Source organism: Amphiura filiformis, chromosome 4 (genome assembly GCF_039555335.1).
Source record: "Amphiura filiformis chromosome 4, Afil_fr2py, whole genome shotgun sequence".
Taxonomy (NCBI): Eukaryota; Metazoa; Echinodermata; class Ophiuroidea; order Amphilepidida; family Amphiuridae; genus Amphiura; species Amphiura filiformis.
Genome location: NC_092631.1, coordinates 67,403,047 through 67,547,225, shown reverse-complemented (window position 1 = coordinate 67,547,225; position 144,179 = coordinate 67,403,047). Strand labels below are relative to the sequence as shown.

At 35.9% G+C, this 144,179-nt stretch overlaps 3 protein-coding genes and 2 long non-coding RNA genes across 8 annotated transcripts; 3 read left to right on the top strand and 2 right to left on the bottom strand.

Moving 5' to 3' along the window:
- Positions 1-15,257: 15,257 nt before the first annotated feature.
- On the bottom strand, positions 15,258-24,410 carry LOC140151263 (uncharacterized). The gene is made up of 9 exons (XM_072173539.1): positions 24,307-24,410; positions 23,575-23,735; positions 21,831-22,137; positions 20,239-20,375; positions 19,379-19,440; positions 17,884-18,030; positions 17,132-17,226; positions 16,778-16,985; positions 15,258-16,294 (listed from the first exon to the last, which is right to left on the bottom strand). Exons 2-9 carry the CDS (start codon positions 23,724-23,726, stop codon positions 15,507-15,509), a joined length of 1,896 nt encoding a protein of 631 aa, XP_072029640.1. The 5' UTR covers positions 23,727-23,735; positions 24,307-24,410; the 3' UTR covers positions 15,258-15,506.
- Positions 24,411-29,597: 5,187 nt separating this feature from the next.
- On the top strand, positions 29,598-97,679 carry LOC140151261 (integrin alpha-6-like). Of its 3 annotated transcripts, none has more exons than XM_072173535.1 (26): positions 29,598-29,865; positions 55,028-55,158; positions 58,347-58,417; positions 59,322-59,510; positions 61,327-61,486; positions 62,337-62,535; positions 63,596-63,689; positions 64,233-64,338; positions 65,120-65,375; positions 69,780-69,884; positions 70,973-71,031; positions 71,322-71,491; positions 71,755-71,928; positions 81,803-81,885; positions 82,758-82,908; positions 84,130-84,201; positions 84,762-84,847; positions 86,149-86,232; positions 86,684-86,786; positions 87,599-87,769; positions 88,648-88,866; positions 89,452-89,574; positions 90,409-90,513; positions 90,980-91,108; positions 94,059-94,109; positions 97,459-97,679. In XM_072173535.1, the coding sequence occupies exons 1-26, from the start codon at positions 29,654-29,656 to the stop codon at positions 97,588-97,590; spliced, it is 3,435 nt and encodes a 1,144-aa protein (XP_072029636.1). In that variant the 5' UTR covers positions 29,598-29,653; the 3' UTR covers positions 97,591-97,679. The 3 variants fall into 3 exon arrangements, with proteins under 3 accessions (XP_072029636.1, XP_072029637.1, XP_072029638.1); XM_072173536.1 differs by lacking the exon at positions 69,780-69,884 and adding an exon at positions 69,112-69,213; XM_072173537.1 differs by lacking the exon at positions 94,059-94,109.
- Positions 97,680-97,690: 11 nt separating this feature from the next.
- On the top strand, positions 97,691-105,317 carry LOC140151262 (uncharacterized). Its single transcript, XR_011858921.1, has 2 exons — positions 97,691-101,558; positions 101,785-105,317. It is a non-coding gene; the product is annotated as an uncharacterized lncRNA (long non-coding RNA).
- A 6,143-nt stretch (positions 105,318-111,460) lies between these two features.
- On the bottom strand, positions 111,461-116,342 carry LOC140151260 (serine/threonine-protein kinase 35-like). 2 transcript variants are annotated; one of them, XM_072173534.1, is made up of 2 exons: positions 116,278-116,342; positions 111,461-114,384 (listed from the first exon to the last, which is right to left on the bottom strand). In XM_072173534.1, exon 2 carries the CDS (start codon positions 114,361-114,363, stop codon positions 113,380-113,382), a length of 984 nt encoding a protein of 327 aa, XP_072029635.1. In that variant the 5' UTR covers positions 114,364-114,384; positions 116,278-116,342; the 3' UTR covers positions 111,461-113,379. The 2 variants fall into 2 exon arrangements, with proteins under 2 accessions (XP_072029635.1, XP_072029634.1); XM_072173533.1 differs by having other exon boundaries at positions 116,209-116,336.
- Positions 116,343-133,577: 17,235 nt separating this feature from the next.
- LOC140149909 (uncharacterized) lies at positions 133,578-138,699 on the top strand. Its single transcript, XR_011858772.1, has 3 exons — positions 133,578-133,914; positions 138,003-138,321; positions 138,566-138,699. It is a non-coding gene; the product is annotated as an uncharacterized lncRNA (long non-coding RNA).
- Positions 138,700-144,179: the final 5,480 nt, after the last annotated feature.

Here is a 144,179-nt window from a genome sequence, read left to right as displayed (position 1 = left end):
TAGCTTCAATTACAAAATGAGCTTATAGAGTGTATGCAATAAACCAACCGCGGCACGGTATAACAATTATTGAAATGGCAGCCATGCTGGAGGACAGTTCTAATTGGAACGTTCGAAACCCAGCAAACATTACAATATTGGCCCATAAATGGCTTAAACCGGTCTACTTCTGGCAATACCGGACACGGCTGACGGTATAACGCCAGTAGGCCTACGAATCCGATACTGGTTAATGTTTGGCCGCCGTTTTCTTACCAGGATAAGCTGTGCTGTACTTGGTCCATTATTGGGCCAATTGAAGACTACCTGAATATGGCATCGAGCCGGAAATGTAGGGCCTACATAGGTCTACTGGCCCAGTTGCGGCAGAAACTTGTTGGCCGGGCTCGCAGGCCCCGAGTACCGGCCCTGTATTGGCCCAATGTTGCATTAATGTGGGCGTGGGTTTGAAACCCAGACATTTTTTACTATCAAAATACAATATTTGATCATTATCATCTTCATTTTGAAGGGCCACATGTTATTATTATCATAAAGAAGAGGCATCAAGTTTACGCTTGTTCCGAATATTTCATTTACTGCCTTGTAAAGAATCTACTTGAGCAAGGCATAATTTTTATCTGATGACACCATAGCATGGAATATATATTTCATTTATCAATGGTTCAGTTTTGTGAGCTTACTTTGTTATCGAACTTTAATACTTTGCACATGCATCAGTTAATACCAATTCAATTATGCTGAGTATAGCAAAGGAAACATCCGATTGAACAGGTGAAACTGACCAATACTGCCTGAACCGGGTAAAAGAGGAATAGAAGAACACTCCACAGCTAGACGTGGACCAAAAAAATAAAATAAAACAAAAAGGACCGAAACAAGACCATTACTGTTTACTTACGGTTTCATAATGGGAAAATAATGGCAATATTATATTGGCCCAGAACAGTATTGAATAAATTGGACCTGTACTGGGTCAATTTCAACCCATTTTGGCCCAGTGCTGGCAATATCTATTGGGCCAGTCGAATGCCCGTGTGCACGACCTTACCGGGCCGATACAGGCTGCCATTTTTGGTCCATTATAGCAGCTGTTATAGAGCCAGTTTCGGGCCGATTGTGTAATGTTTGCTGGGAAGGACCCCCCGCGACTGTCAAGGTAAAATGAACCGATAGTGTATTCACCATGTGGTAAATTATTATAAATGCTACATGTAGTTTCAATTGATGGTGCAGTAATGGTGAATACCTCTTGGTATCAAATATATTGTAATACTCTTTTTGAATTCAATCTGCCCAGCTATTCCTTTCTCCACGCTTTGACGTATCAATGGTCTGTATAGAATAGTAAACTCAGGGACAATAAGATCACATTCCTCCGTTGCATATTGAGATGAATTGATTTTATTCCTACAATCGAAAATTACTACATGTTGTGATATGATGGTGTAGATTCTCTTAATGTGATTATAATCTCAAACCCTTTAATATATAGGCCTACCGTGATTTTTGCTTTTTGTACAAAACTTTTTATAAGACTTGCAGTTGAATATAATGTGTTTTTTATGGTAACCGTTGGTGTGCTTAGCCTGGGTCGACCGACCTATCTCGAACAAACTCGCTATAGTCGGGTATCTACCAGGTTTTAATGTGCATCCCCCAGGACTCTATACCAAACCAACTTTTTTAGCTTCCTTTTATGGTCCTATAACACATTCAAGATGTTAACAAAAAATATTTCCCGGCACTCCGGCCATATTCAAGGTTAAAGGTCAACACAGGGGTCAAATTTCAAGCACACCAAATTATTCCTCTCATTGCAAGGATTCAGAAAAAGTATAGTTTGACCTACCTGCGACATACCGTTCTTGAGTTATAAGCAAAGGGTCATTTTTTGGGCGGTGGACAGTTTTATTGGCCACACAGAGGCCAAAAATTAAAAATGCTCCAATTTGAACGACATTGGTCTCAAATTGCTTGTTATGTAAAAATAAGTCAAATAAGGAATAGTTGTACATGTAGGATGTTTCGTTACCTAGGAAACGTCACAACATAGGTTGTGGTCAATAGGCTGTAATGGGGGATTGACCTTTATGGCCAATTTTGTCAATAACGAAGCATTTTAAACAGTACAAACAATTCCTTTTTTGACTTGCTTTTGCATGACGAGCAATTTGAGACCATTTGCGTTGAAATCGGAGCATTTTTAATTTTTGGCCCCCTGTGTGTCCAAAACAACTGACCACCGCTCAAAATTTGACCTTTTTGCTTATAACTCAAGAACGGTAGGTATGTAGGTAGGTCAAACTATACTTTTTCTGAATCCTTGCAATGAGAGGAATAATTTTGTGTGCTTGTTAACCAGATTTGAGCAATATGGCCGGAGTGCCGGGAAATATTTTTTGTTAACATCTTGAATGTGTTATAGGACCATAAAAGGAAGCTAAAAAAGTTGGTTTGGTAGAGTCCTGGGGGATGCACATTAAAACCTGGTAGATACCCGACTACTATGCTTGGCCGTTGAAGAACTAATACATTCGCCCTACTATCATGGCAATTTCTGACACGAAGATGTAGGGATGATGACGACGTGTCAGGCACAAGAGTGTAGCGACACCATCTACTGTTATCGATTGAGATATCTTGACTGCTATTATCAAATTAAATAATCAAATTTATTCCACCTGAACATCTTTCCAAAAAATGGTCTCATACGATAGTCTCAAATATGCAAATGAAGTTAGGGGATAGGACTATGAGGCCTCAACCTACACTCTTATTATTGCTCCTAACGTATAGACTGATTTGATTTGAAAGAAAAACAAACTTTTTCTGAAAAGAAACAAGCAAAAGTGCAAGGGACGACGAGACCGTAGGCCGAGTGTAATACGACCTGTTTGCATATAAAAACAGCGGATAACTCCGGGGGATAACTATAAATCACGACGATCAAACATACCTTTGTACCCCAGACTTGCAGCACCGGAAGTATAACATGATAAAAACAACGGATGAGTCATATATCGAAATGGGCTACAAGTTTCTTTGGATTTGGAATAAAGTTTTCATTCACGATGTTGTTATTAATAACCTGTTACGATGTTTGGTCCGTTTTTCTTATTCAAACCATGCAATTGTACTGATTTTTTCGCGTGAATAATGTACGGTGAATAGCTATGGTAGGACAGCATCAAAATGTTTCGTCGGTTTATTATTTTGCTTCTTGTTCTGCTTTGCGTGTACTTTATAACCCTTCAGCGGTATTTATGGCACCAGCACTGTAGACACAACCCATCGGTATTCGAATGTGGACAGCAATCAGCAAAAGAACATCTAGGAGAACGCGGAATATCACTTTATCCTGACATCAAATCCACTCTCAACTTTATATATTTAAACGATGTATTGCAACAACAGTACATCCGGGCATTTCCTTGTATGCACGAAGTTGTTGCTCTTGTAAGTTCAAAAGTAGACAACTATGAGCTACGGAAAGCTATAAGAGACACATGGGCGAGTATAAAAACTACAACTGTCAAGGTTATTTTTGTCACTGGAAAAGTAGCACCCATGCCGTGGCCATTACGGAATTCTGAAACCCGATTGTTTGACGAAATTGACAGACACAAAGATATGATAGCTGGTCATTTTATTGATGATGTAATGTACACCACAACTGTCAAATTGTTGTTTGGATTTAAGTGGATACTTAACAATTGCGCAAGTGTAAAATTGGTCTTATGTGTTGAAGATACTATGTTCGTAAATCTCACATTGGCCGAAGAGGAACTATATCCTTACATACAAGGAAATATTTCTACAGGAAAACTATGGTTAGGAACCAAACGTGACCACCAAGCGGCTCGTCATCTTAACTCTGAGATATTTGAATGGCTTGGAAGTAGTCACAGATATTATATACCGTATAAAGCATGGCCTAATACCAACTTACCGCCTTTGTGTGTCACGGAACTTGGTTTTATTCTCTCTATTGATTCAGTGAAGCATGTTTACAGATGGTCGTGGAACCATACCATATTCCCAGCTCCGGACGTGCACTTATCTATTGCAGCTTTTCAAGACAATTGGAATATTTCGTACCACCCAAAAATAACATCCACTTTTATGAAAGGAAATATATGTATGTGGAAGAAATTTGTTATAACCAACGAGTTCACCAACCCGGATTTGTTTTACAAAGCATGGGAAGGACATGAAGATGATTATGCTTTTCAGTTAAACTGTCACGATCCAAAAGTGGAACACATATTGCCTAAATATATTTCCAATCTACATTACTTTGACAAGACGCTGGGGTTATTGCATGACATACGTCATGCCTGTCTCAACAAGAATGGAGTTTATGACAACAAACTTGTTCTCCTTATTCTAATATCATCTCATCCAAGCCATTTTGAAGCTCGTCAAGCTATAAGAAAAACATGGGCAAGAAAGAGTTTCATTCTTAATAAAAGAATAAAACTTCTTTTTGTTCTAGGAGTGCAGCGTGATATCTTCGCAACATATCAAACTCAAATTGAAATTCAAATTAAAATTCATAAAGAATACTTAACTCACCAAGATATAATCCAAGCCAATTTCACAGAAAATCATCGCAATTTAACTCTAAAAGTTGTCCTCGGACTTCGGTGGGTGACTGAAAACTGTCCAAATGCTCAGTTTGTATTCAAAGGCGATGATGATATTTTTGTTAACGTGAAAAATTTAGTCAGATATTTGTCCACATTAAGCTCTTCTAAGAGACTTTTCTTGGGGAGCATAAACACCGGTCCTGTTGTCAGAGATGATGCGTCGAAATATTATGTAGACGAATCGGTATATCCAGCAAAGTTTTATCCGCCATTTTTGTCTGGTGGTGGATATATAATTTCTGGGGATATCATTGCAGAACTTTATCACGCTAGTTTGTCAACATATCTTTTACCCCTGGATGATGTTTATCAGGGAGTATTATCCAAGCGTGTGGGTGTCAAACCAAAGAGTCATAAGTTTTTTCGAAATGCTGGCGGGTCGAAGGATATTTGTTTATTAAGAAATAGTACGTTTACTCTTCACAGGTTCGACCCGAATGAATTAGTTACAGTATGGCAAGATTTTACAAGTAAAGGACTTAAATGTGATAATCCAAGACAGAATTAAAAAGACTAGTTTGCGTCACCACGTCGACCCTTGATTGGTTAGTAGCACGTAAAAGGAAGGTTGATTCATTTGGTGCCTTCATCGTAGAAAATCGCGAAATATTGCGGTACTTTTACAATTACACGGTAAAAAGCAACTTTTCTAGACATAGTTTACATGGTTCCTTCAGGAAAAAAAATCCATTTACTAAGACCTAATTTTGAAACGGTTTGTATAATTTGAAGGTGCAAAATTAATCCCAAGGCACGCTGTTTTACCGCCGCGTTCAGAACTCAATTATCATGACGCTCGTAAACAAACCGTGCCCGGGTTTTAATTGACAGATGACGTCAGAGGCAAACTAGTCTTTTTGGGCGGGTGCGGCGTGCCGCACCCGCCCTGTATTCTCTGACTATTGACCTACTTTTTCACATGCCGCAGTGTTGAGAAAATATTCGTGCCGGTTATATCCCAAACACCCACAGAGGTGATAGTTTACGGCGAGTTTTGTAATTATTACTTGATTTTGATATGTAAGTAATACGATAAAGTCGTCATAGGCAGTAATGTGTTTGTATTAAAAGAAATAACAAAAATAATTAGGCCTATTTAAGTAATAGAAATACTATTTGGAAATTGCAGCAAGATTTGCAGATGTTTTTATTTGAACAGTACCCGTTCACCAGTTTTGCTAGTTTTCCTAATCTTTGGGCTAAATTAATAGCATCGTGAAGGTCATATATCATTTTATACTGTACTGACAGCTTCGGCATGTACTTAAATACAGCTTGTATTGTGTTCAGTGTGTACATAGGCTATTTACTTTTCAAATCTTGTGACAAATAGTGCTTGCTGATGCTTGTATAAGGTATTATAGACAAATTATTAGAATGCATGTGCACCAGTAGAAATGGCCCAGGTTGAATAAAATAAATAAACATATGAATAAATATTTTATTCCCTGGATTATTTTTGTTGGGACAAAATAATGATATAGTTTGACGCTTTGAAATACAATTATGTTAATCATAATAAAGTTACAAAGTAAAAAAATAATATCGAAATATTGTAAAATCAAACTTTTCCCCTCATAAGTTTTAAACTTTGATATAGAAAGATACCCCAGCCCTGTTGTCTCACCAGAGAAGATGAGCAGAAGTCTTTCTATCTGATGATAAAAAAAACAACTCTAGGTATGATTACGAAAATGTTTTAAATATCTATTATCTACAAAAGTTTTATAACAATGTTTTATATAAAATGTTAACATAAAATGTCTTCTGTTATGATGTGAAGGGTTAATATAAAAACAGGGAAAATCTGTTCCAACTGACCAGCAGAGAACAAAGGATAAGCAATAGATAAGATTAAAATCAGGGAAAATATGACACAATCTCCAATGGGGGAATAACAAACGTATAAACGTATAAAGTTTTAAACTCTTTTAACTTTGTTTATACGTTTTGTGTTATTCCCCATTGAAATCGATGTTGTGTCATATTTTCCCTATTTTTAATTGTGAAGACTTACTCATTCTTTCATTTCTCTTGACAATTTTTCATTTGCCCGCCCTATTCCTTTTAAAGGAATTTTTATTAATACTGTCTTCGATTATTTACGCAGATATGTTCTGCACAATTTGCCTATACCGTTGACCAAATATAAATTAATAATCGTCTGTGTAACTCTATTTATTTTGTGAAAAGTGAAATGATGCATAGCATATAAGACAATGAAGTGGTTGGATAATAATATTCAAATGTACTGCTAATATAACAGGCTTTATTAAATATACAGCAAGGCTAGAATGTTGTTACTGCAAGTATAACATTTATAGTTCTCCATACATTAAGAAATAAAGTCGTCAAAAAGTGGTAAAACAACATTATGTATTCATAGAATATGGTATTGTGTATTCAATTGTAAGAGAATCTGGTATTCTGGGAAGTGGTAAAACGACATCGAATGTTCAATTGTAAGAGAATCTGGTATTCCGGTAAGTGGTGAAACGACATTGTGTATTCAATTGTAAGAGAATCTGATATTCCGGTAAGTGGTAAAACGACATTGTGTATTCAATTGTAAGAGAATCTGGTATTCCGGCAAGTGGTAAAACGACATTGTGTATTTAATTGTATGAGAATCTGGTATTCCGTGAAGTGGTAAAACGACATCGAATGTTCAATTGTAAGAGAATCTGGTATTCCGTGAAGTGGTAAAACGACATTATGTATTCAATTGTAAGAGAATCTGGTATTCCGTGAAGTTGTAAAACGACATTGTGTATTCAATTGTAAGAGAATCTGGTATTCCGGTAAGTGGTAAAACGACATTGTGTATTCAATTGTAAGAGAAGTTGGTATTCCGGAAAGTGGTAAAACGACATTGTGTATTCAATTATAAGAGAACCTGGTATTCTGGGAAGTGGTAAAACGACATTATGTATTCAATTGTAAGAGAATCTGGTATTCCGTGAAGTTGTAAAACGACATTGTTTATCAATTGTAAGAGAATCTGGTATTCCGGTAAGTGGTAAAACGACATTGTGTATTCAATTGTAAGAGAAGTTGGTATTCTTGGAGTGGTAAAACGACATTATGTATTCAATTGTAAGAGAATCTGGTATTCCGTGAAGTTGTAAAACGACATTGTTTATCAATTGTAAGAGAATCTGGTATTCCGGTAAGTGGTAAAACGACATTGTGTATTCAATTGTAAGAGAAGTTGGTATTCCGGAAAGTGGTAAATCGACATTGTGTCTTCAATTGTAAGAGAATCAGGTATTCTTGGAGTGGTAAAACGACATTATGTATTCAATTGTAAGAGAATCTGGTATTCCGTGAAGTTGTAAAACGACATTGTTTATCAATTGTAAGAGAATCTGGTATTCCGGTAAGTGGTAAAACGACATTGTGTATTCAATTGTAAGAGAAGTTGGTATTCCGGAAAGTGGTAAACGACATTGTGTATTCAATTGTAAGAGAATCTGGTATTCCGGTAAGTGGTAAAATGACATTGTGTATTCAATTGTAAGAGAATCTGGCATTCCGTGAAGTGGTAAAACGACATTGTGTATATAATTGTAAGAGAATCTGGTATTCTGGGAAGTGGTAAAACAACATTGTGTTTCCAATTGTAAGAGAATCTGGTATTCCGTGAAGTTGTAAAACGACATTGTGTATTCAATTGTAAGAGAATCGGGTATTCTTGGAGTGGTAAAACGACATTGTGGATTCAATTGTAAGAGAATCTGGTATTCTGGGAAGTGGTAAAACCACATTGTGTATTCAATTGTAAGAGAATCTGGTATTCTGGCAAGTGGTAAAACGACATTATGTATTCAATTGTAAGAGAATCTGGTTTTCCGGGAAGTGGTAAAACGACATTGTGTATTCAATTGTAAGAGAATCTGGTATTCCAGTAAGTGGTAAAATGACATTGTGTATTCAATTGTAAGAGAATCTGGCATTCCGTGAAGTGGTAAAACGACATTGTGTATATAATTGTAAGAGAATCTGGTATTCTGGGAAGTGGTAAAACAACATTGTGTTTCCAATTGTAAGAGAATCTGGTATTCCGTGAAGTTGTAAAACGACATTGTGTATTCAATTGTAAGAGAATCGGATATTCTTGGAGTGGTAAAATGACATTGTGTATTCAATTGTAAGAGAATCTGGTATTCTGGGAAGTGGTAAAACCACATTGTGTATTCAATTGTAAGAGAATCTGGTATTCCGTGAAGTGGTAAAACGACATTGTGTATATAATTGTAAGAGAATCTGGTATTCTGGCAAGTGGTAAAACGACATTATGTATTCAATTGTAAGAGAATCTGGTATTCTGGGAAGTGGTAAAACGACATTGTTTATCAATTGTAAGAGAAGTTGGTATTCCGGTAAGTGGTAAAACGACATTGTGTATTCAATTGTAAGAGAATCTGGTATTCTGGGAAGTGGTAAAACGACATTGTTTATCAATAATTGTATGAGAATCTGGTATTCCGGTAAGTGGTAAAACGACATTGTGTATTCAATTGTAAGAGAAGTTGGTATTCCGGAAAGTGGTAAACGACATTGCGTATTCAATTGTAAGAGAATCTGATATTCCGGTAAGTGGTAAAACGACATTGCGTATTCAATTGTAAGAGAATATGATATTCCGGGAAGTGGTAAAACGACATTGTGTATTCAATTGTAAGAGAATCTGGTATTCCGGGAAGTGGTAAAACGACATTGTGTATTCAATTGTAAGAGAATCTGGTATTCCGGGAAGTGGTAAAACGACACTGTGTATTCAATTGGAAGAGAATCTGATATTCCGGGAAGTGGTAAAACGACATTGTGTATTCAATTGTAAGAGAATCTGGTATTCCGGGAAGTGGTAAAACGACATTGTGTATTCAATTGGAAGAGAATCTGATATTCTGGGAAGTGGTAAAACGACATTGTGTATTCAATTGTAAGAGAATCTGGTATTCCGGTAAGTGGTAAAACGACATTGTGTATTCAATTGTAAGAGAATCTGGTATTCCGGTAAGTGGTAAAATGACATTGTGTATTCAATTGGAAGAGAATCTGATATTCCGTGAAGTGGTAAAATGACATTGTGTATTCAATTGTAAGAGAATCTGGTATTCCGGGAAGTGGTAAAACGACATTGTGTATTCAATTGTAAGAGAATCTGGTATTCCGGTAAGTGGTAAAATGACATTGTGTATTCAATTGTAAGAGAATCTGGCATTCCGTGAAGTGGTAAAACGACATTGTGTATATAATTGTAAGAGAATCTGGTATTCTGGGAAGTTGTAAAACGACATTGTGTTTCCAATTGTAAGAGAATCTGGTATTCCGTGAAGTTGTAAAACGACATTGTGTATTCAATTGTAAGAGAATCTGGTATTCTTGGAGTGGTAAAACGACATTGTGTATATAATTGTAAGAGAATCTGGTATTCTGGGAAGTGGTAAAACGACATTGTGTATTCAATTGTAAGAGAATCTGGTATTCCGGTAAGTGGTAAAATGACATTGTGTATTCAATTGTAAGAGAATCTGGTATTCCGGAAGTGGTAAAACGACATTGTGTATTCAATTGTAAGAGAATCTGGTATTCCGGTAAATGGTAAAATGACATTGTGTATTCAATTGTAAGAGAATCTGGCATTCCGTGAAGTGGTAAAACGACATTGTGTATATAATTGTAAGAGAATCTGGTATTCTGGGAAGTGGTAAAACGACATTGTGTTTCCAATTGTAAGAGAATCTGGTATTCCGTGAAGTTGTAAAACGACATTGTGTATTCAATTGTAAGAGAATCGGGTATTCTTGGAGTGGTAAAACGACATTGTGGATTCAATTGTAAGAGAATCTGGTATTCTGGGAAGTGGTAAAACGACATTATGTATTCAATTGTAAGAGAATCTTGTTTTCCGGGAAGTGGTAAAACGACATTGTGTATTTAATTGTAAGAGAATCTGTTATTCCGGTAAGTGGTAAAACGACATTGTGTATTCAATTGTAAGATAATCTGGTATTCCGGGAAGTGGTAAAACGACATTGTATATTCAATTGTAAGAGAATCTGGTATTCCGTGAAGTTGTAAAACGACATTGTGTATTCAATTGTAAGAGAATCCGGTATTCTTGGAGTGGTAAAACGACATTGTGGATTCAATTGTAAGAGAATCTGGTATTCTGGGATGTGGTAAAACGACATTGTGTATTCAATTGTAAGAGAATCTGGTTTTCCGGGAAGTGGTAAAACGACATTGTGTATTTAATTGTAAGAGAATCTGTTATTCCGGTAAGTGGTAAAACGACATTGTGTATTCAATTGTAAGATAATCTGGTATTCCGGGAAGTGGTAAAACGACATAGTGTATTCAATTGTAAGAGAATCTGGTATTCCGGTAAGTGGTAAAATGACATTGCGTATTCAATTGTAAGAGAATCTGTTATTCCGTGAAGTGGTAAAACGACATTGTGTATTCAATTGTAAGATAATCTGTTATTCCGGTAAGTGGTGAAACGACATTGTGTATTTAATTGTATGAGAATCTGGTATTCCGGTAAGTGGTAAAACGACATTGTGTATTCAATCGTATGAGAATCTGGTATTCTGAGAAGTGGTAAAACGACATCGTGTATTCAATTGTTAGAGAATCTGGTATTCCGGGAAGTGGTAAAACGACATTGTGTATTCAATTGTAAGAGAATCTGGTATTCCGGTAAGTGGTAAAATGACATTGTGTATTCAATTGTAAGAGAATCCGGTATTACGGGAAGTGGTAAAACGACATTGTGTATTCAATTGTAAGAGAATCTGGTATTCCGGTAAGTGGTGAAACGACATTGTGTATTTAATTGTATGAGAATCTGGTATTCCGGTAAGTGGTAAAACGACATTGTGTATTCAATCGTATGAGAATCTGGTATTCTGAGAAGTGGTAAAACGACATCGTGTATTCAATTGTTAGAGAATCTGGTATTCCGGGAAGTGGTAAAACGACATTGTGTATTCAATTGTAAGAGAATCTGTTATTCCGGGAAGTGGTAAAACGACATTGTGTATTCAATTGTAAGAGAATCTGGTATTCGTGTAAGTGGTAAAATGACATTGTGTATTCAATTGTAAGATAATCTGGTATTCCGGGAAGTGGTAAAACGACATTGTGTATATAATTGTAAGAGAAGCTGGTATTCCGTGAAGTGGTAAAACGACATTGTGTATTCAATTGGAAGAGAATCTGATATTCTGGGAAGTGGTAAAACGACATTGTGTATTCAATTGTAAGAGAATCTGGTATTCCGGTAAGTGGTAAAACGACATTGTGTATTTAATTGTAAGAGAATCTGTTATTCCGGTAAATGGTAAAACGACATTGTGTATTTAATTGTATGAGAATCTGGTATTCCGGTAAGTGGTAAAACGACATTGTGTATTCAATTGTAACAGAATCTGGTATTCTGGGAAGTTGTAAAGTGGCATTCATCAAGTTTTGAAAAAGATAACAGCTGTTACTTACACACAAAGTGCATTCTTTTGCTCTAACACTAAGACTTTTTTCACTGACTTGATTCTACCGATTCCGATGAATTGATCTAGTATTGTGGGCAGCGGTAACGCGGCAATATCGCTGCAAAGTACAAATTGAAACAAAGTGAATATCATGTTTTTTATATTATACCTTTATTCATTATGGCCTTTCATAACTCAACTTAGAATTGATTCATTCATTTTACTTGGCTAATTATCAACACATTACAAATACATGTTCATTCAGTCATAATAAAGACATTTGTTATGACGCTATTTGCTTTCCATAGCTAATTTAAATATATATCGCTCCGCGGCGTCCTCTCCTCAATTACCCCGGACTATTATTCTGGGCAGTTGTCAGCCAGCCATAGCCGGAGGATGAACTAAGAATATTTCGCTCATCTATTATATTATTGTGATCACTTTGTTGATGAGAAATTAAAGTTTATTTGTGAAGTTACATTTTGCTCTCCGTTTGTTTCTGTTGAGTCTTTCCCCGTCTCAGATGGAAGATCTACTAGCCATGTATTTGGTTTAATTTCTAGTAATCAGATAACTGGTTGGTGGATCTTCACATCAATTCTGAGTCATAATACATTACACAGATACAGACGTTACAAAGATTATAGATAAAAGCATTTGTAAAAGGTATATGTACATTATATTACATTAAAAGCGATGCTGAAAAAAAGAAAAGGAAGGCCGCTGAAAATGTGATGGGGGGAGGGGGGAGAGAAAAGAAAAATGGGAAATAAATAAGATTTAAAAAGCCAGAAAAAGAAAGGTAGAAAACAAACACGCTAAGGGACCTCATTGCAAACAGCCATTGCAGAGATGTTTACGAATTGCACTTTAAAACTTGGTAGACCAGGAAGCATATTCCATTCTTCTATATATTGCACTGAAAAAAGTAGAGACTACATGCCTCTTAGGAATGTTGTAGGGCAAATATTTGTGACTCGCATGTAATTTTCTTTTGAAAGATCACGATCAAACAACTTAACATTGGTACTAAGGTTAGTGAGTTACGTCTTTTTTTACTGTAGCCTACCTAAAATTTATTTATTTATTTATTTATTTATTTTTTAGTAAAACATCATCATGCACAAAAGAGCATCGAAACCAATTGAACAACAAATACCAAGTGTATGGAGGGAGGATATGGCTGGAGGTCAATAACGCTTGATAATGGCCTTTTCTTTAACATACGTACATCAACATCGGAACACTGGCGAATGCCCGATTACGTAAAGCCACAATGTACGATTTCAGTATTTTATTTTAAATGTTTCCAACAATCAGGAAAAAAACCACAACTGACAACTGTCAGGAGAACATCCAAGAAAACTTCAGAGCTAACAACATCGGCTGACGACGAGGAAGTTCATCGAAAGCGCTCCCGGTAAGCTAAATAAACAAGTAATGTTGAAGTTTAATTCAACTAATTTAAGTCAGGAAGGTTTTTGGTCATTTTAAGCCGAACTAATAAGGTAAAGTTAGAGAAACCGCAATTATCTCGTCCGCATCTTGTCCGCTTAATTGTGGAGTGCTATGAGGGAAATATTGCTCCTTTGTACAAATTAACCAATTCCATTTAAAATGATCATTACATATACATTATTTAAAAATATTTGTATAGCGCTGCTACATTTAGAAACAAAAACAAAAACATTCGTTATGGCTTCAGAGGAACATACATGCAGTAATTTTGCCGGCAAAATAAATTTCAAATTTCTAGTAAGAATATAATGAAGAAAAAAGTTTCCGAGTCGAATTTTAAAATAATAACAAATATTATTTTATATCATTCTTTCAAAATACTAATAAGTTGGTCTTACGGTTTGACTGTCGAAAATCTTTGACTGTTTATCTACATTTTGAACGCCTAAATACAAAAAGCTACAAAAGGAGCCCCAGGTGCATGTGTTGGAAGGAATACAATTTGATACAAAATGAGACTTTAAAAAGAGATGACAGATTCACCTTGCCTAGCTGCACCACACGGGTGTATACATATCAACTGGAATAGCTCATTGAAATTTTGAAATCTAGCAAACAATATTCAAAACAGATTTCAATGATGCAACATGTATCAAAAATTATAACTTCAGTTTATACAAGATACATACCGGGTGTCCCAAAGAACGGTCACATGTAGACATTTTCAAATAAGTTAATGTAACAAATTTAAATATCCTTTTCATGACATATCCTAGTTCACAAGGGTCTTTTTTTTTTAATATCTTTTTTTGATTTCGGTTCCTGTTTCAGTTTTCGGTTTTAGATCTCATTGTTATTTTGAAGTGTTAGCATGGTACGTGTGAACAATCCTTTTTTTCCAGTCTTTTGTTGCTCACTAAAAAGTTGAACGAAGGGAATTTCTGTTTTCGGTTTGTTTAGTTATTTTAATTTCTGACATGAAAACTTGAGATGAGAGGGTTTGTGCTAATCTAGACAAAACAAGTGTCTAAATTTTACGGTCTTAAATTCGCGATAAGATGTACGGCTTCAATTGACTTGCGTTTGGTTAATAAATATAGACACTTCCGCTTAGGCGGGAGCTCGTGAAAATAGTCTATCATCGAAATATACACTAATCAGTGTTGCCCGGGTTGTTGAAAGAAGTATTGGTTAGTTTTAGGCATGTAGGTATACTTGTTCGTGCAATTGCGCAACAATCGGTCATGTGATTATGTAGAGATTAATCGGGGAATTATTTTTGTCCCAAAATACACCTTATGTGTGGTGATATGCAGCACCAAAGAATTGCGTTGAAGCGAAACTGATTGATTTCATTCATTGGGCTATTCCATTTGAAATCCACACTACCCTGTGGAAGATTTAGCTAAAGTCTTCCACAGAGGGAATATGAGTTTCAAATAGAATAGACAATTGGGTAACTTCCATTTGAAATACTCACCCCAGTTGTGGAAGATATAGGTAAAGCCATAATACAGAGGGGGTATGGGTTTCAAAATGATTAACTCTGACCAATTACATTTGAAAAACATACTCCCCTGTGGAAGATATTTCCAAAATCTTCCACAGGGGAGTGTGAATTTTAAATGGAATAGCCCATTGACGTAACAATTGGAATTGGTACCGTATCTGATATTAGGTTGGGCCTATGCGAGGACATAAATGCGAGAGGGGCGCTAGACCACTAAAAACACCAGTGTTCCACACACTGTGGGTGTTCTATAATCTTGTCTTATCTAGCCTTGATTGATAGCAGGCGTCCACTTCTGTTGAAATATTAAGCTGATTGGTACTTCAAACTTAACAATGAATTCATATTACAGATCAACTCACATAATCCCTTGTATATGGCCTACTGCAATTCGTATATCTTCACCTTTTTGGATTGTTCCACCGCAAGTATTCTATCTGATGCTACAGATAGGCGTTTGAATCCAATACCCAATAAACCATCAATGATACGTCCAGAGTTGATATACTCTGGCTTGCCTACATCCCGTGTGTATTTGTACACACAACCCTCCCCTCCATTCACGCAAGCAGCATAGATCTCGCTACCATTATCCCCAAAGGTAACACTTTTGTATTCATACCCATCGGGTGGGTTTATCCGACAAACATCCTGACTTGTATCATCTAATGACTTCACTACCATCTCCTTCCACCCCATTACCAATAGGTAATCTGAGTTAATGCTGAGATCATCTGGGCTGAAATCCATTTGTACATGGGACTGTGTAAAATCTGGTAAGCTACAGATTATAAACGAACTTTGGCCACACATTTTAATGACAGCAACACTAGCATTAGCTACTATATACCATGGGTCTCCACTTTGAATCTTATACCTTTTGAGCTCTTTTGTTGACTCAAAAGAAGGATATTGATACACATACGGTTTGTATTCACATATCACCAGCATACTGTCCTGTAAGGAATCACTAACTGCTACACCTCTGATGTCCTTTTCTTTCCACTCCTGAGATGTTATGGTGTAAGCTAGATGGGAACTCTCTGCAGACACCTCATACACCTTCACGCAGCCCTTCATACAGACAGCCAGGTGGGTTCGGCTGATCATATGGCATGCCTCAATCCTGCCAGATGCGTCTATAGTGTGCTTGTAGTTCCACTTAATATCTGCATGTATCAATAAATGTAAATGTGATTATTACATAATTTGATGCTACTAGGATAAGGCTAATCTTAACTATTTCATTGGATATTATAGAATACCGGTGTAGAATAATTATTGATAGGATTTATAGCGATCGATACACTACTGTTAACAAGAAAACCTCTATTTTGGGGATGTTGCAATACATATAGCCAATGTGTGTACTACAAGAAAATATGTTACTTTTTTTTTGTATGTGTAAGTTAATGTTAAATCAAAGATTATGTTATTCGTTGTTTGTAGTATAAGCTTTCTTAAAGAATTTCTTCGGACAAATGAACAATTTAAAACTTGTTTATTTGTCCGAAGGAATTCTTTTCATTCGTAAAAGGTAATGTTCACTTCAGGCAACTTTACTCGGTGAACACTTATAATTTTGGTTGTGTACATGTTTGATGTTATAGACAGTGAAATAAAGTTGATCTTATCCTATCTTCATATCTTACTTGAACTTTCTTCTGTTGCAGCAGTCATGGTTTTGTCTTTGACATTCATGGCTTCAAGACTGGTCCTGGATACGTCACTAAACACTCCACTGTCAGATGTCATGGCTTTGTCTTCGACAGTCATGGCCTCTAGACTTTGCCACACGTCACTACCCACTCCACTATCAGGTACAGCTCCAGTCTGTGGTTCTCGGGCTTCATGTGTCTCCTGATTAAGAAGAGCGCATAGAAACTTGTGCTTTTAATTTGTGACATGGTCGGAATGATCTCTTTCATTATGTGTGCACCAAGGGGTCTATAATAAGAGTACCTCATTTACTTCAATTTTCATGTGAAAACATTATTTCTACTTACCTCTAGGTCCATTTGCTCTGAGATTGCTCTGTCTGCTTTGCGTAGTAAACGCTGATATCTTGACTCAAACAGCTCCGTAATAGAATCCAAGATTTCTATAAAATCAAAATGTTAATGAAAGTGATGTCTGACGACAATATTACAACCTGAAGTTTGCTTGTTCTTATTACACTACATTTTTTCAAAACGTCTTTGATTTAAATAGATTTTATTTATGATATAGTGAATTCTCCCTCTGCACACTTCATAGCCTTCAATATGTATGAAAAGGCGAATAAAAGATGGGGTTTAAAGTCAGTCTTCTACTTGTCCCTTCTACTTTTCTCTTTATATTCATGATATTAAGCCTATGTGTTGATATCCATAATTAATATACATGTAAATCAAGACTAATTGTTGATGGGTTTGTGGCCAACATTAAGGCTGTCCAATGCGACACAATTGTATTAAATTAGTCAGTTTGATCTTGTAGACATTTTAATGTTTTTAATTACAGAATTAAGCTCGTGAGTGAATGTTCTTTATAGTCATCCAGTATTTTCAAAGAGAGTTGTGGAATTAAATCTAATACTGGAACTTACTTTTTCGCAACTATTGCGACGTTGCGTCTGGAACCACTAGACCAGCCCAGCGGGTCAGTTGCCTGATGAAGTCTGGTGGTTCCAGACGCAACGTCGCAATAGTTGCACATAAGTAAGTTCCAGTATTAGATTTAATTCCAAAACTCAATTAACCTCGTGGTTTATGGTTACCTTTGAAGCATGGTCTTTGCTTTGGCTCCTCTACCCAACACCGTGTAATGATATCTATGAGTTCTGATGGTGCCTCTGGAGGGATGACTTCTAACTTTGGACGGTGTCCTTTGAGAACCCATAGGCCAATAAGAGCATCATTGGCAACTGAAAAAACAATAAGTCAGTTTCAGAATACGATTTTTTGTTATGTAAATAGGTTGGAGCAGAGTGTGTTAAGACTCATTCAATTTGTTAAGAAAGTGATATCTAATTATCAATGTAATCCACCGCTGTGTTAATGCCTTTATAATATGAGGCAAAACATTTATTTTGAAAACAACCGTAGTCCCGCGTCTCCGTTTGAATTTTGACAATTATTGAATACACCGTTCTTGAAATCGAGGGTTCAGAACCAGAAAGCCGTAACTCACTATGATCAGCTCTCACAAAATGAGCATAAAGTTGGCTTCTTGCTTTGGCCTTCAAAAATCAATATTTCCTTCACAATGCCTTTTGTTTTCTATTGAATTTTGTCATGATTAATGGACTGTATCTTCTATAGTGCCCTGGCGACTTTATGCTCATTTTGTAGGAGCAGGTGATTGTGAGTTGAAGCTTTCTAGCTCTCAACCCTCGAATTTTACAAAACGCCCTCATTTTCAAACTTTCCAACGGATTCAAATATCAATCGATGATCTGTATTCGGAAATCTATTCACATGAGGCGTAGTCTCCGCGTAGATAATAGAGAGAAATATATTGATTAGATTTCTTGCTCAGATTTACTTCAACGCGAACGTCTGATTGGTTATCTGCATCAACATCGTCTTTTCGCTTCAATTCGGGACATGTGTATCAATGGGCGATCAATAGACGGGCATGTGGAAGCGACTCCAGTAAAATGTTTCCCTTTTGATTGGCCGAGTGGGTTGTTGGTCACACTTCAAGACAAAAGACTCTACCTTAGGCGCTTCGTTTGAATAAACATGAATGGACTTACCAGGCGACGACCTTTTCAACAGGGTTTATGTCCTTATATTATTTTTGAACTCGATATATGTTTCAATATTCATATGATAGTAGGCTTATATTATTTGATAATGGCTCAACTATTAAAGTTAACGTTAGCTTTGTCAATTTCATATTACCATTTTACAACACAACCCGTACTGGAAACACCAATTCAATTTAAAAAGGCTAGGAGAGCTGGTTTATTCCTCAGCCGCATCATTTATTTAGTTTATGTTTGGTTTAGCGTTAAAATACGAAAATAATGATAATAATAATAATAATAATAATAATAATAATAATAAGTTTGTAACGATACAGTTCTTTCAGGGTCACCCTGTACTAGGATCTTTGGAATATGGACCAAACCCATTGATTTTATAAATTCGAGAAGGTGAAATTTGTGGAATGACGGGGAGGGGGGGGATTTAAATTTCTTCAATTGATGTATGCCCATATTTCATCCGAGGAATGAGTTAGAAAATTTTTCGTACTAAATAACTTACATTTTTGTTGCTGTGGCCAGGCATCGGTTCCACTGGTTAGTTCATATGTAGTGATAGCAAACCTGAAACAATCATTATCGCTGATTAACGAAGCAAAAGTAAATTCGAAAGTTCAAACCGTGGCATTACCGTGAACTTTTCTTTTGCAAGGAATATCATGACATAACAATTACTTCAAATATATATTAGTGGATATTCATACGTATATAGGGTTGAATTTGGTGCTTGGATTTATTGGTGAGCTTTTGGTGCCTACCGATTACTCGGGCCATTCATGCCATTTGCGACTTTTTCCAATACCTTATTTTTCATTATCTAATACCGGAGACGAGGAAAATCAACGTACTCAGGGAAGAAACCCATGTATTCGATGCAGGATCTAGGTTGACACCGGAGAACCCGGAGCATTACAACAAGTTGCAATAGACCGAGTGACAAACTCTAATGAGCTCATTATTTGATCTGTGACATCATCACCCAATTTACATCTCGCCGTGATTTAACAGTGTATTTACTATGCAAATAACCACTTTCCTTGCTCCACAGTGTATCGGGAACTAACCATTTGTTATACTAAATAGCCTTCCCAATTTTACGTGTTGAAGGCCACACTCTCCATACCTCAGTAAACATCAAAAGAGAAGCTAGCTGTTTTCTGTGTCAAAAATGACACGGAATGTTTAGCGCACTTGTGTATAATATTTATGATGGTTTGCCAAAATGGGCATTTAATATCGCGGCACTATTTCTGTTGCTATTTTTGTTCCAAATCCTACGGAGTCACCTTGATTGGAATTCCCTAAAGGGTCTGGAGTGTCTTTTTATTCTCTAGTAATAAGTAGTATGAAAAGTTCACCTACGTGTATATATCCCAGAATTCATCTGGTTCTATATCTGTGCTACTTGATGCTTCCGGTGGGATGTGAGATCGTGTTCCAGAAACATGTGCCTTTTGAAGAGATGACTTGCTGCTGACTGCTAGACCCAAATCTCCGATCTACAAAAAATTAAACAACAAAATCAAATAATAAACTAGCATATGTATGAATGATGAATTTTATTTTTAGTTAGAAAATCTGTTAGAAAATCTGCTTTAACCTTTGTCAGTGATGTCTTTTTACTGATAGTTTTGTTCTTGCACTCACAGTCAGTGACAGTTTTATACCATGTTTAATAACGATTACTTTATTTTTTATGCAACTGCATACTACAGGATGTATCAAAATGTTTGGTACCCGTCATTTGTGGTGTTTATTGACAAGCCTGCTTCTTCAATATGCAACATCGAGTCCTCTTGAAATGGTAACATCCCGCTATCTCTAAGGACCGCTATCTCTAAGGTTCGCTATCTCTATAGGTTCGCTATCACTAACGTGTAAAGGGTTCGCTATACCTAAAAAAAGGTTCGATATCGCTAATTTGGAATAAGGTTCGCTAGTTCTATAAGGTTCGATATCACTAATTTAAAATAAGGTTCGCTATCACTAATTTAAAATAAGGTTCGCTATCACTAATTTTGAAAAAGGTCCGCTATTACTAATTTATTGAAGGTTCGCTATCTCTAAGGTTCGCTATCACTAATTGCAATCACTAATTTTGTTTAAGGTTCGCTATCCCTATTTAATTAAGGTTCGCTATCTCTATTAAGGTTCGCTATCACTAATTTCGATTAAGGTTCGCTATACCCAAGGTTCGTTATCACTAATCTTAAATAAGGTCCACTATCTCTAATTTTAAACAAAGTCCACTATCTCTAATTTCAAATAAGGCCCGCTCTCTCTAATTTTAAATAAGGACAGCTATAGCGAACCTTATTTAAAGTAGAGATAGCGAACCTTATTTAAAATTAGAGATAGGGAACCTTATTTAAAATTAGAGGTAGCGAAGCTTATTTGAAATTAGTGATAGCGAACCTTAGAGATAGCGAACCTTAGAGATAGCGAACCTTAGAGATAGCGGACCTTATTTAAAATTAGAGATAGGGATACCGGGATTGTTAAAATTAGAGATAGCGGACCTTATTTTAAATTAGTGATAGCGAACCTTAGAGATAGCGAACCTTCAATAAATTAGTGATAGCGGACCTTATTTAAAATTAGAGATAGCGAACCTTATTTAAAATTAGTGATATCGAACCTTAGAAATACGGAACCTTATTAAAAATTAGTGATATCGAACCTTAGGTATAGTGGACCTTTTTCGTAATTAGTGATGACGAACCTTAGAGATAGCGGTCCTTAGAGATAGCGAACCGTCGCCCTTGAAATGCCCAAGATTTGATAGCTTCCTTTCATAACATTCATCATTAAACAAGGTAGCTCCTATGTTGCAGTCTTGTCCATAATCACTGGGAATTGATGGGCAGTTTTGTCCATAATCACTGGAAACTGGTGGGTACCATTTTGATACACCCTGTATACGCATAATAACAAAACAAATCTCTAACATATACCTTTGCTTCAAGTCCACTGCCCACAAATACATTTTCTAGTTTCAAATCGCGATGTATTATCGGTGGCTTTAGGGTGTGGAGATAATTCATGCCGAATGCTATGTCTTGAACCATTTTGACCTTTCTTGCCCAGCAATCACACTTCATAAACTTCTTCTCAAATTTCTTCAACGATCCATTGTCAAAGTACTCCATGACGATACCAACATCTCCAGGGTTCTTCATTAAACCCATGACTGTCACAAGGTATGGAGATGACACCACTCGCAACATCCTATCTGCTTCTTTTTGGACTTCAATGTTAAAGCTGTACAAAGAAGCGACACAATTTTTACAAATTAGTCAAGTTTACTTGTAAACGGTTGATCTTTTTGGGTGCACAGGTGCTTCCATGTTTCCATGTTGAAGTGTATGGGGATGCACCACCCAGACAACTTGGGTAATGAATGAATGGTGAATGATTCTGATTGGTTTGTGTTATGGTAATGAGCTATATTTAGAAATCATGTAATATGTGACGTGTCATGTCAAAAGGAGACACTTTTGGGCAGGATCGTAAATGGAGAAATAGCCAAAAATCTGCCCGAGGGTGATTTTTTCACAATTTGGGTTTGTTACGAATTTGTGATGTTGTTAATGTTTAAAATATTATCTGATAGTTTCAGACCGGAATTTAACTCGCATCTTGTATTTTTGAAGACATTTTTCAAGGTAATTCCTACTCTCAACATTGTCAATAATATTTTTAATGGCCGATATCTCAATTTCCAATTTTGTAATACCATAACTTACGAACTCAATATCTTCGCTTAGGAATGTCAGATTACATTGGGGAAAACGGTGTTGTGGAGCAAAATATCTCTATATTTAAGATAGGGCCTATGTAAAAACCACAAAATTTATAACCTGCCCAAAAGTGTCTCCTTTTGACATGACACGTCACATATACTGTAATACCGTATGCTATAATAAGTGGGTGATTATTCTAGAATGGTAACAAATGTTGTATATAATTATAAAGCCTGGTTAATTAAATGATTTGGGCAGCAGTATAGAGATATAACAGGGATACGCACATGGCTGTAATCGCGGCACCACTTCATCCTGTGTCAATAATGATCATTCTAGTGGTTTACATTATGTATGATTATTTACTAGCATTTTTCGTTGATACGTAACTTTTAATGAATAATATGGAATATTTAGGGGCACATAGCAATGGGTCCATGATTTTAAAACTCGACATATATTTATAGCAAATCATAGAAAATATATGACCCATTCTTATAGTAACCTCTTCTGACCCACTCACATAGCAGCCTCCTGAAATTGCCAAATTTTTACCTTTTTTTTTACTAACCAAAAACGACCCCCCTTCGAAAAAAAATAAAGAACCGACCCTTTTATACCCACTTCATAAAATAGATGACCCATTGTTATTACAGCAACAGATGAAACTGCGACCCATAACGCAGCGTCCGGCAGATAGCACTGTTGAGAAGTGGAACATTTAATTCTCCAAGTTAATGTGAATTTTATGTAGGCCTAATCTAAACTGTACGGAAGCGTCTAGCCTTCAACAAACGGAAACGAATCAGTCAGAAAGAGAGTTCACATTATGGGTCTTACCACATTGAAAGTTACTAGTGAACGGAAATGATAGGAGAATTTAAAATAAAATTAGAAATCGGTCCTATTCTATTGTTTTGTATTAAGAAAAATTCAAACGGTCAATATAACTTACGTGACTCCTTTCAACCGCTTCACAGCTACATCTCCCCAGTTGACATGCCTGGCTTTATACACAGCTCCAAAACCACCTTCTCCAAGTATCTTTCCAAAGGTAATGTCTTTACTATCAATAAGTGTCAAACCAGGACCAGGTGATAATGCCATTTCCTTGGTCTAATGTAGAAATAAATAAATAATCGTCAGGTAAATGAAGAAAAGATCAACGTGCCCATCTCCTTGTTCACAGGATTGAGGCTAACTGACTGTCATTTCATTTCAATATCTAAAACAAAAATCTCGAACCATTTCCTTTCTGATCTTTTAGTCATTACGTTCTGAGAAAGTATGTACGGGCATTCCCCGTGATTACTCAATCACCCGGATGTCATAATCATGACATAGGCTAATAACTTTAATAGTGAAAATAAAAATAAATGAAACTTTATAAATGATATTACTTTATTATAAAATGTAACTTTCACTAATTTTTGCATCCACTTATCAAAATCACAAGAGATATTGAACTTGTATAAGGCGGTATGCAGAACCACTTTTAAAAGAGACATTCATACGAACTGTCTTACGCAACATTGAAACTTTGTGCACTATTTTAAGTTATTTTTAACAGCAACTTCATGATCACATTTACCGACACTGTTTATAACACAATACTTACGGGAACATTCAGTTTAAAGTAATTATGGTACCATACTGGCCAGACAAATTTTAAGTAAAACTATTTTACCTGACAATTCGGTCCGGGTGTCTGTGTTTATCCCCTTGGTTTGCTGTGCTAATAAAAAGGCTATGAATGCTTTCGCCTCATATGGTGACATATGAACTTCCTTGATCGACAGAAAGAATAACATTGACGAGTTTCAATCAATAGAGGGGGAACCACCTGTTTAAAGGTAGATATCATTGCTCATGTATAATTATGCCTATGGACTCACGAAATGCACCCTAAACTGCTTGCTTAAACAACTGCGCCCAAAAAATCTCTTTTAAAGCACTTGGCATAAATCCAGTAAACTAAAACGATAATTGGGTATAGCTGTGATGTTTTAATACATGCTATTCTTCTGCACATTTTGACAACTCTTTGAATTAAATGTATTTGCAAGAGCTATAGAAAAAAGATCTGCCCCAAGCAATGTTTTGGAAGAGTGTTTATAGAATTAGAGATGGAGTAAACAGCAATTAAGTTGAGAGACGAACATCCTGGATTTAGAAGTGAAGAAGTACAGTAGAGAAGATTTTTGTTTTGTGGAATATAATCGAGCAAGTTGTAAAGTGGCAGTGGCAGTGGCAGCCCGGAGTGGCAGTCAACATTATATACGTTTGTGTGGACTTTGAATTAGCTTTGGACTCGGTCCGTACACGCCTGAGAAGAATTATGCATGGCTAGCTTTGGAATTCCGTCAAAGATAATATGAATGGTCCAGATCTTGAATGAAGATAGTGAGAGCGCATATAAACTGGTGTGAAGCAAGGAGATGTATTGTCTGGCTTTATTTTCTTTATTGTGGTAGACGAAACATGCAACGGCAGGAATCTGATGGGACATTAGAGGATCTGGACTTTTCAGATGATATAGCCCTTGTGTATCATCTAACATTCAACATAATATACAACAAAGCTAAGTGAATTTGCTGCAAGAACCGGTCTATTAAGTGCTTAGAATAAACAGCAAATGCAATTACCCCGGATAGTCTAGCTGGAAATATAGCAGGCCAGCAGCGAAACGAGGTAGAAAAGTATACATACCTAAGTGCCAATGTCAGCAACAAAGGAGCAGGAGGTAAAGACATGGCAGACGGAAAGTTGGTTACCCTAAAACAACGTCGTGCAAAAGGCGGGCATTGCAGGAAAAGAAATGAAGAAACCGGGGCGGAGGTCATGGAACGAAGGCAAGCAAATAGCTAGAGTTAAGAGACAGCTGGAGGAGGAGACTTGCAGCCTTATGGGCCACCGAAGAGGATAGGCAATGTGAAGTGACCAGGGACGAACTACACACTAGGCCTATACTATCTCGGCCGCGCCGCTGTGTCTCCGGAACCAAGCTGGTCAGGGGCTGATCACTCGTATATACCGCTTGTAAGACCGGACTATAAATTAATTCTGGCAAAGCAATTGATCTAGAAAACTATGAGGAATAAACCAAATACTAAATCGAAGGCAGATGTGCGACTATTTACAATCGACCTCATGACGAACCAGTGGGAACACGGAAAGTCAAATGCACTGATCTGACTGATGCAGTGGCGTAGCTGCCGGGGGGCATTGCCCCCCTGGCAAAAATTGCCCGCCCCTAGCGCTATTTGGGCCCCCGCCCCCTAGCGCAAGGAAACAGAGGAAAAAGGAGAGAGAGAGGAAAAAGGGAGAGGAGGGGGAAAATGGTACTATCTATGTATATATCAAAATGTGTTGCTTTTTAGGGCGCTAGCGCCTATAATCCTTTTTTGCTCTTCACTTTTTCAAACCACCGGAATTTTTTTTTTTTTCGGGCTGTTGAGGAAGGGGCGGCAAAATATTTGTTTGGTGGATTTGGGCCCCGCCCCATACAGGCTTGCCCCCCCTGGAAAAAATCCCAGCTACGCCACTGGACTGATGGTTCTGATAAGTGTCGTCTGTCTAGTTCAAACACCTCCTTGTGTCAACATACAATGTTATATCACTCTAAATTACAAGGATTTAGAAATAAATCCATAAGGCTTGTAATTAGGGACCAATCAATTTTAGATTTAAAATTAATCACATAGATTTGAATTTTAAATCTTTATTTAATTCTCCGGAAATCTAATACTTGATTGGTCTCTATTAATCACAATCCTTTAGGATATATTTTAAATCCTTGAAATTTAGAGTGTACCAACGTGGAAAAGCCCAGCAACTATAATTTAGCTGATGAGGAACTGACATTGTCGGACTACAGGAGCACATTGCTGACGACAGGAGACAGGGAGGTATTGGATACGCATGTCTAAAAGCTTCTAAAAACATTTACAAAATGTTGTCAGAGTGTTCAGGTTGTCAGCAAGAGAATCCTAACAGCAACATTCATAGGTTTTAGGAATCAAGAGTTAACCATCACCATCGGGTATGCAACATAGACATTAAAAAACCAACAGAGTGTTCCCCCATTCTGCCCGATCATATATATTTGGATCATCAGGTCTAGAGACATTAACATCCACCTAGCCCTGAGATATTTCAACACCAGAATTTGGTTTGACATATACTTCTCACCCAGCAGTCATATAGGACGCAATTGCTTCTATGAAACCACCAATGATAATGACGAACGGCTGGTCAATATGTGCTAGGAGAACAACCTATAATGTACTGCACATTTTCCACCAGCCTAAGTTGCGTTTCGAAATGTTAAAGCCATGAAGCGAGATGGAACGGTTCCTGGTGGTGATGCAGAACTAATAGAGAGGGATAACAACGATAATGGCCTTCCGTCGGAAATATACTGCTGCAAAGGACTTACCAGTCGCCACTGATGCAGCTTCAACAGTGTTCAAAGGAGGAAACAAGAAGTCATCAATGTAATGAAATCAACAAGGTAGATGGTCTTGATTTGTGCAGTTACTGCTGACTACAAGCTGGAGGTGATCAGATGTTATCATACATAAGGCCACTGTTCACAAACACTTGTTAGGGGGGGGGGGGCGGACGCAAAAAGGGGCCCTGAAATTTGTTGACCCTCCTAGGGGGGCCTGAAAAAAATGACCACAAATTTTCTTGGAAAAATTGAGTTTATATGCTTTTCTATGGGGTTGACCCATAATTTTCATGTCAAAAAGGGGGGCCTGACATTTTTGAGGTCTGTAAAGGGGGGGGGGGGGGGAAAAATTTTCGCGATGAAATTTTTTTTGGATCAGGCCCCACCCCCCTTACAAGTGTTTGTGAACGGTACCTATAATTATGCTCTGTGTAGAGGTATACTATTTACAACACTCTCACAGTCTCACCACCGCATCAGTTGACTACAAATGTCATCTTACCTTTGTCAAAGAAAGGGAATCCCTCTCTTATTATATACATATAGGCCTACAAACTACCGGGAAATAGCGTCAATACAAAATTCTAATAAACAGAATTCGACCCTTCGTCGAATATTGAGGAGCAAATAGCAATCAGTCCAGATTCAAGACGCAGCGCACATCACATACCGGTAGGCTACACATCCTGCGAAAGATTATGGAGGGATTCAAAGACCACCAACTTCTTGTTACTGTCAATTTCGACTCTATTAACATAAGACCGTTGTGTTGATATTGTGACATGGTATTCCTGAAAGCACTGTACATCAACTCCATGGTCGATATAACGATGGAAATATATCTCTGAACCGTTTGGCATATCCGAGTGCTGCAGGGGGATGTTCTTCCTCATTTGTGTTCCTGATATCTTCTAAAGAAAAGTATTGCTGAATCCGGGCGGATTCTGGCGTCGTAACACACCCGCGTCAGTCTAGGAGACACCCAACTAGCTTAGTTGTTTCCTTCACCATCATCATCATCATCATCATCATCATCATCATCATCATCATCATCATCATCATCATCATCATCATCATCATCATCATCATCATCATCATCATCATCATCATCACCATTATTATTATCATTATTTATATCATCATCATCATCATCATCATCATCATTAGACTTCTCCGTAGTCCACTTGCCCATTTTGCATACTCTGGCCATTACATTTAAGCATAAAACTCTGATTTATATTGATTTGTGTGCAACTGATAGATTTTCACATCTGTATCTGATCTTTTCAGTCACCGCACTCCCTCTGTTTGTTAGCTTCCCCGGATTTTCGGGGTTCGCTATCAATAAACTGGTAGAATCCAAAATCAGAATTGTTCAGTATTAAAGTGAGCCATTATAATTATGCAAGATAATGTTGCATTCAGTTACTTTTATTGTCACTAATTATCTGATATTTTTAACTCTTTATGACCATTTTACTGTTGAATACTTTAATTTTAATAAACAGTATAATTTTGAGTTCAACGAAATGGGTTCATCATGACTAATAATAACATATTTTTAATAAAATCCGACTATGGCATAGTCTACATCATCATCATCATCATTAACATTATATCATCATCATTATTATTTATATCATAATCATCATCGTCATCGTCATCACCAGATTCTCCTCTTAGGGGATGTCATTTTCTTCTTCTTCATGAATATGTCGGTGACCGGAGCCAATTTTTTTACGACCCCCTATCGCGGGCTAAAAGTTTTTATGACCCCCCTATCATGGGCCGAAAATTTTATGACACTCCCTTCCGCCTATACAGATTCATTGGTGGAGGTAAGGCGTGGAGTGCGTCAAAAACCTGGAGTGGAGTGTGCGAAGCGCGCTAAAAATTTTGATCGTAAGTGCAAAGAAGGCGCGCGGAGCGAGCAAAAATCTTGTATAACTAATGATTGTGCACACATTTTGAGTCACCAGCCCTTAATTAATAATTCTATAACCCCCCCTATTTTGGTTGTTAAAAAATGATACCCCCCCTTCTTTTTGGTCTCAAAATTCTATGACCCCCCAGTATATTCATGACCCCCTCCGAAGAAAATGACAGCCCCCTTACCTCTTTTCAGTCATCACCATCCTCACCTCCTCCTCTTGCTCCTGCTCCTCCTCCGCATCTTTTCTGATGCTCCTCTTTTCCGTCATTGCGCCCCCTTGTGTGACTCAGAGGTTTTTCTCGCAATCCTTGACGTGATTCAATCAACACCCCAAGAATTCCATCAATGCGATCAGCTGTTTCTACCTTGAGAAAAGAAACCAAATCCCTAAATTGTGGATTTCTTACTGTACCAAATCTTCATACTTAGTTAAATATTCTGATAGAAAGAGTAACTGGTATAATTTGAGCTATGTAACTCTATATTTTAATTATTTTTATTGCTTAATTTATAAAATTTAAGTGAAATAGGTAAAATATAAAATATAACTAGAAACTCTGTTTACATGAAATCTATTTTTGGATTATCTGGATGTGGGATAGCCGTACAGAAGTAAACCCTGTCCTTGGATGATCAAACACATTCAAAATGGCAAGAATACCGGAGTTTGGCACGAGAACTCTTATCCTTATATTAGATCTATTAACGGTGCTTATATCAGAAATCCAGTGTTTTAATTTGGATGTTAGGATACCAGTGGTAAAACAGGGAGAAGATGGAAGTCTATTTGGGTTTTCGGTGGCAGAGCACATCAAGACATCGGCAAGACCAAGTCATGATGCGGGCTATGCTGATAGCATGTAAGTACATTGATATTGTAATACGGTATACCAGTATAAATGGCAATAATAATGCATTGCAAATGATGTACGTAGCTTGAGAAATAATGTACATACTGTACTTCTATCATACTGATCATGATCACAACTATCACAACAACAACAACATGATGATGTCATTGATTGATGAACAATATTACTTTATTGACAAGATTTCGATTGATGTTCTCCAAACATTGCCAAACCCGGTCCCGGGACCCGGTCCGCATCCAAATCACATCATCCCATGCCATCATGATGGACAATCAACAACAATATGATTTATCATCATGATGCCGGTATACACTATTTATATAAATGATACCTCCGCGTGTGTACACACGTGTGTATCACGGGGATCACGATATGTGTGACAAATCAAATTGCTCACTATTTAATAGATGACATAAATTTTAAAATAAACATAGGCACGGCCAGAATTTATTACATCAATGACTTCAATGATGTAGTGAGGGATTATGCACATACAATGACTTTGGCATACAACTGCACATCCTTTGTGCTGGACATTTTTCTTTTATGCGTAGAGTGCAACTGCCATTTTGTTTATGGCATATGTATGATACGTAATTTTACACTCCTGTAATTGTAAGTCCATTTTAGCCTGTTTAATTTAAAACGTACAATAAACATGCAAGTAGTTGTAGCGATAACTTTAACACACGCATGTATGGTGACCACCACCTTTTGTCACTGTGCCAACTACAGGTATTTGTGTTGTTTCTATCTACAAAATGTAGGCATTTTGCATTTAAAATATTGAAACTAATTATGAAACATATTGTATTATGGTCTCAGTATTGAATGTTATGTAAATAATAGTACTTCTTGGAAAGAATATTTTCATGTGGTGATATGAATTTTGTTCCATTCAATTTTGGAAAGCCTTGTTGAAATGGAATTGAACAATCCATATTTCACCTCGTGAAAATATTCTTACCGTTAAGTGTATATTTAACAGCCACTTGACACTATTCCCATTGAATGTTTTAAACTGAATCGACCAGTATGCTACCGGAAAGGAAATACGCCTCATTTACCGGCGCCTCAGATTAGATACACGTATGCGCGTAACATTTTTTGCGTACGGTATTTCGCTGGAAGCGGCCCAATCCTGTGCATAAAGTTAATTAGCCAGAGCATACACATACGCATAGTTGTAAGTAAGTCAAGGCCAGTTTGTCAGCACTCTTGTACATGTAGCACAACCGCAAAAAAGCATTAATGACTACGGAACTTGATGTGACCCAAAGTACGGTATAGGTAATTGGATTTGTAGTTGTGTCAGTACAAACAGGGGATAACAAATCTGTCGTAAATTATTGTTGAATCAGTAAATCCAAATTTTAAATAAGCTAACTCTTCACAAACTTTTGTGCTCTTTGATTTTTGGTGGTGGACCCTTCTCAAGTTCTCAGTCGGCTGTCGCCAGGGTGAAGCGTGTACATGCTAAAATACGTAGCTGGGCCGGACCAAGTGTTAATTAAGCCTATTTGATTCATGTTCTCATCGGAGTTACATACATTGTACAATGCCAGTACATTGGACATGGCTTTGTATTTTTATAACCAATCATTTGGTCTCAAAAATTTTGTAGAATTATCATATTGTGGCACAAAATTGAACTTCCTACGCTTGTTGGGGCCTATATGACAGTGTAGCAAATGGTATTTCCCCTGTTTTGTCTGTGATCAGAAGAGCATAAATAAATTATCCTATTCCTAAGCATTCCCATGATGCAATGCAGTTTTATAGGAGAGGGAGGTTGTTTTGGGGGCTTGGGGCATTCCCCTATACTTTATTGGAACATTTTCTTGATTGGGAGGGGAGGCTGCATCACATTCACACCCTAGTACCCCCAGGGGCAACAAGTCTAGTTTTAGAAAACACTCAAGTTTCTTTGTCTTGGCGCTGATCAGGTTTACTTTAGTTTTTGAAGGACATCAGAAGAGCATTCTACAACTCAACTGGAAAGACAGGCAGTCTGTGCAGTGGATATTTTGTTGAAACTGCGACTAATATTGCACATTATGTGTGAGACAATTTTTAGGTTCAGATTAATATATATATATTTGATTAAAAATCATAATGTGTTACGATGTTAATAAAAATGTAAAAAATAAAAACATTGAAAACATTGACTACATTGTTTATGTTTGACCCACTCTCTCATAATGAGCACAAAGTCAACAAAATGACTTTTTGAGATATATTTCAAATCATTACTGCCAAGCTTGTAATCATGTCAGTCATGTTACCATGTCACTTGTGTACATGTAGTAGTGCTCAATATATTGATTTCACTGATTTGGTTGTAATTCTGTCACCTTTATCAAGAAAGTATAAAGTCTAAGAACTACTGAATTCTATTTTCATGTCAAAAACATTGACAATTTGATGATTTCAATATTGTCAATATGACAGGATTTTTAAAAACATGTCAAATGTTGGAAAAACATTGATATAAACTTTGCAATGCATCGAAAAATCACACCACCTTAATCCTAATGCATTGTGGGATGGGTGTAATACCCCTTTTGGTCTAGGACCTGTTTACAATGGTACTAATGGTTTGACATGGTGTGTGATTTTGTGAGAAAACTATGCCAAGCTTCACTGATCAAACTCAAAACAGAACAGATCTTGCAGCCTTGTTGTTTTCATGTCTACATATCATACTATAATAAAGAAAAATGTCATGAATCACAACTGAGATATTTTGAGAAAGATTGGCTGTTTGAAGTTTTCCAGAATTGTTGATACTTTACATGTAAGCCTACCAATTGAGTCACAACGAATGTATATTGTTAAAATATCAACTTGATGATTAAATAAGATATTGAGTCATGTCCCATGCAAAAATGCATAAAACTACACATGGAACAATAATTGATTAAAATATTTAGGCAAAATTGCTCAGGATATAAAACACACATGCATTGTAGATGTGAAATAACATGTAGAAAATTGATTACAAAGTTGTGGAATATTGCACTTTTAATACCGGTATATAAAATGTGCTTCACAACAAGCTCATCTTTAAATTTGTGACCATAGACAATTTGAGCTTCTTCGGCACTGCTCTAAACATTTTTTTTGCAGAGCTCTTTCTTTTAATTATGATTTTAAATAGAGCTTACATGTTGTCTATAGCTCTACAAGTTGATATTGTACATATTATATATAGTAATCATGTAGGCCTGTACGGAGGAGAGCTAGTCTCCATTTTTTTTATCCCTTATGACACAAAGTACGCATTGTTTTACAATCAGGTGTTTTTCAAGAAAATATAATTTTAGTCTTGGGTCAATTTTAACTATGGATTACGAGCTTGAATTCGGAGAGGACATTTTTGACAGAATTTTCAACATTTGAAGAAATGGTACAATTAATGAGTTTTACAAGTAAACAATATGGTGCTCTGCCTGATTGTAAAACAACCCGTACCTCCCCCATTAGATGTTGTGTCACATCTTCCCTGTTTTAAAAGGGCATTTCGTGATCCACAGCCTCATCCCCCCACTTTCCTCCAAAAAAGTTGAGATTTTTATACCACTGGATACCTCTGGCTACATAATGTTTATGTACCAAATATTTCTTGCAGATTGATTCATTTAGCAAAAATATCGCCAAATTTTGAATTTCGTTCTGGTACCAGACAGTACAACAGTGGCCTATGGAGCAGTGTAATACACATAATCAAGCATAACTCGCAAACTCGGAATTTTGGGAATAAGGTTTTTTCGTGGATCTACTGGAAAATGTCATAAAAAGAGGATGCTTGGATCACAAAATCTCCCTTTAATAGTGTACTATACTTGAATATTTAAGGACTGAGAAACATAACATATAGGCCTATCCAGGTATCCAATTTAATGAATCAACATAGTAAAGTATCTGTCTCACCAGGGATGGTACAATAAATGAGTTTTGTGGACACATGTTTTAGTAGTACACATTATACCATGGGCAGTTGATCATTGTGTAAGGTTTTCATGCTAGGCGGTAGGTCTACAATGTACATATTTGTGGGAAATATTTTGTAATGTAAATTACAGATTTGGGCCAATTTTTTTCCATTGAGAGACATTTATCATATTTATAAAATTCCAAAATGATCATATTTTTAAACACTGGTACATGATGTAGTTCCACAATAAGATTTTGAAAGGATTTTTAGTGTAAATTCAAATGCTGTACCACCATTTGTTCACATAGTGAGGATATATCATGCACAAAAGCAGCACAAACCACTTTCTAGACAGCCAGGTAAAAAGCCTGAGCCTGAAAGTAGGTTTCAAATCTAATTTGGTTTGCAAGTAAATTGAGTGAGTTTGTTCCCATTATTACCAAGCCTTTTAACAAGACCCATTGAAAGCATATAGTTTACATGTTTAAATAACCGTAAGTCAATTCCATTTCTGTCCATTATGTGTGGGCATGGAGCCTTACAATTGAACATATACTTATAGCCAGGTTCAAATTCACCCCATTTTGTCAGTCTAGATACTTCCAGACCACAAAGTAGCCATTGGTTTGTGAAATATGTTGCCTAAGGGTTTTTTTGGTTGAGGTGATTTTTGTGTGTGTATGACAGTCTTGAAAAAAGTAACATTGGGTTGATAGAAATGTACTTTTAAGAGATATTTTGAAATGAATTTTTAAATGAATTAAAAGACCAATTTTTAAACCAAAAGTACAATTACACCTGTCTGCTACAAGAGCTTTTAGATACAATTACAAAGCTATTGTGGTTTTCATTAATCAATGGGCTGACATTGAATGACCCTTTAATTGCCATGGGCTATTGAAATAACATCCACTTTGCCAAAGCACAGCAAAAGGTATGCATTGTAATGTCAACCTTGTACATTTCAATCAATTTTCAGGTGGATTGTTTAAAAAAAAAAAAACTTTTGTATGAAACAAAATGATTAGGACCAATGTGGTTACTTCCAAGAATAAAATAATCAAAAATTCACTTTGATCCCCTGGCTTTGATCTCAATTCCCCTGAAATATAAATATTTTTTAAGAGTACAGTTCTGTCACTATTTTCAGACTGCCCCTGCATTAATATTATTAAAAAATTTATTAAAGCTATTCTGTCGGTCCAACATCCGGGCTATCTCTAGTCTTGGGCCCAAACTGCATGTGGCTCACAGTTTGTTATGAACAACAGAAACCGGCTGTGAAGGAGGCTACATAGCGATGTTGTTGGAGTGACATTCAATTTCGGAAAAAACGACACTCGACCATGGAATTTAATTTTAAGTTTGTCAGTATATAAACGGTAAATGTTTGATTCCATTGCGATCAAAATTTACATAACACCAAATGGCAGAAATCATCAACAAAAATCGAATCAGGGACTTGTTTTCACTCGACCGTGAGTGGCATAGTCAACCGGAAGTGACGTGGCACGGACCGACAGAATATTGACCATCTCCATAATAAAATAGATTTATTACATTTATAGCTTTCACAGGCAGGATCTATAAGTCACCTCTTAATTTTGATCCAAAAAATTAGGTAAAACAAAGAAATCAAAGAGGTCGAAGGGGGGGGATGTTCAAGCAGGTTTTGGCAGGTCGAAAGGAGGGGGGCAAGCAATTTTTTGGCACAGGTATTTTGGGCACCGTTTCTATAGTGACGCCCTAAAAAGGTGTAGGAAAACATTAGGAGCACGTTCAAATATATGCAAAATTTCCTGCTCGGTTCACCTATATGATAACGCACTTACGGTTCTAAATTTGGGTTCCCCAAAATGTGTAAGGGGGGCAAAGATTTTTGGCTCATCAAAAGGGGGGAAAAGGTTTTTGGGCACGTTAAAAGGGGGGGGCAAGCTATTTTTGGCAGACCATTTTGAGAATTCACTACCGGTACCCCAGTACACATATTTTGCACAGCCCCTGAGGTGGTTCCTTTTGATGTGTTATGAGCATCATGGATGCTAGTGTTAGCGTTGGATTTCATATTTTGTCACTATTCAGCACCAAAAGCCTTGATTTTTGAAGGGTATGTTACTAATGTTAGTAAAAGTAGGCTATGTAGGCCTATAGTATAGCTACATGTAGTATATATATATATTACAATTGTTTAAAAATCCAAATTTTGAAAAACATTGAGGGAACCCTTGTCAGCAAAAGTTACAATATTGCTTTAATTGTTCTCATAAACTTTATCTTGCACTATTTACCATGGAGAGAAGAGTTATATGTCGGTTTATGTTTGTACTGGATGTATATCATTCTCTAAGTATTCCCAGTTATGACTAGTTTAGATGAACTATGATCCCAAACATTCATCAAACTTGTGGGAAGTTTATCTTAAATTTTTGTGGCAGTTTGATTTTACTGTAGCCTATCTAGATTGGTTAAAATTTGAAATTGAATTTTGTCAACATTTAAAACGGTATTTGCTTGTCAATAGGCCCCCTTTCCTGAAGTGTGGAGAGGGGGGGGGGTGTGTCAAAAGTGGGATATATTGACAAAAACATGCTTTCACAGGCTTGTCACATCAGTACCCCCTACCCCTCCCACTTCAATACACATTAACCTTCATGATATTGGCTATTGGCATACTGGCTAAAATTTTAGAATTACTTTACTGGGACAAATGCATGCAAAGCAATAATTGTGTGTACCCTGGATTGGTAAATAATGGCAGGGGGAAATATTTTAACTGCAAAAAGTCTAACTGCATATAAATGATACAGGATTTGAGTGCATTTTCAACTTAAATGTGTGTGCGTTCGAAAATGACAGAACTTGAGGGAAAATCTAATGTAGGCCCGAAATATTGAGCAAAAAATGATGTTTTTGTTTGCAATGTCAATTGTCAAGTGCAAAGTTGTCAGTGTTTATAAATACTTTGCAAGCAGCTGGATGAAATTCAAGTGTACACTGTGGATGACTTGAGGCTGTTCTGACCTTTTATTGACCTGAAAGGGAGTATTCCACTGAGTAGTGGGTGGTCAAGGGTCATAGCGTTGTAGCTCATCCATGGTGTCTCCACCACAGAGATAGTATACAAACAGGATTTATGGGATGTAATGGTGATGATGGAAAACTGTGGGCCAGGTTTGCTGCATAGGCCTACATGTACATTGTAGGCCTTTAGCACAAAATTAATGTACTGAATGTACCCATAGTGGCACAACACAATAAATGTTACCTAACTTTTTTGATCGTGTTGATAAGGCCAATTACAATTGATTCTTAGTTTCCTGTTTCCCGCCAGCGTCCAAAGTAGAGAATTGCAAAATATTTAATTATTTTATTTATATTTTGGATTTTCTCTTTAAAATAACTTTGAATGACTACCATTTGCTACTTTCTGACTTTGATCATATCATCTATAATGATGAATAAACATAGAACCTAATTGTACCATTACTTATGTATAAAATCAAACATAGAAGTAAAATAATTAAATGCATGCTCCTTGTCAAAATGGCTTGATGTAGGTTGCGACCACTTATATTAAAATAAAGAAAATAAAAGATAATTAATAATTAATAATTAAAAGTCGCCTCATCCCTGGTTTTCAACCATGAAACAGGAAACTAAGAATTAATTGTGAAGGGCCTAATAGTAAATTTTAATATTTGTTTGTTTCCATTCAATATGAAATTGCTATAGGTTATGCTGATGTAGGGGCTTGGTGAGAGAAAAATACACGGGCCTCAGGTGGGAGCATACAAATACAGTCTGTGGTGAGAGACAGACTTTTGGACCTAAAAGGGGGACATTGTAAGAACATGAATTCCAAGATGGAGGCCTTCAATATGTGAGGGCCAAAGCAGTCTTACAGAAGCCGCCTAGTTCTAAATGGATTACAAATGACTTTTTTTGGTCAAATATATAGGCCTAAGTAATGGAGTCGGTGATGAACAAATTATGTTGACATTAAATTGAAATTGAAATTAAGGGCCTTTAGAGTGACACAGAGCATACATGTATGTTTAGAAAAAACCAGGGTCTGTGTATTTTAAATCAGTGATACTGAAAATGGGGATCTTAACAGCCCCATGCATACGTGTCACCTCTGAAATGAGAGTCTTCCTCCCCGGTATCTTCTGTGTTTGCTTGTTGTGTGTATTTGTTTTCTTGTTTGTTGGGGGAGGATTTGTTCGTGTATATGACATGACTTGTGTATCTAGTAGTTGTATAATGAATGATGCTGATGCACATTTTAAGGATGACAACATTCACAACAACTTCAGTATGTTTAATTCCAACCAACCACAGATAAAGGCTCAATAAACTGATGTGGATTCATAAAACATTGAATTCATTTGGCCAAATTCAAATCAATGTAATTGTTATAATTATGTAACTCAAGACCAAATGAAGTCTATTAATTTGTTAGTATTGATGAGATGCCAATAAAATATGATTTTTTTCAAGCCAGCTCTCTCTTACTCTGTACGTGTGTGTCGGCTTTTAAATAGTATACCAATTAGATACCTTTTGATTATGTTTGCTTTGCTTGCCGGCCAGCTAGTCTTTATCACGCTTTCTACTCATTGGTAAATATCATTAGTAATCTGTTGGCTTGCATGGGATTGTCTAGCCTACCTGCTTCGTTCAATTCATACTCATAGCTCAACATAGGTGCAAGTGTAAATAGTGATAGGTCAAAGGCTCTAGACTCCAGGAAGGGAAGATGACTGTCCATAGAGAGATAATAGTTAACTCAGTACATTATTGATGATTGCAAAAATACAGAGCAGGTCTTAGGTCTGATAGTTGTAGTGGCTTATTATTGGATGGAAATGGTACAACTTGGCATGCGAATATTACCACTGGAAATAAAGAATACAAAAGCTCACATCCCTGGTTGTTGTCCACAAGAGACTACCAAAACAAGCATTGTAAGTTTGTTGTGTGCTCAACTAAAACAAACTAGGCCATAATATGTGGATTTCGGAAGCCAATTTGTGATGAAATTCCCACAATGCAATAGGTGTATTGCATAACAATAGATAAAGTTAGGAGGTTAGTTCATCTGCTTTGTTATGAATCTTGCATTGTGGTGAAGGAAAACAAATTGACTTCCAGAAGAGAAACACCAAAACAGTGTACTATATTTTTGTGTTCCTCTTATTTCTGCTAAAAATAAAATGGAAAACTTCTTGAAATTGTAAAATATTTCCACCTAGTCTGGCATCCAGTCAGTGAAGTCAAACATTCTTGGGTGATTAAACTTGAAACATTTCCAATAAAACCCAATTACCAATATCACTGTGATAATGTCAGATCTCATTGCTCATATCTTCCATCTCATTCACATCTATCCATATACCAATTCCTCACAATTATCTCATTATTGCAATGAAACAAAATCATACAATTGAAATCATGGTCTAATGATAGACTAGAGCAATTAATGAGGGTTCTGATCATGTTGGCTAGGCCTATACCTAATTGAATTTAAGGAAATTAATTTAAGGCTTAGTAATTTGAGTTGTCATTTAAAACTGTGTAATTCCTTTGACATTTCATTGGTGTGGGTGTGCAGAGCAAAGTGAACAAAAATGAACAGTGAATTAATTGGCAAATTCAGTCATAGTGCACTTCTTCATCAGCAACATTTACACAAAATTTCTAGAATTGGGCAAATTTACCATAATTTTGAACAGAAATAATTGAAAATGAGTAGATTTTTTGGATCTCTTTGTCAAATTGAGTATATTTTTGGGGTATGGTTTGAAAATCTCTACCCAAACAAAAATCAAGATTTAGATATTCTGTCCGAAATGAGATATCTGCAGATTCATAGAACTTCATGTATAAAGCATGGCAAGTGTGTCAGTCATGCAGTGTCAGTGTTGAGTGATTAAGGTCAGTGCAATTCTGCTTGGGTCATCTTCATCATCTCCATCAATAAGAAGATGAGTCACTAGGTGAACATCCTCCTTCCTTCCTCCCTCATATGGCCAACATCGCTATGATCAATAATTTGGTGTTCTTGTGCATCATATCATAACTCAGTAGATTCAATTCAATTATCAGTGACAGAAAAGGTGGTAGATAATGATTTTATCATGACTGCTGAATAAATACATTATGTATTGGGAAAACTAATGAAATGAAAGATATGGAATAGTGCAGTGCTAGATAGATAAACATAATATTGATTACAACCAAGTTGACAGTGCAATGTTTAAATTACTGCACATCCTGTGTCCAGTGGTACCAAGGTAGACAGGTGGAAAGCAACCCATCTTAGGCCAAAAAAAAATAAATTGTTTGGTTGCCCTTATAAGGCCAAAAAAAAAAATTGTTGTGTTGCCCTCAACCGTCCTACCCTAAATCCTGAAAAATCAGGGTCGCATAATTTTTTTTTTTTTTTTTGAATGATGATTTTTACAGATTTGTTCAAAAACTCAATGATTTTCACTTAAAATTAATATTTTATTGTAAGACTAGTCTTTAATTGTTGTCTAACAGGTATCCAAATGTCCCCTAATTGAACAAGCATTATTTAATATTTGTGGGGATTTTAAAAACTGAAGGTTTAAAAAAAAAAAAAAAAAATCCGACCGTCCTACCCAAATTTCCCATTTTTCCACTTGTTAGCAACACAACAATATTTTTTTTTTTGGCCTAAGTCAAAAATTTGGAGGGTCGGTAGGTTGATCTTTTCATTTTTTTTTTCATGGGCTGTTCCTTCAGTTTGAAAAGGCTAGTATTGACAAATGCGTGATCATTTTATGGTAAACATTTGTGCATTTTTGGACTGAATTTTAATGGAAATACTTCTTGTTTCAAATATGCATTTAATAAATAAAATGAGTGAATAACAAATATAAAATGTCCTTGATACTGTCCAAATTTAAGGTTTCTTCTAAAAAGTGATTGAAAAAAAAACCCAAAACAACCCGACCCAAGATTTCCAATTTTTTCGGTCGGTCTATGAGGGCAACCAAACATTTTTTTGGCCTATGGACAGGCACTTTTGGAAATAAAAAATCTCTTTAAAAAGGGATGAGCAGCAACAAAGTTTATCAGCAACCCGTCCAGTAAAGCAGTAAAGATCCCTGATGAGATAATAGTACTATTTCCTTTTAAAAGGCTAAACTTTGACAGTTTTATTTTTTGTCCCATGATAATGATGATAAAATTAATAATGATAATAACAACAAAGTTATTTTGGTACAGTGATGATTTTGTAATCATCATTTCCATAGTGATACATCAATGTGCAATGACTGCATTTGCATTTTCTACCATAGTATAATAACACCCAGTGTATAAATACTTCCCAATGTAGCAATATCATACTAGTCCTAATTACATACAGTCAGATAATGACAGGATTGTGTAATTAATTCCTCCTGGCTAACGAGCACACACAGTAAACGAGACTGGAGGTTGGTATAAGAGGATGACAAAATGAAATTAGACAGGTGGAGGTCACATAGATACTAATGGAGCAAATGGAAATCATATTGGCATTACAAACTGATCCAATGTAAATTCATCTGTGATTTATTTAGGTTTAGTTCAATCATGGAAGTACTCCTTCCATGGTTCAATTTCACAGATTTCAGCTTTGTTATGATATCACCAGTGATCTATCAGAAAATGTGTTCCAATTTGAGTGATATCCCAGCAGACACAAATTATTTTCTGTTTGTAATAAATGTTAATGTTATGAACATGTTTTGTTTTGGACAAATTTTTTATTTTTTTTTGGAAATAAGTTTTAACACTGTAATACATTATAGAAAGATCTTGAAAACATTTGTAAAACATTCTAGGCCCTACAGTTTTAAAAAACAACATTTTAAAAATGTTATCAAAATGTTATTGCAAAATATTTTGTCAAATGTCACTCGTGACTTACATGTTTGAATGTGTTGCAGCAAGTTTTCAATTTTTATTCTATATAGGCCTAGTTATTAAAACATTGGTATATTAATATCATAGCTTAAAAGCTCTTTTATTACCCAATATTTTAAAAATGTTTTTGGTAAAACGTTCTGTGTTTGCTGGGATGTTCATTTCAATAAGCTGTCAAGAGTTTGATTTCAATATGTGGTGTTATATTGTATTGATACAGCAGGCTTTACAAAACGCATCTTTCCCCATACAGTGCAGTGAACATACAGATACAGTATACAGATACAGGAATATGCTGCAAAAATAACATGGGCAAAAATGAGAAGGAAATAATTTGCACATAAATTGTAAACGGCACACTGTAAATTTAAGAGGAATTATTTTGATTCCACTCAATCATAACAGTAATTTGATCTGAAATTATATACTTAGTTCTCTTGGTTGATGGGATGAACAATTTAACAAAAAATCTTTTAATACCCAGAGCAGCCAGCGCACATCTAAAACATTTACATGTATGTGCGCTGTTTGCTCTGGGTAAAGATTAAAATAATAATAATAATAATAAAAAAAAAAGTTCAGTAATTTGATCTCTATCATCAGACAATCAGGTTTTTCTGCTAACTACATCAATACCATGGGGAAAACCAGCCCTACTATAGGGCCTTTTAAAAATACTATAACCGAGAATGGCTAAAACCCAGTGACCATTCAACCCCCCCCCCCCATGGGTGGGAGTTGTCATTGGGTTTTAGTAGTTCTCAGTGTTTTTAGGAATTGCCGCCAGTCAAAAGGCCCTATAGCAGGGCTAGGGAAAACACAAAAAACAAGCCTGCATAATTCATTCCACAATTATCGCAGAAACCTGTATTTTTGTTATTAAAGCCTATTCTACAGGCAAAGGGATCAGTTGAACTGTAAGTTCTTGCATGGAAACCTTCAGTACGCCTTTTTCATAGCACAAGAGCATCCATCCATCCATCCATATTGAACAGGAAATCTCATGTGGTGTATTAGCAAAGGTACGGAGTGAGTCAAAGAGACAAGCTGTGTGAGCGTTACAACTTACATGGTATTATATAAATCTCATCAGCGGGATATGAGATGAATAATACATAGTAAATTACCATGAATGTGATGAGGCATAGACCCACTGTGTCAATTTATGTCAATACAAAATAATGTGCAGTTATGAATATGATGACAAAGAGTGCGTCTATGAGAAGTGTTTACTTATTGTTCTGGTGATGTCAAATCTGTCACCATTCAAAAAATTACCATAATTTTAATTAAATTTCATATTATTCCTTTGTCTTTTGCCCCATGCATGAGCACTTGTACTGTCTTTGTCCTGATTGATTCATTTCATGATAATAATCATCTTAGTATCCAATCGAGTGTGTAACCCAAGCATCACAGACTGACTGTTTTATCAAACAAACAAACAAACAAATAAACAAATCGTCAGATTGATATGTAGCCTACAACCATAGTGCCCTGATGAGCAGTGACTATGCTTTTACAGATAAGCCCTTATGACAGTTGTTTTTTGATGATAGCAGTTTGGGTTCCTGGAAGATAACTTGATGTGTACAACTGTGTACACATAAAATATAATAAAGGGAATTAACATCATAACTTGTTGGTCATTAGTTTTGATTTATGTATTTACTAAATAAATACACCCACAAGTTGCACTTGAGTGAGAAAGATGTGGTTTCACCCCATGGATACTGTGTGTGTTGATGCCACTTGAGTGAGAAAGATGTGGTTTCACCCCATGGATACTGTGTGTGTTGATGCCACTTGAGTGAGAAAGATGTGGTTTCACCCCATGGATACTGTGTGTGTTGATGCCACTTGAGTGAGAAAGATGTGGTTTCACCCCATGGATACTGTGTGTGTTGATGCCACTTGAGTGAGAAAGATGTGGTTTCACCCCATGGATACTGTGTGTGTTGATGCCACTTGAGTGAGAAAGATGTGGTTTCACCCCATGGATACTGTGTGTGTTGATGCCACTTGAGTGAGAAAGATGTGGTTTCACCCCATGGATACTGTGTGTGTTGATGCCACTTGAGTGAGAAAGATGTGGTTTCACCCCATGGATACTGTGTGTGTTGATGCCACTTGAGTGAGAAAGATGTGGTTTCACCCCATGGATACTGTGTGTGTTGATGCCACTTGAGTGAGAAAGATGTGGTTTCACCCCATGGATACTGTGTGTGTTGATGCCACTTGAGTGAGAAAGATGTGGTTTCACCCCATGGATACTGTGTGTGTTGATGCCACTTGAGTGAGAAAGATGTGGTTTCACCCCATGGATACTGTGTGTGTTGATGCCACTTGAGTGAGAAAGATGTGGTTTCACCCCATGGATACTGTGTGTGTTGATGCCACTTGAGTGAGAAAGATGTGGTTTCACCCCATGGATACTGTGTGTGTTGATGCCACTTGAGTGAGAAAGATGTGGTTTCACCCCATGGATACTGTGTGTGTTGATGCCACTTGAGTGAGAAAGATGTGGTTTCACCCCATGGATACTGTGTGTGTTGATGCCACTTGAGTGAGAAAGATGTGGTTTCACCCCATGGATACTGTGTGTGTTGATGCCACTTGAGTGAGAAAGATGTGGTTTCACCCCATGGATACTGTGTGTGTTGATGCCACTTGAGTGAGAAAGATGTGGTTTCACCCCATGGATACTGTGTGTGTTGATGCCACTTGAGTGAGAAAGATGTGGTTTCACCCCATGGATACTGTGTGTGTTGATGCCACTTGAGTGAGAAAGATGTGGTTTCACCCCATGGATACTGTGTGTGTTGATGCCACTTGAGTGAGAAAGATGTGGTTTCACCCCATGGATACTGTGTGTGGTGATGCCACTTGAGTGAGAAAGATGTGGTTTCACCCCATGGATACTGTGTGTGTTGATGCCACTTGAGTGAGAAAGATGTGGTTTCACCCCATGGATACTGTGTGTGTTGATGCCACTTGAGTGAGAAAGATGTGGTTTCACCCCATGGATACTGTGTGTGTTGATGCCACTTGAGTGAGAAAGATGTGGTTTCACCCCATGGATACTGTGTGTGTTGATGCCACTTGAGTGAGAAAGATGTGGTTTCACCCCATGGATACTGTGTGTGTTGATGCCACTTGAGTGAGAAAGATGTGGTTTCACCCCATGGATACTGTGTGTGTTGATGCCACTTGAGTGAGAAAGATGTGGTTTCACCCCATGGATACTGTGTGTGTTGATGCCACTTGAGTGAGAAAGATGTGGTTTCACCCCATGGATACTGTGTGTGTTGATGCCACTTGAGTGAGAAAGATGTGGTTTCACCCCATGGATACTGTGTGTGTTGATGCCACTTGAGTGAGAAAGATGTGGTTTCACCCCATGGATACTGTGTGTGTTGATGCCTCCTTCTCACTCAAGTGGAACTGATAGGTGCATTCAGTAAAATAGATAAATACTGACAAGATATTTGGAAATGTATGCTGTTCTTTATGTCCCAGATACATGTAGGTGGTAACTCTTTTAATTTACGAAAATACCTTATCCAGTTGGCAACACCCCTCCACACACACACAGCAAAGTTACCTGCATGATATAGAGTGAACAAAGAGATTAATGACACAGTTTTGCATTTGTTGTGTGTAAATAAAAGTAGGGCATTCATAACATGGACTTTTTTTACCTGTTGTCATCATGGTCATTCACTTAATTAGAGCTGCTTGAATTAGCTGTTAAAATATAATGGAAATGAAACTAAATTCCTAATTACCTGGCTGAAATGTGATCCAATTTGAAAGTGACCATTTGCAGAGTGGCATGGAAGGGTGTGTAATACTATATTAATATTGATACATATATAACTATCTTGAAAAAATGCCAGTGTGCCCACAGAATTACAACATATATATTTCAGTAAGTTATGGTCCACTGCAAGTGCTCCAGACATGTTTGATGTCAAAATAAAAAAAAGTGAATAATAATATCAATAAAAGTAAAATGATTCTAATGAAAGATGATTGATGATGATGACTTTGATGATGATGACAACAATTGATGGTGATGAAGATGATGATGAAGATGATTCAACGGTGATGATGATGACAATGATGTATGATTTGAAAATAACAGCATAATTAACCAAGTATGTAGGCTTATACCTGGCTATCAAATATTACTTGTAGTTTCACTTTTTTTCCCTGGACACCCTGTATGAAACTGAAGCCTCTCTAAAACAATTTTGTTTATGAAGCAAGATTGTCTTACAAGCTGACCATCAGTATACCGATTGACAAATTGTAAATGTGTAGGATTATATGAAGTGAAGAAGTGACTGGACCGAAGCCATGTATGACAAACTCAATCATCATACAATTCTTGTTAACCAAGCATAGTTTACATCAATATAAGCGATAAGAATATGATATTATAAACAATTTATTGTAACATCATGTGAATGGAATGGTATGTAATATATTGGATACTTGTATAAATACCATGATTGAATACAGTCAATGAAGGAAGGAATTATTCCCAGAATTATTGTGAATGATTAGTGTAAAATAATATTGCCTTGTAAAAAAATACTGTAGCATTTTGTGTAGATTGTGGATCATCAAATAAGATGCCCTTCTATGAGGTGAAATAGAGTGCCATCACTATGGACTAAAATGGCCTCATAGCAGATGATGTAGTTCCCATTCTGTCGGTAGGCATGATGTCACTTGTAATAGATCGCTTCTTCCCATTGGTTGTGCTTCCTGAGATTTGGCTGATATTTTTGATATAGCCTAATTATACTATAGGCAAAGGTTATTTTAAACAATTTATCAAAAGATAGAATTATGATGAGTAAAATCATGCTCTACATGCTCCTATGTAACATATCGGGAGATATTTGTGATTAGCCAATTAATGTGTAAATTAACGATCTGTTGAGGGTTACATAGTGTGTCATCCTGTTGATACCTCAAATGAATGCTGAGACAAGTATTTGTTCTCTAATGAGCAGTTTCTTTTCTTAGATGCTGCGATGCTTAGGGGTATAAATTCTTGGTTGTGCATATTTCCCTTGCAATAAAGATCTACATTGTATGTTAACTAATACACATTCAAAGTTCTCTACTGAAATGATGCCATGGATAACAATTTGGTCGATCCTTCATGTAATTATTTCGTGTAAGCTACATGTAATCCTAACCCTAATCCTAACCCTAACCCTAATCCTAACCATAACCCTTACCCCTTACCCTTACCCTAACCCTAACCCTAATCCTAACCCTAACCCTAATATTGTGTATAATTACATGAGGGAGTAACCAACAATTTGCTTGAATTACCCTCACCAGCATGAATCATGCATGCAAATGAATGTAAACACAGTGACATCTCAAAAAGTAAATACCCCCTTATTTGAGGACAATAACTCAAAATTGGGCCAATCAAATTTTCAAAGTGAAAATGACAAAAAGAAACCCGATATATGCTCTGTAATTATGAGCAAGATTTCAATAATTGATTGAATAATATAGGGTATTTTGCTAGTAGAAATATTGATATGTACAGGTCCCTAAAAATCAAAATAGGCAAAAATAAATTAATAAAACTCATCACACTGATGAACAAAATAAGAATAAAATCAAGCTCAGTATATGCTTGAACTTGAATATTTGAAGTCCAAGTATCTACAGAGCTATCTCTGTGATAGCAATTAGAGGTAATCTATAGCGCATAGTAACATATTTCATCATAATTGGATGGATTATGATATATCTGTGCTGTCATATACTATGTGTCCTCTACAGATGATGAGCAAATCAGTTCTACATCATAGAACACACTAAGCAATAGTAAGCATGTCCACATGCAGGGCTTTTTGTGTGTAAAGTGTGAAATAATTGAAATTGTGTATTAATTATCTAAAAGTGAAAGATGTGTTATTTAAATTGTTATCTTTGAAACAAAAAATTTGGCAAAAAAAGTGTAAAATGTCTTATTTGTCTTTTTAAATACATGGCTGCCGGCTTTCCCTAGCAGGCTATGTTAGTACATAGACTATGACTTTGACAAAGGTGCCAAAATTTAAATTTGGATGATTTTTACGATCCTCTGATTAGAAAATCACTGAATAGGCTTTTAGCAATGTGGTTCTTGAGCAAAAACTTGAAGAAATCAATCTTGTGTAGCCTTGATAGTGTCCTGAGTCCCAAATTAAAGCTTCCGGTTTCAATTTCAAAAGCTGACATCATCAGGCATCGCAAACCTCCAGAATTCCTTCAATGGAGTCATGTTTACATGCAGTCAGAGATTGACTAGGAATTGCAATTCTTATGTACGCCAATCCTCAAGAATTCTTGATCGTCTGAACACCCCTATCATGGAACACAATTACAGACTGATACTGATATTTTATTTTATTTCAGATTTTGTATGTTTAATGTTTTAATTTATTCAGAATTATCAAATATTTTGTTAGCTGGAATCACTAAAAGATCAATTTAAGATTTAATTTATATTTCAAATATGCTGAGTGTACATAAATGGGTGGAATATTGGATTTGAAATTATATGGTGGTTAGAATTTTTAATATTTGGTGTGTTTGGATTCATTGATGGCATGGTTAGGCAAGGGTAGAAATAGCTTCTGGGCTTGTTTTTTTTTTCTGTGTAATATTAATAATTACATACTGTACTAGTATGTAGCATTTGTATAGCGCAGTCAGGATGATCAGATGATTTTAACATATAATGGCCACTCATAAATGTGTTAATGGAAATATGGTAGTCTACTTCGAGAGCCCCTTTTGAAATTCATACTTCAATATCAATTCTCCTCTCACAATGATTACAAGTTGAGAACGATAACCGCTCCCATCCGAAAAAACGTGATGCCCTGAGATATGTACTACATGTATGTAGAGCGGTCACTGGGTGTGTGTTGTTTTTAGATGGGCACAGATGGTTGAATTGTTTATCAAAGAGGGACTGCAAAGTAGTCTAGAAATATGGAAGCAGGTTAATGTGGATGGTTGCATAAAATGATTCTCTTTTTAGTGATATCTTTGTTTTGTTCCTTGATTACTTTTCTTTCTTTCTTTCATTCTGGTTATATCCAGGGGCCAAGTAAGCATTTAAAAACATTTCTAAATAGAATTTTAATACAACAATTATTTTTATATGAAGCAATTTCAGTTCATGTAAGTGGAATGTGGTAGTTTTTTAGGTTCATCATAGGAATAACACGTCCACCCACCCACCCACACAATAGAGTTTGCACATTTATGTTATTATCAACATGATTTGCTATGATAGGAGGGGTAGAACCGGCTTCAGGCCTGTAGTCAGTTGTTTTGGTTGGTTTTTTTTTGGGGGGGGAGGAAGATGCGGATTTTCCAAATGCAGACATTTCCAAGTGTAATCTTCATTCTTGCCAAAAGCTAGTGCTATAGGAGGGGTTAGGAATTCACCATCAGATAAGCATGCAGATAATGGAAAGAGGCCTTTGTTCAAGGGTTACAGAAAAATAAATGCCTTCAAAAAGAAAGTCACCAACTGTTGAGCATGTTGAGTGGTCATTTGACACAATTAATTAGCAAAACAAAAACATTTTCTTATCAATTTTATTGGTTTCAATTTTAACCAATCACCAAACAAGTGGGAACTATCATAATTGTGAAGAATTTGACTCATTAAAAATGAACAATAGAAAATTGTTTTACACAGCAACCTGTAAAACCAGGTCAAGTTTAGATGACCTGTAAGGCAAGTATTCCTTTGCTTGTTGAGTATTTTCCCAAAGGGGAAATTTGTTACAAGCAGTGGTTTATTTCTCAATGGAACAAAGTGTCAATTACCTCATGACCTAGAATTAACTGCACAAATACAATGAACTGTATCCAAAATGTGGACCAATTTAAATGGTTTTGCAAATGTAGGGCACCATAGACCCTGGAGGTTCTATGAGGGCACAGAGAAGAGAGAGAACTGTTTTTCCAGGGTCTATGCCCGGGTCTATGGTTATTTTGTAGCATAGCAGTGGTCAAGTACTGATGGTATAACAGACCCTCCCTGGCAGTGGCACCAACCAATATTGGAATCCAGTTATCATGCCCTGGGTGAGGGGGCTCCAGTGCTGAGCCTGTTCGTGGCGAGGGCATCGCAATCTCAGGAACTGACCCAGTTCCATTGTTAAAGTTCAATGAAATCTCCAGATACTGTAGATGCAGATTAGTATTAATTTCAAATGATGTTACACATTTATTTTCCACAGCTTTAGACACACATTGATCCCTTGAAATTTGGTTTAGTCACCTTATCTATGTCATTTTGACAACAGGCACTGTGATGCTTTGAAATACATTTAGATAATTTTTCATTCAGTTTGTAAAAAGTTCGCCCAGAGACTGACCAAATTTGCATTTCAAGATCAAAATGACAAAAATCATGCAAAAAATGTCATGCCACAGTAGATTTAGTACCTCTCATGAGCTTACAGTCAAACTGTATTTTCATCCTGACTTGATAGATTAAAAAGGAGCGAGTCCAATCCACTTGAACCTGTTCCCTCATACACCATATAGGAAGATGTTGAATAATTTGTCAAACACATGCATGTCTTTATCTATCAGCACACAGCTACAAAATGAATTGCCTTGTGACAACGACGAGAATTCTTGAAATCAAACTTGTCATCAACATTAGCCCTTTTCACAAATTGCTTTTTCCGAATGCCTGTATCTCGCTGCATTTTATTTTTGTTCAATAAAGATGTTACTATCATTTGAAGTAGGGCACTGCTTGCAGCATAATATTAATGAGTTAAAAATTATTTAGTGTTTGCAATAATATATGCTGATTTTGTCATAATTATTGTTACATTTTAGGTTGGGTTGATCATGCAGCAGCAAATTGGGCTCTTACAGTTGAAATCCATACACCCCTGTGGAAGACATGACCTTAAACACAGGGAGTGTGAATTTCAAATGGGGTTACCTGAATGGGTTCTTCCATTCATTACACCCCCTGTTTGGGAGATTTATTTAAGGTCATGTCTTCCATAGGGTGTATGGATTTCAATTGGAATAGCCCAACGATGGTTTGACCTGATGTTATGTTACGCTGAACCCGCAGTTCTTTTTCTACATGTTTTTACCTTTTTCCAAGAATGATGTATAATTGCGGCCCTCAGGTGCCAATACAGAAAGGATTTCAAGCTACTCAGAATGCACCATCACTATGCTGCATAATATTATAGGCTTAATATATTTTCACAGAATTGTTGTGATTCCAAGGTGCAGAATTCAACATTTTCACATGGTCATAATTGGGTGGGTTCATCCAATCTATTACAGCCCAATTAGTTAGCCAGTTTTTAATTGTTCCTAATTTTTCTCTTGTGAAAATAAACCTCACTGTTGTTCACTGTGTATTTAATAATACAAAGTGAAAGCTACATAATATGTGAGTGTTCATCAGCAACAAAAAACTGTTCTACTACGGTTGGACGGACTTGTCAAGTAGGGTTGGTCGGTTGGGATTTTTTTTCTGGAGGCAAAATGACCCTAAAGATCACAAAAAGCTAGAAATATCTGAAATTTGTTTGCAAATTTTTTGAAAAAAGAAAGTGTAATTCAAAATATTGACCTGTATTTCAACATTTTATATTAAACCCTCCTCATAATTTAAGCAGAATCTCATAACCTGCTTGGTGAAATAATTGTTTCCTTAAAAAGAGCACAGCATACCCACTTATCATGTGTATGGTGAACATTGGGACTTGATTTCCCTCTTGTGTGTACTAATTACATGTAGAATGAGAAGCATAATTAGAAATAATTATTTTGTTTCATTCGGGCATGTTCGCAAGACTAGTTTTGATTTATAAAAGTAGTGTAATTTTTGTCTTGGATTCCGCACTGTAAGCATCATACGTTTCTCTGCTAAGTGCTGTTAAGCGAAAGATATTAGATTACACACCAAATACTCATTTGAGATTGTATGACTATGACTCCTTCACCAAGTATTGAACATGACCTACATGGATTCTTGGTAATTAGAAATTGACTCATCGTAGGTCATTGGTGATGATCATAGTGAATAGAGAATAGTTGCAGGTGCTCGTATGGTTGTAAGCTGTTGGCATTGATGGCTATGTAGTAGTGGCTTACTTATGTGTGACATCTCACAGGTCAAGCCAATTCTTGTCTAAATAAGCATAGTTAAACATGAGCAATGGTGAATTCCAATTGATTATGACAAGTCGTGGATGTTATATAATCCGAGGGGGGGGGGGGGCACTCCCACTTTGGAGGTGACACGGATGTAGGGCTGTTAAGACTCCCTTTTTCAGCGTCGCTGTCACCTAAAGACCCCATATTTTTTACAAACACATGCTCTGTCACCCGAAGATCCCCTATTTTTCCATTTGATCTGCCACTCAAAGACCTGTTCAATTTGAACAGCAACTTTCATTTATCACTGATTTTGTTACTTATTTTGAAAAAAACAAACAAAGAAATTTGAAGCAATTTAGAACTAGAAATTTGATGTTCTGTGGTGCTGTTTTTGACTCTCACCCAAAGGTCATGTTCTCACCAAATGACCCAATATTTTTTACATTTTGCTCTCACTGAATCATGCTCTCACCCCATGATCCCATATTTCTTACATTTTGCTCTCATGGAATGCCCCTTACTGCGAAAGTGCCAGCCCTACACCTATATCCATTTCATATTGAAGGGACCCCCGGAATTTAATTATGAGATGTGGGGGTCTCAACTTTGGTTTGGGTGGGGATGTGCGGCTGAGACTCTGAAAAACTACCCTGGAACTTTCACCCAGATTTGATGAAAAACAAACCTGAAAATACCACACATAGGAACCTTTTTGAGAAAATTTTGAAAAAACACCCTTTTTTAAGCCAAATTTTCACAATATTGAGGGCCATCAATAAACCAAAATGGCTGAAAATGCACTCTGAATCTGCTACACATTCCCATATCATTTCCACTAAGAACCCCCTCCTCCAAATTAAACCCAATACCTAAATTTATCCTTTGTTCTTGAATCTACTAATTAATTAATGTCAGTTCATCTCAATTACTGCATGATGAACGATAGTCAGAATGAATTTTGAATGCTATGGGTTCTTTGTTCCATGTTCAAGGGCAATGAAGGGCCACACATATTTCTAAGGTGCCTACTTGAGGGCCAAATACACAGGTCTGCATTTCTTATGTTTTCCATTATATTTGAGAGCAAATCAAAGGCTAATACAATTGGTTTGGAGGGCCTGCTGTCCTCCTATGAACTCCTGACATACATGTGGGGTCTTTTGGGTACACAAGGCAAAAATGCTGCTGGTTTTACATAGGAAAGCACCTTGAAGGCCTCTATCGTGGCAGCTTGATTAGTTGGTGAACCCCCATCTTGTCCCCATACCGATGCTGCTATATATCTAATTGATCTGACGCAAGCGTATTCTCACTCCATGTTAGGTTTTTGTCTGTGTGAAGCTATTGTATGCTATTGTAGGAGTGTGATATCTATTGCTAACACCTGCAATGGCACCACTTAAAGTAAATGGAGTGATTTGGCAAGTGAAATCACTTTCTCTTTTTTCATGATATTCTTGCCTTAAATCCTACAAAATTAAAAAAAATTTAAAGTAAAAATATTAAGTTTTTTAAAATATTAAGTTAACTTAATATTTCGGAAATATTCACATTATCTGAAACAACTATGAACAGCAAAAATAGTTTAACACATTTTTTCGCTTTATCTCAGCATAAATGTTAAGCTTCATAGCATCATTATCAATATGGCTCTAATTATCTGAATACAATGTGTACACACATATTATATTATGACGCGCACAAGTCAGTAAAGATTATGATTCCGTCTTAATAAATATATCTAATCTTGATTTTGTAAAAAATTACCAGAACTAAGATTATTTGTACTCATATTTATAAGTTTCAATTCATGCGTAAGTAGTAGTACACCACAATAACATCACATAGGCCTATGTCCTAAATTTGTTGAAAATTTTCAAATGAAAAATGAAAATGTAATCAGAAATTTAGAATCCTTTTCATGGATCACATACATTTTATACGTATTTAAGGGTTAGCAGCTCTTTGAATGTGTCAGCGATTCCCAGCTCAGGGATGGATGAAGGTGACATAATAGTTACATTTGTAAAATGTTTAGGGGCCTAAAAGAGATAAGCCATATAGGTACATTGTGTTTGTTTCATTGTTTTAATTTGTCCGCTAGGTTTAATTTAGTTTCAAATGTGATACTTTAATAAAATGTATTATTGATGAGCGATTCCGATCTGACCAATCAGCTGGGTTGTTTGTTCATGGTTTGGAAAGAACAAGCATATTTGTTGGTAGAAATTGGCTGTTCATTGTTAGCGATGGGACTAGCGACTGATGGGACTAGTGACTGTGCAGGTTGGAATTAAAACTAATTGCTTTCAGCATATTTATATTTCAGGTGTACCATCTAAGCTGTGTTAGACAATACAGGTTATTATGTGACTAACAATAACAAGCACCTGCATCGACACACGATGTCTAATTATCAATACTAGAAATGTTGAATCTTTGTCTTGCTTGTTAAATGGCAGATATAATTATGTAGGTGTGAATCCTGAATAAGGATCGGTGCAGTTGACAAAATGCTTTGCATAACTACATGTAGTTTCTTATAAAGAAAAAAAAAGAACTGATACAACTTCATGTCTATTATTGTTAAACTGTGATGTATTTAAATCAAGCTGTTGCCACTTTAGAATTAGAAGACATACTGGCTTCATTAGTGATACTACAAACTTTTTATTTGACGTATAATATTTGATGTATCGTATCTATGTTATTTAATCTAATCCCATTCTATTTCCAGTAATGTTTAAGTTCTAACGAATGTTTGATGACGTGAAATCGATTATATATTTCTACCAGGTATTATACGTAACATTATCGATTTTACGACATCAAACATTCGTTAGATCTTAAACATTAGTGGAAATAGAATGGGACTAGATTAAATAACATAGATATGTTATATCAAATATTATATGTCGAATACTCGGAGTCTGTAGCGGCCATTAGGGTGTATTTCAAAGGGTGAAGATGTTTATTATTTGTCTATATTGTTGCTTCAATTTGTACAATTTGAATTTCTCAGCATGCTGTTCAAGCTACTTAAATATTCACAATACTTTTTTTGTTATTTTTGATATTTTTCAGAATGCTAGTAGGATCACCGAAGTTCAAAGCATCTCAAGGGTTACCAAAACCAGAGGGGGGCGTGTTTCAATGTCCGCTTACATCTTATTTAAATGATTGTCAACAAATAGAATTAAATAGTACTGGCAATGGTAAGTAATTGGTAATATGTAATTACAAGATCCAAGTAATAGCATTTCAGTTCCCCTGCATCATCTACTCTAGTAGACTGAAGCTTTTATTCATCTATTGAAAAGCTGACCATCATATGAAAATTTTGACCTTTTGTATTGAAGATATACATGAAGTTTCTCACAAGACCTAAAATTTTTGGTCTTTTATGAAACTTCATGTAGGCCTATATCGTCATTGCGGAAGGTCAAAATTTTCATGATGGTTGCCTTTTCCTCCCAACTACATACACTTAAAATTAAAGAAAAAATCATATTATTTGATATCAGAAATACATTCTCTGTATTCAGAATGCAATTTGGTGTATCTGATGTGCTCTCAGGTTCCACGAAAATACTGTGCCAAGGTGGGTGACCGAGTCTTAAAAGTAAGCTTACAATCACAAGCATTTTTACAGTTTACAAGTGTGGAAAGTTAGTCATGCAAAAATGTCCACTTTTACAAGAAGACATTTATGTAGTGACTGAAGAGGTTCACCAGGTCTGTTGATTAATCACCTGTTTGAAGTTTAAAGTTTTTTGTCAAGACCAAAGTAAAAACATGTGTTTTTCTGTCGACAGTTCGCCAGAAAGTCGGCAGAAAAACAGAAGTTTTTCCTTTGGTTTTGACAAAAACTTTTAAATAATTAACATTTATATAGTTATGGGGAGTACACTGGAGATCTAGAGAATAATAAGGTCCACTTGATGTTGTACTACACAAAGCATTTAAATACGGTAGCTTCAGCCATGTGGTATGGTATGCCGTGGTAGATCTAAAATAGAAAGTGATAGTGCGTGTGGTTTTACAGAACTGTAAACATCTGTAAGTAAGATCCACTGTGAGACTACAAGTGCTTTGTGTCATGCATATTAGGCCAAGCAAAGTCGATTTTGAGTTTCCCGTCACCCACCCGCACTTCATTTTCTGACCCTCACTTGAATTCATTATTGTGATTTTCCAAAAAATACCGATAAAAACTGGTTATATTTGAAAAAAAAAAAGATGAATATGCATTTATTTTTTGTGGAAAAATCAAAATCAAAACATACATTTTGCTGTCAACCTTGCAGACTCTTTTTAATATACTTTTGAATCTCATTTGGGCTAAACATCCATCTTCAAGTGAGTGAGCGGCAAATAACAACACATTTTACATGCATGTTGGTCATATAATGAAAGGCAGAAAAATAATGAATAATGAATAATGAAAAAGTTACCTCACTTGTTTTCAGAAATTATGTGACGGGAAACTCAAAATTGACTGTTAGGGGCCTTATGATGAAATGAGCAATCTTACTTAGAATATGAATATGGGTACAATTTTGTCATGAGCCATTTGATCTGGCATGATATTTTTCAAGATTATACCTGAATTTATGTTTAATTTTTTTAATTTCATTATCACGAAGTAGAGCCCTGTTTGTTGCATCTCTTATGATTTGTACCAGAATCCGACCTATTCAAAATTTAAATGATCCAATGAAATTCCTCCATAATTTAGTCCTTCTCCTTGTTAATTTTTCTGGGTGAAATTTTAGTTCAGCAAGAGGTCCATATTCCTACTGTAAAAAAAGCCATTAGGCAACAACAAAAAAAACACCCTTTCAAATGCTTTTTTTCTGGAAGAGACTAACAACTAATCACTCAAAGCTTGAAAAATATGAAAAGAACAAAAAATCTGACAAATTTTAGGAAAAAAAAAACATTTTGAAAATTTTCTGATTTTTTTGTGTCAAAATCAATCCATTTTGGCCATAAAAATGCCATTTTAAATTTCATATAGCTAACAAAAATCGCAAAAACTGGGTCAGTAGGGCCTGTAGAACATGTTCTGATTTTTTTGCTGCCTTACATTTTTATTTCACTTATGGTAAGCCATCAACACTAATTGCTTGACCACTTCTTTAAAATAGTCCATCTTCGCTACTAAAATGCCAACATTTTACCACAGATTAAATTTCATTTCTGTTGTAAATTTGACAGAAACTTTTAGAAAATATTGTACAAAAGTATTGATTAGTGAAAGAATGTGGCGACATCTTTGTGAGGATGATGATGAAGGATTAAGCAATATGTTGTTAGATGTGTAATAAGGTGGCAAAAATTGTATCTATTGAAAATTGCTGCTGGTATCTGGGATATTGGCTGAGAGCTAGGCAAGTGCTGTTGTACCAAATCAGTGTTGCCATAGCCATGATTCTATAGCCCAATTGGGTGATGTCATTTTAACAATTTTCTCTATTTGTGATCATTTCATATTTCGTATATCTCAAAGAATAGAAACCAATCGACATCAAAATTAAAGAATTTCAGAACCCCAGGGTTTGGTCACTTCTATCATTGAAACCATCATTAAAACCAATAAATTACGGTAATAACCAGTAACATTTTTAAGCACAAATATGTTTTGGCAAGTATTTAAAGGAGCCAGCAGCCAAATGATGTTGTGAAATCTCAAGAGGAACGAGTAAAATTGCCTGTGGTTTAAGGGAACCACGGTAATCTCATTATGTAGGACATTGCTCTTTCTGTTGCATGGGACAGCAAAATATAATGTTCAACTCATTAGTATGCATGCAATATAACATCCCATCAAATTACTATGGAGACAAAGAAAACTGACGACAGCATTCTTTTAAACGATGAAATATGTGGCTTTTATAGAACATTATTTTGGATAAAACAAGAATAAAGCAAAATCCAAAATATGTGAAACAAAGGAATTTTAAGATAGTTTCAGGTGTACTGAATTTATTATGCCAGATGAAATATATTTTTTGGTTCTTGTTCAAAGGGTTTTGGAAAAATGATGAGGGAATGAGTTGTTTTGCTAGCAGTTGTAATCTTTTTACAGAATTTAACCCCATGAGAACTACCTGCCAATTGGCTAAAATGAATATTGTGACCAATTTTGAACCAATCAAGGAGGGTATTAATAAGATCATCTGCAAATGCAAGTCTGACCATAAATATTTTAAAGTCTAGTTGTAATTGGCAATTGAAATTAGCATTTCAAGTTATCAACCAATCAGAAATGCTGTTAGATGACCAGTAGTGTCCAGAGGGTTAAAAATTTTTTGATTGGTTATTCAGATTATTATATCGTGTAATTATTAACCAATCAGATTGATTGTTTTATTGATGTTAAATTTTGTTTGTTTTTTAGAGCCAGATGATAAATCTGATCAGTGGCTGGGAGTTACTGTCAGAAGTCAAGGTCAAGGGGGAATTGTAGCTGTAAGTATGCCTACAAAAATGTACATTTACACTATGGACCACAATGGCCTCATCCCAATGGCATAGTTCAATAACCTCAATTAAACACTCATAGTGCAAAATTTGACCTCAAGTTACAGAGTATGAATTTTTGTACCCAAATTTTCTAAGATCATTCATTGAATGTACAAATGTATTGGGGTTAAAGAACTGTGCCCTGATAAATGAACATGTTGTGGATCCTAGTGTTAATGTAATGTGTTACATGATCAAGAGGAAGTCTAATGTTGCTGATATTGATTTTGAGTTATTGATGAAAAAAACAGGTTATAGGCCTAGGTATTCTTCTTTTGTTTTTCAATTTTGCGAATCACTCATATCTGGACAACTGAGTAAATGAATAAAATGAACAAAATCAAAATTGAAAGTTGTTGATATTTCTTTTGATCATTCAGTATTACAAAGAATAAAAACTGATGACTCCTCCAATAATGGAGAAAGAGATAGGGAACCTTCATGCATTTCAAATTAAAGGAATATAAAAAGTTCTATTTCATCCTTAAGACTATGAAATAAGCTTATAAGAAAAGATGGCAGGATAATAAAGAAGAGGCAAATTAGAAAGCCCAGGGAAAGAGATCATAGAAAGTCATACAAGCACTCCTATGTGAAATCACCTCCAAATAGGATGCTGTTTATTAGGACTATGGGGACAGTACTCTCCGACCAGTTAACCAGTGGCACACACAATTCATACAGTTTTTCTATGACATTTCAAACCTATCATCCATAGGATACATTAGAGCACAAAGGGTTGTGAGAGTAGAATGAGACAAAAGGGGGAAGGGGCAAAAGTGTTGGAGCACATGTCTTCTATTGGGAATATACATTGCAGTTTATTGACATTTCCGTTGTTTTTATACAGGCTTGTGCTCATAGATATAAATTAGTATCACCTACTGAAATTAGTGGTCTTGGCAAGTGTTTTCTACGTAAAGCTGATCTATCACCAGATACCATATCAGGAGAATGGACACCATGTAAGAATAAGGCTACTGGCAAGAAAGCTTATGGATACTGCCAGGCTGGCACTGGCTTACATATAGCAGAACCGGTAGGGAACATCAAATCATTTTAATAGCTCACTGTATTGAAGATAAAGTAGGGCATAGGCTAATTGCTGAGTTGCTATGATGAATAGGCTGTATCAAAACAATTGTTACTCATGCATTTTCTAGTGATTACGGACAAGATTGCCACATCAAAATGCAACATAATAATTAATATCCGTACCTAATAAAGTTAAATAAGAAGTTATGGTCCTGTAAATTGATCATTTCAAGAGAACCCAATGCTACATTTGGAAGAAGCTGGCTTTTCAATAAACATTTAAACTGATGGGTAATAATCATTTTGATACAGCCTTCCTGATTTTTCTGATATTTTTTTGAGGGGTGCCAGTTTTTATTGAAACTTGTAAATGGTGGACACATGTTTCAGAGGAAATGTTGTGTATCTATGAAAGGAGATCTTTAAACCATATGTTATACATATATACATACAAGTAAAAGGGAAATTCATACCGTCCCACCATGCAATATTCAGAATCTCATTAAACTAGCATATAATCGGTAATTTGGACAACTTGAGACAATTATTTTGAGGATTGAAATCATACTTTCAAGATGTATCTGTCTCTGGAGATATTCTGTGAACCTGTATTTAAAGCAAAGAATGAGAAGTCGTTGTCTGCATCACATACTGTGTTTCACACACTTTAGCGTGTGCGTGTTGACAACAATGGGAATGATCGATTATAAGCCCTAGGTAATTCCTTGTAAAATGTAGTATTTAATTTGATTAATATTTGGTATACTATATTTATTTAAATTGAAATGTTTAAGAATGAGAATAAAGGTATTGTTTTTAGCCGCTGTCGTGCATTTATCGTCTCATATAACACGCGACATCATTGTTTCACCTCATTGTTTTACTTTAAAAGATAATTATGTCGCCCTTTATATGAGACGATATAGATGCACGACAGCAGCTAAAAACAATACCTTTATTCTATAAAGAAAACGTCACACAAGGCAGCCTTTTGAGATATGACAGTATGTGAAGCAGACAACAAGCTGTGTGATTTAATGTAATTTCAGAAATGCATCATGGGAAGGCATAATTTTTCCTACTGAGAGGGAAACCAAAGAGGAAGCACACATGCCAGATGGCCCATGGTGCCAGAGTCAAGCAAAGTGCAAGTTTAAGTGGTGTAATGTGTGCCATCTTAAAAACATAATTTCAGTAAAATGGATGAAAAATAGCAATGAAATGATTTAAAAACAGAATTAATGAATCATATATGCTCAAAATATACAGTCTGTCCACTTAGAAGTACAAACCAAATCTGTGGCATCGGGGGTCGATGCTTTGCATCACACGCGAGCGCGACGCAACGCGTAAAGAGCGTAGTGCACAAATCGCGCAGCAGTTGGCGTGCCATAGAAGCATTGCACTGAATTATTATTCTCATACCTCCAGTTTCCGAGGTCTATTTACTTTGTACTTCTAGGTGGACAGACTATAGCAACTCTTTGTGGAAGACGCATATTTTTTTTTTTTTCCAAAACATCACAAACTACTAATAAATTGAATGTTGAATGTATGAATTTATTGGATGCTTTGGGTCTAACTAAAAACCTATGTGCAATTAAAAACAAAATGAGGCATATAAAATTTCACCAATTCTGAATTTGAAGAAAAGAAAAACAAAGAAATTTGAACCCCATGCCTTAGTCTGCCCCACTTAGGTTTGTACATGCATGTCACATCAAGAATTGTCCACCATAGGTAAGTCAGTTTAGATTCACTAATCTATAATACTACATGTATAATCAACTTTGGCTTAATTATTATTTTAAATCTTGCAGACTACTAGCGATGAACTTCCACTCTGGGTAGCAGGAATCCCTGGTGCAGGAGATTGGAGGGGTGGTCTGATGGCTACTAGTCCATTTATTGATGGAGATTTTGACAATCTGGAAAGCAACCTGGATGACTCTGTAGGTGTAGGTCTCAACAGTTACTTAGGTAGGTGCAAATAGATCAGTTTCATACAAAAAATCACAACTTTTTGCGCTTAAAATCCTAATTTATACAGGTATCCATAGCCCTAAAATGAGTTGATGAAGGGAGCGCACACTAAATAAACCTCTTATTGAAATACGCTTGAAAATATAAGAAGTATCTTCATTTTTCTACCACATATGACAATATCATCCTCATTTTCAGCTTGCACAAATGCCTCCTTATCATTTCCACCCATGGATTAGTGTTTTTTTTGGTCCAACCTTTTGACTAGACCAAGATGCACCAATGTGATATTATGAACATTGATCAATATCTTTTAATTTGATCATAACAAACAATCATTGCTAATCATCTTGTGCATAAGGGACTTGTTTGCAGTATGGACATACAGTGTATGCTTTACCAAAACTATCAAGGGTTACAAAGGATTGGTTTTTGTGCTCCCTATAAAACTTTGTTATTGTATTTTACATCCAGGAACACAGTCTATGAACCATGGTCATCCCACAGTTCCTGCATGTCCACTGCTGTACATGTACAGAGATTTCTAATGTGTGTGACATCATTTGCCTGAGTTTACAAACTTACACATACATTCACACTAAAGTTTGTTTGGTTTATATAAGATAGAAATTATTCGGTTTTTGTTACTGCGCTAGTTACTTATTACGCAACGCACACCTAGCGTAAGCATTGCGCCCAACAGTGTGCATGCCATTCTATATCAATACACAGTGTTATGATGAGTCTAATTTTTTCTGCCTTATATAAGCCGAACAAAGTTTTGTTATGAATGATTTTTTATTTTATATTTATCATTATGATTCCTATTTTCCCACTCCCAACACAGGGCTGTCTGTATCATCAGGTCATTTTGATGATGGACCACGGCTGTTTGTAGCAGGTGCGCCCAAAGTCAATGCTATTGGTGCAGTAGTGATCCTTAAACCAGAAGGCACTGTCTTCAACAAACATACACTAATGGAAGGAGAGACTCTGACAGAGTCTTATGGTTATGCTGTGTGTGTTGCAGACCTCAATGGGGATGGGTAAGAGACTAGCTCAATATTGTCATAGAGTGCCAGAATGTTATGGTTATGTGTTGTGTTGGAGACCACTTTGGTCTGCTCAAAGTGCTGGCGTACTCACCACATGTTTAAATATGCTGCATAGATAAGCGTGTTAAAAAGCTACCTCAACACGTTGACGTCACTGACACATCAGGGTGAAAAATGGTATAGATGGATGCTCTACTACCAAAATATATATAGGCCATTAGGTTGACACCCAGTGGAGAATATTATGGTTCTATGTTTTAAGACTCACTGTCAATGTAGTAAGGAGAAATGTAAGCCAACCCTTACAGAGCAAAACTTAAAAACTTGTCAATGACAGATTTAAATCGTCAGTGATAATAACTTTGCATAACTTGTTCATGTAGATTCTAGTTATTTGATGGGTGTGAATATACATTTTTTATGAGAGCATATATAGTACTTACTGACCTTTAAATGGGCTATTCCAATTGAAATCCATACACCCTTATGGAAGATGTGACCTTAATCTTCCACACAAGGACTGTGAATTTCAAAATGGGGTTCCATGAATGGGTGACTCCATTTAACATCTACACCCCCTGTGTGGAAGATTAAGGTCATATTTTCCATAGGGGGTGTATGGATTTCAACTGGAATAGCCCAATCCTACAGAACTTTGCAAACAATCTGTCAAGATTTCATTACTATTTACTCAGAGCATATAGGGTGCATCTCTACTAGTCTTATTACAAGACTGCCCTACCCAAACCCAAGCCCTGACCCTAAGCTCCGTAAACGAGGAGCGTCTCTACCGTATAGGGTGCATCTCTACTAGTCTTATTACAAGACTGCCCTACCCAAACCCAAGCCCTGACCCTAAGCTCCGTAAACGAGGACTGGACTCAAGTCTAGCAAGTTGCACTCTATTCTGTAATTGTACTATTTACTCCTCACATGGTTATGCTGGGTGATTGTTTATGTTTCTGGATATGATGTCCTTATAATGTCAGCTCCATTACATGATGGCATTAGTTACACCATTATCTTACTCATGTCTTGTTTATTTTGCTAGATATGATGACCTTATAGTAGGTGCTCCACTATATTATGATAGAGAAGCTGAGTCTGGTGGAAGAGTCTATATTTACATCAACACAGAACAGAATGTAAGTTTGTGGGCAAGTTTGTATTTTCACATTCAGTGACTAAAAGGTTAAGCATTAAAGGGGCATTTTGTGATTGTTACTTCTTTTTAGGGTATGGTTCAATAGATATCAACAAAAAAAAGCTTATTTCCCAAATTGACTTTTTGTTGTAACAGGTCACATGTAGTTGTACATCAATTGGTCATTATTATGATTAAAAGGAGATGATTAAAATGTCCTTTTTAACTATGATTAAAAGGTCATATTACTTCTGAGTACACAAATAAGGTGTGCTTGTGGATACTAATATAGTATTACAATCCATATAATTCCAGCATTCCCCAAGATACTTTACTACAGATATTATGCATTGTAAGGAATAAATACCTTTCATAGTTAGGCTATGTGCTTTAAAGCCAACTCACCCTAGTACACTGCAGTCTTAGGGTGCATGCTCCCAGCAGACTGGACCTAAGTGCTTGAGTATGGTGTATGTATGTAAGTTGTGTAGTTAATATGAAACACATTGATATTAATATCAAATATTTGGTTTGACACTTGCAGGGTGATTTTTCATCGGTGGAGCCGATCCGTTTGACAGGTCCAATGGATTCCATGTTTGGCATCGCTTTAGCAAATTTGGGTGATATAAATCTGGATGGATATGAAGGTAATGGCAATTTGAAATTCCCTGGGCTCATACCATGAGGATGTAGTTTGGTAAAGAGTACAGGTTTGGGTTAGAGTTTGACATGCCTTATGGATGTTACTCACAATAACAAATATTGGATATATTAATTTAGAATATTTATAGTGGTAATGGCCAGTTTGATGGATGGTATGGATAGAGATGGGTGATGGGTAGGATTAGTATTGATGGGTAGGATAAGAGACACCCAAAATGCAGCTTTTGTTTTCTAAAATGGCATTGTCTTTTATCTTCCATTGGTTAATCAGTTTCATAGAAATGCTTGAAAGATGCATATCCATGTTTGCACTTAAAAATATTGTGGCTTTTTTGGTTGTAATTCACATTATTAGATATTACATGATGATCGTTGTATTTTATCCATAATTTAAAGGGGGTACAGATAGGACCTTCAATAGGCAAAGTACTTGTGCTTTGTATGCTATGAGAATTCTAGCATAAATTATTCATGAAAGCTGACCGTTTCATTGATCATGCCCACACCTGTGACTTAACAAATCCTGTACAGTATGGCTATCTTTGCTTTGCATTTATGCAATAGCAAGTTCTTCCTTTAAAAACTGTCCATAATTTAACGTAACAGGTGCAGAGTGGGTGTAGCATTTTTGTGTCTGTCTTTTCATTGGCTTTCATTAACAGATGATGCTGGAATTTGCCAGTTGATGCACTTATTCCCTCCTATAAAATAAATAGATGAGCCCTATATAAATTGGATTGCCTTTTTCACAATGTCCATTTGCAGATCTTGCAGTTGGCGCTCCTTATGAAAACGATGGTGAGGGCGCTGTTTACATCTACTTTGGTGCTAGTACAGGACTCACACAACCTGAAGTACAGAAGATTACACCATCAGATCTCCCAGAAAACATTCCAACGCTGTCCAGACCTCTCAATCAAACCTTTGGCTACGCATTATCTGGTGGTCTGGATCTGGATGGTAACGGCTATCCAGAACTTCTTGTTGGTGCCTTCGAGACAGACTCTATCATCGCCTTCAGGTAGGGGGCACTGTTTGGAATACTTAATACAGTGTGGGTTTTAATTATGTGCAATAGGCTATGGAGAAATTATGAACAAAAAATTATTTGTTCTGAAACATTAACATACTCAAGAAACAATGAATTTTGTTTTCTTTATTAATAATTTAGCTCATGGCATTTTTGAAACTTGTTTAGATCTGAATTATGTTACAAATTTTTTGAATTTTATTTAATCTTTGCGAGTTTCTTGATGGTCATACACCATAAAGTGACATATTTTGGATACTAGTAATTTTTGATGATCTAAACAAATTGTTGCTAAACTTACTCATAATTCATTTGAAATCATATAAAAATGAGGCCTGTAATCTCTGTTTGGAACAAAAGTGTGCCACAAGCTCATTTAAAAACAATATTTATAGCATTAATACATTTTGATAATTACAGAAACATTTTAGTAAGAAAATATTGCCTCTAAATCTAGAGCACATTGTAAACTTGCCATATACGTGTGCATAGACTCAGGCAATTCAAATCTAGGTCTTCAGTGCATTGATGTTCATCAAAGTTGAAATAATGACACACAAGTAGTTGGTGTCAAGTTGCAAATGTATAGTCTACTTATTTTCATTGTATGTTAATATTATGATTAATCTGCCTTGGTGTAAAAAAGAGGAGGGGGCACTCGCCAATAATTGTTTGTCTAGCAATCAAGTCCCCTTGCAGGTAGTGCATGTTCCTTGCAAATTGTGAGACTCCCGATTGAAGTTTGTCCCAGTTCTGCAGAATCTACATTGTATTTGAAGCATGTTGTAGTAGCACTCTAGACCCTTAGTTGAAGCACACTACAGTTCTTCAAGGATCCCTTATCCAAAAAAATCATGCCACTCCGGTGTAATTTTGTATCAAGAAGATATTTTAAAGTTCTCTAAGCCTGTAATTTTCATTCCAAATTGATTTCTTCAGATCCTTCAAATCTATTCTTCATTAGAATTTGATTACATAAAGGGATATAGTTATTTTTTTGACACCCAAAACACATTTTGATATTTTTGATAGAATATATGTAAACACATGTCGCTGCTACTAATTCCACCTGAGACTTTTTGCATTATATAAGTAAAATAGAATACCCTTAAATAAATGCCTTTTGTTTCATCAAGTGGTTTGTATAGGGCTGCTATCATGTAAAGACAATTCTTTTTTGGCTATTATTCACTTTTCTTCTTGAATTGAATTTGTGAAACTTTTGGTGGGAAAAATCCAAAGATTTGGTTTTCATTAAGATCGTTAAATTAAAATATATTTTGCTGGCAAAATGACTTTGCATCCCTTTAATACTCTTTACTTAATAATTAAAGATCAGTGCTGTGAAAAGAATTAAAACAAAAAAGGTTGAGTGCCTCCCAGGATCTTGGTTCAAATTTCATGTGTAACAGGAACCCAAGTAGTATGTAGAAGCACTGACATGTGTGTGTAGTGTCATTGCAGTTTTGTAAGCTGCATGTCTTTTGCAGTGTAAATGAGAACACCAAGATATATTTTTGACTTCTGTGACAATTACAACAAATAAGTTTATCCTTGTTTGGTATATATTGTGGTTTCAATTTACTAAAAAGATGAAGACATTTTATTTTAAACGTGACGGTGACTTCTATAGCATAGATGCGCAAGGTTTACCTTTTTGATGTTGTTTTGGGGTTTTGCCAGAGGAGAAACTTATTTGTTGGAAATCTAAATGGGCTATTCCAGTTGAAATCCATACACCCTTATGGAAGACATGATCTTAATCTCCCACACAGGGAGTGTGAATTTCAAATGGGGTTACCTTAGTGGGTGATTCCATTTGAAATCTACACTCCTTGCATGGGAGATTTAAGATCACATGCTCCATATAGGGTGTATGGATTTCAACTGGAATAGTCCAATGCTTGGGTGTATTCTCATGACAGAATAAAGTGTTTTATGTTGCTGTTGTTTAGGACGTTAAAATGCATGCTTAAAATAGGAGTGGTATGGCAGAATTAAAAACTGAGAAAAATTGGTAACAATTTATAACAGAGCACTATAACACTTGATCAAATAATTTATTCGCAGGTTATGTTTGAAATAACAGCTGGTGTTGGCTACCTTATATATATACTGCATTCAACCTTATTAGTGCCCTTCCTCTAATAAGTGTCCCTCCCTATGGATTATTCAAGTAGGAACTGTCTGGGCGTCAATACACCTGTACAGTTAAATTCCATCAAATGTCTAATAAAATAACTATGTAAATTATCTTGTGCTAGTAATACAAAGGTCGCTAGTTCGAATCCGACCAGTTTCACTGGTTTTTTTTGGTTTTTTTTCAATGTTTATGTGTGCTGGCTGCTCTGGGTAAAGATTAAAATTTGTTCATCCTATCAACCCAGAGAACTATGTATATAATTTTCATCCCTATGTAACTTTGTATATTTCTGAAAAAAATATGCAGTTTTGATTGATGCCTTCTGCTAGGAAGGCATCAATCATTCAAACCTAATACCTATAGATTAATATATTCCGCTCTTCACCAGTGTGCCTCTGTGGCTCAGTTGGCAGAGCGTGGTGCTAGTAATATGAAGGTCACCGGTTCAAATCCAGCCAGATGCACTGGTGTTTTATTTTCAATGTTTATGTGCGCTGGCTGCTCTGGGTAAATATTAAAATCTGTTTACCCGGTTTAACGGTTTTGATGATTTTGACTTTAGATACACTATATTTTTTAAGTTGTATAAACAATTTTGACTTTGAATTAAAGCTTTAACTTCAACACTACACTATTTTTTCGCTCACCTGGAACGTTTTCACTAGTCCGACTAGCGTCTTCAGCAGATGGTGATGCTGTGATGATATCTTGTCTACAATCGGGATATTCCTCACTGATGACGTCATATGATTTTGACTTTCATTTCATTCTTCTAATAAGCACCACTGAGAGTGACTAACTTAAGCACCTGGGGCTAATTAGGGTGAATATGATATGTATTGCAAGGGAATCTATGAAGGTAAAACTTATATCACCAAAAATATCTTCAAAATATCTTCTCTGTGATAGGCACACTGGTAATGAATTATGATTCACTAGCCTGAACATCACTTTCATCTTTTCAAGAAAATCAGTTCATAGCTCAAAATTGTGGCTACCAAATATCTCAAAATTGTGCTACCAAATATTTCAATTTGTTAGTACAATTAATATGTTGAGACCAAATAACTAATTGACCTTTTTCAGTAAATCCCATAAGCCTTTGCGAGTACACCCTGAGAATTTGTCATTTGACGTCACGCCGACTTGCAATGTGCAGTAACGATGTTCGATAAACGATGTGCGCATCAGCGCAGATTAGCGTGACATCAAATGACGAGGTCTCAGGTGTACTCGCAAAGGGTTATGGGATTTACCGAAAAGGTCAATTGCTTATGAGCACTAGTGATGTTGTAGTTAGTATGTCACAATTTGTATGTGTAGGAAAAGAATGACACTAATTTCACAGCCAAGCAGGCTGGCTACACTGGTAGTGGACTTACATTAAAAAAAATAACAGCGTAATATTATAATTACAAAGGTTTACATAATGAGTAATTGGGAAATATCGATAAATGAGCATGAAATTTGGTACAGATTTATTTTGCTAATTAGCTTAACAATGCTTTTATTTTACATGTGCTTGTTTGCATGCTTGCTGTGCGTGTGTACTGCCTGCCGTGGTATATGCTTTACTGCAAACAGATCTCGTGCTATAGTGAGCATCAATGCATCCCTTACAGTTAGTGTGGATACCCTCGATCCTAACAGGACCAATTGTGAGTACGAGGGTGATGAGGCGACATGGTGAGTGATGTGCTACGTCTAACCAATATGGACTGCTTGTTGCTAGGAAGCGTGTGGACTACAATTTATGGGCAGAAATATGGACCGGTGTATATAATATATATGGTGTGACTTTTATAACAATCTAACACTTAACAATGGTGTGTTGTGGGTAACACGGCTTAAACTGCTGAGTGACACTGTTTTGGGGTATAACTATATACATACATATTACCTGATAAACTGTGTTTATCCCTAATCCTCAACCTAAGGATTACACAAAAACACTACCACTAACCTTAAATCAGGTACTACCCAAAAAGCACAGCATTTGCACTGTATTCTGGAGTCATCTCAGTTTTTAAAGCTGTACACTTTATCAATATTGAGCAGAGCAGGTCATTTGTTATGATATATATCAAAAAAAATAGGACAAGATAATTTTTACCTCGGCAATAAACAAACTGATTCATCCATATGCTTTTATTTCTGCCTGGGTAAATGTGTATCCACATGTTTCCATAGTAACATGTAGCATTTATTTAATAATAACCATGTTAACAAAAGCTAGGGCCATTTTACCTCAGGGGTCGTCCAATCGTGGAAATCAAGTCGGCATTACTCCCGAGTGATAAAGAACTGGACTCCAACTCGACCAACTGCGTGGACTCGCAGGGTCAGAAAGCACTTTGGTGAGTTATCATAATGATACAGGTCCCTTTTTTCAGCAATTCTTCATGATAGCTGTAGTTCACAAAAGGAATTCTCTTGGTGTTGCAGCGATAACCAGTTTACATAGTTGCCATACAGCCAACTGTAATAACCCAGATGGGATATGAGTTACATCAGTGACCTTGCTTAGGCCAACTTTCCTAATGGAGACCTTATTAACTTGTGGCAATTGGATGGCAATTGTTGATCATGCTGGAAGCATTTCTTGACTTAACCCCCTGGACACTACTGGTCATCTACATTTGTAACAGCATTTCTGATTGGTTGATAACTTGAAATGCTTGTTTCAATTGCCAATTATGACTGGGCTTTAAACTATTTATGGTCAAACTTGCATTTGCAGATGATCTCATTAATACCCTCCTTGATTGGTTCAAAATTGGACACAATATTCATGATATGAATGATATATAATTTTCGGCTATCCATGTTTTGACCAGAGGTCAAAAGGTCACACAGCCTTGAAAATTACTAATATAATGGTAACCAATTGGAGACTGTTTGCTATTTGGTGATGTTCTAGAGGGTCTAATCAAGCTACCCAAATTGTAAAATATTGGCTATGATGTTATCTCAATGCCTACTTTTCCTAGGTTGTTTCTACTGATTTCTCTATATAGAGTTATACAGTAAGAAATAGCAAATAAGCAGGATTTTGTGAAAATCTACTGCCTGGGCGAAACATGCTCCAATATTATAGCACAATAGTAGTATGTACCCAAGTCGATCCGAGAAAAAAGGTGTTTTTTGCCCCACCCTACTGATCAGTTTTTGTCTCTTTTCTTGAATTAATCAATATATCAGTGTCTTTTGTTGTGGTATAGCAGTGCAAGTGTGCAAGGTAGGTACCGATACACTGGTACAGGAGAGATGAGAAAGAAAAACTGCCATTGGAAATTTGCAATGTAATAAATGATAATCTTGTACTCTCTGCAAATACAATTATATAATGCTATAAAAGTAACGGAATGCTGGAGTTGGTCTTCTATTGTTTGCAATTATAATTTATAATAATGGTTTTAATTCAAAGATTTGATTTATTTTCCAGTTTTTACATCCAAGCCAGTATGCAGTACAGGTCAGAATCAGACTTTGATAAACCACTGGGTAAGTTACAGAGCTCCTGATTGGCTAATTATGTGATATAATCATCTCAGTAACCAATCAAAATAGAGCTTTGAGTAATAGTATCACTATAACCATAACAAAGAATAACTTCATTGTAGTATCTTTATTTGAGGAATGAAGTATGGCTCAAGAGATGGAAGTTTTTACATCCAAACCAGTATACCTACTTGGCAAGTCCATCTACTCGCATAAGAGGTTCTCGCATAAGAGCTAGACTTTTCTATCAGATTTCATCATATTCAGTTTAAATCATTTCCATTTCTACACAGATGTGCTCTTCTCCATTGAGGCTGAGGAAGAGAGGCGTAGCCTAGGGCTAACATCGCGAGTAATCTTTGAAGACACAGGATCTTACTCCCTTCTGAACCAGAAAATGACACTAAGACCAGCCAGTCAGGAGAGGCCCAAGTTATCTAAGAATTACAGGGTTATTATACGGGTAAGTATATATTAAAGCCTGTTGCCAAGGTAAAGGTTTGGATTTTCTGTCAAAGCCCCACCCTACAAAAAAAAGTACAATGCAGTTATCATAGTGGTGATATCTAGGGTATTATAAGCATTTTAAAATCAATATGCCATACACTTCTTACACAGTATCATTTTGTCTGCACTTTGAAAAGGGTAACATTTCAGAAAATAAGGATAAAAAAGTAAGTATATTTGATAATGTTGGATTATTGAAACATTTTGTATATTTTACAGCATGGCTTCAAAGACATTTATAGACCAATCCCAATGCGGCTTTCATTTGAATTAGATGAGAAGGAAGTGGTCATGCCCAACCCTGGGGAACCACTCCCAAATATGGACCTGTACCCAATTATAGCTACTGTATTTGCTGATGGGGAGCAGCCCAAACAGGAAACCTCTATTGCTGTAAGTTATTCACCCCGCTTTGAATTAAGTCAGCAAAATAATGACTTTCTAAGGACACTTTGGACAATATTCAGTAAAGTGGACTCCTCGTCCTGGACTAAAATGGTGTTAAGTCCAACAAGTAGGACATTTTTAAATTCAGAAGACAAATAGTTGATAAATAACTTCAAAGAAGATCTTGAGAAAATTTGAAAACAGGTCAACTTAAACCTACAAAAAGTATATATTATTCTCATGCCATTTCTACAGGAAATTACTATTTCTTAAAAGAGTTAAACACACCAATAACTCCAGATCCAGATCTGCTGTCTCTCAAGTGTTTAATTGTGAAGAAGAATGGTAAATGTTCATTAGACTTAAACCAACAAATTTTAGTCCAGGGCTGCATTTGTCTTCTTTTAAGAATACTGCTCATTGTGCCTTTCAACCAGCATGCAATAATAATGCCTTAGATGATAAAATAATAAATGTCATATGATTTAGGCACTAATTATATCGAATTAAAGTTAGGAATTTAGACAGGCTAGTAGCCACTTTCAAGTCAATAATGCTGACTAATCATTAAATAGGGTATTTGTAGTGCATTGTTCAGTTTTTGTCTCGTTATTGTTTTATGTAGTTGTAATTGTAGTTGGTTTGAAGAACAGTATACTTAAAACATAAGAATAAAACAATTTAATCTAGAAATTTTATTTTTTAATTTAATCATCAGTCCAGGTTTTACAGAAATTTAAGTAAATTAGTTTTGGTGATTATCATTTTAGTAATTGAAGCCAAAAAGTTTTGGTGATTTTTATATTATCATTTTAGTAATTTAAGCTTTTTAATCATGACAAACATAATACAAGCTTAAATTCAACCAAAGGAAGAAAACTGGATTTGCCTTTATTTTGAATCAATTATGTATATGAAATTACAAAAATGTTTTGGGCTTTTGTGTAAATGTCTAGTTTTTCAGTCATTTGTTGTTTATATTTAACTGGTTTGATTATCTTTATAGTTCTGTTTGTCAGTTTCCAAGTACAACAAAGTAACCCATGCAAGATTCCACCATTTAAACCATTTCAAATTTCATATTAATTTATTTATCATATTTATTTTTTAACATGAAATGGATTAATAAAAAACTCAATTATATGGAAACTGCATGTGAAGTATTACCAAATATAAGTATGTTATAGATACATGCATTATGAAATGAATGCCCAGATTTGATAATTATCGTTAATGTATTATATAATAATTGATTGCCCTAGGTAGAGTAGTTTATAGTCCTGCAGGAGGGTCATCTCTCCCGCAACCTGGTAGTTGGCCTGTTTGCCCTTAATATGACCCAACAGATCAATTTTCTTTGCCCCCATTTGATAAATGACATAAAGACATTTTCACTTGGCTGTCTATAGTTGACCTAGAAGTACAAACTAGCACAAATGAACTACAATCAATCAAAGTCTCAGCATCACCAGATAATGAGGGCCGATCGTTCCATGAAATGTGACAGGTGAGACTGCTACGCACACATACCACATATTTTTACGGTCTTTCGCCTAAACGTGAAGACACAAATGCTCTAACACGTATATGTGAAGGCACACAATGCTGGCGTGATTGTTAGACACACACGATTGACCGATCGGCCCTCATCATGAATATGCAAGAATTCACAGCACACAAAGCACAGGGACTTTGACTGATTGTAGTTCATCTACATGCCTCGAATGACCTGATGATAGCTGCCATCAACGATGTCAATCCAAAGTTGATCATGGGGTGGGACACAATATCTGTAAAAGTTTTGAATATTAAACAAAATGAACACCAAATTGAAGCCATTTCGTACATACTGTTATTGTGTACAATTTTAGTTGGGAAAAGTTTTAAAAATGTTCAAAATTTAAGCAATTTAAAGTCCATTTTTCCCATGAAATTTGCAATGTGACAAAATGTGAGGAGGGACATGCCACTCCCCACTCCCCCGCCCCCCTGCAGGACTTTATGTGTAGCCATATTATAATATATTACTAGTTTGTTTGTTTGTGCTTGTTGTCTCACCTAACTATTTTCTTTCCTTGTGTTATCCACCATACCCTCGGTGGATGGATATTTGGCCTGTTTACTGCCTGCAATCCTACGCATACAGGATCTCGTAAGTGTAATTTCATGTAGTTTGCTGTAGCTGTTTCAATGCTTACCTTGCTGCTTCTCTTAGAGGTTGGCCCATTATTTCTGCTTTCTGTACATGCTAAAAGAGGGAATATCAAATATATTGCAGGTTTTGCTTTGCTACCAAAAAAAATGCAGTAAGCAAAAAATCTACATTTTCATTGAAATGCACATTTGGCTATTACAGTTGAAATCCATACACCTATGACCTTAATTTCATACAGAGGTGTAGATTTAAATTTCAAATGGAGTCACCCATTAGGTTAACCCCATTCGAAATTCACGCACCCTCTGTGGAATAGGGGTGTATGGATTTTTAGCCCTTTGGCACAAGTCATCAGTAAGTTTTGGACATCTTTCCATTTGCTGCTGGGATTTTGTGTTGTAAGGCTCAGGGCTATGGCTCAGTTAGAGTATGGGCACTTATAGAAGTACAAAGCTAATCTTTGTAATGGCCAGTTGAGTACTAAAACAGCCATAATTTGCCATATTTGAGTCTGTTTTACTCACATGGAAAAGATTTTACCATGTGAACAGAGCAAATAGCCAATGGTAACATAGATGAAATGACAATTTGTCTTATGGTTTTTATAAAAGCGCAAGCATTCAACAATGACATTTCAAGTGAAAAGTAGATATTTTTGATGTTGTTTTCTCATTGTACAATATTTGTGAGATGTTTCTACTGCTATATCTCTACTCTGCACGTAAAAGAGTACCATCTTTATTGGTGTATTTACTATGGGTAGTACGTAGCACATTAGGACTTCAGTAGACAGAATAGTGTGGAAATACATCATCAAAGCTTTTGGCCATGTTCTTTTTCAATTTCCTGTAGTTATAGTCCAATTTTATAGTCATGTCAAATTGTCAACTATACATGGGGCAATGGGCCATTCCATTTCAAATCCACACACCCCTGTGGGAGATGTGATTTCCAGTTGAATTATATTCTCTTGGGGTTGTTCCATCTACTGCACTTACCCACTTCTCACATCTGTCAAAGGGGACACCCTCACAAAATCCCTATATTGGTGTGTACAGGGCCTTTCAGTTCAAGTCAATTTTCACAGCACAGAAAATACCAATTTGCCTTGTCTTTAGCAATTATTTGAAGTTGATTTCTCTGATAAAAAAAAAATCAAAATTTTGGAATTTTTTCATCAAGAGGTATTTATTTTATGGCATGTTTTGTGATTTCTCCCATTGAGTGCAATGGTAAGTGTCCCCTTCGTGTACGAGGGGGCGAGATGGAACAGCCAAATATCGGCAAAAACAACCAATGGGAAGAAGTGATCTATTGCAAGTGACATCATGCTGACTGACAGAGTGATCAACCCAGGTGGAAATGTTGAGCATTATAATTGTGTTAAAATCTAGTTCAAAGGAAAATTGAATATTTAGGACAATTGGGTCCTATTTGGGATGGTTGGATCTGAATTTGGTTGGAATTCCAAAATTTCCCCCAAGTGGGTATGGTTTCCAAATGGAATAGCCTTATTCTATGATTTAGAAAACAAAGTTTACAATTTTTGACACTTTGTATAAATCTGATGTGATTTAGTATCATATTTAGTCAACAATGTTGTGGGAGATACAGTGAGAATCAGAGCTAGAATTTCATGATATTATCTGTGAACTGGTACAAACAAAGATTCTCATAACTAGATTGCAAGAATATTGCAAACATCTTTGGTTTGAATCAATATGTGATGAAATCCTACCGCTGCATAATTAGCTAGCTAGCATTTCATTAATGGTGATTGGTGAGATACCAATAGATTAGTTTGAAATTATTCAAAGAAAATTATTTCTGCAATCAACTTAATTAGTGCCGCACCCTAATAAGCGCCCCCTACAAAATTTTTTGAGTGAACTGTCTAAGTTGTACAACAATCCATGAAATATCTAAATAAATTGAGCAGTTTGATTAGTTTTGACTTCAGATATAAAGTGTTTTGAATGTTTTAATTTTGCACGGAAATTTCCATTTGTATTTTCCCCCATTATTTTAATAAGCCCCTATTTCTGGAGAACATTTTCAAAAAGCACCCTAAATCTAAATACCTAAGATCCTCAAAATGCACCCACACCACACATCCCATACACTGTTGAAACCCATTTTTAGACACTATTCATTATCTTGGAAGATATCTGGATGGTAGTTTGAATAATTCCTAGACAATCAAAATTTTATTGTCTAGGAATTATTCAACTTGTAAATGTTGATAATGATTTCATACAATATGGTTTGAACACATACAGCATAGAAATAGTATGTGTGGTGACATGGTTTTCTCACAATGTAATGTTTGGCATATACTCAATGATAATTTTATAATGAAGATGGATGTTATTTACAAGTGTACTTGGCACTTGTATTTTAGTTCCTGTTGATTTCTTGTTGTTGTTATTGTTGTTTTTGTTGTTGTTGCCAATTTGTTTGCTGTCTTTAGTGAATGGACAACTATTTCTTTTTTCACTGCTCTCTTCTTCTAACCATTCCCTTCTTCCCTTCCCTCTTCCCTTCCCTCTTCCCATCCTCTCTCTATCCTTTCTGTCTTTCCCATTGTGTCTTTCCAGAATTTGAGCTGTAAATTTATAAACTAAAAGTTGAATATGTTGTGCCCTTCTCCAGTTCTTGTTCAGTTTCTTCTACCCATTTTAAATTGCCCAGAAGTGCTATGTGAAGAAATGATGAGGTGCAAACTGTGGTGGCTATGTATGCATGTTATGAAATGTATGTACTGAATGCCAAATAAGAAATGTGTGAGTTTGACAATGAAAATGTCACATTGTCTGTGCAAGGGCATAATATGGTTAAGCCAGTCACAGATGGGAAGGGATGCTTGTGTAACCTTTTGAGATGCTGTTGCCCAAAATGTTAGTGCATTATGTGAAAATAGTTTGGCTCTTTACTGGAGATTGGCTAGATGATATGGCTAGAGATTGGCTAGTTGATATGGGCAGGAAGAGATGCCTGTATAACATTTGTGAGATTCTAGTGCATATGTGATAATCCATACAAGCTGAATAGATTGGCTGGATGTGTTGGGTTGGAAGAGATGCCTGTATAACATTTGTGAGATGCTACTGCATTTGTGATGATGTTATAACCCATAGTCTACCTATTTGCAGATCCGTAAAAAGCTTGGCGAAAGATTGACTAGATTGTGGGCACGGCTCCGACCTATATGGCGCATGGTATAAAGTGTTGCCTGATCATGTTAATGCATGCAATTTATAAATATGTTGTTGCATTGTGATTATGAATACTGTGTTCAGCATTTACAAATATATACTATAATATAATCATTTTTATTTCATGTATTTGTTAAGCATTTGTTGTCACTTTTGAAAAGTTTATAAAAGGTTTTTGTGCCCAGTTGGGGTATATTTCTGTATTGTTAATTTTGATTTCTGTGGATTTGTATTACAATTATGCACAACAAAATATTTTCACATGTTACAGTTGATGATTCTATGTAAGAGCAAGATTTTTGTTTGTGTGCATGCCTCATGAAAGCAGGATAATGTTGACAAGTTGTTATTTTGGTGAAATTTGATTTTTGATTTGGGTCTTGTTTAGATTACTCAGTGTAGCATTATCAGATAGTGACTACCATTAGAACAGATAAACATTAATCACTGAATAGTTTAGATACCCCCATGATGAAGTGATTTGCCAGACTACCAATGTAGCAACGTATAAACTCTTTGAATTGTAATTGAAACTCTGGAAGAAAAAAATTAAAATCATGTATAACATGATATGAATGTATTTTCACAGTTGTAACTGAATGTATGTGCATGAACCCACACAGGCAAAGTCACTTGCAGGAAACATGATTACGTTTAAAATATGTTGTTTTGTACATCACATTCAAATGTTGAATATATATTAAAAGCTTTTTATTTGGGAGAGCAATTGCAACTAATGAAATAGTATAAAACATACTAACGGACCAGCCATGTAGGTCTAAACTGAATGGTCAAGGAAATAAGGCTTGCAGGGCCAGGGAAAGCTTTAATTGCCACAAAGTTGACATATGATAATTAACAGATTTGCTTATTGATCCCGTCACAATCCTTTGGCACTCATCACTGACTTAAATTGCATGACCAGATAATTGTGCAAAAACACACTAAAAATGTTCGGGCGATGGGAATTTGCTTGTTTACTTAGCTAGAGTTGTTAAAATATTTATGTCCTGATTTAATTAGCCAAACACGGCCCCATCATGTTGACTTGCTCACACGCTACATTTATTTCATGGAAATGCTAAAGAATTGTGGCAGGATCTGTAGGTGATCTTATTCTACTGCACAACAAATATATGCTTATTTTGGGTGGAAATGCAGGATATTATATAATACAGTTTTTGTTCATTTGTTTACTGAATTATATAAGGTTCATTTGTGGCCCACTGAATAATGCAATATGAGGAATATTGCATTCAGACAGATTTGATTTGAGATATTGCTATTTTCATGGTATTTGGTATACACTTATTTAGAGGTTAATAACTGCGCATCGGTTATTTGGAGGCATTGTGAAAAATCTAAACATTTTGCCTTTGGAACCGAGGAATATCCCGAGGGCGCAGCCCGAGGGATATTCCGAGGTCCAAAGCAAAATGTTTAGATTTTTCACAATGCCTATATATAACCGATGCAAAGTTATTAACCTCATTCATAGTCGTCACTTTGATCTTTTAACTTTACAAAATAACACAAAATTTTCCTCAAAAGTTTGTAAAAATAAACAATTCTTACATCTTCCCTTTCCCAAAATCGATCAGGCTAAAACAAAACGACCAATAACAAAAGTGCGTATCAGAATCTGTGCAAATATGGTAGCGCATAATCCAAATACGGCAGCCAGCGCCACAAGAGTTCGTTGGACGCCTTGTCACGGCGCGCACGCAGAAGTCAATTGTGTGCAACATTGGAACAATTACGCATTTTGCAGTCAATTGTGAGATATTAATGACCTCGATTTGCGTTCGCGTTTTCACAAATAATAAAATATGATTGGATCGCACGGATCGCGTTTATTAATGAGGTTATGAATAGACAATAATAACTGCGCACCATCTATTTTGAGGGTTTTGTTTTGGGCTGAGGTATTTTTCCGAGTACCGCTCCCGAGGAAAAATACCGAGGCCCAAAACAAAACCCGACAATTTCACACAATGACCTCAAAATAGATGGTGCAAAGTTATTATTGTCATTCATTAACGTTGTATCTAATATTTTGAACAAATCAAAATGGCATTTTATGTTATTATATGCCATAAAACGCTGTTAAATATAACCAGTTTTAATCATTGTTGTAACCTACCCTACAAAAAAATCAACCAGGCGAATATAACATTCGCGCCGACAACAAGAGCTACCAATCACAGAAGCGCAACGGCATCACGTAGGCGTAGGCGTTGCCATAACGCTGTAAGCTTATACACGCATCGCGTGCGCAGAAGTCATTGTTGCGCGTCCGGAGTCATTGTGAGTTATTAATGACCTCGCAATTAGTGCGCGGTCAGGCAATCAATTTCTTTTGATTGGATTACAGGCTTCGCGTATATTAATGAGGTTATGAATTGATATCAATGTCTTAAAGTAATAGAAAGATAGGCATACTAACAGATTGGAATGGATAATATGCCTTCAACTCAAAAATTGACCGGGCATCATGTACATGTACCCATTTTGCATCAGTGGGTCATAAAATGCAGTTTATTCATCAATTAGTTTGTATGTATTTCTGTTTGTTTGTTTGTTTTTGTTTGTTCGTTCGTTTATTTGTTTATTTATACACTTACATGTATATTTTAGACAATTATTTATTCATTGTTGATCACAATTCACTGCTTTTCCTTTCAGCATTGATATAATGTATATATGATCATCTCACCTTCACCACGTACACATGTAAACATACAGTGAGTCAGTCAGTCTACCATTGTGTCTATGCAGCATGTGTTGCATAAACTCAACCCATAAAGTATCGAAACGATTATAGATGGTCAGATATATCGGGAACTGAAATAAATAGCAATTAAATTAAATAAGTTTTTGCTATATATTTCAGTTTCCAATATATCTGACCATCTATAATCGTTTCGATACTTTATGGGTTGAGTTTATTTCATTCCGGAATGGATTCTACAAAGTATTTGAGAAAAACACAGTGCACTTTCCATTTGTTTATTAACAGGATTTAGTCATCAATTACTTTGGTAACTCAACATATATTTGATAAAGTCTTTTTCACCAAATGTTTTGGGTAAATTCCATTGAGAGCTAAAATGAACATGTTCTTGAAAGGTTTTTGATATGTTTAATTCGAGGGAAAAAGTAAACAAGAAATGTATTTAAAAAAACTATAGTGATAGGATATAGATGCTTTGCATGTGACATGGAAGTCTAAACTTTATCATAACCTAGCTTATTTCAGTGCACACATGTTCGGTATATCTTTGGTGTAAAATATTTTTGAGTTAGACTAATGTAAAGACTCTATTGAGGAATTAAGCAGCTTACTGAATAAAGCTGTATAATCCTTCAATAGAAGATTTCAACACTAATGTGCTAGGCTAATTCCATGCAGTTATAAAGAAGAGGATAAACCCCAGGTTCATAGTTAGGGATAAAACACAAAAAAATGACAAAAAAAATCCCTGAATCCTGTTAAGTGAGCAACTGGAAAGTGTTTTACTTTTGATGCACTGATTGATTGATGAGCGCAATGGCATGATAGGAGAATGACATGTTTGCTCGTCATGAATGCATTGGATGACAAAATTAAATTATACACATTCTTTTCAGTTTTGAGTTGTATTGATGGAGAATTTTTACTTGCAAAATAATACATGAAATGAATTTGATTTTGTTAATTACTAGGAAAAGTCAATTTTGACTTACTCTGAATACTTAAAAAAACTCAGATGAACTGCTATTTGAAAAAAAAAAAATCTAGGCATGATAATCACAATTTATTTCATGTTTTTCTATAACAAGGTAACTAACGAATCAAATAACTAAACTGGTATTGAAACACTAGTAAATGAAAAATCAAAATTGAGCAAAGACTCCAGATTTGAAGCTGTGCCAAATTAAATGTGCATTGACTCGCTGAGAGGGAAAATAGTATACAAGCAGCTCTTTTTAGAGACACCATAAACAGGATATACATGCAAAACTTGTATCTTGTCCTGAAGAAATCAGAGCTAATTCTTATATACAAAAAGCTTGAAAACTTAAAACCATCAGTTTACCATTTATTCAGCAATTCTTGTTTTAAAGTGAAATTTTATTAACCAACTATTTCTTTACAAATTGCTTGTAAGTACTAAACAAAACCACCAATTTGTTGTATGCATTTGCACAAGATGCAAGCTCACTGCCACATTATTCACACACACTCGACAATTTTATCAAATGCTTATTATAACTAACATCTCTCTTTTCACTTATGTTGCCTGGGACAGATGCTCTGCTCAGCCAGATGGCCTGCATATTTGTACATATTATTTTTAATGTTTACTTTATGATTTAATTTTGAATTACTTTTTATTTATGATTTCTAACTACTATTTTACAAGTTGCATAATTCAACAGCTTTGCAAGTGTTTGGCACTTTGGATGATAATGAATGCACCATGTTTAGTTTCTAATGCTACTTCATCTGTTGTCTCCTTTGTAACAGGTGGATTTCCAGAAGGAGTGTGCTAAAGATGATGGAGAATGCATCACAGATCTCAAACTCACCATTGACACTCATTTGGAAGGGTAAGATTCTATTTTGTTCTGCCCATATTAAAATTTCAAACTTGAAACTAAAATTTGTTATTGCTCACTGCAGTAGAAATAACTCATTCCACCTCGCTGTTGCCTTAGTATCCCCAGCACCCAGGGGGTCACTAGAATATAAACGTGCCATGCATCTGTGTTAATAAAAATATCAAAAAAGTTCAGAATATCAGCATATAGCATCATCAATGTTTAGGTGATCCAATTTTGGCTATATCAATGTTTAGGGTCCGTATTTGGCTATATTGACACTTATATATTCTGGTTTCAAAATAACAAGAACTGTTGCATACATGAAAAATATGGACAAAAAAACAATTAAAAATAGCTGTGTTTTGCAATGATTTCTGTTTTGGGATATAATTCTTATTCTTTCTGAGATTTTCTCATTAAAAGTGTGTGACCCGATTGAAAGCTTCATTCCTCATGGTAGTTTGTTGGTTACATGTGGTTATCACCAATAGGCCTGGGCGATGCATGGAAATATGACGAGGAACTATTTGTTTGTGGGCCATCTGAAAAAGCTGCTTTAAAATCACTGAAGTTGTATAGCAAAAAAAGTACAATTTGGGTTTTGATGCTTCAAAATGGTATAATTTCTGTTATGATATTTTTGTTGAAATATTACTCAAATTTATCCGCACGGAATCAATTTTTGTTAATATTTTTGCTTCTACAATCCAAATTACAGAAATAATTTAACTCAAAACTTGAATAAGAATGGTTTGGGTGATGGACCTCAATGTAAGGTAGAAAAAATTACATGTTATAACCGACCATCCATATTTCAATATTTTAAGTCTAATATGTATAATAATGACTGTGATTTCCTTTTTGCCTAATAATTTCAGAGAGCCACCAGTGTTACGTGTAGGTGAACATGACCAATTGAAGCTGTCTGTAGGAGTACAGAATCTCAATGAGGAAGCTTATGATGCACAGCTCTTACTCATCTTCCCAGAGATACTGGAGTTCAGGCAATTTGAGAAAATGGCTGTGGATGTAAGTACACCATACATACCAGGTTCATACAGGATATAAAGAAATATAGCCCCTCTTGAAAATAAGCACATTGCATATGTGACACAATCTGGTCCATAGAGGGTAAAGGAGATATGTTCGAAAATTGAGTTACTATAATTATTACCTTATACAAGCATTAAGCTATTATATTTGTGACACGATCTGGTCCATGGGGGCCAAAGGCGGCAAATTTGAAACTGAGATATAGGTAAAAATAAGGAGTAAAAAACAATAAAATACATAAGAAAATAGACATCAAAAAACTTCATAATTTCATCACCAAGTATGCTAGGCCTTTGGTGTTTTCAGTAAATAAAAGCCAATTGCAAGTATAATGTAATAATTATAGTAACTCAATTTTTAAAAATGCCTCCTTTTGACCTTTTGGACCAGATCGTGTCACATTTGAATGTACAAATGTGTTACTTGTTGGGAGAGAAATTAGACAAAATAATGCACACGTGCTGATGTTGATGCGTCTAATGCATGAGCCCCAAATTGTGTATTTTCAGTACAAACTTGAATGGAGTCCTTTTTTAACGGACCTTTTCATTTTACATAAAGTAAATGGAGATGAAGATTGAAGGCTGGAAAGAGCATTATACTTGCCTCAATTTAGGCACTTACATTATCATAAAAATAACTCCATACAAGTGTGTAACAAAATTGGCATCAAATGCTACTTAAACAACTACAAATATGATTTTAATTATATCCATACTTATATGTATTTAGAAATGCTATAAAAGAGGAACTATAAGCCCAGCGATATAGTCGAAACAAAAAATGTCCAATACCTTAGTGGTTTTGAAATTAAGGTCCAACTTCCGAATGTAAGGTTCAATTTGGAAATATAATTTCGAAGTTATTGCAAGGCCTGGTTGAGCACTCATCATTTTAAGCTACTATATAGACTGGTTTGAATCCAGACACCGCAGATTGAAATCACTTGCAATTGATGTGTATGCTATAGGACGAAGAGGAGATGTAGAACTCATCCCAAGCCACTTTCATATAATAGAGTACTCCTCTTAAAACAATTGAAATAAAAGATATGGAGGTTACTGCAATTGTTGCGCAACATCACACCTGTGTTTATAAAAGGTGAGAGTGTGATAATAGCCACCCAATATAAATATTTACTAGTGAATGTTATGTCTGAAAATCAAATCATTTTATTCTTGTTATTTTTCTTCACAGAAATGTAAAATTGACAATGACAATGCTACCGTGATCATTTGCACCCTTGGCAACCCATATTCTCCTACTGTGGTAAGAATATAGTGATAAAAACATTGTCTTTACTAAGAGTTGAATGCTTGACCTCCTGTATAAATACCATTTGACACTCTACAAGGAGTTGCCTGGATGTGTCTAAGGTGTGGTCCTATGCATGCACATTGCATTAAGAGCTGTGCAGTGTACATGCACTTGACTTACAGTAGAACTGGTGTAGGATCTTGCACAGAACATGCAGGCACAAAGATGTGTCCAATAGTAGATTTAGTGGAGTACGGAGTTAGTAAGTTGGTGTCCCAGGACATAAATTGGGCATAGTTGGGGTCTTTCTTGGGACCTTCCACACAGGGTGTAGATTTTAAGTAGAGTCACACATTCTAGTAACCCATTTAAAACTCACACTCCCTGTGTTGAAGATTAAGGCCACATCTTCCATAGAGGGTGTATGGATTTGAACTGAAATAGCCCGTTATTATGTATGGATGTCTTGGTAGACACCCCAATCGCATGTAGATCTTAAGTATGATCAATATAATGGTGAGTAATGAGATAGGAATTTATTGTGGCATAACTGTGATGTTTTTTTGTTTCAGGCTGTTGATATGTTTGACTTTAGTTTTGATGCCAACACAGTACCCCCAGAGACAGGCAATTTCACCATCATGATCAAAGCCAAATCGTAAGTACATGGATTAATTGGCGAAGGGGAAGGAAAGAAGGAGGATGAAGAGAAAAGTTGTTCATTTCAGCCCCGCTTTGAACCACAGACCACTTGGATGTGGAGGACCAGACCGCGCATAACCCTTGGTGCTGTAGCCACAGAATTAGAGAAGGAGAACCGGACTCCCTATACCGCCACGCATAATTGCGCAGTCAGCTATGGGGAGAAAATTTGGGGTATTCGGGTCCTTGCCGACGGTGCGCAGAAACGAACGAAAACAATTCTGCGTCTCATCTGAAGCATCTTGGTTCTCGCGTGCAGGTCACATCAAGTGCGTCTCTCAAATGCGCCCTTCATCCCTGTCACGCTTGCATAACAACAACAAATGCCTCGAGTGCATTCCGAGGGAAACCGAATACCCCCAATATTTGCTCCATGCCTGTATCAAGATGGTGGTCGAGTCCCGATTCTCTGTCTTTAATTCTGTGGCTGTAGCTTATTGTATCCTTTAGGGCGGTTAGGATTAAGTGATGATATACATAATGTCAAATGCCTTTGGGCTAATTCATAATAAAATAATCTTGCAAGATGAGGTTTCAATATTCTACTTCGTAGAAGAAGGGCATTTCACTATCAGCATAAGTGATTGTATGCCTATATGGACTGTTGCTTATAGACTTCACTTGCATAGTACTTCATACAAAAAAATCTGATTTTTGATAATATTTTTGATTTTCGGATTTTGTGAATTCTTGACAGATCCTATATAATAAGAATTACAGGTACTGTATTATCTAATAAATGCCCTGGTGATGCAATTTTCAAAAGAGGGTGTTTCTTACAGGTAAAGTTTCTATAAAATAATTGCTATGTAAGCTTACCATATCTTTACAAATTTCATCACTCGCTTCCGCATTAAAAATGGCTGCCGATGTAAACAACATGCACAATCAGATTAACAATTATAGTGTTATGAAACATTAAGCACTACGAACATTGTACATTTTCATGCAAAAATATTTCTTTTAATAAAAATGAAAGTTCTACTATAATTGACAATGAAGTGAATGGAAGTTGAAGTTGAAAATAGGTTTTGTTCAGCAAATGCTAATTACAAGCTTACATGATATGACATTAAAATGTGCTCATTTTGTCACTTTCTCAATGAAAAATATGGGAGGTGTTTATTAGAGGGAGGTTACTGTTACAGACAGTACAACAGGCATCATTTACATGATCTTATTCCCTTGTTTTTCGGTTCCAATGTATGATGTATAAACTAATTGCCTATGTTTTATATGTATTTTGTTTCTTGACAGAACCAACAAAGATTCCAACCCAGCTGATAATGAGTTTGAAGTTTTTATAGATGTAGAAAGTGTCACAGATATTCAAATCAGTGGGTAGGTTCAGAAAATAATATGCTCTATTATCTCATAGAATTCTTGTAATCACATTAATTGTACACAGGTACATGTGGTGTATTGTACATGTATTATAGAAAGTAAGTCAGTGGGTATTTGTTAGAATTCCAGTAACTTTTACTTAGAAGCAAATTCTCTAATTCTTCCATGGTATGTGCTGTGCATCAAGTGTATGTGAGCGTGAATCAATAAATTTAGCTGATCAACGGTCATGACAACAACACGGTCAACCCATTGGTCATTGACATGTAGAAGGGGCAGAGACCTTACCTCTTCTACGCGATCGATGATCACCAGCGCGCATAACCGGACACCAGAAGAATTAAAACATTCATATTTATATATCATTGGAGGAAGTATCTTTGAAATTAAATACTTAAAAGACCTTTGTAAAGTGCAAAATAAGAACAATTTTTTAAAATTGTTTCAGAACACCAGATCAGGAGCAGTATTTCTTTGGTGGAGAAGTGACAGGAGAGAGTGCCATGGAATATGAGGATGATGTTGGTGTACCAGTCAAACATACATGGACTGTACGTACATACAATATTTGGTTTAATTATACAAAAGAATCACTCTGGGTGTGCACTGCACGATGTACGCCAGCGTGTGCCACTGTGCGTGAGTAACACTGAAGTTAATCCAACAACCATGCCAACGCACTGCGTTCATTCAAATGGAATTCTTACTATAGTGGTAAAATTACCCAAGTGGAATTTCAGAAATAGTGCTATGCATAAAGTGGTCCAATGTTTCCAGTTTTGTTTTTCATTTAGCACATTCATGTTCTCAAACATAACTGTGGGTAATGGCACAATAACTGTAAACAACATGATGTTGGAACAAAATGAGCAAAGTTTCTGATTTATTTTTATTCAAAAATTACAACCTGCATTACTGGCAAGTAAAACTTTGAACCTGAGTACTCCTTCCACTGTTAGTCTTTAAATATACTCATAACAAGCTATATACTACACATTTTGTAACACCCAGGATTTGAAGATGTTACTTATTATCTGATTTTGACCTTAAATGAAAAACACCATTTTAGTCCTTGTAACTGACAACTAACACATTGCAGTATGCATGGGGCTTAATATTGCTTTTGAATGGCAGAGCACTCTAAGTGTTACCCCCCCCCCCCCCCGGACTTGTATAGCAAGTTGTATATCACCAGCATACAAAAAGCAAATAAAAGGGTCTCTTTTCACGGCCAGGGCAATACGCTTGAGTATTATGTTTAATTGTTTAATTCATTCATCAAATTTGGCCCCCCTCCAATATATCAATTACTCAATCGGTGGTCTCATCACCATTATCTAATATATTTATTTATATATTGCAGGTATACAATGCCGGCCCAGGAATAGTGACTGAATCACTAGTAACTATATACTTCCCATATGAAGTGGCTAATGGTAAATGGCTTCTATACATGATGGAAGAACCTATGGTAGAGAATGATTGGGGCTATTGTGAGGTGGAACCGGGAGTCGTTAATGAAATTGGTCTCAAGGTGAGTGATGGAATGAGTCATGGGATTACTGGCAGGTGGCACTGCGAGTCATCAACTTACTTGACATTAAGACATCCAGTAACTTATAGCCCCAACTGAAATGAGTTTAATAAGAAAGATTGAACAGTTCACCAACCCAAAGTGTTACAATTAAACATGACAAAAAGTTAACACAAATCCCGACTGGCACAAAACCCAACTAGAAAAAAAAAGCAAGGGAATGTGCCAGCATGGGAATCGACCCCACGACCTACCGATCTCTAAACGGACGCCTAAAATGTTTATTACTGTCCACGCTGTTTACTTTATTTATGAAGAGTTCAAATCCATTATATCCATTTTCTCAAAAACTGGTCAAATAAAAAGAAAATAATAAAGACAATATGTGCCCATCCACCACAAACTGGTCGTAATAAAGTCGGCATTTTCCATTTTGAGATACAATCAAAAACAGTATACGGATTTCTATGTAAAGTATAGTAGGAATTTGACCTTTGTTGAACCATAACTTATGAAGCTGGTTGAGGTGTCATTTTGAAGCTGACAGTGCATTCTTTCAAAATCTGCAATAAACAGAAAATGATCTAGAGCCGACTTTACTACCACTTCGTGGTGGATGGTCACATATGTGCTACTTTTGATCATAGATAAAAATTGAGTGTCAATTTAAAGCCAGTATTATACAACAGTTGTTGCTGGCCTCAACTCCAAAATTTTAAAAATAACCTTTATCAGGTTTTGAATCTGAACTGTTCATAATACTTAATTCTCTATTTAAATTCTTTCTGCTGTGTCAGTTGGTTTCTAGTATCTCTTCATTGCATTCATGATAGATGGTTACTTGAATTTTATAATATTTCTATTGTTTATCCCATTAGGAGCGTGTATCATACTCGGAAGTAGAACCCACAGATACACAACCACCTAGTAATCGTACCAGAACACCACAGGGAGACCAAGGTGATAAATACCCTCCAGGTGACAATAAAGACAACACTAAATATGATGAAAGTACTAATCAGAGACGACGTAGGAGTAGTCGCACACGCAGAGCTATCAATGGAGAAGAACCACAGAAGAAAAAAGATGAACTTCTTGTAAGTCTCTAGATTGGATGTTAATGTTCTGTTTTACATTTTTTGCAGTAAAAGTATTTTAATACCCATATCATGGAAGGCAGGCATATAATGGTTTGGTAATGGTTGGTAAAATTTAATGATACAGTCTTTTGGTGCCTTGTGATGAGAGAGACTTGCTTTAGTTGGATAATTGGATCAATCAACTCTTTCAGACCAAGTCCAAGTGTAAATTCCATGCTATGGAAGTTTGACCCTATAGGAATTGTGATTATCAAATGTAATTGAGGCTTTGTTTTTTAGCAATGATTCATTAAATATAAACATATTAGGCAGAGATTCCCTGATAACCTGTCTCTCAAAGAAGCATGTTTTGGTGTTACCTCCCTTAACATTTTTAAACATTAATTTTGTCAGCAGCACAGATGCTGATATTGGATTATGTCATTTTTGACATTTGCTTAAAAAGTTACCCGTTTTTACCTGCTAATCAAAACACTGTAAAAGGTAACTTTTTAAGCGAAGTAATTTTGTTGTTGTTGGTTTTGCCTTAGATGACCTTGATATTACTCACTCAGTGTATGTGTTTTCTTTGACACTCTACAGGACTGTAATTTAGGTACAGCCAAATGTCATAAGATAGAATGTTTTATAGACAAATTAAATACCAGTGTGCCTGAAGCTAAAATTATCATCAAATCAAGGCTATGGAACAGCACATTCTTAGAGGTAAGTAAACCACAAATACGAACTGATCTAATGGGATAGATCTGATGGACATTATTTTGAAAACTATGTTATCATCATGATCAGCTAGCCTAGTAACCAAGTATGCTATATATTGAAAATAAAAGTGAAATTATTTACTTTGCCCAAGGACTCTAGCCTGTGTGATGTGTGCATTTGGACTATTCCATTTGAAATGCACATCCCCGGCCCTGTGGAAAATTTTCACTTCTATCTCAGTTCTAATTGAACTATATGGACAATCCAGGTGGACATTTTGGCACATTTTACATTAAATTCAGCTTGTATTTGGGCTCAATTTGAGAGATTTTGTTTTGGATTTCAAAAATCTTGCTTTTGGATGAAAATTGTTGGATTAGTTAAATTTGGTTGGAATTCCAAAATCTTCCATATGAGGTGGAGTAGTTTTAAATGGAAGAGCTGATTGTGTCTAAGCCCTGAATGAATCCTGCTATAATTTATGTAGATTTTCTGCAGATGAGGAAGTCAGCTGTTCAATTTATTATTGGTTTGGGATGTGAGAGAAGAAGGGGTAGGAAGACGACAGAGATTGATAAGTTGAGAGATAGGTGGGAAATATGGGAGAGGAGAGGAAAGCTAGAGGGAGAGAGAGAGAAATAGAAAAGAAGTTGGAGGAAGAAAGGGCAAGGAGAGACCATGACAGACCTATAAACAGACAGGCTCTGGCTGCAGTGGTTAATATTTCCGGGGTCTGCACCAATTACCTGGTTTATGGGCATTTGGACTCGTTGTCGTATCTGATGAATTCAACTTAGGGATCTATTAATCAATAATATTTGAATTCTTTCTTCTCAGGATTATTTGGAAGTGCAGGAAGTTCGTATCTTTTCTCAGGGTACCATTGAAATACTCAATGCTCCATTCCTTACACAGATAAATCCAGAGAATAATGAGGATACGGTAAGTAATAGTGATGATTCACTGTAATGTAAAATGATCAGTGGTTGTGCCAGAGGGAAAGAAAAGGGAGTCTCAGGTGGAGATAAAAATCCAAAATATTCAGAAATTCAGAATTCTGAACCGTGATGTGATGATGAATGTTTAGAACCTTCTGGATTTTGGGCACAGGCTGGGAGTGCCCTCTTGTGGAGGCCCCACCAGTAGATGAGGGCACAGACCCATAATTCTTGCTGGGATTTCCGTGGGAGGGGGCTTTCTGTGTGTGCTTGAATCCCTCATGACGAGGGAGCCTATGTGTGCCATTGTGCAAATCTTTGTCCCAGATTAAAGAAGAAATAAAATCAAAAACTTTGGAATAATGAACCTGTGAAAAAAACAAAAAACAAATACATTTGTGACAAATTAATAATTTCTTTGCAGCATTGACACAGATGATTTAAAATCTCCTTTTCTCTTTTTAATTCAGCTTGTAATGCAAGTGAAACCAGGCATTAAAACTCTACCGCCACCTGCCCCGCTAGAGTGGTGGATTATCCTACTAGCTGTATTAGGAGGCCTTCTACTTCTTATTCTCATTATTCTTCTCTTATGGAAGGTAAGTCCATACACCTGCCACATGTATCATCTGGGTTTACGTGAACAGGTGGATATATATAGAATTCTGATACACAAACAACATTCCAATTTTCTTCATTCAGATTATTTTCTTGTTACATGAAGTTTTTGAAGTAATTTCGGTACAATTATTGAATAATGTGCAACTTGCTAGATTCGAGTCCTGTCCTCGTTTACATGAGTTTAGGGTTATGGTTAGGGTTGGGGTAGGGAAGTCTTGTAATAAGACTAGTAGAGTTGCACCCTATTCGGTAATTGCTCCGTAATGTCCATGTTCATGCAATATCACAGCCTTACAAGATTTCATGATATGAAATTTTTAAATTTAATAACAATAATAAAACCGATCCATGTAACAAATTATGTTAATAGATATTTATGTTGATTATTATAGATATTTAAATTTGGTTCTATTTTGTTGTTTCATTTGATATTTGAAAGAGAAAATAATTGAATTTAAAACATTGGTACCACAAGGTATAATTAGTTAAACAAGATTTAAACCTGATTTAAAGCATAAATAAGAACATCATAATTAGAATGATTAAATTTGTTACTTCATATGCTGTTTTTATTACCTTTTTACTGGATTTTTTTCAATAGAACTTCCAATGGAAATTAACTTTATGGTTGTAGTTTTGGATATTATTTTATGATTGATGATTATATTTAAGAAGTAGAGTTCAGTTTCTGAAGAGAGAACCTAGCTAGTAGCCTATATGAATGCCATATAATGAACAGGCCATAGGTATTGCAAGTAATGTATGTGAATGGCCATTTCTTCTGTAGCATTATCCGCACCCATTTCTATTGAGCATGAATGTGTCTGAGGTTACTTCTTAGCTCTTTGCAATCAAAGCATAGCACAATTCATAAGCATTTTTCTTTCAGGAACGGCCTCCAGATTGGTTTTTGTTTTAAAATTGATTTTATTATTAGTTTGTTTTGTTTCCTGATATTGGGCGATTCCAGTTGAAATCCATTCACTAACAATGGAAGCATGACCTTAATCTCTCACACAGGGGATGTAGGTTTCAAATAGAGTCACCCATTCAGGTAACCAAATATGAATTCACACCCCTGTGTGAAAGATTAAGGTCTTGTCTTCCATGGGTGTGCATGAATTTCAACTGGAATAACCCATTTGAAAGTTTAGTACCAATATGTTTTCAGCTTTTACAAGTTATAATCCCACAATTACATTACAAAGTTGTGTAAATCTAAAATGATAACTACATTTATATTGCATAACAATATATCTTGTTACTTGTACATTCCTGTTTTATGTTGTGATTCTGTCTTTTAGTTGCGTTTAAGATGCAATTATGTGTTGCTGAATGTACTTAAATCACAGATGCTTATTGCTTAAAAATTTGCTTTATCACCACCAGCTGCATATAGGTTTCAGGAATCTGCTGCTTTTTGCATGTGTTTCTGCTATTAAGATTCGCAGTTATAAGATTTCACTCCGGGCTGATTCCCTTCCCAAAAAATTATGGCTAACTGAAAATGTGTTAAATTTGCTGTAAGACTCTATACATTATAGGTTTGTCTGCTTTGCCGCCATTATTTTAAAGCTGCACTGTTAAAAGTCGATGTCCAAAAATTAAAAATGTGTAGGGGTGTGTTTGCATCTGCATTCAAACTCTGGGTTGCTCATATTATACACATACCAATTGTTGACCTTTATTGCGACCTCTATTGTGCATTAAATATACCGTCCACAGTTGCTAGGTAAAATTGCATCTCATACACTTACAAAAAATGGCAAAAAACATCCTCAGTTTGTCGATTGAATGTGGTTTTAGACGTCCAGGTTTCCCATAGTCTTTGTTCATGTTTGGAGGCGAACACCTGTAGTTGGGGAGTAGTTGCAGATGAGAACAGGTTCCCATTTTAAAACTGCCTGTATCTTTCCTTTGATAATTAAAAGTCAATATAGAACAAGCTTAACAATGATATAAAGATGCTTCTAACTTATAAGTAGATTATTTAAGAACTATATAATTGTAGTCATTTTACAATAAAAACAAACAAAGCACTAAATGATTTCCAATACTAGTATATTACTGCTCACATTAAAATATGAGACGATGCTTGCTATCACTAACACTATTACCTGGCATGTTGCATTTATTCACATCAATATTAATATTCTAATACTTACGCTTGTTGCTGCAAAATATTGCATAAAAACAGCTAACAATGGTCTGTATCATTGCATTATCATACAAGCTAACTTAGATTAATATGTAAAGAATTATTAAGTGTCTTGAGTCCATGCTAAATTGTTTTTATGTCAAAGTATTGTGTTTTGTGTCAATTTTGTTGTGGTGTATTGTCAACCAAAAAGTAAGGCTTAATCAAATCCAACATTATTAGTAATAAGTGTGCCTTGTTGTAAGTTTTATGGTTTTGTCAATATGACATATACACATGTATACTTTGTTGGATAGATCTAGACATTTTTGTGGCATTACACTACTTGTCATCAAAAATTGATTTAGTAATTTTTTCATATATGGTACAATATCAAAATGTTCAGATTCCCCCAAACCAGCCTCACTTGACAAGCAGATTTTACCTCCTTCATGTCATGTCTTCAGGAACTGATTTGAATTTTCATACTTTGCTTTCAAATAATTAATAATTTGTGTTGTTATATAGTTGTCTATTGTCTTATGTGGTAAGCGTATCCCAATGTTGTAAAAACCTTTAGATTCCCCATTATTATTTTCAGTGAAATCATTAGTAATATTTCGAACATCAATTCAAATACTGTTGACATCATGAAATATTTTGTTATTTTTGTTTTTCTTCCTTTTTTTCTGCATTCCCTAACCCAACAACTCATATTCATTCATCCACCCGTCCAACGCCGTCTGACATGCATGTCCTCTGGGTTGACATTCCTATTTATACAACAACAGTGTGGATTTTTCAAGCGGGGAGTTATTCCCGGGACTCAATCTGGTGGACCAGTGCGTAATCACATATACTCCTCAATTGACTCATTCTGCATGCCCTTCTGTTTTACCCTCATTTTATTTCTTCATCATTTGCACGACAATTGATTTTGTGATTAATTTTCATATTTATGTTTTCACTTATTATGTGTTACAATGACAACAAAATTCTAGACAATCTTCCAGCAATTATGCTTAAGTGTCACCACTATTTGAACCAACAGTTTAATGGAATATACATTATATATTATATAACTTAATAATATTCCACCTCTGAAGTAATGTTAGCCTCGTAATGAAGGAGTAGGATTGCATAATGAAGAAGATTGTCAGATTTGGTGACATTTACATGTAGCTCAAAATTGACTTGTTATTTTGATCATAAATTTGAAGAAAGGTTATTTTTCAGAATTTCATTATATTGTGTGCATTTATGATGAGAAATATCTCTATAATGCAATTGGTAAAAGTTACTTTCATGTTATATAAACTGAAGTACAGTCAAAAAGGTCAAAATGGCAGGTCAATTTGAGATGTCAATAAGTGACATGACCCATTTGATTTTGGGCAAAACACAATTTGGATTTGAAAAGTTTGAATCCTTCCTGTGGCTTTAATTAAACTCCATATGGTTTGTCACTGGGTGCAATTGCTGTGTTTTAGGAATAAATGTATATTTTGAATGGTTTGTGATGTGACTGATGAGAGCTGTATGCTTATTAAATGTGTTATTTAGTGGCACTCAAATATTGAGACAAATAAAGCTGACACAAGAGGAAAAGTATCTGATCAATAGATCTGTTATTATAAAGATCCCAGTAAGGAGTGTAATTTCCACCCCATGTACATGGTTTTTTCTTGGAGAGGAAATTATATATTATTGGCCTTAAATAAAGGACTGACTTTAAAAATAAGGATCCTGTCCTCCCACATGCATTAATATTTTGAAAATTGGCATAGTTTCATTATTCCCTAAGCTTAAGCAATTATTTTGTCCCATTCAGCTTTTATACTCACATCATAGACCATTCAAAACATGAATATTAATGTAATGCCTAGTTAGCGTTATATGGAAAATGTCACTATGAGTTACCCATTTTAAAAAAATTGGTAAAGAATAAAAATCATTTCTTTTAAATAATTTGGTAATCAGGCTGTGATAAGATACTAGTCACACAATTCTAAAAAGTTATCTGATCCACAAGATAACATGGGAAGTTTGTAATACTCTGGTTAAAATTCCCCCAATCCCTGGCAAGTAGGTACTTTTGAAAAAAAAAAGCCTGATGACAGTAAAATATATAGCATTAGCAGTGAAATGTGTTTAAGTCCATAATCAGACTAAACTGATATTGATCAATTATTATTATAAGCCTATATGTAAGGTAAGTTTGTGCTAACACTGTTGCACCAATTGCAGTTTGTCTGCACTTATATTGTGTATCTAACAAGTACAACATAACTATTTCTGGTTACATAAAATGTCACATGGGCAGCATTAATATATTATGAAGAATACAAATTTGGCATGTATGAAAGTTCATTTCTGTTAGTAATTTAAATTTTGTATATAAGCTTATTACCTCAACACCAAAATTAAGACTACAGGCCAAGCAGGATGTTAGCTAGCCACCTGTCACTGCCATTTTGGATGGGCAGTTTGCTCCTGGGACAGGCAAAATCAATGCCTGTGACATGCTAATTGTAAAAGTAAATGCTTGAATAAGTTATATGAACTTAAAAGAAGATATAAATCAAGGCTACAGCAATTTTATTTCAACTGACTGAACCCGTAGAAGGCACAGGCAGTTGTGGTGAAAATGACCAACCCTGGTTAACTCCTAGCTAAGTCCTGCGATGGCCAATTGCCCAGATTAACTTATTGCCTGTCATCTGGTCAAAAAGTCAAACAGTCTTTCATCTGTGGATTTCTTCGCATGATGTTCATGTAATGCCATAATTTTGTACTGACTGTGGTGCAGTAAAAGTTACAACTGTTATTTCCTTTGGTGATGGAAACTCTGGATCTAGCAATCTTCCTTTTTATCTATTTCTTTCTATTTATTACTCTTAAATCTTTTATATCATAATTATGCTGGGTGTTATTCCATCACAAAGGCAATATGACATATCTTAAGATAACTTGTAAATACCATGTGTGTGCTCGGCATCTTCTAACTACAAGTGACAGCTAAATATGTTCTGGCTGCTTTACAATTACAATTGCGTAGATAATGCGTAAACATGTAATGTCGAAATGTGACAATAGACACTTCATTAAACATTACAATTTGTCCTGTGTAGTTAGGTTGATGACTTCTATATTATTGGTTGTCTGCTAGTTTTTTCAAAAACAAAAGTTGTAATTGTTAAAAAAATTACATTGATCATGTGAAAAAAGTTTTGTTATTTGCAAATATGTTGTTGTGTGCAGATCTTTACCCCAGCTTTTCCAGCAACAACTTCATCAGACATTCATTGTTCCCCTTGGATGTGGGCAATTATTTTACAAATTTGTCCATAGGGAATTCAAGTGTCTCATGTTGTTATTATATTAGATATATTTTTGTAGTTGATACAAGCTTATTTCCTTTGCTTTCTTACATTTTATTCTTGCTATTATACTCTTGGTTTTCTGCAGTTTTATGTCTCTCTTGATTGCAGTGACAATGTAGATGATGTGTTTCAGTTGTAGTTTGGTTTATTTTGTAGTTACAAACTCTTACATTTTTGTTTGATACTATTGAGTAGGTAGTCATATTTAGTGCATAGATGTTTTGTTTGTAGATTTTATTTATTTATATTTCTTATTTATTTATTTATTTATTTATTTATTTATTTATTTATTTATTTATTTATTTGACATTTCCATTACTTTGTTTTTCATTTTATTTTGGACGTAATAAAAACTTACTTTATAAACAAAAATAATTATATGAAGTCTTACAATGAAAGTTCATCTGTGTTGGTAGTAGACATAATTTAGTGGTTTAAACCTTTGATCACAACACAAAAATTTGCATACCTGGAATTTTCATTCAACACTTGGGTTGCCACTTGCCAGTCTGCTCATGAAAGTCGAAGTGTCAACTGAAAATTCCAGATATGCACATTTTTGTGTTGTGATCAAAGGTTTAAACCACTAAATTATATATGAAGTCTTATTCATTCCTATGTTAAAACATTTCAATGCTCCTGTAAAGAAATATTGTTTTGAACTAGTTTTTTCATTTGAAAAAATAAACAAAAAACAAAGCAAATTAAGGGAACAAACGATAAAGCTCTATATTAAAACGTAACTAGGTTTAAAGGACTTTTAAAGAAGATTATTAATATATTTTTATCTGCTTTCTTTCTTTGACAGTGTGGTTTCTTTGAGCGGAAGACGATGGCTTACAAGTATGCCTCAGTGACTCAAACTAAAGCAAGTGGTAAAGGAGAGATAGAAAGAACAGCTTATTATGACGAGCAGTATTTTGGCAACTCAACAACATAGGGAATGTAATCAATGAAAGTTTTTGTAAGGTTTTAATATAGTCCCACTTAAGGGGTGACACCATACAAATATATTATACTGCATTGCTAAAACTTGCGCCTTGACATGATCCTAATTTTAGTCTTCCGGGTCACAGCAAATACTATTATACTATACTGTTATACATTATGTGACAAGCAGGGTAGAATTTGTGCTATCTAATACCTGCAGCAAATAAGTATAACTAGATTTTGAAGAATAAAATCCTGATTTTCTTAAAAATTTTTCTCATCTTTGCAACACATCATGAATCTCAAAATCCATCGTAAGTTTTGATGCCTGCTAGCTTCCATTTCGCAAAGAAGATGTTATTAGTATACATCATAAGTAAGAGACACTTATCTATGATGGGGTTTAATGAAACAAATCCATGGTCCAATATTATGGGATCAGGAGCTCCTTTAAAATGTGTGTCCAAGTTGATCTAACATAAGGCTTAATTATAATCCAATATATGCTGTGAATGGTGTCACCCTTTAAGAGTTTTAAACAGCTCATTGGGCTATTCCACTTGAAATTCATACACCCCATATTCAGGTAACGCAAGTATAAATTCACACTGTGTTCCATAGGGGTATGAATTTCAACTGGAACACCCCATTGTATTTATTATCTATGTAGGTACTATGTAGGCCTACATGTTGCTTTTAATATGTCCTATTTGTATTCAACAGTGTAAAAGTAAGGCTGGGTACTACTTTTATATAAAAATGTTAAATTGGCAATGAAATATGTGAAGTCCAAAAAAAATTGAAGTAATGTTGGTTTAGGTTAAAGAATACTTTAGAATGTGTTACTTTCTTATCCCAAAGTAGGATAAATAAAATATGTCAGTTGTCAAACATTCAAGTTACACTTTATTGTATAAAATGTAACATATACTATTATGTATCCACTCAACATGCCCACTAGTGTTGTGAGAGAGAGAAGGATTTGTTTCATTGATATTGTGTGATTCATTCCTCAATATCCTACATTATTATGTTTTAATGAATCCAGGTGTGTGAAAATATTGGATCCAAAACATAATAATGATAAAATTGGGTGCTTTACGCCGCTTTATTAATTGGGCTCACTGTGAGTTTTAAAATATTGGACTTGACTATGTCTCATCCAATATTTTAAAACTCACAGCTTTTCCAATAAATATGGGCTTAATCGACCCAGTTTTATATCACACTTGGTTCCAGTGGGCAATGTTGTCCACTACATTTTAGCAGATACATCCCTCATGCATATGAAACTGGTGGGCATAGAGACTACACGATTTGTATATAATATAGTACAACTTAAAAGTATTCACTTATGAGGCTAGCAGGAAAGACATATCAGTGGTTTAAGTATTTGATTATGATGCAAGAGGTCTTGGGTTCTATCCCCTGTGCAGGATTAATTGTTAGTAATTTGAACTTTTCGGTAAATCCCATAAGCCTTTGCGAGTACACCTGAGAACTCGTCATTTGCGCCGATGCCCACACCGTTTATCGAACATCGTCACTGGGCATTTCAAGTCAGCGTGACGTCAAATGACGAGTTCTCAGGTGCACTCATAAAGGCTTATGGGATTTACCAAAAAGGTCAATTGCTGATGAGATGCAGTTGATGATTGAGACGTAACAGCCAGTATTAATTAATTTTATTTTATTACTTTAAAAAATCGTCTTACAGGGTTGTATTGGGTCATTATTTTTGTTTTCAATTTTAGAACAATTTGCATGACAAAAAATGCAAGAAACTTATGCCAGTTTAAAATTTTTCTTTTAGATACTTTTATCAGTACTTAGAAATAATAATATTGCTAATGGACTATTCCAGTTAAAATCATTACACCCTATGGAAGACACAACCTTAATGTCCTCACAGGGATTGTGAATTTCAAATGGGGTTACCTGAATGGGCGAATCTATTTGAAATCTACACCCCCTGTGTGGGAGATTAGGGCCATGTTTTCCATAGGGGTGTATGGATTTCAACTGGAGTAGCCCAAAAGATTGAGAACACCAATTAACACAATTAAGTTCAGCTTTCCTCTTTACTTATTAATTAAATGAAATAAATTTTGCGATAAGTTTTCAGCTGGAGTTGGCATAAGGAGGTATTGATTGCCAGTATGCATTTGGTTTAATTAGTGATTAAGCTATAGGAATCTTCTATTGTGTGATAGACGATAAGCAGGTTCAATATTTTACCGGCAACTATGATAGCACCAGAACAATAAAGCAGTCAGTATTTGTTACATGACATGCTAGAATTCAAAAAAATTTAAATATACCTTGTTTAAATTTAAATATAATATTAAGAATATACTTCTGGTGTGCATATATTATAAAAGTGACAATAGTGATGGAGATGCTATGCTTCAGTTGGGTGAGCTGAACTTCTGTAAATTTCTCTTTGTTAGTGGAAATTTTAGGAACACTGACTACAATTCCCTCAGTGGCCCTAATTGAAGTGATTTAACAGCCGTCCCTGACACACCTTACACCCTTTATGCATAATCCCCCTTTCTGGCACATAATAACATAATTTTGAAGGCTTGATTTATCAAGTCCTGGTCAGTTTAGCAACTATTTAGCAATGAAAGTATTGTTTAGCCTAACGTCGGATTAGTTATCCAGGCTGAAGTATAGTTTTGAAGTCATTTTTGTGATACGATTGGCTTGGAGCTTTTTGTACGAAATGTGTGCAGCATAGGAGTCAATTAATTACAAGGCAATTAGTAGCGTACTGATGCATATGTGTGCTTTTAGAGTTCACTAGTTTTTACACCTTATATCTAACATTTTGGGAACTTTGATTTATTACAAAAACATTTCTTGGCTCCATTTTAGATGAAAATCATGTACAGTTTACTTGTACAAAAACATGATTTCTAACCATTACTTTTTTACCTTGAAAATCATATATTTGTAAAGTAAGATAATTATGCATGTATGTGTACTTAATTTATTGTTGTACATTGTTTCATAAATGATGATAGTGTGTAAGTGTGTTTGGGTTTACACCATGGGTACTACTACCAAATCATCAGCCTCTAAGAACTATTGTGATTGGCTACAAAGAGGGGTATATCATGTGTTCAGCCAATCAGAGATATGGTAAGAATAGTCCATAGGGCTGAAGGGAATTGAGCTGAAAATGGCCAAGAAATCTAAAAGCTCTATTTTGATTGGTTACTCAGATGATTATATCATGTAATGAACCAATCAGATGCACTGTAACAAAGGATGTAGTACCTAATAGGTGAAGATGTATACATGTAGATGCAGATAACTGAGATGTGTGAGCAATTTAAAGATGTTTTGTTTCAGCCTCAGTATTATGTTATATTGAAACAATAGACAATTGTATTCTTTACAGCTCATACGTATTCATAATTGAATCACTTGGGGGTTTGTTTAATTATTACTCAAGCCTAACTGGGGAAGATGTTGCAACTCCTTTATTGATGATGCCAGATTTTTATTTCTGTTAGGCAATGAGTGCATCAGGTAAGGGTATTATTAGGTATCATGAATCCAAAAATGGGCACTTATGTTTTGTTTGAATATTGTATTAGTAATTTTATGGAGGGACATTGGTGCTAGTTAATTTGGTGTGAGATACAACATATAATCCTATTATGTAAAAAGCATGAATGCATTGACAGTGTGTTTCCCAGTGATGAAGAAGTGTGTTTATGTGTAATATTATGTTAAGGGGACTTGGTCATTTGCCAAAGTATGCTTATTCTAACAAGTCTCAATTAGTAGGATATAATATATGGATCCAATTGAGCTTATAAATGGTCAATTTGAACATTGGGATATTCCAGTAGAAATCCTCTGTGGAAGACGTAACCTTAATCTCCCATACATGGTTGTAGATATGGATTCGCCCATTTTGGTAACCCCCTTTTGTAATTCATACTACTTGTATGGATGATTAAGGTCAGGGTTGTAGCTACGCTGGTCGGTGGCGGGCGGCCCTGCCCGGCACTCTTAATTTCCACCCGGCTCTCAAGTTAATTTTGAGCCCAAATACCCGGCATTCTCAAATGTTTCAAAATCAGTGAACACTGGTATAAAATTTAGCAATTCTTATTAAAATGTTTTTTACCATTTCATATAAATTTTACCCGGCACCAAAATTTGCCTAGCTATAACCCTGATTAAGGTCATGTCTTCAGAGTGGTTTATGGATTTCAACTGGATTAACCCACATTAATCCCAAGTGCATGGGAAATAATACAAAACTCTCATATATTTAGATTCTTATTTAATTTTTTAGTAATGAAAATATGCAGATCAAGTAGAGTTCTTTACCATAGCATTTTACCAAAGAAACAATAATACACTATTTTTTGTTCTTCCTTAATTAATACCAGCAATATGTTGTAGTTTTGCATGATACTTGGAATTGCATGATTCTGTTTCATTAAGAGTCTAAGCTGGGTGTTACCACTTTTCACAATACCAAAGATTCTGTCAGCCTGGGCCTCAAGGAAGAACAGATGATTAAAAGGTTTTTTTTCAACTGATAAATTGTCCCAGGTTAAAGAAATAAAACAAAACAAACACACAAGCCAGATGCAGACCTATGATGCTGGCATTTCTTACCGGTGAAAGATTATTAGCTAATTCCAATTGAAATACATACACCCCATGTAAGATATGACTGTAATCGAAATTTCAAAAGGGGTTACTTGAATGAGTGACTCCATTTCCAATCTGAACCTCTGTGTGAGAGTTTAAGGTCATGTCTTCCATGGTGGTTGTATGGATTTCAAGTGGAATAGTCCATTTGGTGTGATGGGGGTAATTCTTAACATCTTGCTGGTTATCGTAGCTCAAATAATTATTTTGAAAGTGCAGGTCCCGCATTTATGTGTGTAAGAATGGGTATCCAACCACATACAAAGACACCCTGTCGAGTAAGCCCTCACCCTCCCAGTTTTGGGGTAAACCCTCTCACTGACAGGGGAATATAATATAATTGTACAGAGTCAAACATCTGATATACCACATTCAACCTAATTAGCACCCAGGGTGCTTCAGTCAGTCATTTGCAAGGGGTGCTTATCAACATTATGAAATGAAGGCTTAAAAGGTAATTATTTACATACATTTGATGGATATTGCTTGTACAGGTGCAGTGAAAAGGGGTCGCTTTTACCATTTTTCACCCTGATGTGGCAGTGATGTCAATGCGCATTTCATTGGTCACAGGTTCAAATCACTAGGGTTTGCTCAAAGAGCGGTGTAAACACTCACACACTTAAAGATGCTGCGTAGATGCGCTTGCGAAACACCTGTCTTACCACATCAGGGTGACAAATGGTCACTGTAGGGGCACTTATTAGGGGAGGATGCTAAGTAGGTCACTAATATTTGTTTTATATTATAAATTAGAAAAGATATCCTTTGTTTATCCTTTATTATAAATTAGAAATACGGATAACCATGATAACTATTTGATTGAGGCTTATATGAAACAAATGTGAATTTTTGAACAAGTTGATTGTGCCAATTTTGTGTTTGATTAAAAGTGGAATGTAATTCCACTCTGGAGTTCTAACAAAGTGTGCATTTCTTATGCAAATTTTATATGTATAGATAGCATTGTATTGTATTGCACAAAATCATGTATTTATGTAAATAGTAAAACTTCAATTGCATGTTATCGGCAGTGTTCAAATATAAACCAGAATATAGTTATTAATTTAATTTGTTTATTTGGTAGATGTTGCTATTATTTCAAAAAAGCATTTGCATTTTCTTGATTATTGTTATTATTTATGATTATTCTTGCTGGGGTATCCAAATTTTCAATTGTGTTTTTTTTTTCTTCAAATATACCTTTGGTAAATAAAAGTGTTTATCCTAGAAGAAAATGGAAAACAGTAAGGCAGTATAAGTTTTTTTACTTTGATATTCACTTTGTTTTGATTTGAACATTGAAACATGCAATACCGTAGAATTCGTCTAGAAGCATATATGCCTCTAAACGAGGGGTTTTTTTAACGAAAGATATGAAAGGCCAATACCCTTCTCAAAAACATTGCAATAGATTGGTCTTACAAATATACATGTTTGTACAGCCGCCTTTATCAGTAATATAGTTGTTCAAACTCCAAATAACGTTTTTTGTTGAGAGTGTCTGCCTCTTGTCTCTTGGGTCAAAAAAACCTCGTTTAGAGGCATATATATGCTTGTAGACGGAATTTTACGGTATGTGGAAGACTTTTTAACAATGTGTCATATTAAGAAAAAAGATTAGAGCCATCAACTGATGTTGGCATGTATGTATTGAAAGTCACAATTTCTCCCCACGAGTGTGACTGTCGCTATTATAATTAAGGTGCTTTAGGTGTTTGAATCGTGTAGGAGATTGAAAAAAATGTTAAACAAATTGTAAAAATTCAGTTATGATATTGATAAGAAACTTTTTATTACCACTTCTGTTACCTTGTCTTGTTCTCAGAAAAACTGAGAAATTTTGCTTGGATATTTTGAGCCAGTTACCCCCTCCCCTGGTTTATAAACCCATTTGTAACATGGGTACTATCCCTTAATTTATTTCCCTCCATTGGGCTATTCCAGTTGAAATCCATACACCCCCTATGGAAGACATGACCTTAGTCTGCCACAAAGGGAATGTGAATTTCAAATGGGGTTACCTGAACAGGTGACTCCATTTGAAATGTGTGGGAGATTAAGGTCATGTCTTTCATGGGGGTGTATGGATTTCAACTGGAATAGCGTGTGTTCGGATTGTGAGCATGATAATACTACTTTGAATGATGCACGTTTTTAGGTTTGTGCTAGTTGTGAGGTTGGGCTAATCTCCCTGGAGATGCGACACATGACATTGACAAATAGTCACAGACAATGTCAACTCTAAAAGTATGGTTAGTATCAAGGAGACTTCTCAGAACATGAAAGTTAAACATTGGAATCGGCGATGAATGACTGTAGATTCCTTGAGACCATATAAACCAATGACATCAATTTAACATCGCATATCTCCAGAGATGATAAGCACAACCTCTCAAATTATACATGGCATGGTAAAGATAGAATAATCAGCTGAACAATACATTATCTGAACACATTTATAACCCTAAATGAAACAAATCTTGGGTTTTTAAACTTGTAAATGTTCACAATTTGAATGTACCATCATTAAGGGTTATTCATGTGTTTAATATTTGAAGAGCTAATTTCCAAACCGTAAGTCCACAACCACAAGTTTCTCATTTTACTTGTGTGATACAATCACATACCTTGACAAGTTTGACATTAGCAACAATGAGTTGTACCATCAACAAGCCATTATTTTTGGGGAATCAAAGGCCTCACACAGTATTGGTACTGTGCATCCATCCACTGTTTGCTTTGTAATGGTGCATCCAACAGAAATTATAATACCTATAGGGCGTCACAACCCATAGCAATATCGCACAGGTAAATCAGACACATGTGTGTGGACTTAACACGGTTTGGAAATAAGCTCTTCATTTGTTGATTAGCAAGTAAACCTTCACTATGGTTCATTTACCATTTCAGGTGCAGTGTGTATAGTACCTACATTTTGTATATTAGACATCACAAGTAGTAGGTCGCCCTCATTTTTGTCCAATTGTTTATGATTATATTATTTGGGGGTGTTTGTCAAATAAAGACTTGACTTTTATACAAAACAAGTTACATTGATGATTATTGAAGTGAGGAGTTCTTATTGAGTGTCAAGTGTCTTGTGATTGAGCTTCATCAATTAAAATAGTCCTCTACTATGGGCTGTATCAAGTTTTAGTGATTATGGATATGATTGCCACATCAAAATTCAACATGACGATCCACATTTGTTGAGTCATGTCATATAAACAGTCGTATAACAGTAATTGTTTTGAGCATTTTCCCCAGAATTTTCCTTTTTTTTCATTGGAATGTATTCTCATGGAAAGGACCTTATCTTGCATTGGGAAGAAGCAGACTTTTCAATAACCATCCAAACTGATGAGTAGCAATCATTTTGATACAGCCTGTATGTATTAAACACTTAGCGAATGCAGATTTGGTACGTCGGAAACGGTCTGAAAAGAAAGGCTATTTTGATTAAAAGGGTTGCCCACATCTATATGGAAATCATTAGATTTCTTTCTGAAAATGATGAAATTGTTTTTATATCTAATGCTTACAGATAGTACAGTTTTACTGGGAACCGTGTCTTTGCACAACAAAATCGACATATGCTCAGAATAGACTTCATACATGCCCTTTTCCATAAGTTGTTTACTTCGATCGGGTGAGCACTTGTTGGTTCAAAGCTGTTCAAGTTGTATTAATTGGGTCATAAGTTAAAATAAAGTAAGTCATATGCACAGTTTTTCTATTTTGTAAGTATATACAAGCTTATTAACGAACTGTTCATCTTATTTCCACGTCAAGATGCATCCATTGCTTAAAATAGGGATGACCATCATAATTTCATGTTGCCCCTATTGCTACAAAAGATTGTTTTCTGGAAAGAACTCATCAACAGAAGTATTTTGGTGGTTAAATGGTCAAAATCGGTCAAAAACTTTTCGAATTATGAATTTTCAAAGTTTCCCATTCTGACCGGTCATTGGAACGAAATAAATTGACAAAGTCTAAAAATAGCAATGTGAGCAAAATTGGTATAAGCATATATTTACCTTTTTATATTTCTTTATTTTAATATATATGCATACATGAAACAAGCATACTGGGAAAGTACCAAAGGGGTTTCTTATGAAATGGCACTTTACTAGTCAATAGCATTAAGTATTTCTTCAAACCGAGGCACTGAAATCATGCTTTTAGAAAACATTTGCCAAAAATCATCCATAATGGCCGAAGTGGCACAAAATCAAGTCTAGGTGAACTTTTTTTCCACAACAATATACACTACACATAAGAAAAATACTAATGTACTACAAGGGATTTTCAACATAGGAATCCAAACAATCAAGTACCAACATGCACAGCTTTGTCCTGATATCACTTCTGGGGTTTTAACAAAATGTTTAACCTCTATTGTGATTGGCAGCAGCATAAGGTATCTCTTTGATAGCTGATAATGCCCAGCCATTCAGGAAGTGGCTAATAACTGACCTTGATAGGCTTGAATGAATACTGTCATCTGCTACAAACCATCACACTCTAGGACCTGGTCACTCCATATGCTACAGGGAGCACAGTACTTTAACAATGGAGTAGTGAAAGACTCATTATTGATTAGGCGCGTATTTTAAAAGTACAGCTCCTGTGCGTGTATAGCAGCAAGTCAGTGCAGATGGTATAAATATAAGAAAATGTTTAGGGTTGAGATCATGGTGAAAAATACAACAAATGAGCACGAAACTTCACATTTATGTTCAGAAAGGTGTCTATTTAACATGATTCGAAAGGTGTATGGAAATTCCAAAGGGAAGCTGGTGATTTAATTTTTAACTCGAGATCTACTTGTCCATTTTTTTAACCTTTTTACAGAGGGTATGATAGAGGTAATAACGACAACTCTGCCAAATTACAGCTCAGTAGGTCAAGTTGTTCACCTGATCTTATTCATCTGAAGATTTTGTGCCATTCTGAGCAGTGCTGCACTTGGCCACTGGCAATTAAGCCCACTGTGGCGATGGACCAATTTTGACTCACACTTACAGAAAAAACCAAATAAGTCATGTTGCTGTAATTTGCAGGATAGTTACAAAACATAATTGGCATTAACATCTCTAATTTTTACAGAAAAATTATGAAGAATACAAGAATGAGCTCAATTTAGAAATGTCTGTGCAAGCAGTGCACAGTTGAGCTCCCTGCATGTCTATGGGAGTGTTCTAATCAAGTTGATGGTTCATTGGTCATCCCTACTTAAAAAGACGTAATTACGAATTACCCTTAAACGTATAGTCTAATTGAAATCGCCGCAAATTTCACTAACATTAAATTTTTGTGTGTCTGTTGAACCCTTCGATACTTTCTTCCCATATAAAACGAAAAGAGAAACGAATCGAACTAAAATATTTTGAAATATGAAAAACTAGAAATTGTCCATTTTGTGTGTCAAAGTAAAATGTAAATTGTTTTGCTGGGCTATATATCGCATTTACCTTTTATGGTTACGACTGAGAAACCATAGCAACTACAAAGTTTGTTAGCTCCTGGTGTCACTGAATGAAATAAATTTTGTGTAATTACTCCCATGACTGTTGCCCGGGGAAAACAGAGTTGCCATATCTACCCGATTTAACTTCTACTGGGTGTAAATTCTTATTCAAGTAAAATTGTTAACGCACACTGGTGTAAAATCCAGATTCGTCTAAGGCGGGGGCGAGTAGTCATAGTCGTTCAACTCCAAGTAAATCTATTTTCATATAGGATTAATGAAAAGTTACACCTTTAAGAATTGAATGGATATAGAATGCAAAACATGCTCTTTCAAAAATTGCTTAATGTACTGTGGTTCTTGAGATATGTGTCGATTTATGACGATGTTTCGTTTTGAAGCTCTTTAACATCATAACTCAAGAATCACAATACTTACAAAAGTTAAACAGTGATACTTGAATTCTTCATCAAGCCTGCTTCAAAACAATCGCCATCTAGGTCATTACTATTAACAGGATTCCACGGTTCGACCAATTCACATTTTAATGTTGAGTTATATAAAGTTCATGAAAACGTAAATGAAAAAAAAAAAAAAAAAAAAAAAAAAACCTACAACAAATTTTAAAATGCTGTCAAAATGTCACTGCAAAATAATTTTGGTCCATATTTTCGGCCCGATATATTTTGTCGACACTTATTCATTATGTTAGAATGTTTTGCATCAAGTTGTCTAAAAATGTTCTCTGAATGGTATTTTAATAAAACGTTTTAAAACCTTTTAGCTCCTTTTATACGCTTTATATAACCCGCATATAAACGTTTGTGACGTCAAACCCAGGGTTGGGTTGGGCATGAAGTTGACAGTGTATGCATGTGGATTGTTCGTTGATTCCATTCCAAGGTTCGCTATTTCGCTAGTCCGGAAAAAAAGGTTCGTATGTCCGAAAAGTAAAAAGAAGTCACTCATCCGAAAGTTAGGGTTAGGTTTCCCCCGGGGTAAAAGCAGGGGGCGGCCAAAACGAAGGGGCGGCGGAAGAAGAAGGGGCGGCAAAAAGAATTAGGGCGGCAAAAAGAAGGGGCGGCAAAAAGAATTAGTAAAATAAAAAAGGAAGGGGCGGCAAAAAGAATTAGTAAAGAAAAAAGGGCGGAAAAAATGTATAGAAAATCAAAATGTGTTGCTTTTAGGGCGCTAGCGCCTATGATCATAATCGGGGGAAGGGTGCACTCGTCAAGAAACTGCATTTCACATAGTCATAGCTTGAAAAACAAATAGAGCATACCCAGTAAACAGATGTTTAAACGACGGGTTATATAAAGGGTAAAAACGTTTTTAGTAACATTCAGAAAACATTTTTGAAAACCTATTGCAAAACTTTCTAACATAATGTTATCAAGTGTTGACAAAATATCTTTGAAAAAAAAAAAAATACAAAAACGGCGAATGCATATTTGTCATTTTGAGAAAAAGGGACTTTTCCAATCTTGTATTCATAAGAAATGGTGTTTTCTTTTACTTCTAGCAGTAAAAGGGGACTATTTACTACAACTTAGTAACTTCTTTGGCAGATAAATAGAGGCCATAAACCGACCAGTATAGGCACTTTCACATGAAAATCGCAATTGCGCCATTTTGATACTATACTAGCCACACATTAATGTGTTTTTTTTTTCATTGAAAAGAAGTTTTGAAAATGTTTTCATGACCTTTATATAATCCGACATACATGTATATTAAAATGTTTTGACCAAAACCAAACACGTTTATATAGTGTTTTAAAAACGTTTTTGTGTTTACTGGGTATTTACAGTACGGTACGTATTTTTAAAAGCTTTTAAATCATTTTTGTGATTGACGATGACAGTGGCATATCGAAAAAAAATTGTTTCTTCTTGGGAATCACATATTATGGGTAAAAAGGATAACCCCACAGTCACAACACACATTATTTTGTCATACTACTGAAAAAAAAAACCCATGCCTTTATTATCAGTGTCTCTCATTCAACAGCAACCAATCTTGTCTATATATTTTACAATTTAGTATTGTATAATCTGTATAGATGCAGTGAACAAATTTTGTTAAACTGTGATTCCATTATATCACGATTGTAAAAAATCTTTTCGGCACATACAGGGTGTGTCAAAATGATCCGCGCCAACTTCACAAAATTCCTACAAATAGTAAGTAATAATCTAGGCCCTATTCAGATTGTAGTATAACCAATTACTTGTAGGCCTATGTAAGTTTTATGAATTACCTCTTTTTAGTTTGCAAAACAAAATCATTTGAAAAAAAAACACCCTGAGAGCAAAGTTGCCCACGGATGTTCAATAGAACCAAATTGTCTAATCTGTACAGGCATATTTTCACAAAATCATTCCATACGAAACCTGAAAGTGATTACAGGATTCAGTAAACAAGATTCGTTGCATGTATCTGATCCAGAAAATGCACTTGTGTGCGTTTCAGCAAACACTGTTACCTTTGTCAACACCGTGGTGAGGAGTGACTGCAGCTACTGGCAAACGACGCTATAGAGCACAGATAGGCCTACAGATTTCCAACGTGAATCTTAGAGTTGTAAGTTGGTTTTTCTTCTTGAATTTTTCTTGATCCATGCTGCAGGAACTCATAAAAAATAATTATCTCACAAGTTTTCGATGAGTTTCTGCAACAGGGATTAAGTAAACCCCCTCTGTAACGTCGGTTGCCAGTAGTATAGTTTGATCAGCTCGTAATAGGCTTTTACCACTACGCCGAAAAGTAGATCCACGTTAAGAGTGCTATTAGTTGACGTGTCTGGTCTATATTTTGTGTGTTAAAGAAAGTATAGGACTTGAAATAATATTTCGCGATGCTTCTGGCGAGATGTCACGAGACAATTATCAAAATAAAATATTTTGATATTAATCCGCGATGTTATAAGTCCCGCCGATTACGAGCTGACCAAAGTATAGCTGCAGTCACTCCTCATCAAGTGTTGACAACGGTAACAGTGTTTGCTGAAACGCAAAACAAGTAAGTGCATTTTCTGGATCAGACACAATGAACCTTTTGATTCCATTATATTATATACTATTCGTATCGGCGCATTTTAAATGCAGTTGTTCTGGTACATACGGTACATGTAGGCCTACCTGGATTACCGGTATTGTTTTATCATGATAGGAATGCCAAACGTGCGATATATGAGATACCAAGCCAGTGTGAGGAAGCAAAGACAAAATTTGTTGTCGATTTTTCGTCCCGTTTACTGTACACCAATTAACGCTCCAGCCTCCATGTAGTCCCTATTATATTCAAGTGACTAGTGACGTAAAAATGGATAATTTTGATATAAAATTGGATCGATTGAACCCACATTTATTGGTCGAGCTATGAGTTTTAAAATATTGGACGAGACGTAGTCGAGTCCAATATTTTAAAACTCATAACGAGACCAATAAATATTGGATCCAATATTTTCACACACTTGGATTCATCAAAACATGATTAAAATTGTCGTAGCCTATTTATCTTTAGATGAAATAACCAATTTCTAAATTCGAAAACAACACTGTATCACAAGCTGAGCCTCTTTTATTCAGGGGTCCAAGTTCCAGAAAAAATAATTAGTAAAGTTGGATTGTGATCATTTTGACTCACCCTGTAAGTATAATAACGGTGTAGAATTATAGACTCGGTCAGACGTGAAACGATTATTAAATACACATAAAGGTTCAAATCCATATAAACAGAATTTATTCACTTAAGTGTGACCCAATATCATGGAATCGGTAAGTATGGCTTGTGTCAAGGACAATTAACATATTTAGAAGGGAACTAACTTTTTTGTTACATATTTTATATCTTCTTTAGCTTTCTTTCTGCGGTAGGACGGCTGTCTAATTCAGCCAGTAGCTGCCCCGGGTATAGCTGCCAGTCACTTCCCTTATTATTCATTACATCCAAATAGTGTAATGTTTCCTCTTCATTTTGCATGTTTTAAAATGGAGAAAAGGGGTGTTTCCAAACACCTGTTATTTAAAATCTCATTTAACTTTTACTTTGAAATTTACTGCTCATTGCTACATAGTTTGACACGAAAAGTGAAAAAAAAAAACCAAACAAACAAAAAACAGATTAGGGAAAAGATATACTAAATGGCATCAAAGTTCCGGGTCATCCATACAATAAACTACACTTATATGCACTCAAAAACGGATAAATAAATATATAGATAAATGAATATTTTCAATAAACACCAATAATAGTTTGTCTTTCATCAGGAAAGTTTCAATATAATATTTCCAGAAGCTATATAAAGTACCCCTTTATTGATGAGTGTGTTGTGCAATATAATTATAGGTGTAGGCATACCACCGGGGTGGTGAATTCCCAAAATGGTCAGCCAAATATTAAATGCCCTCTTCTTCTGACGTGCCAACAATTCTTTTTCCCTTTTGCACATTTGGGACGGCAAATTAAAAATCTTAATTGTCTTAATATCATCTGATGCGAGCGCAGCGAGCAGGGCATTATTGCATACTGACTGGAACGTGTTAATGGACCTTTTTTTTAGGGCGTACGGTACTTTAATATTGAAACGGTGCCCAAAATAAGTGAATTGAAAATATCTGTGCCAAAAATCGCTTGGCCCCCTTTTATTAAACCAGCAAGGCTGCCAACAAACTTCCCCTTGGTCGGCCAACTACCCTTTTATAATTCACCACCCCCCTGAGAAGACCAATGGAACCTTTTTAGTTTCCTGTTGTATATTTTCTTTAAATGAGAAGAGCTAATTTTTGATAAATTATCATTAAAATGGAATTTCATTATTGCACTATTTTGAAGTGTTGAAGAGATCTAAACATGCTAAATATGCCATTGTAGCACTTGCAGTTTTGAAGTTCTGAGCATTTTTCATGTTTTGGGTCATGTCCACTTTTGCTTGGAATTGCCCATATGTATTCTGTACTCGAGCACGATGAAAACCAGACCAGAATACGAAACGATAAAATGTTCATATTGCGTAATTCCAGAAGTAAGTTTTCACTGAAGAAAAGAATGTCTGGATTTCCAGGTTTGCTTCCTGAAAATTTCTGTTGCTAATGTTACAACAAACTGAGCACCTCAAATTTATGCATTTTGACTGTGAACCATATGTTGCTGGATTTTTTAAAAATTTTATCGTATTTACATGTAGACACTGAATTCCGGATTTCCAGCATTAATAATAATATCTGGTCAAAAAGTCCGGCAAACCGAATCCCTCTTTATGTGCAGTGCACTTATTTGCTGAAGCCCATTTGCCATACAACAACACCGTTACTTAAATAGATTCTAGTAGAAACGTTCAGACGATTAAATCATATTTGGTTTTTGATACATTCTCAACTTTAAAAAAAACCAATTGTCCAAAAGTATAAAGGTTATGACGTATGCAATAAAACAGGAAACTAAAATATCAGCTCCCAATGACCTAAAATAATATTTACCTGATACATATCTACGTATTGAATACGGTTATAATGTCCAATCAAATCCATTTGTATTTGTAATTAAACTACAAGTATGTGATAATGGTCTCTTCGTGTTGGTTTGTTAATCAATGTTAATGATAGCTATAATACCACTGACTCGGATGCGCTAAGTTCATCAATGATTACCATTGTCCAGCTCCTGCTCTTCATGGACACTAGAAGGCCTGCTTCCACCAGATGAACTCCCTCCAGATGAATTGATGCTCAGATCTTTGTGGGTAGTTTCCAGTAATGTCCCGTGGACCGTTTCAGCTGAGGGTCTTGTCTGCCATTCCCGCGATAACATGGATTTCAACAGCTGTTTGAAGGTATCACTTAAACATGCTGCAATGTTCTCAGGAATCTCCACGCTCTCATTGTTCTCATGAGCCCATTTACCAGGTGGTCCACCATGGACTTTGACAACAAGGAACAACTTAGATGACAAAGAACTACCTTGCAGAAGGGCGTTGAAGATAAGTCCCATTGAGAATATATCCCCTGTACGTGTAAAATGTTGGTCATACAACTCTGGTGCCATGTAGTACTTCGTACCATTGCCCGAAGCACTATAGAACTTCATCAATTCGCCACCATATTTACATGATGCAATCAACTTTGCTAGACCAAAATCAGATAATTTGATATGCGCTTCACCAGGAGTTGAACCATCTACTACCATGATGTTGTCAGGCTTCATGTCCCGATGCGTTACGCCTCTGTTATGCAAGAATGCAAGTGCATCTGCAATCTCTACCATGAAGCGGTGTTTAACATCCTTACACTGTTTCTGGTACATCGTCTTCCAGAAGTACTTGTTCAGTGTCCCTCCTTCGCAATACTCAGATTCAATCCAAAGTTTCTTGTTGTCATCAGAACCAAAGAATTTGTTATATTCTACGATTCTCGGATGACCTCTTAGGGTCAAGAGACTCACCGACTCGTCGATCCACATTTGTACCTTATTCTTTTGGTCATTTCCTTGCAGTTTGTCTAGAGCGATAGATTTGAGCGCACAAACTCGCCAACCTTTATGGACTGAACCGAACGTACCATCGGCTACTTTCTTCTCCAAGGTGTATTCGCCAGAAGCCAAAACCTTTTTCATGTGGTTGGCCATAACTTTGCCTCTTACAAGGTCCTGTTGAAATAAAAGGGTAAAAAAGGTGGAGTGATTTTAATCGTCAAGAGTTCAAAGTTTAAATTCATTATACTTTTAAGTAATTGATCAAAATTGCTTTTGTAGAAAAGCGAATCACACACATGCTCAGTGTGCAAAACGACACTCGTTTACACACAGTGTGCAAACTGTGCATCGTTTTTGCATACTGAGCATGCGTGTGATTCGATTTTCAGCAAAAGTGACCAAGTATAAATCCAGTTTTACATCAAGTTTGGAAGGTCACTTTCTTATCTTTTATTTTTTGTCAAAATTGACCAAAAGCGCTGCAAAAATAGATTTTGCCCTAAAAACCTCATTCAAATTAGGCCTATGTGACGGAAGATTTTTACTCAGATTTAAACTAAAAACCGGGTTTAAAAATCAATGTTCGAGTCTCGGCTTCGGTCTCAATTTGATAATAATAAATTTAGTTCGTACTGTTCCGAACGAGGGGTGGGGGCAACCGATCATTGGCAGACCAGTCCGATACCCTTGGATATTCGTTGCACACCCAAACGATTTGCATCGTTGGACCTGTTGTTAGGGAAGATAAAGTAAGGACTCATGGTAAGAACGGCTGCACAGTATTTTTGTGGGACATGAGAGCACACCAGACATATTGAATTGCATTCTGAATAATGAGGGATGTCCTTCTGATATTTGTTTTAAAATTTTGAAATTGGTGGTATAATACAAATTTTATGGCAAATGATATTAAAATTTGATATTTTTTTTCTTATTTAAAATCCTCGAAGTAAAATTTTATAAATGTAATGCTATTTACTTAAAGTGTATGTAGCTGGGAGGAAATGCCGACGATTATTTGAAAAGTTTGATCTTTCGTATATCGAAGATCTAGACCCCCCCCCCAAAAAAAGACAGAAAATGTGTATCTTCAATATTATTTGCCATAAAATTTGTATTATATCGCAAATTTTCAAAAATATCAGAAGGACATTCCTCGTATTCAGAATACAATTCGATGTCTGGTGTGCTCTCATGTCTCACAAAAATACTGTGCAGCCGTTGTTACCATGAGTCCTTACTTTATCTTCCCTAACAACAGGTACAACGATGCAAATCGTTTGGGTGTGCAACGAATATTCAAGGGTATCGGACTGGTCTGTCAATGATTGGTTGCCCCCATCCCAGTACGAACTATTATTATATCAAAATGAGAAAAAAATCTAGATCTTCAATATGAAAGATCAAAATTTTCAAATAATCGTACACTTTAAGTACACCCATCGAATGTGTGAGTTTCAGCTTTTATTGGGACGGCCTTTATATACTGGCTCCATACATTCGATGTATGTACACTTTAAGTAAATATCATTAGATTTATCAATTTTACTTCGAGGAATGTCAAAAATATCAATTTTTAATAATTTGCCATAAAATTTGTAACACGATATCGCGAATTTCAAAAAATCTAAATTCTATGATATCAGGACATTCTTCGTATTCAGAATGTAATTCGATGTGCTCTCATGTCCCATTAAAATACTGTGCAAACGTTGTTGCCAGAGCCCTGATCCACCAGAACAATAGCACATTATGTACACCGGCTCAATGACCCATCCAAGCTCATTCATTTGCAGGATCAAAGTTTTGTCAGTACTTGAATACATCATATCAAATACGTAATCTATGAGGCCTATATCTATATAATTTAACAACAAACTCTATAGACTTTTTTCGGTGCTTTCAAACGATTATCATAATTAACAGCAAACCTTAAAGTGTAACATCGCCATAATTTATATTTTGGATAGATTAAAATACAATTAGGTCTACACTTACCTCCAATGCCTGTAGTAGTTGATCCAATGTTTATTTTCTAGAATGTACATGAAATGGTGAAATACATACCCATGCATACAACCCACATGCAAAGAATCAGTAGACAAGCTGGTATGTGAACTGACAAAAAGTTCACCTGTATGACGGTATTGCCAGATATCTGCACCTGATACCTTCGCAAGGCCTCAGTGCCTAAATACAAAAACTAGCAGGAATACTACAATTCTATTTCAATAAAGTCAATATTTTGAGGTCTGTGTGCAATTGGCCTTGAACTATTAAAGATTTGAAAGCTTTAAGGCACTAAACCTATATAGTTTATATTATTTAGGTTTATTTGCAAAAGGCATTTAAGTTTGAAAGTTTGGTATGAACTTATCAAGATATAGGCCTATGCCTTATAGTTTGTGTGCAAGTGTGAGACCCTCTTTTCACGGTTGTTTGATGGCATGTAGAACTGTGTTCATTTTAAAGCAAAGTTGAGTACTGATGGCGCTATTTATCTTAAATCTTGTTTGCATCTTTACAGGGGTAGACACTTGTATAATGGCATTAAAACATAAAAATGAGTAACATATACGGCAAGGAAATTTTCAAACAACTTTTTATCATGAAATATAGAGTACCGAAGTGTGACGTCATATATATATATATTTTTTTTGCATTTCAGCATTTGCATGACCATATTTCAGTACAACATTATGAAAAACATCCACAGTCCAAATTTGGTGGGAATCGGATCATGAGGGCCGAGATATGGCCTGCATGAATACCTAATTAGCCAATTTACACTCATTTCAATTGGCCTGGTTCTAATTAGGAATTCATGCGGCCATATCTCGGCCCTCATGATCCGATTCCCACCAAATTTGACTGTGGATGTTTTTCATCATGCTCCACCGATCCCCGGGCCCCGGGGGTCACTCCCATTGTGGCCTGTACACCATCCGCGATAATGAAAACGCGTAAAAGGGTAGTTTTTCGTGGGTAGGCACGATACGCGCGTAACGCGTTTAGGGTGTCAAAAACATGAAATATTGGGGAAAAGGGTAGCAAAATTGCAATTACTAAAAATACGCGGAAATGAAATTTAGGGTATGAAATTTGATGCAAGGAATAAAATCCCTGTTTAGGGTATTGTTTTAGCCAAGGGTTAAATCCTTGTTTAGGGTGCTTTTCAAAAGTTGATTATCGCGGATGGTGTACAGGCCACAATGGGAGTGACCCCCCGGGCCACCGATACATGGTATTCAAAACGCTGAAATGCAATGTCATCACTTCGGTAGGCCTATTCTATAAGGAATAATTCATATTATTGGGCTAAATTAAATTTAAAATATATGTAAATAGCGCCCTCAATTTGCACACAAATAGACAGGATTTAGAATAAAAATCTAATCTAACAATCGTGTTTTGTGGAGGTCGTTTCTAGATAGAGGCAATCTTCTCTTTGGATGGATTAAATGTGATACAAAATTGTCAAAAAGTGGCTGAAAAGAACAAAAAATGGCTAATTTCCCCCAAAAGTGTGTGGGTGGTGGGGGGGTGGGTGTGTGTGTGGGGGGGGTATCAACATTGACGTCTATGAGTACATTGATCATCATGCTCAAGCAAGGCACGATTTTCATTATCTAAATCAATAAATTATTTTAAAATAACACTTTCAACAAATCATATACTTAGAAAATTTGCTTGCTTGATTGTTGTTAATGAGTTATGTACGTTTTACAATTGTGTTGTTGTTTCAGCCCTCTTTAATGTAACTCAAGAACCGCAGGACCTACAAAAGTATATATGGTATTTGATTCTTCTAATACGCTCGCTACGAAATGATCAATGCAATTTTTGTCAAAGTTCATTCGCAAGGTGCTGTGAACTACCAAATTGCAAGTTTCAGATAGATGCTAACCTTAATGATTCTGGTTGACCTTCGTAATCATCCACAATAATAGCTCCCTATGCTGATAATATGAGGGTCATTCAAAGCGTTCTACATCCATCATCACATCTCTCATTATCTTACATGCCAGGCAATTGAAATTACACTGATTTTAAATCTGAATGCTGATAATACGAGGGTCATTCAAAAAGTTCTACCTCCATCATCACATCTCTGTTATTATCTTATATGCCAGGCAATTGAAATTACACATGATTATATTCTTAAATCTAGGCTATAAAATAAAAGTTATTTAATGAAAATGTGATTTTTGGTTGTTAACATGTGTTGGTTAAAGTAAAATACAGATTTGGTAAAACGGAAACGGTTAAAAACTGAACCCAAAAGTTTAGTAAGCATTATATTGTAGCTTTGAATATTGTCCATAAAATGTTTTCAAGATGTGGTTGTCCAAACTGCTTACGCAGGACATAATATTTTCGTCCTATTTGAGCGCCATGACATACATTGGGACGTCAATACAAAATGAAACATGTTTTATATGAGAAAAAAACCATCGAAGGGTTCAACAGACAAACAAAATGTTAGTGAAATTCGCCATATTTTGACTAAGTGTCATTATGAACATGGCGAAGGCTATTCTGAACATAAATTATATCGGTTTTGTTGTGCAAAAGACATGATACCCAGTAAAACAGTATATTTTGCAAGCAAATGGATTAAATTATTTGAACAAAAACAAAGCAAATTAATAATTTTCAGAAATAAATCTACAATGATTTACACGTAGATGTTGGCAACCTTTTAAATCAAATTTAGCCTTTCTTTTCGACCGTTTCTGACGTACCAAATCTGTATTCACTTTAACCAACATATCTTAACAACTACAAGTCACATTTTAAACTTTTATTTCATAGCCAAGATATAAGAGTATAACCATGGGTAATTTCAATATCCTAACACATAAGATAGAGATGTGATGATGATGGCATACTTAGTGCTGAAGTGGAGAGGTTGGAGTCAACATCTGCGTACCAAAATGTACAAGAAATAGATCTTGACGCATCATTGGCATTTGTTCGTGACTCACTTCAGACAGTTGAGTTCTGCAGTGGCTTCTTGATAAGAAAGCATTTGAATCAGCAGATCAAGAATATACTCGCCAGATGATGTGAGACGTCGTCGATACATTACACTAGCTGAATGCCTTACTACTGTAGTCGCCGCGGTAAGAACCAGGTAATAGGCCTACCATTGGGCTAATGGTCCAACTCGTCGCTCCCAAGACATAGTGGCGTATCAGCCATTTTTGACAAAATGAGATAAGATCAGTTTCATAATCTATGTATAAAGCTCTACATTCTGACAAACTTTCAAGATATGCATGTCATTAATTAATAAAGTATTATCACTAATTAGGTTTAGCGTATCTCACTCAATGGAATTATTGTGTACAACATTCCCTTTGTTTTGGACGACATAGTGGCGTATCAGTAACATCCATTTTGGACAGGATTTAATGAAACGGTGTCTCAATACAATCCAAATGCTGTTACTATTGCTACATATCCACCCATAATTGAGGCACCTCCTTCTGATATGGGAACAGTTTACACTGCACTAAAGAGAAAAAAGATCTGGCAGAAAATTGGGGTCAACATTGCCATGTACACACTTTTGATCAACAGTTGTATGCAGTGGCACAGATGGTAAAGCTGATTAGAGAACAGGAGTTTCCTAATCTTGTCATACGGCTAGGTGGGTGTCACAATCTTTCAACATTCATCGCTTCTATTTGACTTTGGGGAAGCGCTGGTTTGAAAGATTGACAGATTCAGAGCTATTCAGAAACGTACGCTCCTGCCACTGTTGAAAGTATGTTAGGTGGAAAGCAATTTCATCGAGCCACAAGAGGTCTTACTCTGGTATATGAAGCCTTGTTCAGATCTTTATCACAAACTTCCTGAAATGGTTTGAAGATTAAAGGCACCTTGAGAATTGAATGACGGATGTTGTTTATCTACTGTGTGATGTACAGAAGGCCTTCATTGGGCATGATAGTGTCCTACCAGAAATCATTGGGTCCCCTGACATCTTTGATGATTGAAGATCTTACCAATTTTAGCAGAGTATATTTCATGGGGTCGGCAACAATATGTTACTTTTGCATTTTGGTCCAACTTCATGAAGGTTATGCAAATCTTCTTAAGGTGGCACACAGGATCACTCAAAGTGGCACATTTTAGACATTGTTTTGTATTATATCTTTAAAAGTAATGATGATAAGTACATAAAAGTATACATTTTCAGAAAGGAAATGATGCAAGGAAGGAATCCAACTAGCAAGGCAGATTTTCCATGCAAATTTTTTTCGGTCCGCCATAACAACTTACCGTAAATATCAAAATTGACAAAAATGGCATATCTGTGTTCTAAAGACACAAATCTAGAAAGTGTTTTCTCAAATTTATGATTTTTTTTCTTCGTTTTGAAAATATACCTTAAATTATCTCAAATTTTGGTCAAAATTGAAAAAAAGTTAAATTTTGATCTTTTTTGACCCATATTTTTAAAACGAAGAAAAAATTCAAAAATTTAAGAAAATATTTTCTAGATGCGTGTCTTTAGAACACAAATATGCAATTTTCATCCATTTTGATATTTCGGGTAAGTTGTTATGGCGGACCGAAAAAAATTGACATGGAAAATCAATTTTGACGCTTTTCTCAAAAACTGCTGTATTGGATTCCTTGTGTCATTTCCTTTCTGAAAATGTATACTTTTATGCACTTATCATCATTACTTTTAAAAATACAACACAAAATAATGTTTAAAATATCCGTCTTTGAGTGATCCCTTAAACAACATCAGAGCTGAAAGAGAAGGCAATTGGGAACTGCATCTATGCACTCAAGTAAATGCTCCCTTACTATTCTGTGGCTGATCGGCAGAACTATTCCCGTTTATATGCAACAGAGATGCTAACTTCACTACCAGACGAAGTTCAAGAGGCATTTTCCAATGGAGAGTTTTCAGTCAAGCAAGCAAATTTAAGGGCATATGAAGCGATATGGAACTATCATTAAGGATACCAAAAGTGACAGTGGCATCATTGACCTGTCAAGAAGGGGATCTGCTGTGCTTCGATGGACACACACCCGCCACCTTCTTGGTCAATATAGTGGTACGACACAAAGTCAACTACGACAGAGTCACATGAACAAACAAAATCAGCAATGATTACAAGGGATGAAGCTCATACCCAGCAAATTCTTAAGCATATGGGAGATAACATGACAGATCTATTCGACGTAGAGTCCCATCCTGAGTTACTAGTTAATTTGAGCAGTTGGTCTAGTGGCTACATCTAAAATCAGCAACTCCCTGTTGAATGCTGTGGAAAGGGGGCAAATAATGATGGATTTTATAAAGTCTCGTATTGACAAAGGAACTGAAGACTCCAAGTCCTTTTATGCCCCTGTCACCAAGTCAGGTCTGAAAACATTCAAAGAGTTGAAAAAGCCATTCAAAGTTAAGATCGCTTCCAACACTCATCGTCTCAAAGTTTCACCCGCGGAAATCATCTACCAATGAGCACTTACGCTAGCTACAGTTTGACCTGAAATTAATCTGGCTTCAGTTCTAAGCTACTCTATCACAGTTGTCCCACCAAGTTTGTTCAAAGAGGATGGCAGTAAACGTGTCACAACCAAAGCTGATCTTCACAGCCTTGAAGATACAGTTAAGAAATCTGTGCACTCATCTTCCAGACACAGAATGTGACGTGTCCATATACATCCTAGATGGTATATCATTCGCAAAAGGTTATAAAAGGTTGTCAGAAAATGTTTAAATGTCGGGTTATATAAAGGGTATATTAAGGGTATAAAACGTTTTCATAACATGTAAAAACATTTTTTGATAATCTACTGCCCAACAAACAAAAAATGTTTTACAGAAAACGTTTAAGTGTCGGGTTATATAAAGGTTATAAAAACGTTTTAATTAAAACAAAAATAAATAAAAACATTCCAAAAACATTTTTGAAAACTTGATACAAAACATTCTAAACAGAATGTTATTTTGGGAGTTGAAAAATATTTTGCGAAAAATGTTTGCCCAAAATATTTGCAATAACGTTTTAAAAACGTTTTCATGACCTTTATATAACCCGACATTTAAATGTTATTAAAACGTTTTGAATAAAACATTTTAAGAACATATCTGTGTTTGCTGAGTGCAAATATTTTAACATGTTATTTAAGGGCTGGGGTATGAACGTTTGGACAGTATTTATTTTGGGACATTAGAGCACATCATACTTATCGAATTGCATTCTGAATACGAAGAATGTCATTCTGATATCAAATAATTTTGATTTTTTGAAATTCGCAATTTAATACACATTTTATGGCAAATCATTGAAAATTGATATTTTTTATATTTAACAGTACTTGAAGTAAACTTTATAAATCTGATGATTTATACTTAAAGTGTATGTAGGTGGGGTGAAAAGCCGACGATCAATTGAAAATTTTGACCTTTCGTATTGAAGATATGGATTTTTTTTCCCAAAACACCAAAATAAAAATAAAAATTAGGTCTTTTGGGGGAAAAATCCATATCTTCAATATGAAAGGTCAAAATTTTCAATTGACTGTCGGCTTTTCCTCCTGCTACATACACTTTAAGAATATATCATTAGATTTATATAATTTACTTCGAGGACTGTTATATATCAAAAATTGAAAAATATCAAATTTTATAATTTGTCATAAAATTTAGATTATATTGTAATTTTCAAAAAATGAAAATTATTTGATATCAGAAAGACATGATTCGTATTCAGAATGCAATTCGATAGGTCTGAGGTGCTCTCATGTCCCACAAAAAATACTGTCGAAACGCAATAAACGCTCATTTTAGATCCCTTAAGTGTTTACAAAATATTTGGCAAAAAAACGTTTGCGAAAATAGTTTACAATAACATTTTTAAAAACATTTAAAAAATATTGTTGTAGTGTGTTTTCATATAAAACGTTTTCATGACCTTTATATAACCCGACATTTTAATGTTATTAAAACGTTTTTACCTAAACAAAAGGCCAAAATATAACTTATTTATAACGTTTTTAAAATGTTTTTGTGTTTGCTGGGTTATCCAAACCATCCAAGAGCTATCTAAGAGCGTCGAGATTCAAGATCAAGTACGTCATAATTGGAGTTGATCCCTTAAAATAAAGGTGGATTGTTTTCTGGGTATTTCACCTTAATGTCATGATCCCTTAAATCTAGTTGCAGGTATGTGCACTGAAGCTTGCAATCTAGATGTGGTGTGTGTATTGTATGTAGTGGTCAGACCTGGATCCTAGGTCAGTCCATTTCTTTTGTGGACAATTCTTTAGGTATTGTCAATATTCAGATTTTTTGTGTGTCATGTAAATTAGTTTCTGGCTTGGTGGATGCATGTTCACAGAATATCTGGGCATTCAATTTTAACATCTGATTGAGATAAGATCTGCTGCCCATTTCACTGAGGAAAGTGAAATGTTGTTTTATTCAGCATGATGGATATTTCTCTTTACTAACATCGTATGGCTAAAAAGGCTTTACCAGTTTGCGATGCTTCATACAGAAAGATATACCAGGTCTTATGGAAGCTAGAATCAGCAATAGAAGCTAATTTGTGCCTTGTGTTTGAGTCGGGTTTGGCGAAGTTTAAAATGGTCGTCGTGGTTGAAGCTGACACTTTGACTTTTCCAACTTTGTGAGAACCATGCTGGTTTAAGACATTGTTCGTGTAAGTAAAATAATATTGTTTGTAAATTATAAAGTGGATTTAATGATGAATTAGTTATTTAAAGAAAGCTTTGCTTGTGATAGTTAAATTATTGTTTTGGCGGGAAAATCAAATTTAGATTTTCATAGTGTGATAAATTTTGTATTCAGCATAAAGTTCCAAATTAAACATAGTTGAATTGGTGTTCAACATATCATGTAATTTTGTGTCGAGATTGACAATTTAAATCATCCTGCTGTAGAGACATAAACTTCAGGAATTTAAAACATATCTTGTGGAACTAGCCTTGTGTGAATGTTGTAAAGAAGTTCCATATCTTTCATTAATCAAAGAAAGAAGTCAGTAGTAAATTCTGTGGCTCATTTGGAAATGTGAAAGTCTTCCAGATAGAATATTGTGTGAAGTTTATCATATGAACTTGAAAACAAATCCTAGTCACGGATTCATTAATTGTATTTATACAGCCGTACATGTGTGTGTATACTCTACTCTTGGACTTGGACGTTGGGAACTGTTGTTTTCGTCGACATTCTGCATTCCATGTAATTAACCGTTGGTTGAACTAGGCGTGGCTACGTGTGTGGCATCATTGAGAATGGATTCAACGCACTGTATAACTGCCAACGTTGTGATGGAACTCTAGTCATGTAACGACGTTTAAAACGTATCCTTTCCAAGTGCACTTGGTATATTTTTTTTATCGCGAATGATTAAATTGAGTATACTTATTAATTATAGTTTCATCTGACTAGTCATAATATATTTAACCGTTATTGCCATTGTGATATTTATTTATTTTTTCATGCGTAGAAGAGAACTGTTTTTTTGAAGTATTTATTATAATCCTTTTGTTGCGTGACATTATTTCGTCTCTTTGTTGTTCACATTATTTGCTGCGTGGCTTTAGCTTAGCGTCGGTTGGGAATTTCAGTCCAATCCTGACATTTGTGGGGGCTCGTCCGGGAAATAAAAACAAATCTAATAGCAAAAGTTACCAGTTATTTTGTGAACAAGATTGATGACTATTTTGTCCGTATTTCTGCGCATTGTTGGAAGAGTGTTTGGTTGTGTCAAAATAGTGTCAGTAAGGTATTCAAGTTAAATAGGCTCATTTGCAATTCTGCTTCTATATACGATTTGTGCATTGAATTTCTGGTTGCGCTCTATTGCATTCATTGTTCCCAATCATGGATACTGATAAATTAACTTTGTCAGGAGAAAAGATGGGTTATACAGGGGAGGACCTAAAACAATTTGTCAAGACGCAGCGTGACCTTGCGCGAGATGAACGTGCAGCACAGCGCGAATATGAGAAAGAGGCACTTGTATTGCAATTAAGAATTGAGGAACTAAGGAAAGAAAATGCAGCTAAGGGCATTAAAACAGAACATGCATCTACAGGCCAGGGTAAAGCAAAAATTCCCAAATTGCCAGAATTCCGTGAGGACAAGGATGACATTGATGCTTACTTACAAAGATTTGAAAGGTACGCGGAATCAAATAAATGGGAAAGGGATGACTGGGCTTTAAATCTTAGTGCATTGTTGCATGGGAAGGGTTTAGATACTTATGCTAGGCTTGCACCAACTGATACTTATGATGTTCTAAAATCTGAATTACTCAAAGCGTATCAAATGACCGAAGATGGATTTAGAAGTAAGTTCCGTTCAGCTAAACCCGAACAAACAGAAAGTGCTCCACAGTTTGCAACAAGACTGGAGAACTATCTGATTAGGTGGGTAGAACTGGCTGCTGTAACCAAGAATTTTGCTGGGTTATCGGACTTGTTAATACGTGAGCAATTTGTCGCTGGTTGTAACAAAGACATGGCATTGTTCTTAAAAGAAAGGAAACCTAAAAATGTTGCCGAAATGACTCAATTGGCTGAACAGTACATAGAGGCGAGAGGTGGATGGAATGCTTCCTTTGGTGGTAAGTTACCACATCAAAAGGGTCAACAATCTTCAGGTAAGAAGACTAACACTACCCCTCCCACTCATGGTACTAATCCAAAGCAGAGTACGAATACTGGAGGTAACCAACGAAGGTGTTTTATTTGTGACAAAGTAGGACACATAGCTAAAGACTGTTATCGCCGCACTAGACCTACTTTGAAAGCTGCTAGTTTACAAGGAAGTGCATCACATGGACACAAATCAGGTAAACAAGGTAAGAAGTTAAATCAGACTGATACTTCATCTTCTCTTTGCACTGCATGTAGTTGCGAGTCTTGTGGACAGAACAGAGTGCAGACTGCATCTTCTTGTGTGCTGGTCTCAAATGAAATGTATGGTGAAGGTGTGAAATCAGACGATGCGTATGTAACGATGTCTTGTGGTCATAAACTTCCTCTTGCGAGTGCTGCGTGTAGTGATAATTTAGTAGAGGATATGCCGGTTGTTCAAGGTTTTCTTGGTAGTAAGGAGGTTCAGGTGATGAGAGATTCTGGGTGTGATGCGGTAGCTGTAAGGAAGAGACTTGTGCCAGAAGAGAAATTTACTGGAGTATATGACAAATGTCGTCTTATTGATGGTACGGTGAGAACTTTTCCTGTTGCATGTCTGGATGTTGATACACCATATTTCACTGGTCATGTTCATGCTCTGGTGATGAATGATCCTGTGTATGATTTGATTTTGGGTAATAATCTTCGTGGGGTACGTGAACCTAAGGATCCTGATCCTGATTGGAAACCACGTTGTCAGTCAAGTGTAAACACAGATGACGAGGACCATGGTGAAATTAGTAATGTGATGAACGCTGTACAAACTCGTAGTCAAAAGGTGGCAAGTGAGAAACTCAAGAAAGCTCTTAAGGTACCAAAGGTAGTTACTGAGATTATTTCTGCTGATGAGTTGCAAAAGGCTCAGGCTGATGATCCAAGTTTGAATAAGATTCGCGAGTTAGCAGAATCGGGTGAAGTAAAGGTGAGTCGTTGTGGTGGTACATCAAAGTTTGTGTGTAAGGATGGTATTTTGTTCCGTGAATTTCAGTCTCCATCTGTCAACTTTGGTGAAAGTCTCAACCAAGTTGTTGTTCCTCAACCATTTCGTATGCAAGTTATGAAGTTGGCTCATGAAACGCTCTTAGGAGGACATGCTGGTGTGAATAAAACCACTCTCAAGGTCTTGAAACATTTCTTTTGGCCTGGTGCACAAGCAGACATTGGTAGATTATGTAGATCATGTGATATCTGTCAGCGAACATTTCCCAAAGGTAGAGTAACAAAGGTTCCTCTTGGTAGTATGCCGATCATCGATGTTCCCTTCAGTCGTATAGCAATGGATCTTGTTGGTCCTATTTTTCTGTCTACAGAGCGAGGTCATCGTTTTATCCTTACAGTAGTGGATTACGCTACTCGGTTTCCTAAGGCAGTTCCGCTTCGTAACATAGTTTCGATATCAGTAGCAGAGGCACTGCTGGATATTTATTCCAGAGTTGGTTTTCCCCGTGAGGTACTTAGTGATCAAGGTAGACAATTCACGTCTGAAGTGATGGCTGAAGTCAATAGATTGTTATCTATCCGTCAGTTAACCACAACTGCTTGGCATCCGATGACAAATGGTATGTGTGAAAGGTTCAATGGTGTGTTGAAAGCCTCTTTGAGAAAGATGTGTGAAGAACGTCCTCGTGATTGGGATAGGTATATCAATGCTTTACTTTTTGCGTACAGAGAAACCCCTCATGCTAGTACTAAGTTTTCTCCGTTTGATCTTTTGTATGGTCGATCTGTGAGAGGTCCTCTTGGTATGTTAAAGGAGTTCTGGACAGGTCAGATAGAAGAACCAGAAACCAAGACCACATTTGAGTATGTTCTGGATCTGCAGGATAGGTTGCAGAAAACATGTGATCTTGCTAGGGAAGAGATGAAGAAGTCTCAAGGTAAGTACAAGATGTACTATGACAGAAAGGCTAAGGCTCGGAAATTTGATGTCGGAGATGAGGTATTGTTGTTGCTCCCTACAGACCATAACAAACTTCTATTACATTGGAAGGGTCCATTTCCTGTGGTAGGTAAAGTAGGTAGTATGGATTACAAGGTGGATTTCGGTACCAAGGTGAAGACATTTCATGCAAATTTACTGAAGAAGTATTTTCGTAGAGATACTGATCAACCATCCAAGGTAGTGGCTGGTCTTTTACAGATTGCGTGTAGTGCCATCATTGAAAGTGAAGTGCAAGAAGAATCAGAAATGTCAGAGGAAGATGATGTGTCTTTGACAAATGAAGATCTTCTACAGATTCCATCTTTTCAGGCCGAAGAAACCATAGCTGATGTACATATCAACCAAGACTTGACAGAAGAGCAGAGTTTGGAAGTGAAGAGATTGCTAGGTAACTATAGTAGTGTACTAACCGACAAACCAGGGTTTACTCATCTAGGTTCGCATGATATCAAACTTACGGATAGTACACCGGTTCGTACTAAGCCATATCCTATTCCATATGCCTTACGAGACTCGGTGAAGGAGGAAATCAAAACAATGTTGGAGTTGGATGTGATCGAACCATCAACTAGTCCATATGCATCGCCGCTGGTTGTCGTCAAGAAAGCAGATGGTAAGAATCGAATATGTTGCGACACTCGCAGAATTAATGCGATTACCGAATTTGACGCAGAGGGGATTCCTTCTCCTCAAGAAATCTTTGATCAATTGGGAGATGCACAGTATTTCTCAAAGTTCGACCTCAGTAAGGGTTATTGGCAAGTTCCGCTGACTGAGAATGCCAAACCGCTTACTGCGTTCCTTGCTTTTGATCAGTTGTATCAATACCGGAGAATGCCGTTCGGGCTCGTCAACGCTCCTGCGACATTTTCTAGGATTATGAGGAAATTGTTGAACAATCTTGACAAAGTAGTAAATTACATAGATGACATATTAGTGTATACAGTCACTTGGGAAGAACACTTGGAGAAATTGAATGAACTTATGAAGAGGCTTAGAGATGCGAACTTGACTGCTAAACCTTCAAAGTGCTATATCGGCTTTGAACGTGTCGAATTCCTAGGTCATACTGTTGAGAAGGGATGTCGTCATCCAAATCTAGATAAGTTGGAGGTCATACAGAAGGCTCCACGTCCTGTGACCAAAACACAGCTGAAGTCGTTTTTGGGTCTTGCCGGTTTCTACAGGCAGTACATTCCGAACTTTGGAGCCATAGCGGTACCATTGACAGACAAGACGAAAGCTGGTGAACCAACGAAAATCAACTGGGAGAGAAGCCAAGAAGTAGCATTTCAGACCCTCAAGAGTATGCTCGGAAAAGCACCCATTCTACATCTACCAGACTTCCATCGTCAATTCATTCTACGCACAGATGCAAGTGATGTAGCGATCGGAGCTGTCCTGTTCCAGGAGTTCGAAGGTGTCAAATTTCCACTTGCATATTTAAGTAAGAAGTTGAACAAAGCACAGAGAGGATATGCGATAATGGAGAAAGAATGTCTTGCCGTTGTATGGGCAATTCGCAAGTTAGAACTTTATTTGTACGGACGAGACTTTGTCTTAGAAACAGATCATCAACCACTGCTATGTGTGAAGCGTTCCAAAGTTGCAAATGGTCGGATAATGCGCTGGGCATTGTCATTGCAACCATATCACGACAGGATTGAGGCAATCAAGGGAAGTGACAACATTGGCGCAGACTACATGAGCAGGATTTCACATGAATAAGGTGATGTGTATTTTTGTGTAGCATTGGAAATTCAAAGGTAGAATTTGTGCAATGTACATTGGAGAAGGTAAGAGTCATTGTGAAAAGTAATTTTGAGTATATATCTTCTTGGTGAAGACAGGTCACAGTTACAACTGTAAATCCGCTTAAGGTTAAGTGGTAGATGGTAAGTTGTGGAAAATGTAAATCCACTTATTTTTAAGTGGTGATTGTGTGTTATATGAAAATTGTGTAGACACAATTTGTTTAAGGGGGGACGTAAATGTCATAATTGGAGTTGATCCCTTAAAATAAAAGTGGATTGTTTTCTGGGTATTTCACCTTAATGTCATGATCCCTTAAATCTAGTTGCAGGTATGTGCACTGAAGCTTGCAATCTAGATGTGGTGTGTGTATTGTATGTAGTGGTCAGACCTGGATCCTAGGTCAGTCCATTTCTTTTGTGGACAATTCTTTAGGTATTGTCAATATTCAGATTTTTTGTGTGTCATGTAAATTAGTTTCTGGCTTGGTGGATGCATGTTCACAGAATATCTGGGCATTCAATTTTAACATCTGATTGAGATAAGATCTGCTGCCCATTTCACTGAGGAAAGTGAAATGTTGTTTTATTCAGCATGATGGATATTTCTCTTTACTAACATCGTATGGCTAAAAAAGGCTTTACCAGTTTGCGATGCTTCATACAGAAAGATATACCAGGTCTTATGGAAGCTAGAATCAGCAATAGAAGCTAATTTGTGCCTTGTGTTTGAGTCGGTTTGGCGAAGTTTAAAATGGTCGTCGTGGTTGAAGCTGACACTTTGACTTTTCCAACTTTGTGAGAACCATGCTGGTTTAAGACATTGTTCGTGTAAGTAAAATAATATTGTTTGTAAATTATAAAGTGGATTTAATGATGAATTAGTTATTTAAAGAAAGCTTTGCTTGTGATAGTTAAATTATTGTTTTGGCGGGAAAATCAAATTTAGATTTTCATAGTGTGATAAATTTTGTATTCAGCATAAAGTTCCAAATTAAACATAGTTGAATTGGTGTTCAACATATCATGTAATTTTGTGTCGAGATTGACAATTTAAATCATCCTGCTGTAGAGACATAAACTTCAGGAATTTAAAACATATCTTGTGGAACTAGCCTTGTGTGAATGTTGTAAAGAAGTTCCATATCTTTCATTAATCAAAGAAAGAAGTCAGTAGTAAATTCTGTGGCTCATTTGGAAATGTGAAAGTCTTCCAGATAGAATATTGTGTGAAGTTTATCATATGAACTTGAAAACAAATTCTAGTCACGGATTCATTAATTGTATTTATACAGCCGTACATGTGTGTGTATACTCTACTCTTGGACTTGGACGTTGGGAACTGTTGTTTTCGTCGACATTCTGCATTCCATGTAATTAACCGTTGGTTGAACTAGGCGTGGCTACGTGTGTGGCATCATTGAGAATGGATTCAACGCACTGTATAACTGACAACGTTGTGATGGAACTCTAGTCATGTAACGACGTTTAAAACGTATCCTTTCCAAGTGCACTTGGTATATTTTTTTTTATCGCGAATGATTAAATTGAGTATACTTATTAATTATAGTTTCATCTGACTAGTCATAATATATTTAACCGTTATTGCCATTGTGATATTTATTTATTTTTTCATGCGTAGAAGAGAACTGTTTTTTTGAAGTATTTATTATAATCCTTTTGTTGCGTGACATTATTTCGTCTCTTTGTTGTTCACATTATTTGCTGCGTGGCTTTAGCTTAGCGTCGGTTGGGAATTTCAGTCCAATCCTGACAAAGTAGATGTAATCCTTCTTGATCTTTCAAAGATCTTTTGATCGAGTTCCAAATTCGATACTGCAACACAAACTTATATTTTATGGCATTCAGGACAACACATTATGCATGTATTCCCTCAACGGTCACTCCCGGCAACTGATTCTGGAGGGTGAGCATCGTAATCGTGTATTGATTGTCCACTCCAGGTTATTTGCAGATGACTGCATCCTCCATCGGTAATTTCATCAGGAGGAAGATTGTTCATCAGAGGGACTTCAGCATGATCAACTGCAGAAGTGGGAGAAAGATTAGTGACATCCCAAAAATGCTTTACGTCACCAACAAGAATACCAACAAGATACCGTATAGCATCCATGCTCATACTCTAGAAGAGGCGGAATCGGCAAAATACTTGAGCGTCACTATCTACCATAACCTCTCCTGGAATCCCCTCAAACAAAACGTCATTTCAAAAGCGGGAAAAGTAAACTATACCTGTGCATTCCTGCAATCAGTACCCCTTAGGGAGACCAAAGTGCTGTGCTATAAGACACTTCATCTGTGCCATGTTATGGAATATGCCAGTGTTGTCTGGGATTCATTAAACTGGAAATGGTACAACGTAGATATGCCCATTTCACCCTCTTCGACAACAGAACTACCAGTGGAGTGTCAGGCATGTTTTTTTAAAGTCTGTGGTTTGACCATGCAACGGCAATGGCCGTTCCTACAGGAACGACCTATCCAGGCTAAAGTGGATATTGATATGTCGCATATATATTTGCTGATATACCACCTTGGCCACTCCATGAAATATCATTTACCAGGATAACTATTTACCGACATTCGTTTTTCTTATATGGAAACAGTCTCTGCAATTTATTCCCCAGCAGCTTGTTGACAAAGTCTCCCTGGAATACCTCAGAGGGCAGGTGCAGTCTATCCAGTTGCGCTAGACTGCTTCCAGTTTTAATCGCACCTAATTCAGCACTGTAAAATTCTTGCAGATTGTACCCTTTTGGAAGAAGGCAGCAGCATCCTTTATGCTGATGTTTATTACCTCATGATTGCCCTCATGACCTTTGTATTCAAAACGCTTAATAACTGGCAATAAAAGTCAAATTTGAATATTCGGCCAACTTTTGGAATAAGGGCCAAAAAATCAAGCCCAAAAGACTTGTACTAAGACTACTTTCAGATAATGTATTCTTATTTTTTGGAAAACACATTATCTTTTATAACCAATTATCAAAATTTATACATAAAATATTTAATGAGCAAACTTATAACATATACTACAAATTTTGAATGCTTAGACTTTTGCCAAGACTTTGAATTTGTGACTGAAATTGACAGAAATCCTCCAAAATTGCATGTTTTTGGCTCATTTCCCCTGGAATTGTAAATCTATTCACATTAATTTGATTTTTATTGCCAGTTAAAACTAACTAAAGGATCAATATTTAGCTATGTTTCATTTGGAAAACAGGATAATATTTTTTGAATCCCCAAAAATTAATGCTGTATTTTTTTGGAATGGGGAGTAGTGTTTAAAAAAATTGGCGCCGAAAAAAATGCCCGGATCTCAATTTCCAGCCCCCTAGAATTCAACGACAGCACCAACTTGGATAAAAACAAAAATTAATGCAAAGCTAAATAGTAATTTACACGGGTCAATATTCTGACTATCAAACTAACATCTGTGTCATATAATTTATGTGGAACCGAATAAGCTGCCCGGATACGCCGTCACCACTTTTTCCATGTAAAAAAAAAAATAATTTTACAACATGCATGAACAAAAATAACATACCTGTGTTTTCTTCTGCCTTTCAACCATAAACTTTGGTTTGGTGTCGTTCCTGTCTATAGTCAGACCATGAAGCGTCACCTGTACTACAACTGACACGACGCTTCGTTGATTTTCTTATTACCAACGCAGAGCCGTCGATAGATTTGATTTTGTGAACGTTTTGAGTCATCCAGTAGTATAAAATAGACAATAATATGAATCAAATTCTGGACTCACCACCACCAACAATTTTTTTCAGTAACCATATGGTAACGTTGCGACCCGTTCACCGGGTCTTCATCAGACTGCGCAGATACTTGACTGATGGTTTGGCCACGTGATGGTAATCGGCGAGGAAGTAGTCTAACCTAGTTTATGGACTCACGTGCTCTGAAACTAGCTGTGCCCAGTCTTTATGTAGGAGAGAAAAAACAGCCTCTATCAACACCGGAGAGGAAGTCTTCACCCATTCAAAACTCTCTGGCCACTAATTCAATGCCGACGACATCATAATCTTCGACAAGGAGGAGAGGTGGTTTGAGAGGGGAGTGAAAGAAGCCATCCGGGAAAGAGCTGAGCAGCCAGAAATTAATAAGAAGGGGGCCTCCGTTTCCTGCTATCACACGCCTGGGACCCCACCGTGAAACTACTTCAGGCTCCTCGCCGATTACCATCACGTGACCAAACCATCAGTCAAGACTCTCGCAATCTGATGAAGACCCTGCGAACGGGTCGCAACGTTACTGAAAAAATCATTGGTGAGTCCAGAATTTGATTCATATTATTGTCTATTAGTCTAATTTGTTTACTAAAGTCACATGGTAGCTGTGAGTGTGACGAGTAAGTTTTAAAATCAAACTGACAATCAAATAAACGAATGCCAAAGAGAAACAATTCATCATCATCATCACCCTTCGATCTTTGGCAAGTGCGGTTATCTGTTCTGCTTGAATGCCTTCATCATATCCTAACACAAGTTGAATTTAGGTTAAAGCAATAACGTGCGATTTGCATTTTTTAATATTTTATCCCTAAATATTGATGATTTTCACTATCCGATATGATAAATATAATAAAATTTAAGTATTAATGGAATAGCAAAATTATTACACATGGGGGGGTAAAAATATTCAACGACGGAAACGTTTACAATATAATCTTAGAGTCGAACAAAATAGAAATTTTTGCTGCACAGTAGTCTCATGTTGTTCCGCCTTTGCATTCAAATGTATAGGAAGACCACCCGCTATGTAGAAGGTCACTTCAAGACTTACTGTCTACAAGCTGTTATGGCAGCGCGGAGGTGGTCATATAAAGTATTCATAAAAACGGTACATTCGGTCGTTTCAAATATTGAGTTTTAGTATTGGGTTTGATTTTGGTCACGTGGTTTCCTATTATCATGCCTAAGCTCTTGAGTGACGTCATTATCGATGTCTTTTTTGTACCCTTTGTTATATAGAAACTTAACATTTGTAGCAAGAAGTTTCGATTTTCATTTCAGTTTGTTACATAATCGTGTGAACAACATAGTCTCTTGGTTAAGTTACCTGATCTAAGTATACAAAAGAAAATGTTTAAATGTCGAAGTACAATATTCACGAGCAGAGAAATCGAGCATGTCAATCTACATTTAGGCTACAGGCGTGCTAAGTTTCATGGGATGAACCAATCCCAGATCTGCAAAGAAAACAATTTGACGGGTGGCTGAACAGTATATCTCAGATATCAGCATTCCCAGTCCCAAGATGCTTTGTCCCAGTCGAGTATAGAACGCCAACTTCATCCCCAAGTCCCTTCTAGCCGTCAGCAATTTGTGCAATTTATGCAATTATTATGCAATGGAGACCAATTCCCAGCGGTGGCGATTTGCTGAGATATTGACTTGGAAAAAAAGTCTGAAATTAATTGGCAACTTATTTTCTTCGAATGGAGTTAAATTTGGTTTTGCAATAGATTTGCCCTTTAACAACTTATCCCCTTAAAGTAGGGGGTGATCTCTGACCAAAGTTTTTTAATACTTGTGGAAATCATTGTAGTGACATTGTGTGAGTGGGAAAATGACCTTTATTTCGTTCAATTTGGGCATTTTACCCCCTGGACATGGCTTCTTAAGTTTTCCCCTTTTTGCCCATTTTAGTGCATTGTAATGAATAGCGTTGTTAGATGTCGATAATAATTTATGGGTGGCTTCAAAACACAACTGCCGCTTGACTGGCAGTTAGTGGCGGTTGAACCGCATTCCATATTGTTAGAACAATAGAAACCGGCCCGAACAGGGTCGAACCGGGCGGAGTTAGCAACTGGTGGATGAGTTTGGAAGCCCTCCCTATTAATAATGTGAACTTATGATTGTTGTTTTCAGTGCTCTCAGACTAATGAATAACAAGAATCAGCAAAAAGAAATTGAACAAAACTTTGTTACTGTTGGTAAGGGAGTGTTCAGAGATGTTTTTATGATAGGGGTTACTTGGATTCTGAATTTTAATCTCTTTAGGGACCGAAGAAAAATTCACATATTTTTTTTCAGGGCCCCCCTTTCGGACCTAACATTGTTTTCAGGGTCCCCCTTTTTGGCAATGAAAATTAACGTCAACCCCATAGAAAATAGTGTAAACTCATGTTCTACGAGAAAATTAAGATGATATTTTTAAAGGACCCCCTTCAGAGGGATAAAGAAATTATTCAAGGCCCCTTTTTTGCATCAGGCCCCCCTCTTACAAGTGTTTGTGAACGGTCCCTTATTATAGTTTAGCTAATGCGGCCACCTTTTTAAGGTTCAAAAAATTTTGGCTCCAACCCCTCCCACAACAGTATTATTTTAAAAACACTTCCTAAATAAAGAAAATCACTGTAGGGAATCATAGGTAGTGGGATGTAAACAAAAAACGTTCAGGGGTGGAGATAACTTGTACATCAGCGTGGGTAACCACCCACTTTATGCCAGTTCTGAAGGTGGCCATGAGATTGGAAACAAACCCAAGAAAAGAGACCATAAAGATCTGTAAAATTGTTAATCTGAGACCCGTGATGGGCAATTTTACCCTGGTAATTTTACCTTTTTTCATTTATTTTAAGCCATTTTACTGACCTTTTTGTTCAGTTTTGATCACGATTTAACATCAAACATACCACTCTAACATTCCTTTTAATTTTATACCCTATCCAACACCGAGAAAATTAATTTAACCCAGATAATTCAATACATTATGTGAGCCTTGCAGAGACCTGCAACGAATTTGACATTCTCCTTTTTTTAATGTGAGAGGTTACCTGACCAGAACACAGAGTTACCCCCCCCCCCCCATCATGTCCAGCAGCCTGTTGAAGTGGTGGTGGGACTGATCATATTCTTGAAATTACATTGGTGTAATTATCCTTTGTAATCAGTTAAAAACAAGAACTGTCTTTAAAAAAGACAACACCACAGATGAATCACCACAATCATTTTGCATTAATATTAGTACATGTAAGTGTCTGGAATACTGGTAATTAGACAAAATAAATAGCCTGTGGGTAATACCGGTATTTCTTGGTAAATACCACCAAGGACATACATGTAGTGTATTAATGTACTCACAACCAATTATCACCCATGATGTGCCGCTCTCTAGAACTGGTCTACTACACTTGTATGTAAATCTTTTGAACACCTGACTACTATCAAGGTGTCATTTTATTGCTATTTTGTTGATTGGAGGAAATTTTGACCATATGAATTCAAAAGAATTTGCCTATTTTCGTCAAAATGTAATCAATTTAATTGTGTCAGGTGTCAATCTGGACTGAAATGGAGTCATTGCTAGATTTTCTTGATTGCAGCAAATGTCATCCATAAACAAAACATATTATATCAACCACATTTCATACCTGCCTAAATTCTTAAAGCAGAATAAACAACCTCAACCCTGTTTTTGAAATAGCCACATCTTGATGGCCATCACAAGAAAGTCATGAATATGCAAGTAGATCTCTATTGCCAACTTGGGAACTTGTATACTTGTAGCCCAATGTCGTCACAGTATATCACCCAGTTTGGGTTCATGGTCTCGAAATCATTGCAATAAAAATTGTTTACTTCAAATATGGGGCATAAAAACCTAATTCTAATATTTACATTTATAAAGTTATGCAATGTGGGCAACTTTTCAAGGTAGAGACTTGATCCAAGATACAGTACACCCAAATTAAGTGTAAATTCCTTATTTATACCGTGTGGCGGAAAAAACAAAAAGCATTGTGTGCCACCTTCCATGCGTGTTGGTGCAACCCACAAAAAGACATCTATGTTATGACGTCATTGAGGCGTCAAATGGGGTGTTGGATTTTGTTTTAAATATCAAAAGAATACTTTGAATAATTGATACCAATTTGTAAAATATTCAATGATAAGTGATGTTTAAAGAATAACATGGAAAGAATAATAGTAAACCTGGTTGTAATTGGCCTAATGGTCCTATACCGAAACATGCAAAAAAACTCAATATCTTCAGACCCCATGTCCAGGGGGTAAAATAACCGAATCGGATGAAACAAAAGGCATTTTCCCACTAACACAATGCCACTACAATTAACTATTTCCACAAGTTTTGAAATAATATCTCACAAAGTGGTTCAGAGATCACCCCCCTACTTAAAGTAAGTAATTTAATCAAAAAGAAGCATTCATAATTTAAGGTAAGATATTACCGATCACATCCCCCACTTTTTTCATAATATTTCAGAGATTGAAATTAGTTAGCAATGACCAAATCTGCCATTAAACAAATTCAAACATGTGGATGTTGTTTGTTCCCAAAGGTTCGATTTCAACAATAATATCAAAATTATATTCATTTCCCCTCAGATATCTCAACATTGTACAATGGACTCCGACACTGATGGAAACACCGTCCACTTAGCAGTCGTATCACCTCACACACACAACGAAGAAAAAGTCGGTGGTGGGATCGTAAATTATGGAGCAGACATTAAAGAAGTCGACATCCGGGGTACTACAAGCAGTGACGTCACCAAGACAGATGGTTTCGGCGGCGCGAATGATAAAGACAGTACAAGAACCACGTGGAGCGGGAATGTTGATTTCTTGTTATCTGCTATTGGATTCGCTGTGGATTTGGCAAATGTCTGGAGATTCCCGTATCTTTGCTACAGGAATGGAGGAGGTATTGTCATTATTTTATGTCTATCTGTCTGTTTGTACTTTTTGTTTGATTCTGTGATTGGTGGTAAGGAAAGATGGATGTTGATATAAAGATATAAAATAATTGAAATGCAGCTAGTTCATGAGTGTCAATTATGGGCGACATATCGCTCTTTCTTTATAGTATACCTGCTTATCTTATTTATCAATATAAATTATCTACATGTTGTTATCATATATCAAAATGATGTTTATCTATTAAATAGGTGCTTTTCTGATTCCCTATGCGATATTTCTTATATTTGGAGCAATGCCAGTACTTTATCTGGAAATGGCTCTCGGGCAGTATCACAGAACAGGTACTATAAGCATATGGAAGATATGTCCATTATTGAAAGGTAAGATACTATTTCACACTACTAATTTCAAATTCAAATGCATTGTCTAAAACCCGCACGCTAAACAATAGATGTTAGATAATACGTGCACGCTCAAATACTAGAAATACTACTTTCACATAACTATATAACTTGTCTGTTCGATATATATACCATCAAAAAAGTACGAATATACATTCTGTGGTGTTAAAACAATTATAGGTTACAGGTTATGGTATTTTTTCATGCGCACGATGTAAATCATAGGTTACAAACTGTGTTCTATTTGCAACTATCATTGCCATAAATGATGATTAATGAACCCAAATAAATAACTTCAAATAAGAATAATCGAGCTTCTATTAATTAAAAAGGCTAAAAACAGGTGGACCATATACAAGATGACACCATTACAAAATCTTCAGCATTTTACAAAAAATACATGTAGGTCTATATCTAAAATAACATAAACACGCTCGGGAAACACACACTAGCGCATAATATCATGATCATGCTTTATAATATATACTGTACAAATTGTAAAATTCCACTGTCGTGTGTTTTAATATAAGTAGATTTTAAAGTTCAAATTATAGAACTATAAAGTCCACATGATATTGATATATAAGTTTATTTTCTCATCTCCATTCGCCATCGTACTAGTGGGACGTCTAAATCGATCATTTCTAGGTCAACTGATTCATGCTCTCTGTGTTCGGAACCACGATAAAAATGATCACAACATCATCAGAGAATGAATTTGGAGAAAACCTTCTGATAATTACAAACGCTCACTGAGCAGCAAGACATTCCCTCTAAGCTTTTAATCCGATAAGCTGATTATCTATTTGTTTCCATGTATTGGAAGACGTTCTTTGATGTATTGCTGAGCTCCATCATCTGAAATTACTGGAGCGTGAGCCTCCCAGGCTGATGGCTCAGCATATTGTCAGAAGGTTTTCTCCAAATTCATTTCCAAATGATAAAGTCAATTGGTTACAAACGCTGCGTGAATAGTGTAACTATAGTATGACGTATGGCGCAATCGATACCATTGATAGCTAACTTATACAGTGATTGATTTTTCTTGAGCAGTTAAATGCTACCTGGTCAGTTGCCTGACGGTGTTTTTAAAATTAAATATAGTTTTGTATCATGTCCTAAATTTTTAGCTAATTTAGGTATTTGGAAATATTCACACTTTGGTGTTTTAGCAAGTTAAGTAGGGGACGGCATGGCCTGCAAAATTCTGTGTAAATCGACTGCAACCTTTAGCGAGTATTACTCACTTGTAGACCACTCTCTACCGAAGGGTATTAAAGCTAAACCACTTGTACCACTTTTTGTACTTGTTGTCAATCATGAATAATGTATACATTACATGTAGGCTAAAAACTGAGTATGTAGGGCATCTGCAAATGTTCGTACCTCCCTGATATGTAAATGACAGATAACAGCAAATACAACTCCCATATCTGTCCATAACTTTGGTCAGTGCAGCGACCCAGGGGATTTGAAGTGGGTGATTATTGATTGGCAAGTGCCATATTTGGGCATAAGTGCAGTCCATTATTCAATGTGGAGGATAGAGTAGACTTTATCGATTGATTTTGCTGGAATAGTTTCCTGTTAACCAGGTTCAAATACGGCAAAGGCCGAATCATGTTTGCTGTGCAGTATAACTGCACTATGAACGAGATTGTCTTTTGTGATGCAAAATATATGGCCTATATGAATTTCAAACCAATTAATTATAATCAGAGAAACTCAAGGAGGCTTTATAAATCCATAACGCTTGTTTATAGGGATAGTTGGCATAATTATTATTCATATGGTAAACATGTAAGTCCCCTACTTATCAATTAATGCTAATAGACATCAGTTAATCTGATAAATTTCCCTGCACTTGATATAAAGTGATATGAGTCCGAGTCCTAGTCAAGTCGATTTCCTCCGAGTTCGTTCAAGTCCAAGTCCATTGAAATGTGACTCACTTAAGTCCGTGTCAGGATTTGGAACTTCCAACACCGACCCCACACAATTTACTCCGCAAAATGGAGAATTTAGCATCGAAGTACTTTTAACAACAATCATTTGTTTGTTTTTGTACAAACATGGTAGAGGGTAAACCAGGATCACTAAAATAACGCATTAAAATTAAAATACACCCCTACACAGACACCCCACACAAAAACACCTGTGGGCAATACCTATACTGCACTAATTGTTTTGGGATTAAAAAATATTATTCTGTTTTGCCAAATGAAACATAGTTAAATCCTAATGCTTTAGTTGGTTCTAACTGGCAATAAAAGTCAAATTTGAATATTTGGCCAACTTTTAGGAAATAAGGGCTAAAACATGTGTTTTTAGGGGTGTGTTTTGTATGCTGTAACAATCAAGCCAAAAGACTTGTACTAAGACTACTTTCAGGTCTTTTTTGTGTTCTTATTTTTTAAAAAAAAAACATTATCTTTTATAACCAATTATCAAAATCAACATAAAATATTTAATTTATGAGCAAACTTATAACATAATTATCCTAGCAAACACAAAACGTTTTCGACATCATTCGCAAAAGGTTATGAAAGGTTGTCAGAAAACGTTTAAATGTCGGGTTATATAAAGGGTACATTAATGGTATAAAACATTTTCATAACATTAAAAAACATTTGTTGGTAATTTACTGCACAGCAAACACAAATGTTTTACAGAAAACATCTAAATGTCTGGTTATATAAAGAGTATAAAAACGTTTTTTAATAACATTCCAAAAACATTTTTGAAAACTTGGTACAATCCATTCTAAACAGAATGTTATTTTGGAGTTGACTTCAAAAAATGATTGCCCAAAATATTTACAATAACGTCTTTAAAATGTTTTCACGACCTTTATATAACCCGACATTTAAATGTTATTAAAACGTTTTGTAAAAAACATTTTAAGAACATTTCTGTGTTTGCTGGGTGCAAATACTTTAACATAATGTTATTTTTAAAGTGTTGACAAAATATTTTAATATTTTAAATATTTTAATATTACATGTTTTAAGTGTACACTTAAAAGTGTTGACAAAATATTTGGCCAAAAATGTTTGCAAAAATAGTTTACAATGACATTTCGAAAACATTTTAAAACTAGAGTCAACAGACGCTGAGTACAAGCCGCAATTTGACCCTATAACTTGACCCTGGGTCACGGATGGGGTCAACTGCTCTTGCATTGTGCTTAGGATGTCATAAGAAATATTCCTGGTCAATTTCAGCTTAATCGGAACTTATACATGGATTTTGATTTTTTTAAATTTTTGATTGACCTTTTGACCCCCTTAATGACCTTTGACCTCAATGAAAAAAAAAAACCTTATGTACACCGACAAAATGCATTGTTCCAATTTTAATTTAAAAATTCTAACATGTTCAGTTCTTGAGATAACAATTCTTGAAGTTATTCAGCTAAAAACAGGAAGTGACCCCTTAATGACCTTTGACCCCCCCCAAATAAAAATACCATGCATACATCAGGTAACACTAATTCATGTATGATGGTTATATTACTCTGGTCTGTTTACATTTTGAGATAAAATTTTTTTGAACATTTTTGATAATTTTGGTTTTTGACCGGAAGTAACCCCTTAATGACCTTTGACCCCGAAACTGTAGGCATCCTAAAGACCCTGGCTAGTAGCAATGCATGTGTGCTAATGGTGACTCTCTGCTATGTAATTTGTAAAGACAGTGATTTTTTGAATATTTTTAGACTTTGACCGAAATGACCCCTTAATGACCTTTGACCCCTTATCTGAGCACACCCTATAGACACCGACTAAAGTCGAGTCACATGATATAACCATGTTCTCATCGCATGAAATTTGTGGAAGGAGTAGCATTTTTTTGTGAAATCACATTTTTGACCATTATAGCTAGGTCAAAGGTCACAGTCAGGTCAAAGTCAAATGAAACGTTTGGCCTAGTCCAGTGGTCATTTGGCTCAAGTATGGTTGAAATCTGTCAAAGCATAAGAGAGCTAGGGCGAAACGTGGCAAGTCACGCAAAATGTCACGAGTTGCCAGAAGAAGAAGAAGAATTGGGAAGAGACAGAACTAGATCTGGCTACAGATCTGGACCTAGCCGGGGCCGGAAATGCCAGTCTTAAAGTTTGACCTTTGACCGGCTATTATTTGATGTCAGTGATTGATATTATGGACATCTCACACCATTAATGGTGCATCACTGTAGCATGTAGGGGCTTCATCCGTCTTCCATAGGCTGAGATACAGCTACTTTTCCGTAATTTTAAACATTTTTTTTGCAAATTTGATGTTTTGACCTTCTTAATGACCTTTGACCCCAATATAAAAAAAAAAACCTCATATACACCGAGAAAATGCATTGTTACAGTTTAAATTAAAAAATCTACTATGCTTAGTTATGGAGATAAAAATTCTTGAAGTTATTTAGCTTCAAACCGGAAATGACGTCTAAATGACCTTTGACCAAAATAATAAAAATACTGCATACATCGAGTAACACTAATGCATATATGAAGTTTATGTCACTCTGGTCTGGTTACGTTTTGAGATAAAAAAAAAAGAACATATTTGACGATTTTTGGTTTTTGACCGGAAGTGACCCCTTAATGACCTTTGACCCCAAAACTGTAGACACCCCAAAGACCCTGGTTAGTAGCAATGCATGTGTGCTAATGACAACACTCTGCTATGTATTTTGTAAAAACAGTGATTTTTTGAATATTTTTAGCTTTCAGACCGGAAATGACCCCTTTAATGACCTTTGACACCATATCTGTGAACACCCTATAGACACCGTTCAAAGTCAAGTCACATGTCCTAAGCATGTTACCATCACATGTAATTTGTGGAAGAAGAAGCATTTTGAACATATTTGGTTTTATACCGGAAATGACCCCTTAATGACCTTTGACCCCAAATCTGTGAACACCCTATAGACACTGGATATAGCCGATGCATATGTGCAAGTGACGTCATTGTAGGATGTAACATGTAAGAGAAGAAGCATTTTGAAATTTGTTGCCAGAAGAAGAAGAAAGAAGAAGAAAGAAGAACTAGACTTAGCTGTGGTCTAAGACCACGAACACAGCCGTGTTATGACCCTTTAATCACCTTTGACCCCAAAATATATGAAAACCCCATAGACATTTGCTAATGTCAATGCACGTGTCCATGTGGCATCACTTTGCGGCATTGTCCCTTAATAGGCCCGTAAAATGGCGGCACTCCCTAGCTTACTGAAAAAAAGTATGCGAGTTCATGCAGAGGGTGCTGGACGTGATGACGTTAAAATTTGAACGGTTGAATGCCGGGCGGGCGAGCGCCGTATGAATAGGCCTATGAAATTTTATTTTTTATTTTATTTAAATTTATTTAGGCCTAAATTTATTTTAATTTTATTTGACAATAAACAAAAGTAAAAAAAGAAATTGGTCTAGACCTATAAATAAAAGCAGGCCTAGTTATAAAAT

Excerpts from the sequence above, each read along its gene's own strand:
- LOC140151263 (XM_072173539.1), bottom strand. The coding sequence starts at position 23,726 with ATGGCATTATCACCTGGTCCTGGTTTGACACTTATTGATAGTAAAGAC. Across the intron at positions 20,376-21,830 it reads GCAGTGGACTTGAAGCAAAG|ATCGGAGATTTGGGTCTAGC; the intron begins GTATATGTTAGA and ends AATTTTTTGTAG. Across the intron at positions 19,441-20,238 it reads GAATTCTGGGATATATACAC|GTTTGCTATCACTACATATG; the intron begins GTAGGTGAACTT and ends TGATTGTTTCAG.
- LOC140151261 (XM_072173535.1), top strand. The coding sequence starts at position 29,654 with ATGGCAAGAATACCGGAGTTTGGCACGAGAACTCTTATCCTTATATTA. Across the intron at positions 71,492-71,754 it reads ATTACAGGGTTATTATACGG|CATGGCTTCAAAGACATTTA; the intron begins GTAAGTATATAT and ends TATATTTTACAG. Across the intron at positions 84,848-86,148 it reads ATCATGATCAAAGCCAAATC|AACCAACAAAGATTCCAACC; the intron begins GTAAGTACATGG and ends GTTTCTTGACAG.
- LOC140151260 (XM_072173534.1), bottom strand. The coding sequence starts at position 114,363 with ATGGCCAACCACATGAAAAAGGTTTTGGCTTCTGGCGAATACACCTTG.